The 126,514-nt window shown below is 33.4% G+C and overlaps 7 protein-coding genes across 10 annotated transcripts; 3 read left to right on the top strand and 4 right to left on the bottom strand.

The window, feature by feature from the left end:
* Positions 1 to 15,627: 15,627 nt before the first annotated feature.
* LOC130612199 (voltage-dependent calcium channel subunit alpha-2/delta-3-like) lies at positions 15,628 to 32,316 on the bottom strand. The gene is made up of 18 exons (XM_057433499.1): positions 32,169 to 32,316; positions 30,615 to 30,901; positions 29,896 to 30,053; positions 29,233 to 29,382; positions 27,916 to 28,094; positions 27,479 to 27,593; positions 26,904 to 27,038; positions 26,024 to 26,243; positions 25,392 to 25,648; positions 22,367 to 22,514; positions 21,529 to 21,828; positions 20,805 to 20,896; positions 20,596 to 20,697; positions 19,815 to 19,988; positions 18,792 to 18,992; positions 17,596 to 17,782; positions 16,959 to 17,058; positions 15,628 to 16,539 (listed from the first exon to the last, which is right to left on the bottom strand). Exons 1-18 carry the CDS (start codon positions 32,170 to 32,172, stop codon positions 16,175 to 16,177), a joined length of 3,174 nt encoding a protein of 1,057 aa, XP_057289482.1. The 5' UTR covers positions 32,173 to 32,316; the 3' UTR covers positions 15,628 to 16,174.
* A 9,389-nt stretch (positions 32,317 to 41,705) lies between these two features.
* LOC130662469 (neurogenic locus notch homolog protein 1-like) lies at positions 41,706 to 66,423 on the top strand. 3 transcript variants are annotated; one of them, XM_057461347.1, is made up of 15 exons: positions 41,706 to 41,913; positions 42,584 to 42,784; positions 51,373 to 51,409; positions 58,070 to 58,269; positions 58,400 to 58,527; positions 59,557 to 59,881; positions 60,191 to 60,316; positions 60,488 to 60,709; positions 60,938 to 61,302; positions 61,380 to 61,692; positions 61,780 to 61,996; positions 62,341 to 62,472; positions 62,783 to 62,825; positions 63,482 to 63,913; positions 64,526 to 66,423. In XM_057461347.1, exons 1-15 carry the CDS (start codon positions 41,841 to 41,843, stop codon positions 65,339 to 65,341), a joined length of 3,630 nt encoding a protein of 1,209 aa, XP_057317330.1. In that variant the 5' UTR covers positions 41,706 to 41,840; the 3' UTR covers positions 65,342 to 66,423. The 3 variants fall into 3 exon arrangements, with proteins under 3 accessions (XP_057317330.1, XP_057317329.1, XP_057317331.1); XM_057461346.1 differs by having other exon boundaries at positions 51,358 to 51,409; XM_057461348.1 differs by lacking the exons at positions 41,706 to 41,913; positions 42,584 to 42,784 and adding an exon at positions 50,684 to 50,800.
* A 7,239-nt stretch (positions 66,424 to 73,662) lies between these two features.
* LOC130662728 (peptidyl-tRNA hydrolase-like) lies at positions 73,663 to 78,724 on the bottom strand. Its single transcript, XM_057461647.1, has 5 exons — positions 77,160 to 78,724; positions 76,868 to 77,081; positions 76,335 to 76,434; positions 75,679 to 75,724; positions 73,663 to 75,269 (listed from the first exon to the last, which is right to left on the bottom strand). The coding sequence occupies exons 1-5, from the start codon at positions 77,178 to 77,180 to the stop codon at positions 75,060 to 75,062; spliced, it is 591 nt and encodes a 196-aa protein (XP_057317630.1). The 5' UTR covers positions 77,181 to 78,724; the 3' UTR covers positions 73,663 to 75,059.
* A 385-nt stretch (positions 78,725 to 79,109) lies between these two features.
* Positions 79,110 to 84,794, top strand: LOC130662729 (DNL-type zinc finger protein-like). The gene is made up of 3 exons (XM_057461648.1): positions 79,110 to 79,326; positions 79,558 to 79,937; positions 83,471 to 84,794. Exons 2-3 carry the CDS (start codon positions 79,573 to 79,575, stop codon positions 83,586 to 83,588), a joined length of 483 nt encoding a protein of 160 aa, XP_057317631.1. The 5' UTR covers positions 79,110 to 79,326; positions 79,558 to 79,572; the 3' UTR covers positions 83,589 to 84,794.
* An 8,566-nt stretch (positions 84,795 to 93,360) lies between these two features.
* Positions 93,361 to 100,861, bottom strand: LOC130662671 (ubiquitin-conjugating enzyme E2 Z-like). 2 transcript variants are annotated; one of them, XM_057461579.1, is made up of 2 exons: positions 100,739 to 100,861; positions 93,361 to 97,957 (listed from the first exon to the last, which is right to left on the bottom strand). In XM_057461579.1, the coding sequence occupies exon 2, from the start codon at positions 97,947 to 97,949 to the stop codon at positions 97,143 to 97,145; it is 807 nt and encodes a 268-aa protein (XP_057317562.1). In that variant the 5' UTR covers positions 97,950 to 97,957; positions 100,739 to 100,861; the 3' UTR covers positions 93,361 to 97,142. The 2 variants fall into 2 exon arrangements, with proteins under 2 accessions (XP_057317562.1, XP_057317563.1); XM_057461580.1 differs by lacking the exon at positions 100,739 to 100,861 and adding an exon at positions 98,291 to 98,366.
* An 85-nt stretch (positions 100,862 to 100,946) lies between these two features.
* LOC130662673 (uncharacterized) lies at positions 100,947 to 110,193 on the top strand. Its single transcript, XM_057461581.1, has 3 exons — positions 100,947 to 101,079; positions 104,558 to 104,733; positions 109,398 to 110,193. The coding sequence occupies exons 2-3, from the start codon at positions 104,576 to 104,578 to the stop codon at positions 109,714 to 109,716; spliced, it is 477 nt and encodes a 158-aa protein (XP_057317564.1). The 5' UTR covers positions 100,947 to 101,079; positions 104,558 to 104,575; the 3' UTR covers positions 109,717 to 110,193.
* Positions 110,194 to 114,283: 4,090 nt separating this feature from the next.
* On the bottom strand, positions 114,284 to 123,453 carry LOC130662768 (disintegrin and metalloproteinase domain-containing protein 10-like). Its single transcript, XM_057461694.1, has 6 exons — positions 122,170 to 123,453; positions 118,260 to 118,401; positions 117,634 to 117,831; positions 116,388 to 116,689; positions 115,923 to 116,058; positions 114,284 to 115,209 (listed from the first exon to the last, which is right to left on the bottom strand). Exons 1-6 carry the CDS (start codon positions 123,337 to 123,339, stop codon positions 114,983 to 114,985), a joined length of 2,175 nt encoding a protein of 724 aa, XP_057317677.1. The 5' UTR covers positions 123,340 to 123,453; the 3' UTR covers positions 114,284 to 114,982.
* Positions 123,454 to 126,514: the final 3,061 nt, after the last annotated feature.

Raw genomic sequence — 126,514 nt, 5'->3', positions numbered from 1 at the left:
AATTTTAAGTCTGTGGGTTTGCAGATTAAAAAGGGAAGACTTGCTCACAATGACATGTCAACTTCAAAATTGACTAGCTCTATATTTTTCATTGATTTTACTGAATTTGATTTTTAAAGCGGAATTAACTTGCATTACATCCACAAAAGAGATCCCTTAAGCCGTTCGACAACTTTTATGGCATGGCTTGAGGACTATAAAAATATGTTCCCAATATAAGAACTAGTAAATACGTCTATTTTACGTATTTGCTGCTGATATGCCCGATAGTTTGCACAGTCAAGTAAGGGCGATTGTTGGTGCAGGTATAACCAGTAGCTTCATAACACATGTACGAATGAACACTTACAATCATAGTTCCAGGAAACGACAATATGCGTCCAGGAGTAGAAGTGGTTTGATGTTGTCACATACGTTTCCACATATTGCTTGATTCCCCTGATAAGAACTATTATCCTCACGTTGTGGACATCAACACGCCGCAAAGCCAAGTAAAAACCTTAAGAATAAAGTTAAAAAACTATTTTGACATTTTCACGGTATATTTTGATCGATTAAACCATGATAGCATTTCTAACAGTAATGAAACAGGGATGTAAACGCTAAAATATAATTTTTTTTGTCACCACACATGCATCACCTAAGTTCACTATTTTCCAAACAATTGAGTTGTAACGTTTGGTTAAAACATTCTATTTCCAGCTATATCTGGAAAATATCCACATCTTTTTTTTAATAAACTCGTTCGTGGATATTGTTTCTTAGTTCCCGAAGGAGTTTATACAATAGATTTTTTTTAATTAACACCTTCGTAAATTAGAAAATTCTGACAATTTTTTTGGAGAGTTCTGCTTTTTATATATTCAGGACCAAATTTGTCCATAGACCACTTTCGTGATGAAAAAATTTTAACAAAGGAAACATAGTTGAAAGAAATTATTTTAGCGCATTTTGTTTTGATCTTCGGCTTCTGAGGAAGTCAGTATAGATGTCAATAATACCTGTTTTACCTTATGCGTTCCTTCTCTTCGCCAACATATGTCCAAAAAATTTGAAACCTTTGTAAACTTTTACAATGCAGAGGCGAGTGGTAGCATGGTATAATATGACCCTTTTTTCGTGCTGTAAAGTATCAGGTTGAGAGAGGGATATTGTACAAGAATTAAACCAAATCATACCGTTCATCTTAAGGTTTGATAGAATCGCCTTTTCTCCCGAAGCATAGGATTGTTGTGTTGTTCTGAACCACAAAGATACTGTAAAGTATGGAGTTGTATAACCAAATGGATTTCTAAATTCAAGATGAGGTGTTTTTCACATTTTTAACAAATCTTAAATTGTGGAAATTCGAGTCGTCAAACGTATTTTGTTTAAACCATTTTCTAATATACATTCAGTAAGGTCAAAGTTTTACAATTTAGTATCTGTGTGATTTTCGCATTTTGATTTGCGCTTGCTGTTAAGCATGCATGAAATAAAAAGCTTTAACCTCAAAGCTGAGTTTTCAAAATCTCCAATCACAATTCCTTCTATAGTTCCAATTTGTAAGACATGTCCTTTCCCAAATTGATCCAGAGCAATATTGTTTGTTGGCAAGTCCAACTTTATTGATGATTTCCCATTCTCGTCCATTCCTCGTCCATATGGTGTTGTTTTATCGGTGTGATTGAAAGTTTTGAAAGGAATGTGAATGTTTGGGCGTGGCACATATTCACCATAATCTGAAAGATGGCAGAAAAGAGGAGAAAGACTGAATTGATTTCATTATTTTTTCTGCTACGCACTTCATTTAAAAATTATTTTTTAATCCGTGCGCATACTTGCACAAAATATTCAGTCTCTCAAAGTTACTAAATTTAACAAATTAAAAGTCATGTGAAATGTTTATTGCACTGTAGAAAAAGAATGACGCTCATGCAAAATAAGCTTTGTGACACATACTTGATTTGACTTTGTGATCTGACGTCACACAAAATATAAGATGATGGACATCAAATGCAAGGCAAGGTCCTTGATATATCATAATCCATCTGTTTTCACTTCCATACCATTCGTAAATATTCTGATCTTCGTGTAACGAATAAATAATATCGTTAAATGCAACTTTAAACTCAACTGATGCGCCTGGATTTGTTGTTAGTATTTCCCATTTATTTACAGTTGGGGAGGGAATGGTTTCGTGTCTCATGATGCATTTACAACTTCTTCCAATCGCGTACCAGTATTTGCCATGTTCTTGAACTCTTGAAATTTCACCTTTTGCAACTTTTGTAATAGTATCTAGTAAAGAAAGACAAAGTATTTCAGTTTGTAAGCTTTTTTGCTGAAAGTGATCAAACATTATCATTAAATTTTTATAATTTTAAACAAGAGCACCTATGTTTTTGTCCGATTGACGATAAATTCATTTTTCCTACTTTTTCCTACCAAAATGAAGTAGCTAAACGATCAATTGCGTACGAACGTAATTCTCCACATTAGAAACTATGTTAGATAAAATTTATCCCACATTGACTGGCATAATAGAGCCAACGTTCTATTAGCAAAATGCTTTGGTTGAGTGAAAATTTGCGACCGCTTATGGATCTGCTAAGATGCGTACTTTTACATACTTTTTTTAAGAAACACAAAATTTTGATTGAGATATGACTCAACTTTCTGCATTACTGTTGCGTACAAGTTGCTTCATTTTTTAAAGATTTGAGCCTCGGGTTGCGCATTAAAAAAAGGTACCGAGTATTTGTCAATCACATTTTTAACAATATTACAACTTCGAATATTATTAATCGTAATATTTTTGGTTGTATTTATATTTTCAGGAATAAATAGTTTTCGTTAATAGATGTATCATGCATATGCAATATTTATTTATTATTCGTAGTATAAAATTTACCGTTATCGTTCGGTTGTAAGTAAAGTTGAAATGTGGCAAGACCGATTCCCAAAACATGTTGATCAGTACAGTCAAACGACCGACAGAAAAAATCCTTTGTTGTCCATTTCGAGCCTGACCAGAACAAAACTGAGTTGTTTAAACCATGTGCAAAAATGACTCCATCATTGCGATATTTTATAAAATTCACTGCTTTTGTTGTATGTGTGGTAGAGTTCCCACTAAATGGTGAAGTTTCTGGAGACATCACAACTTTTTTTTCTTTATCAACGCCATACAGTTTAAGGTTGAACGGATTAATAGCTATATATCTTGTCCATGATGAAGAATGTTGCATCATTTTTCCATGCACTGAATTTAAAGAAAACATTCGGTATTCAAAAGAAATATAGTATGTTATTCTTGAAGAAGAACTAACAATTGATAATAGTTAAGTATGAATCTGAAAGGTTCAACCACTTTTACACAGGTGTTCTTTCCTTTTGTTAGCTCGCCTTTTTATTATATGTAACTAGTTGTTAGCCCGTGGAGAATTCCAGCGGGGATTGACCGTCGTACATATTTCCAACATTGCTATTTGTGCATTCTTACAAGGGAAGTTTGATTATAAGTGCAATTTTAATGACGTTTTCTATTACAAAACCCCCGGATTTTAAATTAGCTCACAGATAGCGAGTATTATAATATAGATAGTCGTTAACTCGTTGCAACAAAGTTGATAACAATATATCGCATTTGCTATTTGTAGCTTAAAGATTTAGTGCATGGTTTGGCACGCCACGGTTCTGGTCGACAGACAAACAACCGTTATTATTATGTTATAGAGACTAGTTGCTAATTTGTGGACAAATTCACGGGATCGCCCGTCCTAAAGCTTTTGTGTAAACACACAAAGACGATATAAGTCAATACAATATAAGTTTACATATCAAGAAATACGAAAACATCAAAGAAGTCGATATTTCCGTGCAAGTGCGTGTTGCAAATTACAAGATAAATACACTCTAAAGATGCGCTTTTAAATTCAGCTCCGAAGGAGAGTGATTCATTAAAACAGTCTCCTGGAGTCCATAGTAAGATTATGTTTTTTGGCGTTACTTTCAAATATGTATCGTTTATATGGAGGACAGTAAACAAAAAAAAGCATGCTGAAAATAATACAGGGGATGAAATTTGTTTCTGTTTTTGTCACCTAAATAATTATTTTAGGCCAAAATTGATTTAAAAATTAAAATTTTATAAACATGGGCATAATACACAAAACGAACATGTTGAAAATGAAGATGATGTGAAAATCTTGTTTCGTCATCCTGAGGCTAAAATTGAGAATTAGAAAAATAAGAAATGTTGATTCTCTGTCACTGTAAAAGATACAATTTTAGGGTAAATATTTTATATTCTTGCATTTAGTATAATTTTTTTCCTCTAAACTAGGCGAAAAATTAAATGTTCGAAATTTGTATTTTTTTCTATAGCCACAGCATCGCATTAATTCTCTCACAATTTTGTTATTTACAAAAGTCGTAATCAAAGGTGGATTTTTCAAGCTGCGTCGCCATCGTAATCATTTTCAATGAAAAGAATTAGATGTAACAAACAGGGAAAGTTGATCTCATATACTCACACCTTGTCTAGCTTAACGAAGCCGCCATTGTCAGTATGTAAAAAGAATATTAAAATATCCAAACATAACGATCTTACATTTTCTGCAAATGCAAGGTGAACGATAAAATTCTGCTGACCAACAGGAACATGGATAACACGAATCCTTTTCGTTGCATAAATCTCTGACAATCTAGGTAACAAAAAATCGAGAAAGATAAATTCTTTCTTGTTTCTTCTCTTGCGTATTGAACTGTTTTATTCTTAACCTTTTATCAATTTATTAAACAACATATTAGAGTACATTTGTTTACCTTCGGGAGAAATAGATGCAAAGGTTGGGAACAAGAACAACATACAGCATATTGAGTAAGTATAGTTACTATATGCTGCAACTGCAGTTTTGGATAAAGATATTAATATTAAAATATTTTCAAATATGGGAAAAACCGTCAACAGTCCATGCTCTGCAGCCAGCAAACTGCACAGTGGATACTTTTGCACACAGTTAGGCGAGCACCCCGCGCAACGAAATAATCTACGTCAAGGCCCACGAAGGCCCTAAAATTCGTGAAAAATGGCAATGTTGATGTAAGTATTTGAACAAGTGAATATTAACAAGTTTGGAATACGTGAATCTGATTTAGAAATAGGCTATGCCATTATTTGTGGTGACGAACTTCAAAATTAGCTGCTCCGTCTCAACATATTTTGACCAGGATTGCGGTTTATTTAATGTCGTTAATGCTCGATGAAGCGCTCACTATCGAGTAAACGGTCCTCTCGAATAACAATTTTTGTAATTGTAAACGCGAATTGCTATACCAACTTACAAAAAAGAGTTTAATTAACGCGATTTAGCTCAAGTGACGTACAAAAAGCCTTAAATCAAACAAAAGGAAAATAAAGTATGCATGTGTAAGATTTTTACTGCCATATGTATTTTTAAAATTTATGAATTTAATACAATTTTAAAGTCAACTACTAACTTTTTTAACTCCTAGATTTTACGTTACACTTTAAAAGGGGCCTTAAATTATCGCGAATTTTAAAAAATTTTAAAATTCGCGTTAATTTTGTGTTTCGTTAATTTCTTGGAATTAGCGCCAATAGTTACATATTAATAGAGCCAAAGGGTGGCTTATTCCAATGTTTTATAAATTAGAAAAAACAAACTTTTACCCAAAGAACAGCTTTAATCTTAAAGTTATCTACATCATAAAATTTGATGTCAGAACATTTATGTTTAGTTCGCTGTTATTTCATTGACGTAAACGGAATTTAACCATAATAAACATTTATGCTGTGGCGGATTTCGCCTAATTGCTGACAATGGCGAGGCTATTTTAAAAGAGTACTGGATGTTGGAGTTCTTTATAATAAATTGCTAGCTTCAAAGTTTTAAAAGTATCTTGTTAGGTGACAAGCCAGCTATATAAATATGTTAGCGTGCTTTAAATTACTTTAGGAGGTTACCTGTTGATCCACGTACTCTTTTTTTGCTTACATAAGTTTCATAACGACAAAATGTGACTGTTTATGTAGTCGCGGTAACGACAATCTGTTTCTAACCGAAGTTTTTTTGTAATGAGGACGGTTCCATCAAATCTATTTCATTTATACCCTTTATTTTATTACCCTATAAATTTATACCCATAAGCTTAAGGCCGGGGCAAACGATTCCAACAATCCATCTAACATCAAAAATGAGTTGTTGGACAAATGTTGGATGAATGTTGGATGCCCTTAAAAGCGTTTAATCGTAACATCCAACATTAGCTTTATCCAACATGTCGTTCATTCATTCATTATACTCTACTCATTCATTTCAAACTAAACATGGCGACGACAGAAGACATGCTCCTCCCTATTATTTTATAAGAATTCGCTGATTCTGATGACGAAAAGCCTCGAAGGGGTAAAACAAGAGAGTGGGTCAAAAGAGACTTTGGTCAAGGAGTTGATAGTGGAGGATCGGATGTCGTTCAAGCAGATGTTTAGAATGAGCGTGGAGGATTTTGAGATTGTTTTGAGTCACATTGACGATCTCATTTCCCTCCAAGAAAGAACACATGGAGGAAATCGTCCTATACTATTAAATAAACGACTTGCATTAACGCTACAATTTCTTGCAACAAAATGTTCGATTTTCTTTCGATTGACGTCATCATCATTCAAATGTAGGACGAAAAGCGTTCAAACGGTTCCAACAGGAAAATCGAGCGAGAAAAAGAGGCAAAAGTTGAATGAAAAGTTTGATGGCGAACAAACTTTCATCCAACTTCATCCAACTATTTTTTTCTTCTTTTGACGTCATTTTTTCTTCTTTTATAAATTTTACTTTCGTTCAAACGATTCCAACATTTATCCAACATGGGTGTTGCATGTGTGTTGGATGGAATGTTGGAATCGTTTGCCCCGGCCTTTAGGTGAAACGTGTGCAACATTTTATCCTACATTTTATCATTGTGTTGAACGTTTGCTGGATGAATGTTGGATACATGTTAGATGAAAATTTTGCGGCGGTCAAACGACCATACAAGATTTCATCAACATAATGTCCATTCCATCTCTCTTTCTATAAAAACAAAACATGTCCATTCATTCTTTCTTTCGAAAAAAATTCAAGATGACGAAGGGCATGCAGATGATCTTCCCTGCTGTTCTATCAGAACTATTAGATTTTGACGACGAGAGGCCTTGTCAGGGGAAAACCAGAGAATGGATAAAAAGAAGGCGCGAGTTGTTCTTGTATTTCTTAAACGCTTTCCCTTTAATGAAAATATCTAAACTATTGCTCATCATGGCTTTGTCTGAGCTGCTCATCTCTGTACTGTGATATTGACGTAATAAATACCTGTTTATTTTTCACAATATTTGAAATTCGAACGTTTTAACATTCGAAGTGCATTCGATTGCAATAGAATGATATCATTTACGCGTAATGTTGGATGAAAAAGTGGTCAAGCGCATCCAACACAAAAAATGTTTTGGATGAAGCTGAAAATGTTGAATGAAAAGTTCAATCACGAGAAACGTTCATCCAACACATTTTTTCTTCTTCCAACACATATTTTTCTTCTTTTTCAAATTTCATTTTTGGTCAAACGTGTCCAACATTTCATCCAACACCGAAAATTTTTAATGTTGGATGAAATGTTGGACACGTTTGACGAAAAACTTTCAGATTACTACTGCTTAATTCAAACATCCATTGCATGTTCGAATTAGTGAATGTGTAAAGTTTTCAACTTTTACGGAATATTATTTCGCAAAGCGAAAATCCCTGTGTGACTGATTGCTATGACGAGGTCACAAACTGTGTTTTTATGTCAGTCAACTTAGCGTTCAATCTAGAGCTTATCTTCCGGTCACCCAGTCATTACACATGAAAATATAGAAGTTTGACTTACCGTATCATAATAAGAAAAATACTCTGCAGATACAAAATCCGATTTTCCTCTTGTATTCCGATCTTCTGCAAGTAGTTCACAACGTCTTGATCCAACACTTTCGTGGTTGACAGACAAACATCCCTTCGTCACTAAACAGTGGTTGCAGCAACTTTCCGCTGACCATTGTTTATATAAAGTCTTCATCGGTGCAATATTTAGCTTTTTAGCAGTAAATAAAAACACCTCGTGAAATACTGCAGATCGTGCTCTTTTCTGCCGCAACAAGTGACTTGATGTTGTGTGAAAATAGAAACACAGGGCGTAAGCATAATGAAATAAAAGCATTTTACCTTTCACACGGCGTTCGATACTGAGGTAAAATGAAATGTCAACTCATTTATAGATACGATGAATAAATGGAGCCATCACGATCCAAGTAAACAAGTTATAAATAATGTATAAACACCACTGCCCTCAATCACGTTTTAAATCTTATCAATGAGAATGTTTCACAACTACTTCTAAAATTGAAAAACAAATATGCTAACTCTTATGTAGCTGGTTCGAGATAAAAAAAAACCAACCGTAGATAAATGATGGTGAAATGACGACGTGTAAGATCGTGATGTTTGCTGAAAACATATTTCCACGTCAAAACTATCTAACAAATACAAAGTCATAAATTTCTCTAACCTTATTTAATATACATAAGTTGCCCGCGACAAATATAGATTTTATTATCTTTTGAATCACAATGACCCTCTCTCTATCTCTAACTTCTCTTTATCTGGAACAGAAGTCTCGGTCCCTTGAATAATTGTATACGCTCTAATCTACTTTCCTTTCGTTACTTCGGACTTCTTTGTCTCGAATTTTTTCTATCTCGAACCAAAATCCTGATCCGTTGCGACTTCTCCTTCTTCTATCTCGAACTTTTTCGTATCTGAGAATTCATCTACGCAGTAAATAGAACAAAAAAGTTCGTAAATTGAAAATTTGAATGCACTTAACATCCAAAATTTAAAACTTGGATAACTTATTACACGAAAAGAAGTCAACTTAAGCAGGATTAATTTATAAATTTTGGTATTTAAGTGTGTAGTAATTAACGCAAATTAAAAAAAGGAAATATTTAAACAGCATTATTATATAACGCGAATTTTCAGCCATTAAAAAATTGGGTCAGTTGTTTTTGGACACGTACCAAAAGAGCTATCTTGTTACATCTGGTATGCTATACAAGAAGAAGCTAAGTTTAAAGCAGAGGTTCATCGAACTACAGCCATGCCGTCTCCATTGGTTCAAGGTGAATTAAAACCAAATAAGGGTTACAGTAATCAGGAGTGACCCTGAAAAACTGTCAATTTTAGTGGTGAAAGTGAAAGATGTTGAGTACCCGCTGACTGGGGAATATGTTGATGACTCTAAAATATTTAAAATATCGATTGTAAGGACTTTTATTGATTTGTTAGAAATAAGAAAAGAACACTCCATCTCTCCGTTTTATGTTTTGTTGACCGCTTTCTAGATTAAAAAGAAGATCTTGAAATCATATAGTTATACTTTTGAAAGGCATTTTGCAAAAGGTACATATTAAAAATAAAATGCGTTGAAATATACAGAAAAAAAATATCTGTGGAGTGTTTCTTAAACACCATTTTTCCTGGTCCTAAAATTAGTTATGACTTCACACAAAAATTGCTGACGCCAGCTAGAAAATGTTTTTGTTTTTGTTTTATTCTACAAACGTGACAAGATGTATGTCATAAGAATAACTCATAATTTATGGCCGGAGGGTACTTTTTGCTCCTCTTTCATTGCAAAGCAAACGTGTATGTAGCTATGTCAGAACATGTGGTTTTTTTACTTAAAAATTTATTGTTTACCATACTTATTTTAACGGTTATACTTTTCGTGACACTTTGTTTTTTTTTCTAATTTGTTGTCAATAGATACTACACGTTCCAATTTTATTTCATAAAATCTCGGTTCGGTATAATACTGCAAACGAACCAAACTGTCTATCAGACTGAAACCACTGCACCAGGTCGCCTTTTCAATTTTACAACTAGCAAACCAGCAGGAACACTTGTGTAGATGATCGGGGGAGGATTGACTCCTTTAATTACATTGAAAAACGATTTACCATAGCGCTTAAGGAAGATGTAAGTAAATACAATCTTCCACAGCCAATGACTGTTATGCCAATAAAAAAACATAAAAAATATCTTCCCGACAAAAATCTGAAGGAGAATATTTTATTAGAGAATCCCGTACCGTCAAATTTGGACGTTGTTAAAAAACTGGTCGATTTTATTAAAGATATATTTAAAGAAAAGAAAAAAAAGGAACAAAACTTTGACGACATATTGCCGAAAGTACAGGGGAAGACTCATGACAAAATGGGCCCCTTATCCCGACTTTGGCTGGAGGTAGGGGAGCACCCCTGAGGGTGTTCTTACGCAGAGGAAGAAATCATTGTCCCCTTTGAAAAATGCTACCCTACTAGAACGAACTGTGCTATTGGTTGGGCAAGCCAGCAATGCTATGTCATATCACCGTAGAAAAAATGTTTTGCCGAAGTTACTCTCGCCTTTTTCAATAAAGGAAACTTTGCGAGAGAAAGCGTTGTTGCTTCAAAAGCATGACGTTGATTTATTCGGAATTAAATTTAGTATGCATTTAGTAAGCAGAACGAAATCAAAGAAACAGATGTTGGCTGTCTTCACCGACAAAAAATACTCGGAGAAAAAGCCCTTTCGAAAAGCCCCCAGTCTCGACAGGGCAAGGGGACCGGGTGAAGCGCTTTGTCTTTCTATCTTCATCATCACGTAAACCACAGTTTGACGGTTATAGGTGGACAACCCAGTATAATAAAAAAATGGCCACAATATCAACGTACAAAACCAAGTCAACAAAATCAACCTTGTCCCGACTTTTCCCCCAAGATAAAGATCATTTGGAACGAAGAATTGACTTATGTCCACCCCTTGATAAAGTTTTTTTTATAAAACATAGACGAAAACATTCTACCAGCAGCACGGTTAAAAACTTTTGAAGCCTTGTGGAAAAAAGTGACACAGGACCAAGAAATTTGATTTATAGTAGAGAGAGGTATCGGATACCTCTGTTGGAGACCCCGAAGCAGTATTGTCTCCTTCCGCAAATGTCAAAAAATCAAATCAACAAAAAGCAAGTAGAAATAATCTCGAGCGAAGTGCAGGAAATTTCAAGGAAAGGTGCAGTCAGGCCAGCACAGCATGTTCAGGGGGAATTTGTAAGCAGTCTTTTTCTAATTCGATAAATGGATAGGAGTCAACGACCAGTGGTAAATTTGAAACGTCTGAATTTTTATGTGCCATACATGCAATTCAAAATGGAGGGAATAAGTTCTCTAACCCAATTATACCTGAGTATTTTTTTATCAAGACTTTTCTTTTAAAGAATATCTATTTCTAAATCTACATCCTCGTCATCCTCCTTGTCATCATTAATGAGTAATAAATCGAGACAAGCATCTGCAATATCATTTTTCTTGGTTTGTCTCTTCTGAATTGATGTATTCAAACTGTTCCTTCAACATTTTGCGTCCATCATGACATGGTTTTCCTTCTTTAAAGCAAATGATTTTATCTTCGCTGCGATTGGTGTTGCCAGTAACCGCGCAAGAAACGAACAAATTTCAGATCATTTCTTTTGAAAGCTTTTCCCATGACTTCAAGATCCACTGAACAACTTCTCGTCTAGGTGGAGGTTTCAAATTGCCACAATCGGTTTCCTCGTGCAAGCCTTTTGAAACCAATCATTCATCAAAATAAACGGTGGTTTTTCTTCACTACGACAGTCCATTTCTTTTCATGAACTTTTCGCACCAACCTTTGCTTCCAACGAAATCAGATTCGTCTCCAATCTCCTTAAACAAGAGAAGGGCTTTTTTTCGAATGAATGTTCGAGATACCCGCAGTCCTTTTAATCGACGAGCCATAACCCCCCATTCAAGAGTCAAGCTCTCCAGCTCCTCGCTCAGTGGTTTCCTTCCTCCTCCAGCAAGTTGCTTCTTTTGTTTTCCATGCTTTTCAGTTGTTTGAGCCTGGATTTGATCGCGATTTTTGACCCATCGAGCAGCCATTCTTCTATCAACGTTGAATTGGCGAGCAGCAGAACTTATGGAAAAACGTTCTGCATGTACAATGACTTTCAGCTTAAAAGATGCAGTGCAACTACGAATGGTTTTTCCTTTGTGGGAAACAATAGGGATATCTGCATCCACATCCATTGAGTTCATGCTCACTCGCCATCTTGATTTTATCTATGCACACAACAGTTTGTTTTTGTGTTTTATTGTTATCACACATGTCCATAACATTCGAATGAATTTGTTCGAAAGCTGATTCAGCACATTGATTCGAATTACATCATACAAATCATTGTTTGTGTTATTTGTTTTGATTTGCTTCTCTCTCTGAGGCGAAGTGGTGAATTATAAAAAAATGGCACAATCAAATCCAACCTTTTCAACATACGAGGTTATAAAAAAAGAATTTACGTGTCCAGTTCGAGGTTATCACATTTTTAAAGATTGTTGGGCTCCAGTTATCGGGGAGAAACTTTATTGCAAACCAGATCCAAGAGAAGAAGCACGGTCATATGATAAACATGCTTTGGGCGTTTATAAACTTGTAGAAGGTGAGTATGTTTTGGTGGGACACGTCCCTATAGAATTATCGCGGCTCTTGACATTTTTTCTTACAACCTATTATGAGAAAAAAACGACTTGAAAGCAGAGGTGGTTGGGAAACGAAAAAGGGTGATTTGTTTAGTGACCAAATACACAGCAATGACCAACGACATCAAGTTTGCGCAAGTTTCGATGGAAAAACTCGATGAGAACAAAAAAACATTGATATAAAAATCCACAAAGCTATTTTAAAAAAATTTCCTTGCTATATCTATGATCATGATGAAAAGGAAAAGAAAATTGAAATTCAAGAAGAAATATATAATAAAGAAAACTAAAATAAGTGTCTTTTAATCCCTAATCGATCCTTCCAGTTCTTTGTCGAAATTCGAATAAGCGCCCGTTTCTGAAGATCGAGGGGTGGGCGCTTATTTGAAGGGGGCGCGCTTGTTTGATCGAAGTTAGTAATCTTAAAGTTAAAAACTTCAGTAGTTGTTACATTGCAACCGTTTTAAACATACTTCTTTCTTTCGTTTTGGAAACTATGCATATTATATTATATTTTACGAGTTCTGTTGATATGGAAACACATCTATATACACTTTTTACATCAAAAACAAGAAAAACTATATAACCGCTTTAAATTTTAAATAAACTAACACTAGTGGAAGGACTAAAAATAAAGATAACAATGCTTTTGACATGTTTAAAGAATAAACTGTCCTGACATTTTGTTGATATTTGTTATTTTTCACCTGTAAATAGTATTTGTTCTTGAGATTTGTTCCAAAAGAGAGTTGTGTTTTGATTATAAGAAAAGATGCTGCTTTGTGATATCCAAAAAACTTATTATGGGGGGCGGGGGGTGATAATAAAATGAGGAGGTGGGTCTCATTCTTAAATTTTAATAAAATGGGGGGGGGTCATTATAAAATGATGAAATAAAATGTGAAAAATTCGAAAAAGTCTACCCCTGTCCTGTAGCGCGATTCGTACCGGGTTTTGCTACCAGATCATGAGAACGCACAGAAATGGTTCACGGGTAGGCTATAAATGGGCGGCACTTAGTTTGAAACTATCTCTCTAATAATAGCCGTATTCCGTATGTCTGTTTGTGCACGAGAAAAAAGTCGTGTTACGGAAACACGGAATGTGATAAATAAAGGACGGGCGAACCCGTGGGACTATCGACTAGTATATTCAAGAAATTAATTTATTTCCTTAAATAATTCAATTACTTTAATTTACTAACCTTAATTAAAAATATAAATTAAGTGATTGAAATGAATGCATTACTTAAATACGCTTCTTTTAATAATTACACCTGTGATCTCAATCGTCCATTCCTCTCAGAAGCCACAGATAACAAATAGAAGGATAGTTTTACTTACGCACGTATTATATCAATCAAAACGCCTGATTTTTTTAAAAGCCAATCCAAGATGTTCGCGGCCAACGAAGGAACATAATGATGAAGGCCATTTTGGTTTTGAGAGTGGTCGTGGTCAGTGTTAGGTTTGTAGGTCTGTTTGACCTTTTTTGTCTGCTAAAACCTTTTTATTTTGTAATATTTGTTTTCTTTTTGTTTTTACATGTGAAAATAAATATATTGTCATTTTTTTTAGCCATGTACAAATCTTAAACGCACCATTTTTAGGATTCTTGGCTAGGAACGAAGATTTTTAAGGATCATTCTACAGCCAGTTAGCCAGCTAGCCACCCTTAGTCATTACTATTCAGTTTGGTGTAACAGCTTTTTATCCTAGCCAATATTATTTATTTTTATGTTAAAGTTGTCTATCTAGCTAGCTCCTTAGCTACCTCTGGATAAAAAGTTAAAGTAGCCAAATGCACTGTTTGGCTGCAACATTATTCTTATGCTAAATTCGGTTAGGCAGCTACCACTTTTATTACTGTCATGAGAACTTATGCTGCAAAATCGAATTGCTGAGCTTTTTTAACTGAACAGGATAACGATACGTTTCATGAATTTTTTTTAACTGAAGTCACGAGAAAGTTGTTTTAAAAAATGGTGTTACTCTTGTATATACGCATGTAGCGACACGGTTTACCTGTACTAAGCGTTCAGTCCAGTGTTAACAGCAGGCTGTTTCCTGTGTTTCTGTTTACCCAACAGTTTTTTTTAGAAAAGGCTAATACACCTATATGAATGTGTCATATTGTTTACCTGTACTAAGCTCTCAACTCGGAGCAATATTTTTTGAACATTCATCGGTAACATTCCCTGAAATATAAAAAAGGTTGGCCAGCTGTTTTTGCTATTATGACGGGGTAACAACAAATGGTAATCTGTGTTTTTATTATAGCTTAATTTTGGAAAGTTATTTTTTGAAAAATTTATTACACCGGAAACACCATGATTTGTGTGCACTTTAACTGATTTACTACATGCTATAGAACTGTACTACGACATACTATACTAAAGCGCTTTATCTGAATGTGTGGCACAGTTGACGGTTCTTATTAATCACACATCCAGGAATTTAACGCCAAACATTTACTTGTGGCTTGACCCGGCGTTTTAACAGAGTGTATCCTGTGTTTTGTTAACCAAAGCAGCAATACAGCTTTGTTTGGAAAGTTTATTTAGCTTAAACGCATGTGCAACACGGTTTACCTGTACTAAGCGCTCAGTTCAATGTCAGTTAATTTGTTAACGTTTATTGAACCCTATTTCACAAAATATGATGGAGTAACAAAGGGTTGTAAATTGTGTTATTATTTCGGCTAATGTTGCAGTAGAGTTATATTTTCAAAAATACATTACAGCTGAAACGCTATAATGCCGCGCGCGCTTTACTCCATTCACGACATGCTGCATACCTGTACTAAAGCGCTCCACCTGATCGTGAGGCACAGTTTACGGCTCTGTTAAGTTTAACGCCAGGTCACATATTTACTTGTGGCTAAACCCGGCGTTTCGACGTCGTCTCCCGGCTATTATCTCTTTAATAATAGCCGTATTTTGTGTGTGTGTCCGCGAAATTTTATTACTATTGTTGGGGGGCTGGGAAACAGGACACATGGAAGAACAAATATTTTGTATTTATATATATTTTGTATATTTTACTAATTCTTGAATGGAAAAATCCTGTATAAATATTCGTTATAAATAAATAAATAAAAAGTGCATGGTCACTCTTTCTTGAATGTTCAAAGACAGTATGAAGTGCATAGTCACTCATGTTTGAATGTTTAAAGACATAAAATGCTTGGTCACTCGTTCTTGAATGTTTGAAGACATGAAGTGCATGGTCACTCTTTCTTGAAGGTTTTCTCACACACAGTGTATATTAGTATTTCTTCTTGAGTTCAAAGACACGAAACAAATAGACCATTTTGTTATGTCTAATATCGGAAGCAAGAATTCTTAAGTCTACTTGAAATTCAGTGTTAAACCCAGTTTGGTCTTTCCACAACAGTTGTTTACTCTCTCCAAAATACCAAAAAACAAAACAAGAATAAGAGGTAAATTATTTTCCGCGTGAACGTCTTTCCACTACTGTTTACTCTCCCCCCAGAAATCAAAATAAAAAAAGAATGAGAGGCAAATTGTTTTCCGCGAGAACGTCTTTTCACTACTGTTTACTCTCTCCAACATACCAAAAACCAAAACAAGAATGAGAGGTAAATTATTTTCCGCGTGGACGTAACATATATGGCATAATTATAAGAACATTTAAGATTTATATTTCGTAAGTTTGGACATTCACTCATGTGAACACTGCGCTCTACGTCAGGAGCATTGAGATGAACATCATGTCTGTGGTCACACCATCCATCTGTGTCACTTCTCAATGTTTCTTTTCTCTTATACCATTCTGCACATTCTTTGTTCACGTATCTCGTATAATTATCCAAAACAAGTAACATTATGTTGGTGCCGATGATATCCTCTACAAACATACTCGCGGACACACATGGAGCATTCACTGCAGTTGCGAGAGAGTCTAAAGAGGAGTATTGCCTGCTACATAGAATACACACTAATGTTTGCGTGGTAGTTTATTATCAAAATATTTTACACTTTGAGAAAAGTGGAACTAATTTTTTATTCAAGTTTAGATATGTCAGCACTTTTTCAAAAAAAAATTAAAATCAACGAAATTGTTGATAGCAGAATTTTTAAAGTGAAGCAGAGAACCTAACAAAAATGATAACTATCCTAAATTTATCACTTAAGCTGTTGGAAGTGAACAACAAAAAGTGCACGCCTAACTGAATCAAACTTCAAACCACTAGCAATGTTGACAAGTTTAAAATACATACACGCACACAATTGCTGGAGAAACTTCAAAAAGAATACAAGGAAGAAAGCAGATATGATAAAAACACATTAAGGCATGCTCTAATGTGAAATAAAACTCACAATTTCTTTTGTCAGTTCTTTCCAACACGCTGTGATGTTTCAAACATACATATTCGTTTCGGAACAGATTGATACCAATAGATTTGTTAACCGTTTTAACCTAAATCAATGAAAAGTTTAATGAAGTATGCCTGTAGGCCTGGTAATTAGGTTGGCCAAGAGTGAGTAAATGATGATAAAGAAAATTTCAAAAACAGCAAGAGTTGTATTTAAGTTCCATACGAAACAAGAAACAACTGAACAACAACTGACCAACAGTAGAGTCTTAAAAAGAGACACCGAGCTTCGGCCAAAATTTTGTGTTTTTTGTCAAAAAATAGTATTTTTATCATTTTGGTGTTTATATTAAGCTTTCAAAATTCCTAGGAGCAACAATTCGATTTACAATAAGTAGAGAATAATTTTAACTACTTTCTGATATAAGCAATATTTTTGGGTACAATAAAAAAACCGTTGGTTTTGGATTGAATTGGAAATAATCGATCATATAAGAATACCGAGCTTTTTACCTGAATAAACCACACTAGAGGGCGTCAACACCAGAGGGCGTCAACACCACAGGGCGTCAACACCACAGTTGGTAGACTGCAGTATTAAATGCCAAAAGAAGTAAAAGAAGAAAATAATCCAGGCTCACCATCGGTATTGAGTCGGAAATTTTACATATGGCTTGAAAATCTTTTTTTTCTTTTTGCTTAAATATATTATATTTCTTTATGAGCAGTTCCATAATTGTGCTTTCGTCGTCCATCAGTTTAATGTTTTCGGCTGCTTCACCAAGCGGATGGTACACTATGTAGCCATGATCATCAATAAGAAAACATCTGCAAAAAAAAATTTGTTAACACATCGATACAAAAGTACAAGTTTACGGTATTTCAGGCGTTCAAATCTTTTATGTTGGTAGGTAAGACAAACCATTACGTTGCGCTGTAAAATATACAGCAACACTTACATTTTGAATTCAATTTATTTTTCAACTCAATTTTGCTAATTGGATGCAAAAAGGACCCAAATAATTAAAAAAAATGTCCACTTAAAAGCTTCAAGGACATGCGAGTTCCTTCCTTAAGAAGCTAAGGACATTCCTTCCTTACGAAGCTAAAGAAGGAATTCGAAGGAGGTGAAGGTGAGAAGTTTTGTCTTACATTTAAGGTTATTAATTTTTTTAATTTTCAAGCGCTTTTATGTAGAAAGCACAAAAAAAAGTCTGATGAAATTAAAATTCACGTAGCTATCTGTTACATCTCAGTCTAGATTCGTAAGAAGGAAAAGTATTAGAAAATTTCGTGAATAGAATAATTTTAGCCAATTTGACGAAAATTTGCGAAAGTTGATTTCTTGAGAAATCACGATTATTTTCACCTCTTCTAGTATCCTAATTGAGAACATGGTAACTTGGTGTGTAAAAATTTATTTCAGCTGTACCTAGACTAGTGTAGACTGTTTGTTCACTTGGTAATAATATTTACAGAAGGGTAATCTCGACTTTGCTTATCAGCTGCTAGGGTTGGCTTTATTAAAGTTCTATAATCTCGTTCTACAAATCAACAATTTTACTGCTGGCTTAAGAAGATTATTGATTGTTGATGACATCTATTTTTTCAAAAAAGTTGTGAACGACTTTTTTTAGTTACTTAATTACTTCATGTAACAGGCAAACAAGGAAGCAGAAAATAGCAAACCGGGGATGGCGGATTTCCGTGAATTTTTCCATTAAGAAAATAAAAACGATCAGGGTGTGTTTTTGTAGGACGCGTTCGTAAATTAATTCTGCCCATCTCAAATTAGTTGCTCCATTGCTTCATGAATGATTGATAGAAAAAAACTTACTTTGTGGTGCAGTTTCTCAAGTGAGCCTCACAACCCTTCCAACAGGATGATTCAGCACTATGTGAAGACATAACCGTCGTCATTAACGTATGGAAATTATTGTATAATATGTCAGCAGCCACCACACTTTCAATAAACATTGATGAACATCTTCGTTGAATTTCAAACTCTCTGCAAAAACTTGAAGCACAGTCGCTAGACCTTAAACAGAAAAATTATTTTTGTGAAACTGTTGTTGTGCTATCGTTGCAGAGGTTGAAAAAAAAATCTCTCTACAACATTAGTAGTGCAACATCTCTTGTTTTGTTTTTGTTGTACAGTGTTTCCAATAAAGCCGTAACGATGATTGTTGTGCAACACTTGTCCAAATAAATAGGTTATTGAAAACCATGTTTGACAATTACCCTCAAACCTTAGACCACGGATCAAGTCTACGGTCTATTTACGGGCAAAAGAAAGAAGATGAATTGGACCAGTTAACATTATCCAACATGGTCCATTTAAGACTTTTTTAGCCCGAAATGGCAACTTAAGTTTTATAAAGGCAATTATGTTTTTAACAAAAAGGCTCTTTTCAAAAACGTGTGCGTATTCTAAGGCTTAAGTCATAAATAAATGAGACTAAGGACTTATCGCATGGAGAGGCAGGACGTTTGCCGGGATCCCGACCTCATCAATAATGTACTAAAAATCATTTTGGGCTTACTTGGAAAAATTTTTCCCTAGACAATTTCTTCCTGTCCCAGCTAATTGATACCCCGGCTCACGCAGTACGTTTTTTTCCATATAAACACACTCTCCATATAAACACACTCTTCTGAGATGAACGAGATACCTTTTGCATATTTAAATAAAAGGAAAAACCAACCCGAGACACTTTCTTCCATATAAAGGCGGGACAAAAATCATCCCGGCAAATGTCACGAGCCGGCACATTTCGCCAGCCAGCACACGTCGCGAGCCAGCACACGTCGCGACACGCCTCCTATATAAACAGCTCGTAAGTAATAAGCATGTCCATACCCTTCGCAAGCACATCCATTTGCATTACTTTCAATAGAACATTCGTTTTTTGATGGAATAGCAAGTGCTGGTAAAATAGCGGAGGAGATCTTTACAACAGACTGATTGTTTTGTTTTGTTTTCGTGACAATGATAACAGATGGGTTGTTGACACTCGCTTCATACCAATTTTCACTATAACAAAATGTGAGTTACCGTTTATTATCACCCTTAATCTGTCCAGTTAATTTTTGCGTCTCGTAGGAAATGAAACGTTTTTAAAATATCCTTTTCTGAAAAATAAACAAAAAGTTAAAGCACAAATAGTTTCGTCACTTTTGCCGGACGAAGATTTCTCATTTTAATTATTTTTGATTCGACCGTTTACTACAATTAATATTTATTTGTCAAAGAATGAAATCAAAGAATATTTTTATCAGGAAGAGCAAAAAAATGAAAGTATTCACTTTTTGTTAGGTTTTAGAAGCTATATCAACACATTCGTCGGAAAAAATTATGCGTTGGGGAATAAATCAGTGAAAGAAAAATTGGTCAAAAAAATATCCTACCATAACGAAATTTCGCAAGTTCTATTTGTGCGAGATTGAATTTAGCACTACGGCAAAAGCATATTCCAGGGGATTTTTTTAATTTGTAAAAGAAAAATAATATTGTAGAAGGGCGAAACTTTCTATTTGTAAAAACATTCACATTTAATTAAAAGATATATAGGCGCCAAAAAAATCATCGACACATTATTGCAACCTTCTCGACCTATCGGCAGTAATTCATACTTAGCTACCTCGTGTCTTTGTGAAGAGCGACAGATTTGAATCCTGGAAAAGACGGGATATGTTTTGTTGAAAACAAACTTCGATTAAGGATTTCCAAGCACGTGCCTTTCCTTAAACGATGAAACAGAAATTACATGTATTAAAAAAGTGTTGCTTCAACGACACAACGATGAGAAAAAAATAATAAAAATACCATGCAACATAATAAATAGTTCACCTATATTTCCCCATTTTGTCTTCCTCTTTGAAAAATCTCAGGGCTACATCCAAAGACGAAGATGTGTTATGACTAAAGTGTTGTTGTGATCCCTGAAAACCACGACAAATCTTAAAATGAATCAAATTTCTCCCTCTCACAGCTACAGATTAATAAGAACGTAAGAAATGCATACACTGCGTATGCTACCCTTGGCAACGAAGAAAAGAAATGAATTCATTAATTGAATTTATTGTTAAAAAATTAAATTATTCCATGCCTGCGTATATTCCTTGGGTTTTGAAATACTTCTATTGAGAATTGTAAAATTCTCAATAGAAGTATTTCATTCGTCGTTTTCATTCATTTCTCAAAATTACTCTCAATCTTGATAATAAGAGGGTAAGATGGCTTTAAAATTATGGTGTTTTCCTCTCAACCTACAATTAGGTTACCAAGAGTATAAATTTTGCCTTGAGTAACCAAAGAGCTATAGACTGAGGGCAAACCCATTTGTATGCATTATTATTTTCAATAACACTGAATATATCATCATTGTTTTTCATAGACTTTTAGACAGAATACTGACGCTGAATCTGGTGACTTCAGCAGTGTAACTTGACATTGTTATTTCTTCAATTTTTCTTGGCGGCCCGTACGCAAGAGCGCTAAGCCAATCACAATGCCTTAAAACCCATATCGCTCACTTACAATATGCAGACGGTTAAAAAACAACAATACTAACCATGACATCGCGTGCATTCTTTTTTTTCAAAACATCGTCGTATATAATGTAATCTCTGTCTGGTATTTTAAACGCAAATGAATAACCAGTATCCGCAATAGGTGCATAAAAAAAATTAGCTGGTTCTGATATCATACGTTTGTTTGCTGACAAGTGAAAGTCATATGCGACTGCATCGAGGATATGCATTGAACCTGATTCACCAGATACCATCTTTAAGATTAGATCTTTGAATTTTTTTGGTTTGCCATTGTTTAGCTCCAAATCAAAGATGGACACATAAGGCATATTTTGCTCAAACTGAAAAAAAAACAATATAGTAATGAGTAAAACTGATGCGTTGGTGTGGACAAACAAATATGATATGCACCCTCGTTACTTTGAATGTTGTTTGATTGGAAGTTTTGCTATTGTAGACAAAGTCTGAGTCACTTTACTTCTTTCTCAAATTCTTTCATGTATAATTCGAACAAACTTTTCCGTGTTCGGATACGAGAAAGTATATTACAGGAAAATGTTTTTCAGGAAGGAAGTTTTTCGTGACTTCGCCACAACAGATTTTTGTGGATGAGTTATTACATATATTTTTTAAAGAGATTAATTTTTGCTTTGTTAAAAATACGTGTCACAAGGACAAAGATATGGTTAATTACTTCTTATTTTCAAGAATATCGCGAATAGTGAAAATTTTCAAAAAAAATTGTCAAAATTTATATACGCGGATACTGTCATTTTTCTCAAAAACAGCTAAATTTGGGAAAATTAGTCTCGCAAAATATTTATTTCGTAAAACTTCCCTACAAAACCTTTCAGCTTACGAACACAACAAAAAACCTACCACGCCAGACTTAGGATCAAGAGCTGGATGAAATATCGCTTGACCATCCTTGTTGATCACAAATGCGTACACGTCACCCCATGTAAAATTTGACAAAATCTTATCAATCTCTGATAACGATAAATCAACTGCTACTACACCTATTGTTCTAAACACAAACATCAACAAATTATAAAAGATCACTTCACATTAACGTATTTCCATGACGAAGGTAACCTTAATTTCAACAAGTACAAAATCAGTTGATCTGATTGAGCAGGCTTGATAGAATCGAGTTCATTTTTATAGGATAAGATAATAATTATTTTGCAAGTCATTCACCGAAACAAAAACAACGATGTGTTTTACGGCACATATATTTCATTTACGTCCGTCCAAATCATTGCCGTAGGCGGGTCGATGCGGAAGGTATTGGGTTCATCTCCAGTGTGAATCTATACTTTCTGCTAATTGTTTAGCTTAAGAGTAGGGTTGATATTTTTTGTGATTGTAAATTCCTTTTGCTTACACCGCTTACAAAACTTAAATGTCTGTTTTCTCAAATGTCTCATTACAGGGCCCTTATTCATGGCGATATAACTAACTGTTTTTTGTGCGCACTAACTTTCGCACATTCGGGCAAAATTACGCGCAAAACATTAAAACGCACGAGAATTCAATACTACAGTTTCTATAAAAAAAACACATCTATAGTTTGTCTCGAACTCCAAATTTTACTGAAAATTAATACACAGGCAATGAACTCTTTCCGCTGCGCGAAAATTAGAAAGAATACGTTATTCTGGCTTTAAAAGTTCTACGAAACACTAGACGCTTTTCAACAAGGTCAAATTGTGACTTTTTATATTTTAGAAATTTCTTAATTTCGTAACACATCAACAATACGTAGGCACCTCGCATCATACGCATGATAGAAATATTTAATTTTTACATAATATCAGTGTCTGTATTCCATACAACATGTTAGTGTACCTAGGCTACATCTTGCATACCATGATTGTATTTTAGGTTGACTAAGTAAGAAACTAAGTAAAGAACAGGGATTTTTGTTTTCTTAGAGCACATTCGTCCTTTGGCTTTTCACCCCACTGCACCCGTCGACGGTTCCTTTCTTACATTACGGTAAAAACACATAAATCATTCAAACTTGCTTATATGCCACACAAGTTGGTTAACAGTCAGCAAATAGTTCCAAATGTGCTACCGCCAGTACAAATATTGACATTGTGCCAGGGTTAGGATTCAAAACTTCAACCTTGTGCTAATAAAACAAAAAAAATGTAGTCGCTGCAAATCGCAGGCAAAACTAATTTAAACGCTTGTCAAGAGTCCTCTTTTCCCACCTTAATGTTCCTTCGGGTTTACCAAAAGATGTTGGTTCCGTTAAAATTTCTTGAACTGCATAAATTCAGCATTAAAAAGTTAAGGGGAATGAAGCTGGTGACAAAATGATAACGGCGTTGACCTCCTTAATAAACAAAATCATGGAGCACAGGACTATCCCTTCTGATTGGGAGTTGTCATACATTGATAACTGTTTCAAAGGAAGAGGGGATGCAACCAAGTGCGGCAATTATAGAGGTTTAAAACTACTGGACAAAGTTTTGAAAGTTGTTGAACGAGTCATTGAAGTCGTCATCAGGAAAGAAGTTGATATCGACAGTATGCAATTTGGCTTTATGCCTGATCGTAGTACAACTGACGCAATTGCTATTCCACGTCAACTACACGAAAAACACTTGAGTAAAAAGAATGATTTGTATTTTGAATTTGTTGACCTAGAGAAGGCATTTGTTTTTGGAGAAACTGTTGAAGAACTAAGTCAAAAACTAGATTTGTGGAAAAATGAGCTTGAAAACAAAGGATTGAGGGTCAATGTCAGAAAGACCAAGGTACTGAGAAGTTGCTACGAAATACCAGGGTAGAAAATATTAAGTGGCCATGTGCCATATGCCTAAAAGGAGTCGGTAGTAACGCGATCTTATGCTCCTAAACGCTGCTTTGGTATTGCTGGCGCGCTACAAGAATCACCTGGGTACAGATGTGGAAAATGCAGTGCTGAAAGGCCCCTGAAATTACCATTATACTCAATGATGAACAACTGGAAAACGTTAATTCTTTTTGTTACCTTGGGAATGTAATTAGTCATTCTGGTGGGTGCTGTGATGCAATTACTGCCAGAATTCGATCAGCTTTGAAGAATTTTAGAGAGTTGTTTCCCATCCTAACAACTAGAGTCCTGTCATTGAAGATGTGTGGGCGCATGTATAATGCTTGCATTAGACGTGTTTTGTTATATGGAAGTTAGACATGGCCGGTCAATGTTGAGGATCTTAGTCGCATTGCAAGCAATGACAATGCTATGTTGAGGTGGAGCGCATCTGTTAGCTTCCCTGTGGAAAGTAGCTTCACTCTGGAAACCCTGTCTGTCTGACAGACAGGGTTTCCACAGTGAAGCTACAGTCACCTTGGTCAATTGGGGAGGTCGTGCAGACCCGCCGACTCCGATGATACGGCCGTGTTTTGAGGTGTGACGAAGGTTGGTGGTCGAAGAAAATTTTGGAATTTGATTTTCCTGGAAAATTCCCGAAAGGACGACTCCGTAAACGATGGCTTGTCTGACAGGGTTTCCACAGTGAAGCTACACAGTCACCTTGGTTTGAAGTCAATTGGGGAGGTCGTGCAGACCCGCCGGCTCCGATGATACGGCCATATTTTGAGGTGTGACGATAATTGGTGGTTGAAGAAAATATTGGAATTTGATGTTCCTGGAAAATTCCCGAAAGGACGACCCCGTAAACGATGGCTTGAAAACGTTCAACGCGATATGAAATCCAAAAACCTCACTGATGATGATGTACAAAACCGTTTGACCTAGAGAAATGCAATACAACCTGGCCGTAGACATGATCGACGTTCTAGCCTTATCAATGGGGAAAACGATAAACCTGGAGTGTGTAAGAGTAAGAATAAAATTTCAAGGTATGTTTTACATTTCGTCAACACAACAATCAAACAAACTCACTGATTATTTGAGTGACTGACCACTGGAATCGTACAAGTGACCATTCTGCCAAAGCCCAAACCATCGAGATAAGGAGCAGACCAAACGATGTTGTTGTCTCTTATTGTATTTATGGTTAAATAGTTGTAGTAATCAAACATTTGAGATAACAAATCGTCCCTAGTTGCAATTTTCTTCATCGCTCCACCATTATCACAAGCCAATTGACCAGCTAGTTTCTCTTCATTGCTGTCAATTAGATAGGTAAAGATGCGAGTCTAAGATATAAAAAAATATTTGACCTATTTTTAGTTTTTTTTAAAATAAACAAAATTTAAATTAAAATAATTGAATTATACCTCAAAAGTACTAATTTTTGCACCTGTATTAATTTTAATGGTACCTTAAACAATTTTTCATCGGTACATTACTTCACGAATTTGACAATAAGCGCGAAAAAATACCCGCGAAAGAAAGGACTTTTAAAAGCATTTGTACATACTAAGTTTGTGCCAGATTCATTACGTTACCAAATTTCATATATAAGTTAAATAAGTTTCCAAGATAAAGTGCAATAAATCAAGTTTCTTTCACTCTTTTTAACAAACTTAATATTACAAACTTTCAAAGTAAGTTCTACAAGCAATCCTTACTTCTCCAGATAGCTTCTTCTGTCTTTTTACTTCATTGAAAACTTTTGACCATTTATATTGACATTGTTTGCCAGGAACAAAGTTTCCAGTTCTAGCATACTGACCTTGATTACAGCGTACATCTTCTCCGTCATTGTCATGCCCATCAGTAGTAAAAATAATGATTGACTGGCAGCCCTGTCTTTTTCGGATCATATTGAATGCCTTACGAAAAGCTAACCTACAAAAAGATCATGTTCGATCCAACCTTATATTCTTGACATTTTAAATAATCTTAAAAATCAAAATAGTTTTAAAAATCTGATGTAAGAACCTTGTCTTAAACGTTAAAATGGAAATTCTTTCCTAAAATAAAATACTTTATAATTAGAATACGTTGTCCCCCCCTCTAAAGAAGAAAATATTTTGACTAAGTCACAGTAGTGAAAATGTTTTGTAAACTGAATTTTGAAATATGTTATGTTCTTAAGTGTTTCACACGTTTGTGTAAGGCTGAAATCAAAATCTAAACAGTACGTTTAGAAATTAGAGAATTGACAAACAAATTGTCTCAAATTCTTATGACTTATGTCTTAAGCATTAAAACGATCAACGAGAACAAGCTTTATATGAAAAAACAACAACAAATTATAAAAAGTCTTACATAATGTCAGTCCACTGTATAATACACATAAAAACACGGGAACGCATAAGTTTCGCTACTAAAATTACAAATGGAACACAAATCTCATATTTCTTCCTTTTAACTTCTTTTAACTTTTAATATTGTATATATGTTCCTTATTTATCTTTTTCTTATTCCTTCATTTCTTTGGTGACACACTGTCCTTACAAAATGAATCAAAATCACAAACACGACAACAATATATCATCTACACACCTAACTTCACTGGTACCTCCAGGTTTTATCTGGTCCAAGCCTTTTAAATAATCTTCTCTGTTTTTGGAATCTGCCCTAACCAGCGCATCTTTGTTACAACCAACAACTTCACCATCATAAATATATTCATGCCAACTGCAAAAATATTGGTGAAATTTTTAATTCTTAGTTCCCATCACTATTTTTTCCTTTTTCTGACTTTATAAAAAAATATCCCTTCTTTCTTTTTGATCAAACTGTAACAAACAGCGAAAAATTCCAGCTTCCAAAGCATAGTTAATTGTACCAACTATTGGATTCAGTTAACTTAGTTACTACTTCAGAAAGAAAAGAAACAATTAAGAAGAAATGAAAAACACAAGTCGATTATCTGTCAATGCAGGGTGTGTTATTAAATTATCATTATTAAATCAATATTCCAAACTATTTAAAAGCCTCGTTTCATGTTAAATATTTTAACTGATTGTAGCAAATAAAAACATGCCAAATTTATAGTGACAAAATGAACATATGTTTTCAATAATTATTATTTTGTCACAATAAATTCCGCACATCAACAGAAGATAACTTCTTACTTTCCATTCTTATCCCAATGACTTGCTCTACCACATATGATTGTAAAGTGATCATCGTGTGTTAAGGTTTGAAGAATTGTCTTCGTAATATCCTTAGAAAGTTCAAAGCGGCGTCCTAAACATAAACATTTGACTGTGGTAAAGTGGTAAATATAGAAGTTGAAACACTTAATTGACAAGTGCTTAATGTAGATGGTCAATTTGACACTAATTTATGTGCATTTGGTACGAAGCAGTGGTGCTTTTATGACTTCTTATGAATGATTTTACAACTTCTGGGAAAACTACCATTTACAAAATAGTACAGTAACATTGTTTACTCATCAAGACAAAAAAAATCCTCATCAGTATAAAAACTGTTGTTACTTTCTCATAGTAAACACGGTTAGGATTTTATGTTTTTAGGTTTATTTGTCAATCATAAATCAACTTATTACCTTTCATCGAGGTGCTACAATCCAATATTACTACCACATCTTTTGGTCCTGATATAGCAGAAACATACCATGGGCGAATTCGTGGATCGAAATCAAGAGAGAAGCCAATAAAATTTCTTTCCCATTCAAAACCAGGATAGACACGATACACACCAAGATGGGAAGCAAAATACTGCCATCTAAAAAAGGACCAAAGCAATGATTTGGTCCTTTTTTCTTTTTTATGGTTTTTTTTAAAAAATGTCAATATGGCTTTGCAAAGTAAAAAATTCAAAGAAAATGAGTGGAAACGTTTTGTGGCACTGCTAACTAAGTTAACAGCATTTAGTTACGCAAGAACGAAATAAGAAAACAATATGTAAAAGAATCAATTTCATTTTTAATAATATTTTATGAATTCCTAGCTTGTCCGAATACAAACACCTTTTGACCAAGAAATAGATTTAGAAATAGGTTAAGATTTTTTATGTAAATTATGTAAAACAACAACTTATAAACATTAACATTCCAAAAAGTTAAATTTGATATGCTGCTTAACAAACCCACAACATAGTGCTTGAAAATGGCTATTCTTCAAGAATATTTCTATCTAGGGTGGTTTTAAGAGCAGCTAGGCATAATAGCATCTAAAAATTGTCCCAATTTATATCAATTTATCAATTTTAAAAGAAAAAGACGCAAGAATTTTTCTTTTTTACTAATCTATCAGAAGTTATCCTAAAATACAACTTAATGTGAAAATGTCACAAATGGGTGTTGTATTGTCAAAATTGATCTAACCAAATCGATTTAACTCCTACAGCATTTTCTCAGGACACCAATCTATTTTACTCAGACTACAAGTTGCACAACTACCATAAGGAAAAACATTATTGCAAAATTATTTTCATGGAATTATTTTGTGATTTTAGACCCTAGCAAAATTAATTTTTAGACCTTAGCAAAAATAAGTTTAAGAACAAATTGAAATAATAAATTCCGCAAAAAGTGAACTAAAAGCGAATTAATCACAAAAATAAGTTAAATTCTTAATAATTATGAGTAAAAAAGGTACTTTGCCTAATTCTTTTTTCCACCTATATATTCAAAATATTTATTTAACAAACCTTGCCATCATCTTCTTTAGATTTCGTAAATAAGCATTCAAAACGCAATTTTTTTTTTTCATTTTTCGAAAATAAGTACCCAAAAAAATTTCCTAATAATTCTTAATATTTATGAAAATGAAAAGGAAGGTAAACTAGTAGAACAGACAATAACTGAAGCAGGTCGTCTCTGTTTTAAATTATCTATTTAATAAATGAAAACAGAACTCACAAAATTCCAGATTCTTCTTTATGTTTCTTAAACTGTTTGTCTAAACCAGCAGCCCAAATAACTGTCGCTATAGTTTCATTATTAGAACGATCAACTTGATTGGGTAATTTAACAAAACTTTGATTGAAGTTAACTGGTTGACCAAACAATCTAATAAAATCAAAGTTTGGTTAAAATGTGGAACGGGGAAAGTAAATTCCCTTAAGGAATGAACTTTTAACTAGGATTTCCCCACCTTTTTTCTTACAAAAATTTTATTACATGAAACCAATACATAATACTTTACTATATTTTTATTGAAGCTTATAACAACAGACAGCTTTCTTTGAGTCTGAATAGGGCCAGAATTCACCGGTGAAACACAAAATACTTCGACTTTTAAAACTTGAATTATAACGTCACCTGTTTGGGAGACATGCAAATGAGAAACATAGATCTATTATTTTTAAATCTTTAAAACAAAATATACACACACATGTAGAACTATTGAACTTTAGTGTCATGTGCATATATTCTGTTTTGTTTATTTTAAGGCAAAATAACATCTTGTCTATATAAGATATCAGAATATCTTTTGTTCAACACAGTAAAATATATCACTGTTATAATTATTGTTTGTGCATAGCTATTTTCAGCAGATATTCAAATCACTTCTGTACTTACGAGCTGTAGGAAAGGTGCTCTTTCTGGTTGGAATCTGTGTCAATAAAATATTTCTTTGGAAGAAGATGTAGTTCAGTTGTCTTGTTTAAAAGATCTGCATAATAACTAGATGTTTGTGTAAAACCTTGATAGAGCCTTTTCACTTCTGAAGCTAGGTTCTACAAAAGAATATGTCATACATAATATGCTTTATTATAAGAACCAGGAAAATCTAATCCGACTGTACTTATTTTATAGCCTTTTTAGCCTGATTTGTTTTTAACACAATTTGAGAGGCTGTTATTATTTGGATCTTTCTTTTGGCACAATCTGAGGCACGTGTTCTGATAAAAAAGTGTGTATTTTTTTATTAAACAACATAATTTCAACGCAGTCATGCGCATTAATCTAGTGAGCCAATAAATTTAAATTTATTGTTGAAAACAGTGGACCTGCTTCATCCACCTGCTTTAAAAAAATGAAGAAAACAAAAAAAGCAAAATATACCTTATTTGTACTGATTTTTTATGTGTATTATCACACAGCAAAAGAATCAAAATTATTTTAGGCTACAACACAGTTGTTTTGACTCCCCTTCCTCATATTTAGCTTTTTTATATTTGAGTTTTTAATTCTTTTTTCACCTTTTAAAGGGCATAAGGCACACTATACTGAAAAGTTCCTTCAGTCTTGGAGAGCCAGCTATACAGCTTATTAAAACCGAAATAAAGTGATGTCACCTTTACTATACTTTCTCTATCTTTAAAAAATGCAGACAATCTTGCAGATGCTTGTTTTAACATTGAACCACCATTTTGTTTTTTCTGAGCATAATTCAAATTGTCAAATGTATCTTGAACATTTGACTTATTTAACCCGTTATCCACAACAGAATGGAGTAAAAGTTCTATTTGACTGGACCAAGTCCTGACATGAGACTGTTGTATTTCTAGTGATGCATTTTCACATAAAAAAACTATGAGCAAGATGCAGCCAGTACCATACTTCATTGCCATCTGAAGATATTCTATAATAAAACAACATGTGATTACAAATTTATACTTTTCAATAGTGGAATATATATAGAATATATATAAAGAAAGGCTGTTTAAGGTGTTGCTGGATACCCAACAGTTATATTTTAAGACAAGGCATTTTAAGTTACTTCAAGAATTGTACAAAACATCATATATTGCATTGTTTTCTACTACATATAACCTTATTTGGTCCGGTAGTGAGTTGGAAGTGGATTCCTTTTGGCTATGCTAAATGGTTATGATACTTACTGAGTTTATAATTTTATCTATTAGTTCCCTGTAGGTCAAATATTTAGGTCCCATACCACCCAGAGCTTTAGATATTGGCTTAAAACTACACTAAATTACTCAAAACTACACTAAAAAATCTCTATGAACTCCTTTTATTCTGGAAAGTAAATAACTTTAGCTAGGATTATCTTTAGGACTTGCAACTTATAAAACAACTTTATTGGTAAATGTTTTTGTTGGGTTGACTCATATAAAGTTGAAGAAGGAAAAGAAAAAGTTTGTTGTCTTATATTTTCCTTTTATTATTTTCCTGTCAGAAATTTATATCATTTATTAAGATAAGTATTCTATGAATTATTAAGCTTTCCAACGATAAAAAATATGACAAAAATAGAAAGTTGGAATTTCATGTATCTTTTACCTATACAGTTTTTAAAAGCTTTTCTCTGCAGGTGACATGAAATAAAGACTGCTGATAATAAAATTCGCATATCTATTATATAAGTATATAGCAGGTAGGGAAAATTTATTGTTAATCGTCTTTCAAAAAAAAACTTTAAAAAAAAAATCCAAAGTTCACAAATTTTGAAAATAGTTTATTTGCTGAACAACAACTTTGACTCTTTTCACAGAAAAATCTGCAGGCTGATAGAAGTTACTTATCCTCAACCTATTATGCAAAAGCATCATTTTAATTTTCCATCTATGAATTACATCCTGCAAGCAATGTTTACTACAGGGACGAGTGTGCATATTTATTTTGTTCTCACTACAAAATCAAAACACATCACACACAAAAAGTGGTTTATATTAGTTATATTGTGGGATAAAAATATGTCTGCTTGCAGTCACTGCTGTTTCTTATTTTTATGTTTGTTACATCCAAGCAATATTTTGATTTCGAAAGTGAAAGCGATTTTAAGCAAGATTGTGAAATCATGAAGTTATGGCTCTAGCTAGCTAATTTTCCTGACACAAAAATATAAAAAACAAAGTAAGATTTAGACTTTTCAAAATATTACCCACCCATAGAAAAATCTTCGCGTATCTTCTGAATAAAAATACATCTTTTCCAACAGTTGAATGTCTCGAGCAGCTGCTGTGGATCTTTCTTTTTCTTCAGTTTTCAAGAAATGGATTGAGAGAGAATCTCCTCCGCAGTACTTATAGCTATGAATCCAGGGCCAAGACAATGGAACGTAGGACCCATATTTAAAGTATATTTACTATAACTTTAATTCACACTACTTGCATAATAAAACATTAATTAAAAGCAACTTTTCTACATCAATTTTCCCGCCAAAAATATACACGCTTTTTTTTAAAGAAACCTGGCGAAGGGCCTAGTTCTAAAAGTTTCTTATATGTAGGCTGAAATTCCATATTTCCAAAAGTTTCTTATTTAGTTTCAGTATAATAAGGGTTTTATATCAAATAAATAGCTAGTTCTAAAAGTTTTTTAAGTTTTGGACTAGTTGGTTTTAAAATAAAAAAATAAAGCATTTTTCGTTTCAAAGTCTCACCCTAGTGATGATTGTAAGATCTTCTTTAATTAATTGTAAGAATTAGTTAAAAACAAGTTTCTTATTTCAGAAATAGACATATGTAGAAGTAAAAGTTTCTTAATTTTTGAAGATTCTACATGTAGGTTTCTTATAAACATGCTTCTTAGAAAAAAAAGTGTATACTTTAAAAAGGAGAATCATACCTCGTGCTCCAAGGAATTCCTGGATTGAGAATGAAAAATCGAAAAAGTAATAACTCTGGCTTGAAAACGAATTTTTACACTTGCTCGTAAATAGCTTTGAGCTTGATGGTAGATCTTAATTTCAAGTTTGCCCTAAATTCGTTTCGCACATTTCGTTTCAAGTTTGCCCTAAACTCGTTTCGCACAATGCTTTTGTATAAGAAACCTTAATTAAGAAAAAATAATTTTTGAACAATGTTCGGCAGTTTTTGTTATAGTATCGTTTTTAAATTACTTTTGCGTGAGTAAACTATTCAAAATCAATTTTCGTTTAAACGTGTTATTCTTTTGAAACAGAAAGAGCTGCAAACCTCTAGTGTCCAAACCAACAATGTATACCAAGTGTCTTCTTTCATACCGCCATTAAGACATTCACCGCAGCAAATCGTTTTGATATTACTATGCTCTACCCTGATCGTTTAAATTTATTTGCTAGAGCAGTGTTTTAAAAAAAGCAAATACGAGCATTTTGCTTCTGGGAATATCCACTTGATGAATTTTCCACTACATGGCAATTTATTTCACAAAAAAGAGAATGCACATAATAAGAAACACGATGCGATGAAAAAAAATAAATAATTATAACTTGTATTGCATAATTATGGCAAAAAATATTTTGAGTTAAATGGCGGTATATCAAAATTGGCTAAATATGTTAGGAATTAATGATAAAATTAACAAATCTAATAACAGTAAAGGTTAGTACAAAAGCGTAGCAACCATAAAGTAATTTTTGTTTTTCATACATATAATTTTGGAAGGCTGAGCGTAAGTGACATTTTTTTAGGAATATTTTCAATAATTCCTTGTTGTCTTTATGATATTATTATTATTTGTTTATTTATTTATTTATTTTATTTTTTGCGGGGGTGGGATGTGGTACTGCTCACAAAGGTCTGTTTTGAATAATTTATCGGAGCAAAATACACCAACCTGAATTATCTGCATCAACACATCTCCATTTTAACAAAATGTACTTTTGTGGAGGTAATATTTACGGGGATATATTGTGGTAATGAACTTGCGCAACCATGGTGGCTTTAATCTGGCATAACTAAAGTTTTAGCAAATTCTCTTCAAACTTTATTCCACGCTAAATTTTGTCCGAATAAGGTAAATAAAATCTACTTTTTATTTTACTATTTTTGTTTACATATTTTATAATTTGTGAAGTCCTATTGTATTGCTGGTGGAGAGTTGAATCTCATCAAGACTTTCTTATCTGATAGGAAAATCAAGGTAGTTCTTGATGGTAATTATTTGAACTGGTGTTCAATTACGTTTAGTGTACCACAAGTTCTGCTCTTAGCCCTATTTTTTGTTAATTTTCATTAATAATATTTCTTATAATATTCTTAGCAAACCTGTCATATATTTTCAGATGGTCCTACAATCTACTTTTACTAGGAAAAGAGAAACGATACTTTTTAATCTTTGCCTCGTTGTTGAGTGGGGGTTAGTGTCATTCAATGCTTTAAAAATAAAGCTTGTACCGCTTCAGAAGATCTTTCCTTTCATCTGTCCATCTGTAGCAAAACTGTATTTACATAAACTCGACTGCTCGGCCTTTCTTTCACGACAACTTCTCTTGGAATATTAATCAAATCCAAACTACACAATCTGCTGCGACGAAGGTCGATCTCTCTCTCTCTCTCTCTCTTCCTAATACGGCGCTTTCTATTGCCTAAAAATGTACTTTTGATTTATAACGCTACAACTTGTTCATGTCTTGAATATTGCTCTGGCTCTACCAGGGTAGAGCGTTCGCTTCCAGTTCGGGAGGTCTTGGTTTCAAACCTTGGTCAAGTTATGCTGAAGACTATAAATGTGTGAATTTTTTCTTCTTAGAGTTCAGCATGAGAATAGGGTTGATATCTTAGGCGGTTGTATAGCTGAGCGATTGCTGTGCTTGAATGACTTTCGTAGGTCAAATGAGTGCTTTAAATGCACTAGTAAGGAACCTAGGAATACAGGAACCTCGTTGATAGCAGTATTGAAGGGAACTGAGGAAGCTTTCCTGGGTAAACGATATCAAAATTAATGAATAAATAAATCATAGATCTTTCTTCACTCTCTTCTCCCATCATAAAAATTCTCTCTGTTTTAAGTACTTTAATAGGAACTGTTCCGAGAAATTATAAGAACTGACAACTTCACAATTGTTAAAAGAAATTTTATTTATCCAGCTTCTTTCTATGTGGTTGTTTGTAGAATTCTCTGTCATATGGTTGCTCTAATCGGAATATGAGCTAATGCCAACCACTATTCCTTTTATAACTTTAGGTTCTGCTTTATCTGGTCTTATTTTTATTGTTGGCTATTAGTGGCTGTATGCATTACAGAACGCGACATTTTTAAGATAAAAAGCAAATTTCAAAAAAAGCTCTATCCTATAACATCAATGCCTCTAGCCATTTATGAAACATTGGTCGATTTTTTTGAGGACCAAACATCGCACTTTAATCACTAATTTCAATATTTAGGCTCTTTACCGAAATGGCAAACAGAATCACTTTGTCCATGCTCCACTGTTGGAAAACTGCCGAAGCTTATCTTTTGCACAAGTGCAGGACAGCGTAAGAGTGTTAAAAATGCTTCAGTCATGCCTCCATTACAAAACAATCCAGACGTCAACAAATCTTAGTATAGGTTTAGATTTTGAGATAACATAGCCTAAGTCCTATGTCCATATCCTTTACAAAACCAGCTTTTATAGCTTTTAGGTTAATCTGAACAGGTTGAAACAGAAAATTTTATTAACTAGTTAGAAATCTTCATTTTCCGATTCGCTCTGGAAGTTGAATTTAACATAATATTGTAAAATAAATGTAGCTACTAGGGTAGTCCTCAGTTTTTTCCTGGAAACGGTTTTGAAAAAACACTCAAAGAGCAGCAACTAAATTAAAAACCAGAGATGTGCAAACAAACAATTCAAACTGAGATAAAACCGGAAAGAAATTTAAACAAATCATTTTTGTTGTTGATAATGATGATATCAACATTATCATCAGCATTATCAACTACCGCTAAATAGAAAAAAAATTAATTTTAGAGCCAATCAAATTAGTATCGAAATAAAAGCTAGAAACGTACTACACCCTTTCCATAAAAAATTTGTGGTAAAAAAATGCAATCTTGCCAAAAGAACGGGTGATGGAAAAGAGATATGCACGTGTCACTTTGGCTCCTCTGCAATGCAGCAACGCACTTGAAAAAACGTGTATGAAGCTAGCTTGAGAAATAAATTTACGAGGAAGCGTGACAACAGATCCGCTGCTATAGTCTATCGGCATCTTTTTCAATACGGATTATAATTAAAAATCAAGTTGAGCCAATTAATTAATTATACAGCAATCATTTAACATCTTTAAAAAAAAGATGACGAAAATGTAGACTTTGTAAAACAGAACTTTTTGACATAATCCAAAACAACAAGTGAGTGTAAAATGTTTAAATATGTTGATTAACTCTTCTGTCAAATGTGTCTTGTTTTGTTTTTTTGATAGTGATGTTCAAATCATGTTGGGAAAAGTTTATTTTAAGTCTCGTAAGCCGAATTCTATAGCTGCTAGTATGACCGTATTACGCCTATTTCCAACTGATTATTGATAACAATTTTCAGCTTAGTGTTAAAATGTGAACAATATATTAGCTGCGATAAGAAAAATCAAGATGACAAGCGCATAAAACATACATTGCATACACAAAACATATAACAAGGAGAAATGTGAATTATTCTTAAAAAGTGTTTAGTAAACCGAACTGCTATGCCGCTCTTTTAAAACTGCTGAAAGAACGAAAACTGGTAATTTCAGAAGAAGAGAGACACATTGGGTATTTAATGGGCCAATCAATTTAGTGGATGCTGCGATAAATCGATGTGATTGACGTGTTGTATATTGGGTGATTATTGCAAATATGTTGATTCGTGATAACTTACATGGAACGGTTGGTACATTTGATTTGATTATTTGCCCTGTTACATCATGTTTCTATGACAACCGAAGTAAATATTTGTACGCTACATAGAAATAAGAACGAAACAGTGAAAAGCCAAATCACGTGTTTTATTTACAAAAATCCCCTGACTGACTTTTTCTCAAACTTTTGTTTTTTAAGAAATGTTTTTTCACTAACTTAAAATTCACTTAAATGGTGTTTGCAGCGCGGTGTAAAAACATCTGCTATGCTAAATCTAAAAGATTTGAAAATAACGCCAGCAAAGTACTAACCAAAGGCTCAGTGTCAGGTTGTATCCGATGTAGAAGTAGCGCATGTATCCCTCTTGTTGTAACTAACACACCGTAGCTAATCATAAAAAAGTCTAACTATTCTTTGAAAGAGAAAGGGGTTAGAATTAGACGGGTGAAGTAGATGCTGTTTAGGTTATTCCCTCCAACAACTCCTCACGGCCATCTACTACAGTGACATTGTTTATCGATATACCTTTTCTAAAATAGTTAATTTGCACGCTAATTGTTTTTGGAAAAAGTTTGTAATTTTTATAAAAATAGGTCCATGGAAAAAGGAGTTTGTTTTAGTTAATGGCAAGATCAGTAGGAAAGTAAATATTACCAAAGAGGGAAGTTTACCATGCAGTTAATTTGGTAGATGTTTAATTCCCATGACTTTTTACTCGTAGCCCTTGCGCGTCCTTCTCACCCAACAAATCAAATGAGTAAAACTCTTTAAAAGTTCAAGAAACAATTACGTACAATATACAGAAATCATGTTTTTCTCTCAACATCTGAGATATTAACACAAATTAGGTAATCTCTCAATTGGGGGCAAGGTTTGATTGACAAGTGGAATTTTAAAATTATCAAGGAATTATAGGACTAATCTTTCTGGAAATGGTATGTCATATATCCTTAAACCAGATTTCCTTAACATTTATTGCAGCTTACGTATAGAACGTGATCACGATGTTCCGGTCTGCTCAATCTTCTTTGCTACTTCAGTGCTTTTTGTTCTAAAGAACAGAAACAAACGTCCTCCTAACATTATTACAAGAAACTCATATGAACAAATAAAGTACATAAATATAAATTTTCTTCGTATTGGAAGTCTTTCTAAATGCATCGCCTTAGTTATCTTTTTGCGTCAACACATAAATGTTCTTCCCAATCTATCATAATTACCGTTCCTAAACATGCTATATTTAACTAAATATTGAAATACATTATGGTGTAAAATATAAAGAGAAGTTTAAAACACTGTACGCTATAAATATAAAAATCATAAATATAACATAAAACATTGAACATAAACTTTATTTTTTGTGATCAGTTCGAATACATAATTTGAAATAAATATAACTCTGTTTTAAGGGTCTCAAAGCGGGTAAATTGTTTTTTTTGTCGCTTAACGATGCAGGCGACATTATTTCTACTTTTGCAACATTGCGGGCCTTATTATATTAAGGACATTTATACTGGACCTATTTGGTCCAGTATAAATGTCCTGGGTGATGAGGGAGGAGGAGGGGCGGGTGTATATTTAATCACCTCAAATAACTTTTGAAGGGCTTACGCTATTAATTGTTTCTATTTTTCTATAGAGGAAAGACGGGTTTATCTGTACTACATTGGAGATAATGATGAAAAATAACCAGTTCATTGCAATAATATTTACGTACAAAAAGCTCCTATTATTTTTATTTGTATAGTTCTTATTTTTTTAGACTTTAGAATGGACATTGCTCTGGTAATAGCAAATTAGTTTTCTAATAAATTTCGTCATAACAAAATATCATTTTGGAATTCTCGTTTAATGGACAAGTAGTTAACATGCAGCAATATTTGTCAGGACATAGTTCCGACATTTTTCCTTGATTGCTATCTATTTCGGCTAATTTCCAAACAGAACATATTAATTATTGTTTTGATTCTAGGTGTTATCATAACTACGATGTCAAAGATTGCTGATATCAGCATAATATCAGCTAGTTGTGACGCATAAAATGCACGCAGGTCAGTACATTCAAGGAGGTTTTTAAAATGCAGCGATACCTATACGGTCTGAGATGCAGCGATGCTTATACTTTGTGTAGGCGTAATAATGATACTTAGTGAGATTTAGTGATGCTTATACTTAGTGAGATTTAGTGATGCTTATACTTTGTGAGATTTAGTGATGCTTATACTTTGTGAGATTCAGCAATGCTTATACTTTATGAGATTGCTAATATTTGTGCAGACTTAATGATGATATATAGTGGGACTTCAAAATGCTTGTACTTAATATATGTTTGTTATTTTCTATACATTTTGAGATATCAAATAGTATTCTTCTGTTTCCTTTTAAGGTTAAAACGACATACAGTTAAATTAACTATCTTGCAAACTGACAGGTCTATTAAATGTTATGTATACATATTTCTGTATTTACTTATTTACTTTACCTTTCACACGACTAGTCATATCAGTTTAATCGGTTCTTCTTGCAAAAACGTTAACGCGTTTATGACACGCAAAGAATTTTAAAGGATCTGTAGTTCCTCACTTACAAAATTTCGTCTTTTATATAGCAAATCGTCCTGGTAACCAAACTAGTCACCAGAACATTTCACTATCAGAAAGGCGAAATACGTTTATGAGAAGCAAACTAGCTTGGGAACAAGGTTGCATTAGGGTTACTCCTTCCCCATTTTCATAAGATAATCGTCCTATGGTTTCGGGTATCTCTCGAGGCCGTATAAAGCTTGTTGATGGTTTTTTTTTTTATAAAATCGGACTTGGTGCGGAAAAGTTTTGATCGAGGAGCCGTATACCCGTGACGTATTGGCGTTTTCAAATTTTTTGCGTACGTGAAAGAAAATCAAGCAACCAAACGCCCATTATTGTTTAAGAACGCTGCGGTGGTGATGTGCTGCATGGTCTCGTGCTACTAAAATCTCTGTCACGTGACTCTTTACGTCATTGCATGTAGAGCTGACACAGGAAAGTTAGTGCGCGCAAAGATAAAATATTGACATACTTTGTGCAGTGCGAAATATTGAATTGAAAAAACGTAAACAATGCTCCGTCTTTGAGTCAAAAACAGCCATCAAATCCAAACATTAGACAATAACCATAATACATCCATTCGATTGTCTACAAATCGTTTTTACTACTTTTTGTTTTGTTATTAAAAAACTGGTTAATTTTCAAAAGAATTCCTTTTAAAGGCTAATTAGAGCGAAGGCGAGGCCTAATTGCGTATCTTAAAAACTGCACGCAATTTTTACTTAATGCTGTTAATTATTCTAATTACTGTAGAGGGTCCAAGAAGGAGAGTTAAACAGTTTACAAGTGATTATCGCCTGAATAAATAGCTCCCGTAGGGGAGGGCGCAAACTGATTGGTTTATAATGACTCCAATCACAACTCGCGCTTTATGTTAACCTGTATAAAAAAATAATTTTATCAGCTTCGAAGTTGTTATTCTACTTTGAATCGAAATTAAAACAATAATCGAATGCGTAATAAGGAGCCTCCTTCTCAGAGCTTTTTTAGATTCGAAAAAAACAGATAGCGCACTAAGCTTTGCAGTAAGAACACAAATAAATCGTGGAGGGAAAAAGACAATGTTTTTATTTCCAGTAGATAGGAGTTAAATTAGTTTATTGATTCATCACACGTGGATGTAACACCTGTTTAATTAATCATAAGCCTGAACCACGCGACTTTTTTATTCATACTCTCCCATCTTACACAATCGCATCTATAAAATCAGATCGAATTTGTTTGCAGAGTTACCAATTAGATTTCTTAACTCACTGTGTGAAAGAAAGGTAAATCTAAGACAGTAAAATTTGAACAATAAATCTTTTATTTTTAAGATAGAAGAATATAAAGTAATGGTATTTTTATAAGTTAAAAAATATAAAGCATAATGAAAAAGAACAATGAATTTTAACATTATCAATACGATATAAATATATTTATAAAAAAATAGAAATTTATATTTATAAGTATATATTATAAATGTATTATAGCTTGAAGTTAAAGAAATTATACGCAAAGTAAAAGAAAGAAAAAATCAGGAAAGAGATATTTGTTTATTTTTCTTATATTCCTATTATAAACTTCTTTACAATTATCAGTAATATAACAATAATTGTAATATATACAAAAAATCAATGAAGAACGGGTGAAGTTTGCAAGAAACTGCACCTGCGCGGTAAAGACATTAGAATAACTCGTTGTGATTGGTTAAAAGAAATAACTTTTGTGTAGTTTTGTTAGGAAAAAGTCGCAAAGCATTGTGTAATATCTTCTAACCATACTTTGCTCGCTTGCACTATTGTAATTCGAAGTCAATCAAAGATTATTCTTTCTTACAAAAAGTTCGTCACAAGAAAAAATTAATCTGTAGGATTTGTTGTTTTAATTTGTTCAACAAAAGTAAACGATGATATTGGACATAATGTATTGGATGTATACAATGCGTGACACAGTCTGGGGTTACATCAAAGAAAAACACACATATAAGAAAATACATCCCGAAATTGGTTTGTGGCAATTATGGAAATTTTTTTGTTTGGTTTTGACAAGCAATTTGAGTGACATTGGGATATAAATACTGTAAATGTAACGCGACCCCGGTCGGATTAATTTTTTATATCTCTTCTTGAAATTGCTTTACTAAATTTTTTATAAACATCGATTGAGTTGTTTAACCTATTTATAGACAATATGATAAAAAGTAGATTTAAAAATGTTTTCTAAATATCGATTCAGATGTGTACATCTATGTGCACACAAGATCGAATATTTGCACAAAAATATTTACCTATAGGTGGTGGCTCTAAGTTATACTGTACATCCTATCTTTCTATTTAGTATAGCTATATATATATATACATACAAAAAAAGGAAATGAAATTCGGAAAGATATTATGGTAAAAAGAAGAATAACTAAGTTCAAAGTAGACATTGAAAATTTATTATACAGTAGAAGAATTCACTATGGCAAGATTATATATAATTTATTTGGATTTTTTGTTGGTTTGGTTGTGTGTGATGGTGACATTAACGAACGGTGAGTCACGTGTTGATGCATTTGTTGTTTGTTTGTTTATTTATTTGTTTGTTTTTTATTTATTTGCTTGTTTCTCTTATATTTTACAACACTGGTATTTCCTAGGCTACTGACAAAGTCAGCAGTGTTAATATTTAGGCTGTGAGATCTTTTTACTCTTACCGAATGAATAAATATCCAGACATGAAAATGCGTTTTTGATATCTTTGATTGAATTATTAAATATGCCGTCTAAATTTTTTTATGACATCCATAATCAAGTTTGTGGAATAAACAAGTTTGGTTTAGTGAGAAAATTATCTTAATGTGATTTGTTCAAAGTCATGTTCGCATAGTCAATTATTAACGGCTAAATATTTAGTAATCATTAGGTATGACATCTTTTGTCCTTTAATTAACGATCTTTTTGCAGTTGCAGTGAATCTCATTATATATATTGTACTTAAGTAAGAGGGTGCATTTGAGTTTGAATGCTATTCCGTTTAACTGATTATCCGGCTTTAGGTGGATTTCTCCAGTCTCGGTTATAACATTATTAAATCATATTTACCGTCATAACTTATTGTATTACACTAGCCCAGTTTATCAGAACATTTGGAGGGTTGCTAGCAATTTTATTTTTATGTGTTTGCTCTCGCATTGGTCATTTTTGCTCTTTTTCTTTTCGTAGGTACTGAAAAAAAATATTACAAATCTCGAGAAGAGAATCAATGCAAGGCGGATGGTATAGGGTACACTGGTATTATTAAGAAATTAAAGTGCAATGCTAGAAGAGCAGGAAAGTTGTGTGAAAATGATAAATTTTGTGGAAAAGACGAACGGTGTCTATGCAACGACAAGTGTGAAGAATTCCGATGCAAGTTCTACACAGGTAATTTACTCTTCTTAATTCGTTGGCTCTGTTATTAGTTGTAATTTTTTTCTTAAGAATGTGTAAATGAACAAAATTCATAATAACTTGATTTATGTAATAACTTTAAGGAAAGATATCATTTCAAAACTGTTCAGACTCGTGTACGAGTTAACTAAGATGTTGTCATAACAACGAACCATAAGGGATGCCTGCCAAATATAAAGCTCAGTGCTTTTTCAAACTTTGACAGGTGTGACAATCAAAAATACAAAATACATCTTGCTTCAAAACAGACATCATCTGGTTCATAATTTTTTGTTTTGCCTGTTTTGTTCGCTCTAGAGCTGATTTTTAAATCTATAAACACAACATCAAGTGGAAGAGGACTGTGTACTTATAAAAAAGGTTATTAAAACATCGTGAAAAACCATAAGTTATTTTTAACAAGTTAAACGATTCTATGACTTTCTAACATTTGACTGCAGTAAATCCATAATATACAAGACAAAGAATTATCATACGACACCGTAACCTTTCAGCATTTGGCATACACCTTTTTTACATTCAGTCTAATGTATTTATTTTTTTACGCTTTTTTTAACTCCAAATGCTTTTTTTGACGGTCAGATTAATTAATAAAGAGTTTCAGGATGGAAAAAATGGTTGATGTTCGACAATAATTGTTTGTTAGTAATTATAGATTCACATTATTATGCTTTTATAATCAGGAAATTCACGTTGAGTATGTTCTTAGGATGTTTTAATTTTTGGAAAATCCCAGCCTCAACGTTCTTATAAACTAGCTTCTTATAAGAAACATGCTGTGCTTTGGTTGTTTTTGTCGACGTTTTCTGCTTTAGAATCGCTTTTATATATTTTTTCTCACTTCTACATTAGTTTTTGATAACTTGATCAAAGTAAGAAAATAGGAAGAATTCAAAACACTTTTCTAATTGATGTTATTATTATATAGTTAGAAAGGTCATTTGTACAATTCCAAGTTTCACACCAACGTGAGAATTGTAAAAACTGTTCTTTGGTCTGCTTGCTTATTCACACATTCTAGTCGCTATTGTCTCGCTTAATTTATTTCACACCTTTGGACATCCTCGTGGTTCTCAGCTCGTAAAGAATTTCAAAATCGCTAGAAAAATAATATATGTGGGAATATGCTCTCCACCGGCGATGATTTTTAAACAAAATGCAAGTTCTTGGCCACATGCATACGTGAGATTCTAAGAGACGAGGAGTAAAAAATAACAGATTTTTTATTCCAGTAAAAACATGTTTCTTATTCAAAATAATTTAACTAAGTAAAGGTTGCACAACATTTCAAGTTCCGGGCAGTGGGAACAGGTTTGGTCGCAGGGTACGTAAACTCATCGTCGAAATCAACTTAGCCGTCAACTGTTTTTATATCTTTTCTTCGCCCATCGCGTGTGTTTTCTTAAATAACTGACATGTTACCGTTGGATGTTAAGAGCTCTTAAAAGCAAAGTATATTTTTACGAAATCAAAAGAAATATTTTCATGGGAAAGTATAAATTATTGAAAAGTTGGCCAAAATAAGCTTAAATATATTTGATTATGTTTTTCTAATGAGGTTTCACTTCAATAATTTAAGCATTAGTGTATTTAAAAAAAAATACATTAAAAATTTAAGTTATTTAAGAAACTTTTAAAACAATTTTTAGAAAAATATACCGATCACTCTTTCCCTTCCATCTTTTTTCCCTTTTTTTACTCGCCTGTGATTTTTTTAATTGAGCGTAAGTTTTGTCACTGACTGTGAGTTTTTAACTCAGGTTCCACAAACACTCGAAACCGTTTATTTACGCGTAATAATGACGTAAAACTCTGTGATAATCCGTGTATACGTTCTCAAAAATCCGGAAATCCTAACTGTAATTTCGGAAATGACATGTTATGGTTCTTACGATCTAACCACATATAAAACCATTGCTACTTGACACCCCCAAATCCGGTGTGTGTGACACCGTGGCACGCGCTATCGCTGTTTTAATGTTGTTGAAATGATTATCTAATAAATATTTCGTTTAATATTTAATAAAAAGTATAAATTGACTTGTTTGAAAGACAAGTTTAATGAAAGCAAATTTGTTTTTAGCATTTCACTGTTTTTTTAAACATGGCTGCCACGCATTCGCATATCTATTTACTTTGAACCTTGTTGCAGAGTAAAAGGAGTCTACGTACAAAGCTGTGTAACCAACAAGCAGGCTAATTTTGTTGTGAGCGAATTTCCGTTGTGGGAAGAGCTACGGATATTTTGCTATGCATTTCTCATTATTCACTATAAAACTGTTTAAAAAGGCTATTGATGCAACGTATTATCCACTGTCAAGGGTGGGCGTTCCAAGTGCAAAAATAATCTGCGTTGCGTAGCAAATAACTCCAAGCTTATACGTATTATTATCTTTGGAAAAAACTGTTTTTTAGCAACGGTCGGATTTGCATAACAATCACAAGTGCTCTAGAACGAAACTGGAGATTTTATAGACTCGTTAAAATAGAATATAGACTCGTTAGAATAGAAATAGCTTCCATAAGACTTTTGTTGCAATCGCTTTTGTTGGTTTTAATCTTCATATTTCAACGACGTTGAGGGTGACGGAAATAACAGTTTGATTACAATCGCGAGTGCCCATTTGAAAATAAATAAGGTACCCTGCAAATGGTTCACAGCAGACCATATACATTATTGAAATGTGTAATAAAAAAAACATGAAAAAAAGGATTGCGCAATTTCATGATGTTGACTTAACATAACTTGACATATTTTTTTTAAAAATCCTGGGTTCTAATTTTTTCAAAACATGTCCCAAATCTTTTCTGAGACTTCTAAAACATTTTTTCAAAGACCTGTTACTGTGAGTCTACTAAACAGCCTATAATAGGACTATGGACAATAAAGTTGCTCAACCTTGAGGGGGAATTACATTTTCGTGTGTCTTTTTTCGAAATTGTATACTTTGCAGAATAGATGTAATTTTTTAGATAATATCGTCGAAGACAGACTATATATAATAATAATAATATCCAGTTATAGCTATCCATTGCAAGAATATTTGCTAATGAGATGAACAGTCGAAGAATTATAATTTTGATACAAAAACATTAGCTAATGATTAGATGGTTCATCATAATAATAAAGCTTGTCTAATTAATCGATCTAATGAGACATGCATTTCGACTGTCAGAAAAATCTTAGATGCACGTAGTTTTTCATCAGATTTATCACATCTGCCATTCATTCTCTAGCGTCATCGAAAAGAGATGATGATTATCCATATATACTAATTTTTTTTATGGAAAAGTCGTTTATAACGTTTGTGACAAAAAAAAATAAAAACATGTATCCTGCAAGCTTTTATTGGTGGGAAATGAGTAAAGTAATAATGACTGGAAATCATTAATCATAGCGCATTTCTCATCTTGAAACGCCCACGCAATACACTTGGTTAGGTAAAGAAGTTCCAATGACGTAGTGGTGACTATGTATTAGCAAAAACGCTGACTCACCCTGATGTCATGAAAGAAATCTTATAGAGTTTAACTTCCACGAAGAGCTTGTTTCATTCTATTTTTGCAAATTCTTATTTCCCATTTTTACGAAAGTTATATTCTCAAACATACACCTTTCTCTTGTTTGAATTTATGTCCTGTCTATGTGAGATTTGAAACACAGAGGTCTGTCGCAATTTTACACAGCCCAAGAAAGTGATCTGCCAACTTTTTATCTCATTAGTTTTCATATTCAAGACATATACGCCATTGCAGCGAAAGGATTTCTATTTCTGTCACTTTTTTTCCTTATCTTTACAATAGACAGCCACCCAAAGTATTTAGGTAATAATCTAAACTTAACCCTGTTGTTCATTTGATTTTAATTTTTTGATTGTTTCGGAATAAGCACTGGATATCATGATTAGTCTATTTTGATCAAAAACACTCATTTCATGTTGTTTTTTTAAACATTGTTAAAACCTTATTTAGCATTACAGTTATTTTACTGTGCATTGTATGGTATATCTTTTGATAATGAAATGCCGAATACAAATATGTGCAACGGACGCAAATAAGTTTTTACGGTTTGTACAAACCCGTTTACACTTTATACTTCTGCCGAAGAAGTTAAACTAATCACACTGCATATTAGATAAAGAGCTTTTTATTAAAAAAAATAAATAAATAAATAAATAAATAAATAAATAAATAAATAAATAAATAAATAAATAAATAAATAAATAAATAAATAAATAAATAAATAAATAAATAAATAAATAAATAAATAAATAAATAAATAAATAAATAAATAAATAAATAAATAAATAAATAAATAAATAAATAAATAAATAAATAAATAAATAAATAAATAAATAAATAAATAAAAAAGTAAACAAGAAAGCTAATTATATGTGTGCGTTCACTTCCCTACGAAATATCCGGACAGTTACTCGCGACTTCTCATATTTGCGGTTTAGCTCGCCTGTTTGACGTTAGCATTTTGTCTCCACCGTTAGCTGAGTTTTGTTTTTGTCTCCACCGTAGTTAGATAGCAGAAAGAAAAATGCATTTGTATAAACAGTTAAAATGCTAAAAAGTAAAAATGAGAGAAAAGAGGAGTGACATCTAATGTTGCTTTTTTGTTCTTCTCTATGTTTTTGGCAACCTTGTTCCCAGGTTTTTTTGCCTCTCATCGGCGCTGCACAAGAGAAAATAGGTCCTGGGAGCGAGGTTGTGTTTCTGGGTTTTTGCATTGCGTTTCTTTTGCCTATTTTTGCATTGAGAGGCAATTATTATTATTCGAGCACGAAAGGTTAAAGACGTCTGAGGTCTCCTAGATCTCCCAGTTTCGTTTTTAAATGCTTCACCATAGTGTTTTTTTTCTATTAACTATGGCTCCATATTTGTTGTTTCCATTTGTCGAGAACAAAATAATCGAGCAAAATAAGATTTGTATGCCCATATAATAATTTCATAAAAAACACTCTTGCTTAAAGTAACAATTGCGTTTTCGTTAAAAATACACGATAGCAGACAAGAAGACTCAGGAACGAGTTTAGTTGACAAGCTGACAGGAAATTGATTTAAAAGGTACTTCAACACAGTGTATCCGTTGTTTAGACAACCTCAATCCCAGGGCCTGTAGCGTTTTTATATGAGACCTCGTATTAAAATACGCTGCAGGTCCTAGGTTCGAGGTTGTTGCCCAGACATTACGCCATAAAATAATATGGAAGTTGATAAAACAAGGTAGATGTAGAGCAAAGAAATACATGCAGAGTACCGTTATCACTGTCTCTCTTTCTCAGTAAATTCCTATTTTCAAAAAATAAATTTGTTTCTGGCCCAAAATAGCTTCAAGCAAATATATTATCTCAAATGAAGATATATTCCTAGTTTACTATCGTGAAAATGTTAAAATAAATATGTTTATAACTTTTCCCGATCACTGTCACGACAAGACGCTTCGTGCGTACAGTCTTTTCATGACACTTCAACTACTTTGGATCATCCAAAACCCACATACGACTCAAAATAAGAAAAATAAACAAACAAATAGATAATCAGTCAGTTATTTCGTTGTCATTACTCATTTCATACTTTATTTACAAAATATTTTTTGGTGAAATAAACCGTTTTTTGGTTTTATCTACGCATGATGTCATTGGTATTTATATCTATGGCCACTTTAGAGAGGACAAAATGAACGTCGGGATTGCAATCCATCATGTTAGGAAATTTAATAATAGTCTAACAGTCTTTTTCAGGCGACTAACGCTAAATTCCATTTCCCTCCGTCCTGACCACTCATTCTTTTTAAAAGTAGTTAGCGAAAAAAAGCTGCATTTCCACAAAAGGGGGTCGGTTGCATTTTAGCTTATCCCTCTGGATAAGCTAAAATGCAAAGGCTGAAATTTTAAAAATGTTTTGCTCAGTAGGCCGGAGCCTCCTAAATTCATAAACTTTCAACATTTAAATTTGTGGCTATGCCTTTGAATACTATTTAAAACATATTGTCATACAATTAAAACTTGTTTCAACTAGTTCTAGCTGGTTTTCTTAATCAAATGATTTATAAACCATCTCGGCTTTTTTAAAAACATCCATTGCTGAGAAAAATGACGAGTTCAGTTTACTAGACTAGTGTGTTAACAAAAAACAAAAAAAGTATGGTGGTTTTTATTGCGAAATATGTCTCTTGATGTCCAACCACGAACTTACTGTTCAGAGTAACTGTTTTTACCAAGCCTTTTACACAAGGATTAAAGTCCTAATGTTGACCAATTCGTTTGACAAAAACTTTCTAAAGAGGGAATTGAATTTTTGTTCTTCTCATGCCATTTTAGGTCGAAATTGAACACAAAACATGATATCGTTTTCGGCCGAAATTGGTCGAAAAACTGTGTCGTGACATTATCGGTAAAAAAAGTCGGCAAAAAAATTAGTCGGCAAAAATATTAGTTACTTGGTCAAAATTTAGTCACTTTTTGCCGACTAAATTTTTTAATTTAGTCACAAATAAAGAATAATTTGCATAAAACTGATATAAATTAGCAACAGAGGAAGAAAAAATGGTGGTGGAAAAAAAAAAGTTTGGTCGGTAAAAAAAAGTCAGCAAAAATTTTAGTCAACAAAAAATAGTAGTCACCTAGCCAAAATTTAGTCACTTTTTGCCGACTTTTTATATACCGATAAGGTAACATTGGTCTTTTTTCACTCTTCATTTTTCTACACGGCTGGGAAAAGAAATTCATTTACTGAGCGCTATCTAGGAATTTACGGATTCAAAATATCTGTTTCTGCCAGGATGGCTTTTCATTGTTCATTAAAAAGTCTCCCTTAATAAGAAGTAATATTTTAAATTAATGCTTCAAACGGAATATTCATCATAAAATTTAATTACGGGCAGGAATGTTCACACGCTTTTTTGAGAAACTGGTTTCTACATGCGACAGTAACGGAGCAAAAGATTACTTTGTGAAGATTGGGTATAGGGACAGGTATCTAGAAGCTCAATTATAGGAAGGGGGTTCCTCTTGAGCAAAGTTGATCAAAAAGGTGTATGCAGTGTTTCCTAACCAGCTTACCGTCTGCGTACCTGAGCTGTGTTGATAATAGCTGAGGCATTCCTTGTGGAAACCTTACTCGTCTAATAAAAATTGAATCAAGAATGTGTGCGATTATGAGTTTATTTTACCACATCGAGTTTTGTATCCAATAGAAACGTTTACAACAATAATTTTTTTCCCATTCATATAAATGCTGGATTTTCTATATACAGTAAATTTCCCATAAGAAGGCTCTCTAAAGCTGATAAACAAGGTGACATCTTTAAAATTAAGTTCAAAAACATTTAAAACAGGCACGATATGAAAATATGCATTTGCGTTCTTAAAAATGAATAGTAGAAGAGAAGAAAAAAACTCCTGATGTTTTTTTTTTTTGAGATTTTAATTCGTTTTTAATAATTCGTCTTAATAAAACCTACCGAATTTTCCACCTTTCGAAAATCGTCAAGTTTTCACAAGAATGTATTTTTTAAAGTATAAACTAAAACAATATGATTTGTGCTTTCTTGAGACAATTATTTTTTTGTGAAAAAAAAATTATAAAGCCCCATTGGTGTCAAATTGAATCAACTCTGGAAATCATATAAACTTAAGCCTTTTAAATGACACTTAATAGAATAGCTGCGAAAATAATACCGGGGGTAGAATTCTTGAACAATTTTCATTTGAATTTATATCTAAACCATTTTTATAATGTCTTGCAAGTTTGTTTTTATTATATAGTTTTTATTTGAAACTATTTAAAAATTGCACTAGAAAATTATTGGATTATGCCTATCGCGTGTATTTTGTATGGCACATAACCCCCTGCACGCTACCTTTGTATAAGTGACTTTTAAAATCGTTTTCACAAAGGCAGACTCAAAAAAACTGTACTAGCTACATGGTGTTGTGTTGTGTATAATCATGTTTTTCGTGTTTTTTTATTTATTTTTTGGTAAGTCAGCTTTTATTTAATGAGTATTTTACAATTTTAATTTAATATAGCTTTATTTAAAGCTTCCAATTTATGTTTGTTAGAAAGAAATAAAAAAAAAACGATAAACAAAACAGCGACACACGGGATAACTAACTAGCAGGCAAATATACTGATGTTTTTATATTTTATGTGCAAATTATACAATTTACATTATCAGGACTATAGCTAGTAATAAATTTTTAATGAATTATAGAGATGTAACATAGCTATAGCTCTGTTTATTATTGATATGAACGAGGTGCAACATTCCATTATACTGGTTCGCTAAAGTTTTGATTTAGAAACAAAAATGGCGGTTATTTTTGTACGTGTTTGTTGTTGGTTCTTTTTTGCTTTTATTATTTCTTTCATAAAAGTTTCTTGATGCATTTTAGACCATAAATATAATAAAAAACTTTAAAAACATCTTCAGCTAGCTAGCTATAGCTAACTACATTTCTATTTAGTTACCTATATATTTAAATTTGTCAATGTCTATATCTACTAGCTAGCTATAAAAAAATTAATAACCTTAGCTGCCTCTTTTTTAGCCACAACTCCAACATTACAAGCTTCAACTAATTCAAGGTATTTGTTTATTGTTACTAAACATTCTTACATTAAATGTTTTAAATGTTATAAATGCTGGTTAAAGGACCACAATTGCTGTTACTTTTAAAACAGTTAAAACTATCATGCTCAAGTGATAACAGACTTGCCCAGTACTGCCTATACTTTTTTTTACTTATAACTTGTTTTAATTTCATTCACAAAATGTGTGTGTCAATTTGTGATTTTTTATCTGCAGTATTTTCTTAGCTAATTTTATTAAAGCTCATAAAATTGATATATATATTTGTAGTCTACTTTTCTTGAGTCACAGTGCTCTATACATTGCAGTAGAGCAAAAACATATATATATATATATATATATATATATATATATATATATATATATATATATATATATATATATATATATATATATATATATATATATATATATATATATATATATATATATATATATATATATATATATATATATATATATATATACATATAAATATAAAGAAAACAACAGAATATTCGTTTGTACTTAAAGTTTTATGCCGCCGTAAGGGCAACAATTCTCAGTACACTAATTCGTTAAAATACAATGCAATGTTAAGTATCTTGCTTCTTCTTATGGCGTCAATTTTTAGTGTCGAAAGACTAAGTGAATATTTTCTCTTGTGACTCCATTGGGTCCAGATATTGCTGTGTTTGTTTACAGTGGGACTTTAAGTAAAACTTTAAGTAAAATGGTAACATATTAGTTTAACATAGGTATAGAGTTTCATAGAAATGTTTTAGGCCTGTGTAAAAATACTTTTAGGCAGAAGAACAATGAAAAAATACAGATTGTTTAGTAGTTTTGCTGACGTAAGCAGTGCATAAACAAATTATTTTTGGAGAAATTATTTTACCTGTTGCCTGTAATGTATAGGGCTTGAAACGCTAATTAAAAAAATGTAAATAACTATAAAAAATTTTGCTTGCATCAATAAAATCTGCTAAAGTATAATTTTTTGTTTCAAATTTGTATACTTATTGCCTTCATCGCATATATACATTTTGAAACACTGATCTATACTCTTTTTTGATCATATAATTTTGAGGAACATTTAAATATAGAGATTGGGGTTTAAAGGTTTTTTGATGAGATCAGCAACCCATCTATTCTTAAACAAATTCAGTCACCCAGTTTTGGAAAACTTACCAAATTTGGTCCCAGGTTACACAGTTTTTGTAATATTATAAATATAGGTGGATATGTTTAATATTGCTTAAAATTTTTGAAAATATGATGGAACAATTAGATATCTTTAGAAATTGTGCAAAAGGGTGGCGTTAATATTTGCATTATTCGTGCAGCTTGATTGGCTAGAACTAACATAAGACGGACAATGCTCTCTTGTATTGCCCACTACTATTAGAAACTGTGTTTAAGTTTAAATATGATGGCATGTAACATAAACGAATATGGAAAAAAGTTTACAAATGCAAAAAGTGAAAATTAGCTACTATACTTTTTATTTGTAACTGCCAGTGAATGGTAATATGATAATGGTTACATAATATTTGACTTGTATGTATGTTTGAGTCCTGTTTGCTTCAAGAAGTACATGGTTTATTATAAACAAAAAGCTTTTTTCTACTCTGCTACTTCTGCTATGCTACACTGAAAATATTTAATATAGAAAAAGTCTGTACATAATTTATGGTATAATTGTGTCTTTCTCAAAGCAATTTCATATTGTAGTCCGAAAATTGTAATGCCATAGAGCAATCTAGAGGGTTGAAAGTTTATTTTGAACAATTTTGTAAAGCATTGCCCTGTAGTATAATATTGGGTGATTTGCCAGCATTCTCAGTATAACAGTTAAACAGCTATTTCCCAATTGGTATTTATCCTGAACTTTCCAATTTAGTAGAGAAGTTATATTTACTCCAAAATATGCAACTTAGAATCAATTTAATAGAAGCTGTAAAAAAAGATATAATATTCCTATTTGGGATTTGACAGCCCTTAATTTCAGATTTCTTGATTACACTCTGTGAGCTGTGTTAGCACGTGTTTAAATAAATAATTTTCATAGGTTTAAATGTTTAGCATTGACATTTTTAGATATTTTGTGTCTGTGAGTCACAAAAAGTCGCAAAAAACAACTGGAAATTTTTCAGATAAAGTAGACCTTCTAGTATTGATTACTAAGACTAAATGTTTTGTAAAAGTAAAATTTGTTATTTGTTAACCTTGTAACCTTCATAACATTAAAACGCATAAATAATTGTTCCAAGTAACTTTAGAAGTTTTAAAACATTCATTAAACAAGGAAATCTTAAATATTCTTTCTGACTGTTCACTTGTTATTACCAAATAATGCAAGTTTTCAGCAGAAGTTGGCACCTGTTCTCGAGCATATTTTAAAATAGATTAAAACTTGAGCAAAAAATCACACATATTTAGGAAAAACACAGTATTAGAAAGACAAATGTATTTCAATTAACAACATTGTGATGTTGATATAAAGGAATATTTAGCGAAAAGGGGTAAGGATGCTGGGCAAGCAAAAATGCACAAAACTCTTCGTGCGTGTACCCAATTTAATAACACTCTCCTCCAGTTGAAACCTATCCTAGTCTTATGAAACATATTTGTCTTAAACAACTTCTTATTGTCACCTAGCAATTTTTTTCTTCTCATAGTTTCATTTTTTATTTTATTTTTTTTTTTATAACTTCTTGTTGGTTTCTTTCTCCCTTTTTTACAACTTGTCCTTGTTTCCTTTCTCTCTTTTCTAATTCCTACTCATGTAAAATTGCCCTTCTCTCATGATTACGCACACACCGCAAAACGAAGGCTGACAAAGACAGCCCAGCATTTATACTCTCTCTGTTAACAACTACCCGTTGTACCTGTTTCTCTCCTTACACCGTTTCATTGTTTTTTTCAATATGTTCTTAAATACACCTGAGCTGTACACACCGTATCCTTACTGGGGTAGATGCACAACAATATACCATAAACAGTAGACTCACAAATGCCGTCCAGCCTAAACACCGAAGAAAAATATAAATAAAACATTGAATATTGAAGTAGGCTAATTGCTTTCACCACTGGACAAAAACCTTGAAAATAGTTTCAACAGATGATGCACCCGCAATTTGAACCATAGTATAATATTCTGTATTTAGTTAGTAACATCTATGTTTGAATGAGTTAAACTTTTGTTTTTGTTAGACAAAATTTCACAACAAAATTCTTGCAACTGATTCGCACATTCATTTAAATGCACCAATAGATAACCGGAGTAAAAACTTCTAGTTTTAGTTTTTTCTCTTACTTCCTGTACCTCAGATAAATTTTTAATTTAAAAATCAAAGTGAAAACCTGCTTTTATCTTGTCTATCTTTTACCATGTTCTCTGTGACTATCACTGCCAGATATAGTTTCATTGGGCTTACTGTATACAACCATCTTTGTATATCCAGAGGACATACTAATAACACTAATACGGTACTCTGTAATGTGAATTCCATAAAAGTTATGAATCAAAATGTAGTAAAAATGTCCACTTCTGAATTTTTCTAAAGGACAAATTATTTTAAAAATTCAGCCGATTAACATTTGGCTTTAACATTTTAAAACATATTTCAATTACTGCCATATGACGGTAGATAGAATAGCTTTAAAAATTATTAGCAGCCTTTGTAAATATATAATATCTGTTTTGTTGGTTACAGTAGTATTCAAGCAGATTAGCTTATAAGTAACCTACAACTTCATAAAATTTTGGGTATGCTACTTAGGAATTGTGATGGTGGCATGTAACATAAACGAATATGGAAAAAAGTTTACAAATGCACCTGCAAATATTGCTATTAGTTGTAAGGGCAAATTACTTTTGGATAATTCGACGGTTACATTTTCAGAAGTCTGTTGTAATTTAGGAAAACACGTTTTTTTGCATGATTCAAAGTGAATCTTGATTAAAAAAAGAAATTTTTTACTTGCTGTGTATTTATTGATTTTCAGCAGAACTATATTTTTGTTAAAAAAAACTGGAACGTAAAGACTGAGCTAGGATTATGTGCTCTCAACCTTCACTTTATATGAAGAGCCTTTATATACAAATGACACCAATAGATGACACCAAATTATATATTGGATGAGATTTATGTTCACAACAAACTTAAGCCAGTATGCAGTAAACTCATATTTAAACAGTTACTTCTAAAACTATCCACAGAGAGATCCAGAACTATATAAAAGGCTTGTACACAATTTTATTCCAAATTGGTGTCCCTGATACAGGCCTTGCCATGAGCAAATAACCTCCAATGCAATTAATTGCTCGCGTCAGAGTGTCCACGCGAGCAATTTTGCTCGCCATATTTTTCGCTAAAAAAACTTTACATTTAGTCTCTCAGGCCATCTTTTTCAGGAGAGGCGTGCGCCTTGGCACACACCTAAATCGTTTCAGGCGTGTGATTAAAATGCCTGCCACATTTCCATGGCTTGTGGCTTGTTTATAACTTTCGTCGGTTAAAACATCTGATAGATTTCCGACACTTTTAGATATCAGAATTATTGAATAGTCCTGGTCCTTGAAATCCACGAGCAAGCCTATTCATAGCCAACCTGACCATCCTAGCCAATTCACCGACTCCTGACTTAGTTAAAAGAACTACGTAGACATAAATCTCTTTTGCCTGGCCCCTTCGTCGTTGGTAACCAGGTCTTACACAAGAAATCCAGCCATGCGGTTCTTAACTAATGCAGAGGTGAACGCCGACGAGCACGGATGACACAAGTCTGCAAAACTGCACTTACAGGCGGAACAGACATGGATTTAATTGTAGATAATTTCTTCATTTGACGAAACCATAGCAGGTCCAAATTTAATGGATTATTTTCTTTATGCCACAACTGTTATTCAAACAATTTTAAAAACCAAACCCACGTGCAGTATATTTTTTTTTTCTGTATAAATTTTATGTACCTGACGTGTACCTGAACTTTCGAATGAATTTGGAAGTTTTATTTAAACCATGCAGATAAAGATTTTTTTAATTTGAAAACGAAGCATATTTTTTCCTATTTGCTTAAAAATAAACAATAAATTTATGAAAACGACAGTATAGTCATGTATACTATTTCGGACATGTAGAAAAGGAAGTTAAGATTGAGAGAGTTGCTATACCAGTAGACGCTCGATCATCGTGTTTGGGGTTCAAGATTTAAAACGTCCCCACTTTTCTACTGCAAAATGAATGCACAACAAAGATTAACCTTAATGCCCGTATTGCAGGCGTTTTACAAAATGGCGAATGAACTTTTGAACGATGGGTGGAAAATGATCACACCAAATACCTTTTCAGTTTCAGGTTGAGCGTTCGTGCAGGAATTTCACTTAAAAGACCAATCAATTTTTAAGAAAAACGTTTACAATTATCTCAAAATGTTAATATTTACGTGAGCAATAGAATGCTCGGGTAACGAGCATTTTTGCGAGCACTACGGGGGCGCGAGCAATTGCTCGCGACTCATGGCAAGGCCTGCTGATAGTCTTCATAAATATAGTTACCGTAAAGAAATCAATTTTACCACTGAAATCAATACAAAATGATTCCAGGCATAAAAATAAAGTAACTACAGTTAACAGAAATTTGAAGTTGAAAAATCCAAAAAAATACAAACAAAACACTATTGATGGATATTTATCAAGAGCGTATCGTATCTCATCCGATTTCCCCACTCAAAAAACTTAAATCTGTGAAAGGTACAAGAAAGCAGGCTACCCACTTCGCTTTGTAGAAAGTATTATTAAACCATTTCAAGACAAGAAAAATAAATTAGAGGGAAAATATTGTTTGTCTTTAGTTTAATTGAGGTACCTCTCTGTATCGAAAATGAGAAGGCTGTCAAACGCTTTTTTTGTAAATTGAAAAAATTTACACTTCAAAAAGTTGACTATATGATTATCTTAAAAAGAATATTTAAACAATAGGTATCTTTGCACCCAAATATTTTTGTTGTTGTTGTTGTTGTTGTTAAAAAAATGATGTAACTTTTCTATTTCATTATATTTCAGTCTTGCGTTTGTGAAAACTAATAAAAACGATTTTTAATAATTAGTCTAGCATGACCTGTTGCAAATGCTAGGCAAGCGAGGCTTAAGTGTTTATTGGTTTGCAACGCGTTTATGATTAGAAATAGGATTTGTGTATCCTCAGTAACAAAAAAAACATTGGTTCCACAGCTTCATAGCTGTACAGCTATCTTGTTTTTTCCTATATTATCTTTTGACATCTATCAAGTCTTTTCTAAATAAAAGTTTTAAAAGCTAAGCAAGTTAAAGTTTGTTTACATTTTTGCAATGCCATTTTAGGTTTACAATGTTCAGCTGCTATTGGCTTGTTTCTTTATTTATTTATTTATAGTTGTGCGAGATTTATTTGATCTGAAAGTGAGTTTACAAGCTGTTCAATTTCGCACTCTATCACTGCTTATTTATTTATATTTCTTCTGGCCACCATGATACAAGTTTCACAAAACAATTTTTTTATTTTATTTTGTTCTTATTTACAACCTTTTTCAGCTCAATTTTCTTATATGATTGGTCTAATAAAAGTGTATCCTCTATTTTGGACAAAACATTTTCTCTAATTTGTACAAAATATATCTTTGCTGCTTTTTAGGTTATGTCGATTGGGATGTGTGAATGGAGGCACTTGCCAGATTCAAAATGGTACAGAAACGTGCAAGTGCCACACTACCCACACAGGAAATTTATGTGAAACAAGTAGAAAGAAAGAATTTTGTGGACATCCGAATCCTTGCAAAAATGGGTATTGTGATCCTACAAATGAAGTATGTGACTGTCCATCAAACTTCACTGGTATGTTGAGTCATATTTTTGTGATAAATAATGGATTTTTATGTAATTTTTAAAAGCTTCATAATTATTGTATTATACAATCTATTTTGTAGTATTGCAAAATAATATCAGACTATATGTTTTATTTTAGGGAAATTTTGTGAAACACCTGTTTGTACACCACCTTGTAGTAGTAATGGATCAAAGTGTACACTTTTAAGTAATAATCAAACTGGCTGTCGGTGTGAGAAATTGGGCTTTGATGGTCCAGATTGTAAGGTGAGTTAAACTGATCTAAGTATGAATGCATTCAAATGAAATAAAAAACAGTGTTTGTTCATTACGTTTGAAGGAATTACAAAAATTAGTTTTGTTGCCTAATAATAATTTGTACATTTTATATAATGTTTAATAATTTTCACTGAAATATTTTTACTCTTTTTGAATATATTCACACTGTATGACGAAGTTAAGTTAAATAGAAATCACAAGGTAACTTAGTGACAAATTGTATTACCTAATTTTAAAGAACATTAGGTTCGCATGTGGGAAAATATCAGGAATGCTGTTATAAGAGCCTATCCTTTGCATAAATTTGAAAAATTTAACTATAATTATCCCAGGAACAGTGAATTGGTATAACTATGTAAGTACCCAAAATCACCCAAAACCATCTAAAATCACACAAAAAAGCAGAATCTACCACATTAAACAAAGAACCAGCCAAACTGCATGCAATCAATGAACTTGTTCATATTTCAAACTTATGCTTAGACCAGGGGATGTCAGTGTCGAATTATATGCACGTAAACGAGGACCATTTGACAATGTTGGCCTCCAACCTAAAACCTAGGAATTTTTAGCCTTTTTACTAGACCTGTATCCAGTGTTATCCAGCTTTCCCTTGCGGTATTATCACAACCTCACTGTAAAGCATCTTGTACATAGTGTCCTATAAATTAATGACGGCCACTGGATAAAGACAAATACAATTAAATACCATCAGATATATACTTCTGATTAACAGGATAAGTCTCCAAGCTATTTCTTACAGTAAGAGACACTGCAAACACCCTTGGAAACCAATTATTCGTTTTTCTGTGTTTCATTTTAGATGAACCTGCCAATTGTTGTTTTGGGTGATTTCGAGTAGTTCCATAGTCTAGTAATACTGATAGCAAATCACATAAATTAAAAAGAAGTTCTTATTTTGTCTATGATAAATTACTTTTTTATGATTATCAGTTTTTTAAAACATTTACTTTTTAAGCAATATTGGTTTTATTTATTTTAAATTTTTTCGTTTAGAAAGACATTAATGAATGCCTTCAGCATAAAGGCATTTGTGGTCAACATGGTGTGTGCAACAATACTATTGGTGCCTACATTTGCCTTTGTAAACCTGGGTATCAAGGCAAGCATTGCGAAATAAGAAAAACTTTTTGTGCCAAAGACACATGTTTTAATGGTGGCACTTGTGTTGAAGAGACCTCCTCGTACAAATGTTACTGCTTGTCACCATATACAGGCCGTCGGTGTAATGAGACCAGAACGTCTTGTCCTACAAACTACTGTCTCAATCGTGGACAGTGTGAGTTGGTGCAGGGAAAATTTATATGTAACTGTCCAACTGGTAAGCCGCTGGGTTTTTTTGTTACCTGAATGCTAATTTTCTAGGTGAAACAAATTTTCGCTTTTTAATTGACCTTTAATCTAATTGAAACTATTACTACTAATGACAAAAATATTCCGTCAGCTAAATTAGCCAATTAAAAAACTTTTTCTTTTGTTTTTCAAAGTACAAGCTATTAAAAAAACATCATGTATTTTAAGAAATAAAAGATGCTTTCCAACTCAATTTTGAAATTCTTTTTTATTTTCAAAGAGTTAAGTATTACAAAGAAGCTTAAAAGAATGTCGATTTTTTTCCTACTTGTGTTAGGTTTCACTGGAAGCAAATGTGGAGACAAAATTGTTAATAAATGTTTGGATAATCCATGCAAGAATGGTGGCACTTGTGAAAACATGGGGGACTGGTATCAATGCACATGTTTGCAAAATTGGGAAGGTCTGTGTCTAGATACTTAAATCTATTCAAAGTTCTTTGTATGTCTTTTTAGATATATCTTATGCAATAAATCTTTTCGACCTAGCTATTATTATTTATTGTTATTCATTTGCTTTGTTTAAATGCCTTTGTTGTTGTTGCTTACTTTCAACTTGTGTAATCTCCCTTTAGGTCAGAACTGTACAAATAAAAAAGATTTTTGCAAAGGCGTCAATTGCAATAATGGTACCTGCTTAAATGCAGCAGACAACTTTCATTGCAATTGTTTCGGTGGTTTTACTGGACAAAGTTGTGAAATAAACATCAACGAGTGTAAAAACCACACATGTGTTCATGGCGAATGTTTGGATGGGGTTAATCAATTTAAATGCCTTTGCGATGATGGATATGCAGGTACTCATTTACCCGCATAAACTGTATGTCGCTGTCAAATGCGTCATTATGACCGAATCCCAGTGTAATTTTCAAACATTAACATTGCATTTTATATTCTTGTAAACAAAATTTTTGGTTTGCGTGATGGATTGTATACATCCAAATTTTAATTTTTCAAGAAATTAATCTTTCGATTACTACTTTCATGCATATCGGATGGTGCAAACCTGTCTGTTTTTTCTTTAGGTTCAAATTGCACAGAGCCAGTGGATAAGTGTCCCTTCGACTGTGGCAAGACAGGTTGTCAACAGGAGTGTAACACTAAAGCCTGTAACTATGACAACGGCGCCTGCACTCTGGGCATGCTTAATCCCTGGGTGAATTGCACCAAACCAACTTGTGAAAAGACATTTGGAAATGGTGTATGCGATCCAGACTGCAATGTTGAAGAGTGCTTTTACGACGGCCAGGATTGTTTTTCTGAGACTAAATGCAAGTGGGAAAGCTTTTGTAGACAACACTACAACAACAGCAATTGCGAGAAATCATGCAACACTGTTGGATGTGCCTTTGACAATCTTGATTGTAGCAAAAACGAAATTGATAAGCGAGTAGGTTATTTAACTTTTTTTCTTCTCTTATTCAACGGGCTTACCAGATTTCTAAAATCATGGATCTTATTTTGCAGGTACCTGGCAATTTAGTCTTTATCGTAGCCTCTACAAAAGACAATTTTTTAAAACGTAAGGTTGAGTTTGAAAGAGACGTTTCTAAACTTCTTCGAAGCAACGTTGTTGTTGAGAAGGTTGAGCTGGTAAATTCCTCTCGCACAAGACGAAGTGTCGATCAAAAGCAACCGAAGCTGCGAGTAACAACCACCATTAATAATAAAATGTGCACTGGCGGTTGTTTCTCTACAACTGCGGATGCTGCAAGTTTCTTGGCAGCAAAGGCATCCAAAGGACAACTGGATCTTCCCGTTCCAGTCTTGGCTGTGAGAGGTAAGCCACAGTTTTTTTGGGTTTTTTATTATTACTTTGACGTGTTAGTGTAAGCGCTTATGTGTATCTAACATCTTGACTTCATAGGTACAAAAGGCCCTTCGGCTAAGGATAGTAGCAAAACACATTTGTCACCATTGTGGATTGGACTGATAGTCGTGGCGGCACCCTGCCTCCTTATAGTTACGGTTGTAGCCGGAAAAAGGACCTATGGTGCCCTCTGGGCGCCAGAAGGCCATAGGCAACACCGGGCCAACGGGATGAGACGGGAACCAGGTGTAGGACAGGAAGGCGAAGAACTCACGTAGGTTAAACTTGTGTTTTGAATTCTCCTATTAAGCTCTAAGCTTATAAAATGGAACTAGCTATAATTTTAAAAAGTCTTTTTCGTTTAGTTTTCTTCTCTCTTCTAGTTCATGGATCTGCTCAAAAGTAGCTACACGGAGCCTTAGAATCCTTTTTAAATTATCACCATTAAAGTTCTCGAATATGACTAGCACAAATATTGTTGTTTGGGAAAAGTGACTTTTTTTGTTTGGACACTGTAGTTAAAATCTTATAGTCCTTACTTATCTCTCTCACTTTTTTCTCTCATTTCTCTTGACACGACCAGCAGATCTCATAAGATTTTTCTAAATGTTTATTTAGGTCTTTGAAAAAAGAATGTGAGTCTTCGTCGTCAGAGTCCAGCAGTCCTTCGCAAGAGCGACAGTCCAAGCGATTCAAACATGATTTTGTTCAATCGCTTGGGGGTGATTGGATGCAACACACGCCGCTAAGGTATGCGAACGATGATCCAATTTACCTGGCTGGTTAAGGTTTAAGCTCTTAAGCATGTTTTTTAAGTGTGCCATCTAAAAGAGGTTTCTTTTGGTTTGCTTGTTTCTTTGAGGTTTAATGATCATGGCTACAACGCACACTCTTCTATCTGAATGCTGAAGGACCAATAATTTAGCAAATATTCGAATTGAACGAAATGAAACATACTAAATTCATAAGGCGAAAGACGGCAGCTTTTTAACTAGCTGAAACTGCCTTGAAATGTTGCTTTTATTTTTTATCGTTCTAAAAATCTTATTTTCATTTGCAGAGATGCTGCTACAGATTCAAGTGAGGCCAGTTTACAATCGCCTGTAAGTCCTGTTTTTGTTTTGTTTCTAAAACAGTAAAATCCCACCTATTCTAAATTCCAAGGTAATTAGGATAGTCTAAATGCAAGTGAATAGCGCATGACTTGGTTTGGTAATGGACAAAGGTTACCTCAGAAAAATTCAACAGGTTTTGTCTTTGAGAAGCAATGTTTGTCTTAAGGTCGGTTTATATTAAAGTCGAAATTGTTGCGCAACAGTTGTGCAGTATCTTCTGTGTCCGTCTTTGTACAACACGCGCTTTTATTAGAGTCGTACTGGCGACTTTTGTCTACAACATGTTCAAAAATTTTGATGTTTTGTACACTCGACCTTTTAGTTAATTTGAAGAATAGTCGACTAGAAATAACTAACTGCGTGACTTTTCGAGACCTAGTGTATGTTTACAGACTTGTTATAGAATAAAACAAAAGAAAATCTTTACATCGTTGCACTTTAACCATCACCTGTAAACTTATTAACGAATGCAGAAGTCAGAGACCCAAAAGTCAGTAAAACAACCAGTCGTATCATGAGTAAAGTGTCTTTTACTAAAATGTCTAAAAAATAATGTTGCGTGAAAAAGATCTTTTTGCTACTTCCCTTCTTATTATATTTACTACGTATGGCTTATGTGCTGATTGTCTAATTTTTTTCTTTAGCGTGAAATCTTGACAGTGGAAAACGGCCGTCTTGAATCGGCCCTCCATGTGGCTGCCCGACTTAATAAACCAGAAATGGCGCGACAGCTAATTGATGAATATGGTCTCGACGTAAATGTAAAAGACAAAGACGGCAAGTCTCCGTTACATTTAGCTGTTCAGTTTCTTTCGGAAAACATCTTTCAACTTCTTATTCGAAACCGATCCTGTCAAATCGATAGCCAGTGCAACTACGGCATGACCGCGTTGATGGAAGCTTGCCGTTCGTGCGCCAACTTTATGGTGGTAGACCTTGTGTCTACAGGCGCAAAAGTGAATATAGCTGACAGACAGGGTTATACCGCATTGCATCATGCTGCGATCGTGGATAACCCCAAGTCAGCTTCACTTTTGTTGAAGAACGGCGCAAAGGTAGATGCACAGAGTGTTAAGGTCAGTATAGTGTTAAGTTTACACCAAGCTATATCATGTCTTGCTTTTCTGTTATTTGTTTTGTTGGTTAACTTTTGTTACTAAGACATTTTTGTTCGTGTTTAGGTACATGGTTAACTTTTGTCTTTCTCAAATAGGATCAGTTTGGCATCTTGAAATTTAATTAGCATTATTATTTTACCCTTATAATTTTACCTAACGTATTGGAAACTAAAAAAAAAACATATACACCGAACATGTGATGACCCAGTCACACTTCCAACTTTAAATAAACGGAAAAGGTGATAACTAAGTTAAAAACAAACACAGCAGTCCGCTTATGGACTGTTTAATGGTATATTTAAAATAAACTAAAAAGTTAAAAAATTTCGTCAGCGGTTTTCTGGATAAAATACACTAGAACACCTAAAGAAATGACAATTTCAAATCTAATTTTCAAAACAGAATGGGAGAGGGAACGTTTGTTGTCATACATAAAAACTAATTTAGTATTGCTGAAACATATTTCGCAATTTTAACCCTTTTTTGCGGCAATGAACTTAAAAAAGCTTCTTACGTGAAGATATATTGTATAAAATATATCCTGTTTTAATTTATTTTTTTTGTATTTAGGGTGCCACACCCTTGTTCCTTGCTGCAAGAGAAGGCTGTTACAAGACTGCCGTTGTTCTGCTCTCCAACTTCGCCAATAGAAGTTGTGCGGACGCGGCGGATGTAACACCTTTGGCCATCGCCGACCAGAATGGTCATTTAGACATCACAAAGCTCCTCTCAAACTATAATTCACACAGCTATGCTTCAACGCCATCTCCAACCAACTCGCCACCACCGTCATTGTCTCCCAATTATTCAGATATACGACCGAAAATTGTCACCAAGGCACCTTTGTGTAATTTCGACCAAAAGCAAAGTAACAAGCGCAAAAAGAAACCTAGTTCGAGAAAGGAAAGAAGAGGTACAAGTGGGCCGGACGGAGGCCATCCAGGTTTTACTTATCCGATGAGCACCCAGTCCTATCCAACACCACCTCACCGAACTTCGGTAGAACAGCCATCGTTGCCTGAGTTAAAAAACGTGTTTGAAGATATTTACTCCATTGAGGACTGTATGCAAAATATGCCGTCAAATAATTGGCAGCCTATGCCAAATTCCATCTCAAACTGCATGGGAAACTCGTTTGTTCCAACAACTATAAACTATGAAGTGAACTTTCCTGGAGAGGACCCATCTCAAATGTTTACTACTGAACTCTCTCACCCATTAAATCTGAACGACGTGTTGGATCATCCATTTCCGACGCCGCCGTCAGTTAATGAGGTGGACTCTCCATATAGTGAGTTAGCAATTAACGGACCATCTCCATTTTTGACCCCCTCTCCTGATTCATATGCGACCACGTCGCCTGAATCGGGAGGCTCTATTTGTTAGTTGTTACTTTAAATTTTTAATTAGTATTTCATTTATCCACTTTTTAAAAAGAACAAAAACGATAACTCGGTATGGAAATATTTCTTTCAACATTTAATGCAATGTAACTAAAGTTTTGATAAACCAAGCCGTTCCATAAAAACAGAGGTTTCGTTTCGGGGCTGTTCACGGAATTGAAGAACTTATAAGTCGAACGCGTTTTTCACTTAACCGTGGTGTGACGTGTTAGCAATGTTTTTTTCGATGCAAGGTCGCGCAGCCATGTTTAATAACGTTGTTGGCATATTTAAATTTTTATATTAACTTCTAAATTCATGATTATAAGATGTAAATAATTTTTATGACCAATGATTCTTTGAAAGTCAAATAGATTGGAATTCTGAATCTATCCTAATGGCCTTTGTGTGGGAGCGCTGCTCTCCTGCGTCAAATGGCGACTCGTTTAAAAAAACAAGTATTTCAACAAAACATACTCCTCCGCAGGTGATTTGAGGCCACTCATTTCACTGTCGTCAAGGACTAACAAAATTTAGCAGGGTTTTAATGCAAATAGTTATATGATAATTCCTAATATAATTATAGCTTTATATATATTATACTTATTTTTATTGTCGTGTAAACGTACTTCATTCTATTGCAGATTCAGTTATTGTTGTTTTGCTCTATTAGTTTTTCTAATTACATATCTGATGTTTATATGTGCTGTTCATTGTGTTGCGCATTTCTCTTAAATTTATATTAATTTTTTTTTGATATTAATATTTCCAATTTTCTGTACCGGAATGCATCGCTTAGGCGCATGTGCGTTTAATTAATTGGTACAATTTATTTTGGACGTGTGTTGAAGAAAGCGCTCAATCAATGCATAGCGGTACAACTTTTTTTTTTAATTTATAAAGGAGGAGTCTTATCCATTTGTTCTCTTCTTCGCGGATTTATTCATCTGTAAAGTGTACGTAGTTGTTTTTTTTGTCGGATTTTTTTGTCTTTACGAAGTTTCTGAAACTATTTTTATTGATACCTAACTTTTTGTATAAAAATGTTTATAAGTCAGCAATAAATTTGCTATAAAACACATGGTTTATTACGAAAAGTGAATTTCCTCTCCTGTTTATGCTGTTTTGCCAAAAGTTGCGAAACGTGATAACCTAAAGGTCTGTCTTCATTTTAAAGACAAAATTTTATCTCTTCAACATCTTTTGCAACATCTCTTCTGTTGGTTTGTTGTAAAGCGTGTTTCCAATAAGTTCTTTCTGTTGTGCGATTGTCTATTAGTGGAAACTGGCCTTAAAGATATGCATTCGCTCGCTATTCTTGTTGGCTTGCTGAACTAAAAATTTCGGTCTTAGCCGGTCTCGGTCTTAGCACACTTAATTCTGGAGTCAGGGAAGCATACCGATTTTTAGGGATAGAAATTTGGTGATAATTTTATGTTCGCTTAAGGACAGTAAAAAAATTCGAGTTATTAGTTAATATTTGGTCAGCCAGTCAAAAAAAAATTCATGATTTCAAGTATCCTTATGAACAGTTCTAAAGTCATATTTTGGCCTTCCTAAAGCCTTATCGAGTAATTTTACACATCTAAATCTTTTGTAAAGTTTTTTCTCATCCCAAGGTTTACGTTTTACCATTTAAGCCTTTTTTTGAGATTCAGAAACTTTGACGTCATCTCAGACTGAGTAACGTCATTCATTTTTTTACCCCAATTATCTTCCAACGGGTTTACAAACAATTAGGTCACGTTTTGTGGCAGTATAGACGCCTTTTTCACATTTAATAGGCGGGAGGGTGTTTTTTTAGCCCAACCTTTTCCGGCCCAAAAAGCCCGTTCATATTAAAGATTATATGGTAATATTTTTTCATCCTGGTCTGAAAAAAATTCATAAACAGTCTTTCCGTTTTTGTCCTATTTGCATTTAGAAGACAGTGGGGAAGTGAAGTCAAATAGGCGCTTCCCCACATATCCGAATAATAATAACTCGTAAAACAACAAATATTAAAAAGCATTTTTAACGCCATAACATTGAAAACCAACAAAATAGTAAAATATTTTCGGTTTGATTCAATCAAAACTTTCCAAAATAAATTTGAACAATATCTTACAATAGTCATCCGCAAGTCTATGATATTAGGCTCAAGATTTTAAATACATAGAATAGCCCTGGGGACGAGAATGTTACGATAACTTATTTGCAAAACTAAGGGAACCAGGCAGGCTTAAGTATAATAAGATCCTGGAAAAAGATTTAATTACATCTTTCACGAAAAAACAAAGATCTATGTTAGACCAATCAGAATTCATCACGTGACTAGACGGGTCCAGAGCTACTGTTGTGGTTTATCTCAAAGAGCTCTAGAATAAGACATTTTTATTCTGTAACGATGAAGAAACGTTAGAAAAACAAGTCAAGGGCAGCCTCCCGTTCGAAATTGTTATAAAGAAAAAAGCTCTGATGACGAGTTTGCTGATGTGTCACAAAACGTATTTGAAAATCTTTAACACGGGCTGTCATTAAAATTTTAAAAATATGGATATTTTTACAAATATTAGCAAATATGTTTCAATGTTTTTTTCAATAAGCTATTGAGATTGAAAATATCTTATTTATAAACTCATTGAATGTGTCGTAAAATCCTTTAAGAAGAAAAAAAAATTATATTGTCAAGTAAAACCTTATCGAAGACGAACTTCTTTATCAAGAGGAGAAGGGAGAAGCAGCTCGCGGACTTTCCATATCAAATTTTGATACAACATTTGTGAACGTTCAAATACTTAAACAGAACTTATAAAAGCTAAGCATAAAAAAACTTAATTAAAGAAAAAGCGAGCAACAGTAGAACTGGAGGAGAATACAGTAGAACTGGAGAACAAGAAAGAAGTCATCTGTGGAGAATTAGTGAAGCCTGGACAAACGTCATCTGTCAACAATTCGTGGAGGTGATAAGATAAGATAGGTAGCAGGACCCTATCGCAGAAGATTTGTACACCGAACACACAATAACAAAATATAGTACAACAAAGAAGAGAGACAACAACATGCAGCCAGTGATATTAGTTTTGATGACTCTACTCGTGTTTGCGGGAGTTACTGCTTTGCATGTTTGGGTCCTTTCCAAAGTGACTCAATTTCGTTCCAGAGGATGTCGACTTTTAAGCAGATCAAATTCTCATAGTTTCGCATAAATAATAAGAAATATAACATAATTCTCATCTTTCTTTTATTTGACTTATGAGGGTTTTGGTCTGGATTTAGGAAATCACAGACACGAGAGATTGGATGTTCTCATCAACTTATTTTATCGCGATAAATATATATTATTAATTAAAAAAAAAATTGAGCAAAATATTTTCGATTAATCTGTGATTAATTTGTTTAAGAAATTTTCGAATTCGTACTATAATTCGTGCGTTGAAAAAAAAAATCTAATTCACGTGTTTTAATATTTGCGTTTTAACGATATTATAGCATTTTGAGCGTAAATTCGCGAGTATTAATTTTTGTTTCTGTACTAAATATCGCGCGAATGCAGGAACAGTAGTACACGCAAAAAAATGGGAACAAATAAGGCAAGTTTTTGATTTTTTCCTAAATTTCCAGCTCGTTTGCAGTTTCAAGGTTTTTAAAAAAAATTATTACTTTTACGCCCCTGCATCTATTTGCTCCTTGTAAAACCACACCTTCTTGCACCAGCCACCTTTATTAAGGCTATCAACATTAGATTCTTGCTTCACACCTTCTGTATTATGCAGGAGAAAAATAAAAGTTAAGTGATGTAGCAAAGTAAACAAACAAAATAATTTGTCTTTTATAGTGATATGCTGATTTTTTTGTGTCATGGTTTTTGTCCAAAGTTCTGTTTGGTCCTCCCTGGCGCCTTGATTTCTACCCTGTCGCCCTGCCCCATTTGCGTCGGTTTTTTCGCATTCTTTCATTTCCATTCGTTTCTTCTGGGGCAAGTATCAAAATTCAATTTAAGATATTACATAAAGACGTTACTCAACTTACTTCAATGTCAATCTATGTTTTTACACACATTAAGAGTGGGGATGAGGCTATGATACCATACAAAGATAAAAACTTTTTTGCAAAGTAGCCCGCTAATGCAAAACAGGGAAGCTTCCTGTGAAATTTCTTTAAGCGATACAAAGAAATCTACGGGCACTGTGTTCCGTAATTGGCTACTCATTTCCTCCAAATCCCATCCCATTGGCTGGATTAAATCCAGGTTACAATTAGTCCCAGTCTAATAATTTTTTTTTTTTTAATTTTTGGCAATCATCTTTTTTCTCACACATCCGGCTGCTACAAATCTGTAACCATGTTGCTACGGGCCTGTAATCAGGCAGAAAAAAGAAATTATACCGGATCAGAATTTACTTTCTGGAGGTTTCTCAATCGCGAAGGTTTGGTTTTGGCTTTTTAAATCTTTGCCTCAAACTTAATTTGAAACCATGTTTTTCCTATAGCTACGTTGCTAGCCAGGTAGATACATCCAATTTTTGTTGTAACTAGCTTGCCTTTTTCTTTTTTTCCATCAATCCTTCGTCACCCTCCGCTTCTTGTTTTATTGTTTTTTGAGCTAAATGATCAATAAAATAACTTCTCTTTTTGTTATTGTTTACCGTGGCAACCTCATCCCAAGGGCTTATTTGTCAGAAATAGAAAATGAGTCCTGGGTACAAGGTTGTTACTGAGGCTATCAATACTAAATCAGAACATCACTTATATTTATTCCTTGCTAACTTGAAACCAGATATTTTGTTGATTAGTTTCCGCTAGCTAGAAATCATTAGAGAACTAACGAAAAGAACTACATATATGTTTTTATGTAAAACATTCTTACATGTCACAAAAACAACATGGCATAAAAAGTTTTAAATTTTCGCATTTTATTATGTCCAAATTTCATCCCACTACATTAACAGTCGCCACCGTTATCGAACAAAAGCCAACTTGATCAGTAAATATTTTTGTTGATTTGTGACGTTAGACGGCGTACATAGCCCAGCCAGGGCTTGTGAGGATGCACTCACTTCTTGGTCTTCCAAGAGATATTATAATTTATCGCGAGGTTTGAGCGATTAAGAACTCAAGTTAAATTCCAGTAGAACAACATGATCGTAGAAAAAATAACTTTCAGCAATGTAACAATATGTAAGCAAAAATAGGAAAACTTTGAGACTATTTTGTTTCGTTTTACTTTCACAAAATCAATTCCAGTACACTTTATTGCGCATAATCATTTAAAGTTTTTTTTCAAGTCTAATAAGGTAAAATGCCCTGGAACGAGGTTGATGGCATATTTAACCAATTTTTAAGTAAATTTTAAGAAACTGTTTTCATAGTCTAGACAAACCTCCCGCTAAAATTTTATTTACAAGAAGTGAGATATATTTTTAATTGGTCTAGTGCTCTAGTTTTTTAAAAAAGAAGCCGCTTATTTATAAGATCTGGTAACGAGATTTAGACATTTCTATTTCTTACTGTGATGCTGGTAGCGGAAGAGAGTCTTTTTTTACAAGTGAACTTTTTAATAACATTGCTTCTAATTCCCCCAAATTGGAATTGCAGTATACTGTCTGTTAATCTACTATATTTTGATCAGTCTCATTTTCAAGATCATCAGTGCCTTGACTGCGTGGAAATAAAGCTTTTGACGTCAATCCAAGCAGAAAAAGATGTAATGTTCTCTAATAAGAAATTTATGAAGAGTCTAAGCACTGACGCTAAACCGTGCAATTCACTCATGACTTTTAATCACCTCGTTAAATAAGAGGGGAATTAAAGAAAAACTGTTTGTTGACACCCAGGGCTTTATTATACCCTCCATCGCCATCAATGAAGAACATCCAAAATCTGTCGTTGCAGTTAATTTATGCAAAAAGCGATGAATATTTACGCTGAAATCCTGGATAATTTATATTCAACCTTCTGTTTTAGTTAGCTTAAAAAAACAAACAAAGAAATTAAGGAGCCTGCAAAAAAATGAAATTCCAAAATATTACGTCATTGATATGGTATGGCAGTTTATTTATTATCATGTCTATGAAACTATAATAAAATTTATCCGGTAATTTATATAAACCACTAACAAGGGAGCACTGTACTCCTTCGTAGAGGAAATTTTTTCAGAAGAAAGAGAAAAAAGCCTGGTAACGAGGTTCGTAAAAAAATAATTATATGGAGAAAAATGAACTGCAGGTCCCTCAGGCAAACCTCGCTTTTAGGGCCTCTTTTTTTTCTTTTTTAAACGGAGATAGACAACGTCTCTGACACCATCTCTCCGATTTAAAAAGGGAAAACAGGTCCTAGTAACGAAGTGAGGGCCCTCTAAGTGGGGCCCATAATTAGCTCGTTATCATTAGATTGTTAGTGACTGAAAAAGCGTTATGGTCAAACTAGATTTCCAATTCGGAGCATACTGGTGAATTCGTCTTTATCTCTGGAACGCAAAACAGCAATCAAAAATGGAGCTAGATAATGCTTGTTTAACAAGTACTCTAATTGTGGGACGAATCAATTAATTAGTTTTTTATTCCGGCATTAGGTGCATTTGTTCAGCCTGACCTGTGCCATGGATATTCCTTTAATATTAAATAGAGTAAACACGCATAATACAATAGACCTGTTGGCGTTGGATATCTTTCTCCTTTTAGAATATCGTGCTTATGCTTACCGTTGTAAGATTTGAGTCTCAAAAACATGCGTATTACATTTTTTTTATTATTCACTCTAACTCACGTCGACCCATAGCTAATGTATTTTAAAAGTATTCAATTTTTGTACAGAGACAGATTTGTGTTAAATATGCATGAAATAAAAAAATAAAAAAAATAGCAAATGCGATAAAAATCCCCGTGTTTTTTTATCACGGTTAAACGACTAATTTTATATATTAATTTATTTGGGACAGAAGAGAATGTGCAAACATTTATTGATTCTGGGAAACGCTAAAATGGTTCACTCACACTTTTCGGTAATACAAACCTTTAACAAACTTTTCGATAACTTAAATACGTTGAACAACAGTTCCAGACAATTGGATAATTTTTATTTCGAAGGATTTTTGAAAACATACAATCGTGGACAAAAAAATTGAGACTAAGGCACGTTTTTACTCATTATCCAAATATGGATAAAACAGTCAAACAGTCAATGCTCTGCAGCCGGCAGGCTGCAAAGTCGCTGCTTGTGCACACAAGTAGACCAGGCAGAGAGCGATGAAAAGTTGCTAGTCACATTCTTTAGCACGCCCGCACACCGAAATAATTCACGTCGGGGACCACGAAGGCCCCGAAATTCGTGATTAATGGCCTTGCTGACATCAGCAACAATTAGCACATTTTAAGAAATTCGTATTTTCCAAATAACCTAAGATTCAAAGTCCTAAGTCCACTCTGAACATTGACAAGTTCAAGATGTATGAATCTAATATAGAATGAGCCTACGCAGTCACTTGTGGTGGCGAACTTACAAATTCGTTGTCTTGTCCCAACATATTGTGACCACGATTGTAGGTCTTTGTTCCTTATTTAGCTTTAGAGAGGACGAAATACGGTATCTTACTTTTAAACGCAGAGAGCCTTTAAAGAGTTTGACGCGATGCAACTGCTTATGTTCAAGATATGACACAGATTGAAATAAAGGTCACTGTGGCTGCTAGTACCCTTTTTATAGCACTAAACCGCCTTTCTTATAATAAATTGTGCCCTTCCTGTAACTTTAGGTCAGTTACTCGAAAATTCGAATGATTTTTGTTAATATAATTACTACTTAAGGGGTTGAGAGATAACTGTATAAATAAAAGTGCATATTTTTTTCCTCGAGTTATGTATTCATGCGTAATCTAATTGGGTTTCTAAGGTACAAATTATTTAAAATGCCTGTGGGTAGGTCTGTAGAAAATATACGAAAGCATAGTCGCATACGTTTTTTTAAAAAAGCGCGTTCAGTTTCAATTTTTCTGCTCGCAGAATGTTTGGGAAAGGTTTATTTGCATAAAGGCATTTATTACGTCATAGACACTTCATTCGCCAAAAACACGATAAGATCGTTAATTCACAGGTTTTAACGGTTTGTTCTTGTGTAATCTATCAGATCGTGACATTGCATTAGCAAGACTTGCACTATGCTTCAATAAAATCAAGGAGATGAAATAAACCCTCCACAAAGCGGTATGAATAAGTTATTCAAAGATGAATGCGAGTGTAATTTATTTATTGATTGGGCTACATACAACCGTTTAAATGAGCAATAAATACACGCTTATAAATCATTCATACAATCGATATTTCTCTTTCTTTCCTCAAACATTTCAACTTTGTTTACGAAACAGCGAATCTAGAAAGCTAAATCTATCACGATTAATTCGAAATTCGCTTGCGGTAATCTCTTGGGAGCAACTCAAGAAGAATTTGTTTACGTACGGTGGGAGGACAACTTAGTAGAATTTTCCGCTAACATCATCTTTGGAGAAGTTATTGTGAATTTAGAAGACGAAAATAACCGTTGGATATGCGAATTTACTTCTTATCGTTTTTAAATATTGTTAAATGACTTGCAAAAACGTAGCTTTGTACTAAAGATTGAATACCACAAATTAAGCATGGTTTTTATCACTTTTACTGTTGCAGCTTTTGTGTTGACGGGGATTGGAACAGGCCTACTCTCCTGCGCATTGTATGGATTACTTAAGCAGTTCGGGGAGTTAGAGTGTGAAGTAGAACGATTAAACACACGCTGGAGAAGAGCGCAAGGAGCATAAACGCGAATATGATTTAGCTAGGACGTTTTCATACCAAAATGGAAACTTCGAATAATACATGTGTGTTGCATAAAATACTTTTTGGAAGAGTGTATAGTGTTTCTTTTTTTGAAGATAAAAATAAAGCTTTTTACAAGCTGATTTTATTATATATTGTTATATATCTTATTGACCATTCGAACGTAAAACTTTTGACATTTTTCCGACCAAACAAATTCCTGATATTTCTAACTTTTTCATTACATTATTTTGGAAATTACTAGTAATTCCAGAAATTTCTAGGAAATGGACATGTTGTTTGTTTTTGCTCGCTATTTTAAATTTTGTGCAAGAACTCTATTGCATCAGGGACAATTTCTACTTTAGACAATCAAACGTAAAAGTATAGAAAACTACATGATCTCCATCAACATCAGCCATTTTTGTTAAATTCGCAATTTTTTTTCAATTAATCGTTTTAGGTTTGTTGTTTTTGTGTCTTATTGCAAAAAAAAAACAAGAAACCGAAGCAGTTAAACACTCACACTAAGGCAACAAATAAATTTCTTGAAAAAAATAAATAACCACAAAAAAATCCGTACAGACGGATACGCAAATATTGATCGATACGGCGCCCTAATTAAATAAATCCTCGCAAATGGTAAACCCCGAAGGAAATAAGAATTTAACCTTCTTTTTTTTAACTTGACTATCTAAAAATATGTATATATTTGTGTATAAAAATAAATAACTTTAACAAATAAATATCTATTATATAAGACAATTTGTAAAAAAAGTTTTGTATGTAAAATCAGTTTGTGTATTTAAGAAAGACATTTTTTTGTTCAGAAATTTCATCCGTGTCTGTATCATCAACACTGTATTACGGAGTGTTGACTCGGTACGTGTTCGATCATCGTGCAAATCTGAACAGACAGCTTCCCCTAAATTGGTTTCATTTCATCTATCCTGTTTAAACTGGCTTCAACGGTTTTAAAAACGTGCAAGGACTTTTGTCTCGGGTATGAGTTTTACTTATATCAATGTCTAACATACAAATGCACCGATTTATAACCGTTTCTAGGTTTTCTAACTCGTGTTCAGTAAAGTTTTGTAGCACGTATTCTATCACATCGCGTTTACTTTCTGGCCTGCCGATTCCAATTCTTAGACGCCTGAAGTCCTGGGAAAGGAAGTTAATAATAAATATATCAAAACGCAGTACTCTCAAGCTAATAGCAGACAACTTTAAGACTATTTTTCTCCAAAGATTAATACTTAAAGGTTGAGCCTTTAAGAAGCAAAATGTTTATGGTAAGATGCACGCAAATACATCAGAAAAAACAACAACATAGTGGCATTAAAAATAATTCCTGTAGCAGTGTTGCTGTAAATCAACAAATAAGTTCATTAAATTTCAAAATTCTATGACCAAATTAGGTTTTGATCATTTTTTCTTATTTTCCTGACCGGGGCATGAAGATATAGGTCCCTGAAATTATACATCCACAAAGCATATTCTTATCTCCATCACTTAGTGAACGTGAATACCTTTGAAACAGATAGTAAAAGGTAAGAGATATGATACTTACATTGGATGCTAAAGATGATATCACAGATCTCACGCCATTATGTCCACTGCAAAAAATATAGCAAATTTACCGCATTTATATATTTTTTTCTGCACGGTCATTCCTTTAACAGAGGTTAATTTTAGATAAAATAAAAATACAAGAGCAATAGTAATACGCAATTTTTACCAAGCTTTTCTTTTTGCCAACCAGTTTTTTTTAATTTTTTCAAAAGTTTTGTCACTGGTTCAATTGGACATTATTACATCTTGAACAATTTTTAATGTTAAGTTTTAAGAATATTTTCTTTTGCATGAAATCGTGTGTGTAACAAAACTTTAGACAATTTTCTTAAATTGTATATGATGCAGCTTTACATGATGGTAAAGAAAAAGCAAGTCTAAATTCTACACCGGGAATGGCTGACAGTCTAAATCGTAAAGATATATGTGATCTGTAAAAAAAGTTGCGAATACGAGCATTTGGCTTAAATCGCAAAAAAATATATATACATTTAGGAGTTACCATTGGAGACGATAAGGAAAAATTGTGAACAAAATTACTTCATTTAGGCAACCCTAGGCCTGTATTTTTTATGTGATAAAATTAAAATGAGATACATAAGGCTCAGAAAAAAGAAAAAAAGTCCTGCGAAAGAAAAGATGTATTGACGTTACCCTGCACTTCCACCATACTTCCAACTGATCTTACCAAACGCTCGACAAAGATCATCATGTAGAAGGATGACATTCTTCAGTTCAATGTTCATATCTTTCACTAATGAAAAAATAGGTAATTCTCTAAAAATTCTTTTTTGTCAAGCAAACGAGTGTCATTTTGGCAAAAATTTTTATGTTAATCAATTCACCTTCATAATATCAATGCATTGATGAAGCTTGAATGCACATTCCTTAACAGGTCTAAAATTACTGATGAAAGAAAATGTGCAAATTTGCTATTACTTAAATATAGGACATCATAATTCATGGAGTATAATTAAATCTGGCATTCCTTAAATGTGAATATCTTGAGACAAAAAAGAGCTTTTTACTTGTTAGGTAACTTTTTAAGTAAGCTCTATTAGTCTAACATCATTTTATACCTTGTGTTCCTTTGACAGATGGGCATTATCTGCTTATTTATCCTAAACAAACAAACAAACAAACAAAAAACGAAACTGAGATTTTTGTTCAATTCACTTTACACCTACCAGCTCTATATACACTACAACCATTCAAATTCATTGGAAATTTTGATTTTAATAATATTACTTCATCATCATGCCATGTAAAGGTAGCAGTGTAAGCTTTATACTTTTGTTGATAACACCATTTAGAATTGTAACGGGTGGCTAATGCATTGCACACTTTCATTCCAATACTGTGTCGTGTGTCTAATATGACATGGTTACCCAAACCAATTATCTTGAAAGAGAAAATTATAACACTCAACATAACTTTAATTATATACACTTTAAAAAATATTATGTGAACAATACTTACCATTGTTATTAACTTGCCCATACTATGTACATGTACATAAGATGATGTTTTTATTTTTTTATACTAAAGAATGAACAATTTTGGTCTATGATTTTATACCAGACACAGTATAGTGGCGCCGTAGATTTAAGTGGCGCCGTAGATTTGTGGTTATAGCTCTCGTACTCTGTGCGGGAGACCGGGGTTCGATTCCTCTTGACGGCAATTCAACATGTGAGCCATGTGAGGGAAATTGGGAAGATGGCACACTGTGTGGGCCGTTGGATGTTGCCGGGAGTTGTCTAGTAGAGAGCGGGCTCTAATTGGGTCTGCGTAGCTCAAAATGAGCATTAAATACTCTAGGACTCTCCATCTACACCATGGCCCCTCCTGGAAATAATAGACAGGGTATATCCCTCGATATTTGTGAGGCTAGCCATGTAAAATATGCACATCTATCTATCTCTCTATCTTGAAACATAAATAGCTCAGGGCTTGAATCCGACTCGATTATAGGCGAGTCTTTTCAGATTCACGTCAACCATGTTACGCAAGTCCACCAAGTCAGAAAAGACTCGCAAAATAAGTTATGTCAGTCTAATTTTTTTATTAATATTACCTTCTTATGCATAAAACAAATGACATAACCCAGTACTTATTACCTTACTTCACTTACCCTATACTTACCCACTGGTCTACGTGCTGTCCAAAACACAATCCTGGGGATCAATTTTTCTTTCGTGTTGAATGTTATTCTAATCTATATTTTTGCAATCACATTGAGCGTATTAAAAAAATGATTTGCTTTGATAATAGATTGAAATGGGTGGCGTATCTTCAAGCGCCACAGTTTTTTATTTAAATCTTTAAAAGCTATGCCCCCAGACATTTAATAGTTGGGTCCACCGATCTTTCAACGTTCAAACCTAACTTTCAATGGAGTGCCCTGTTTACGAACTGGACAGCAAGCATTTATAGGTGGGCCGACGTTGAAAGATAAGACTGACAAAAGACACTAAGGTAGCTTTTTTAGTTAGCAACAAGCTAGCTATAGCTATAAATTTTAGGAAAAAAATTTTGTGGTAAATATTTTTTCGCAATAACTTAACCTTCCCAGAAAAGTATCTTCTCGACTTTAATGCGTTTTAACACATTAAAGTCACTGTAAAAGATTCCTAGGGAAATATTCAACCTTTACAAAATGAATTGCCAGTATTTATTTCCAGTTGGTAGTGTATCAACTATTTTGTAGAGTAGAGCCTATTTCGTATAAGTGCACACTTATCCGACCTGTTAGAATTTATGTTTTAAATTGTATGAATTGCCCAATACGGGACACCTTGCATATTTTGCCCACGATGGGGGGATGTACGATGGCTCACTTCTCTTCTTAATAAAAACACTTCTCTTCTTAGTCAAAAAACTTCTCTTCTTAGTTCAAACACTTCTATTCCAAAGTGAGAAACACTTTTCTTCCATGAACTCAAAAAATTCCAAGACCCAATTCCGGTCCGGAATATTGATTGAGCTAGATTTCACTAACTCACGTTTTTTGAATAAATGACCGACCCGTCTATGGCACTCCAAAGTCACATTAATACAGTTATCTTAAGATAACAAATGTTATCTTAAGATAACTCTATTAATGTGACTTTGGAATGCGTGCATATTCACATTAATGTTCTGATTGTAAGATAACTCGAGTAATCTTAAGATAACAAATTATCAGAGAAATATTGTAAGATTTCTTGATCATGGTAACATTAACGACTTTTCTACCTTTGATGTTGCGCTATCTTAAGTTAACTAAAGTTATCTTAAGATGACTAAAGTCATCTTAAGATTGCGAGAAAACTGGAGATTACTCAAGAACTATGCGAAACAAAAACGCGTTTTAAACTTTAGCACGCGGGAAGTACGGTATGTTGCCCAGCTTGGTTAATTTCTAGAGAATTAACGATTACCTGGTACATATGTCCAGACCTTAACAACGAACCTCATGGCTTTGTAGTAAACACGTGCAAAACAAGACAAAAACAGTAACAAGTAAATGAAAGTACTGCCTATGCTGCTCGTTAGTTATTTTTTTAAATACGTCTTCCTTTTTTATAAACAGTTCGTCCGACGAAATCGTGCTTCCTGCTTTATCTGATGCATCTGCTATGATAGATAGGTTAATGAATTTGGAGTAAGTTGTTTCTAATTTTTTTATTAACTTCATTGATGTAGCTAAGCTATATACCTAGCTAAAGCTGTTTCTTGGAAACATTCTCATCGAAGATACTTCATTTAAATGCCCTCTAGACCCAAATATACAAAACTCTGATACTGTAAACACATGTTTAGGTTTTGTTATTGTTACTGTTGCTTATGTTGCATAAACATTATTGTTAACATATATATCTTGTAATTATTTTAGTCAAAATTATCGAGCATGTTATGTAGATATGGTTACAGAATCAGAAGTTGTGTTACATTTAATATGTTGTGGAGAAGAAAATACAATACCAGTTTTACAGTGTCTGATCTAAGGCAACAATTTATCCAAAGTATTTACAGATCAAGAAAGTTTGGTACATCTGAAATATATCATTGTAAGAAGGCAAACTTATCTGTACCGATTGGTCAGTTAGAACAAAAACTTCAGTTGGTGTATACTTGCTCGGTTTGTGAAACTCGTTCTACCAAAATTATCAGTAAACAAGCCTATGAAAATGGTGTTGTTATTGTAAAGTGTGATGGCTGCCAAAATCTACATCTAATTGCTGATAATCTTAAATGGTTTTATGATAATAAAAGGTTAGTAGAAGTCTACATAGATTTATTTTATGAGTTCTAGAACTGTGAAGAAATCATTTTCGCAAATTTAAAGAAAGCAAAAAAAAATTGTTTTTCATGTACGTCCTCCCACTATGAGACAAGTTGATATCCTACGAAATAGCTGTAATATTAGTAGTAATAATAACAATAATAATCAATATAGAAAGTGTTGCGGAGAGGTTGCCAAGGCAAAGGCATTAAGCACGGCAAGGAAAGGGCAAAGGCAGGCAAGGAAATAGAAAGAGGAATCAGGAAGGCAGGGGTAGGCAAGGCATGGGAGCCACAGGCAAGGACATAGTAGGCAGGCACCAGAAAAGGCATAGGAAGGGTAGGCAAAGAAAGGCACTGTCAGTGCTGGCAAGGCAATGGAACAGCAAGGCAGGGGTGCATGACTTTAGTAGAAAATCTCCACCTTACAACTCAAAGATTGCGTATACTCAATTTCCCGATATATATATATATATATATATATATATATATATATATATATATATATATATATATATATATATATATATATATATATATATATATATATATATATATATATATATATATATATATATATATATATATATATATATATATATATATATATATATATATATATATATATATATATATATATATATATATATATATATATATATATATATATATATATATATATATATATATATATATATATATATATATATATATATATATATATATATATATATATATATATATATATATATATATATATATATATATATATATATATATATATATATATATATTGAAATAATTTTCGCTTCTGCAACTTAAGCCGCACTGATGTATGCTCAGCGGCAGGGTTAAAAAAGTTTATTTCCTGACGTGTGTACAATATATATAGCTAGCTCTCTATTCCCCCTTAATGTTAAGAACTGCCCATTTGTGGCTAAGCAACGTAAACAATTACACGTGACATACCTGTATATAAACATTTACTATCTGCAAAATATCTAGCTGGCTATGTTTGGCCATTTTGTGGACGATTGTAGCTAGAACAAGCTGTATGATGGGACATTCCTACAGAGTAGAATTATCTCACTCACTGTGTAGTATATATGTATAATAGCTAGCTAGATAGAGAATAGGTAGAAAATCAGTCTCAAACAATTTTTCTATGCTAGCTATGTTGCTGATTTTATGCCAGCAAAAATAGCAATTTATTGCTAGCTACATGGGTAGTTCTATCACAGCTAAGTAGTTAATTTTCTGCAAGCTTTGTAGCTAGTTTTATGCTAGCTATATTGCATTGTTTGTTTGTTTTTATGCTAGCTAACTCTTACAGTAGCTAGGTAGCTAAATGCTATCTAAGTTCTATTATTATTCTATCTAAATCTGCAGTTTTAAGCTAGCTAGCTTTAGGTGTAAGTGAGAATAAGAATGGGTTCATTACATGTAAAAAATAGTGATATACAAGCGAGCTAAACATACCCTTTCTTCATTTTCTTGAACAAGCCCTTCCTCCTTCAGCTGCGATATATGAGGCGCTATGTTATCCGAGAAAAAGTCACGTGATATTAGTCAAAGTGACTATATATCACGTGGCTAAAGGTACCTTAATCTCAACTGGAAATCCCCGCTAGGCCATCTTTAAAAGTAACAAAAGCACTCCATCACCGTGCCTTTGATGTTGTCTCGTTGAATCATAAATTTACGGGGAAAATGACCAGAGTAAGCTACTGGGCAACCCAGTCAAAAAGTTGACGAAAATTGAAAATTTTGATGTATAGGTGCGGAAACCCTATAACCCTCCACCGTCCCTTATATTTGCCTTATTTAATTATATTTGGCTTATTTAATGAGGAAATGGGCTCTGCTACGCTCTGGGCACTGACGCGCCCTCCGCTTGTCTCCGCAATAAATATTTAAAGTGGCTAGACCAGTAAATCACAAAAATTATTCTCAATATAGACCACTGAAAAAAGAAATAAAAATTGATAAACTTTACCCGCTTCAGCTAAATAAAACAGTGAAATATTTAAAAACTGAAAATTAAAAATAAAAAAGAAATAAAATAAAAAACTATCAAAAGTCTCCATTAGAATTTTCCAAATATATTAGAGAGTCCTGAAAGAAAGCAGACTTCCATTATACCTCTTGGCAGTTTTGCGCCAGAAGAAAATTTTAAGAGCATATAATCAGAAGCAATGTGACTCATGATTTGAAAATTAACAAAGCATTTTTTTTGATGAGTAAAATATTCAATGAATATTCCTCTTTTTCCCAAGAAATGTAAGGACACATTTTATTCATTTTTCAAGTTTTCTTAATCTATTTTGGTTGCACCATGCAAGTCCATGCAAAAGAGAAGTACTTAAAAATGGCATAACAAATGCATTAATAATAGATTTTTATTTTAGAATATTTAATAAAGTTTTTTTCAATAATGGCATTTATGTGCTCTTTCCATTGCATTTGTTGATTAAATATTACACTGAGATATTTTTAAAGGAATACATAGGAATATGTAGTTGGTAGTTTTGTTCTGTGGTTGCTGAAAGGATAGTTTCAGTTTTGTCCGTATTAACAGTCATTTTGTTATTATTCAGTCAGAGGAGACAGGGGTATTCAATATTTTATGGGGATGAAATAATTATTTGTGCATGCAAGTGGTGGTAATTTCAATTAAAAACATATTTTAAGGCATGACTATACAAGGGGGACAACACAGATCCCCGTGGTACCGCAAGAGCATCTTTATAAAGCATCTAATCCTGTGTTGTTTACAAGAGTCAGCCGCATTTGGCTTTTTGAGTAGGATTCGAAACAGTCAAACGCAGCATCTCAAATGTCAAAACAACATATTTTTTAACAAAATTGATTTTCAAATATATCAAAAGCTTTTTTAAAGTCAATGTGCATAGCACAAACTAAAGTTTTATTGGTCGAGAAAATAGACATTGACTACTGCAGTTTCCGTGGAAAAGAGTTTTCGAAATCCAGAATGTCTTTAAATTTGCTTGTGTACTAACTTTTCAAGAATGTTCATAGGAATTGGAAATAGAGTTGCTGATAATTTGCGGAATCTGTTTTATTGCCACATAGGCAAAACCCTTCAATTGCCAGTGAGGAGTTTCAATAGTATGAGGAAGAACCTGTGTGGTGTTGATGATGATTAGCAAGTTCTTGCTGTCACTATGATTGTCAGTAAGGACGGCGTCTGTATGAGGTTTTTGTGAACATACATAAAGTACATACACACAAGTTTGCAAAAATTAAACGCAGTTCTTTTAAAATTCAATATGAGCAAAAACGCATACGGCAAGGTCCCACGCCGCAGAGAAGTGTGTTTTCAGAGAAAATTATAACGACCATCGTTATTATTTTCTCTGATCCAACAAATTGTCTTTCACTGATATACTTGTGTTTTCAGTGCGATATATGGACATACACAGCTTTTACAACTCGTTTGTATTTTACTTTAAGAAAGATTACATTTGTGTGGAATATAATTTAAATTTCTTTTCTTTTTCTAGAAACATTGAAGATATATTGAATGAAAAAGGAGAGACGATAACAAAAGTGACTTCTGCGGATGATTTTCAATTCATTCCAAATACAAAAGATTCACAGAGTGATAGCTCCGGACCTTGACTTGACATATATATACAGCAAATCCGGCATTATTCTTTCGTCAACTTGTTACTCGTACTAAATCTATTAAAATGCACTGATTATCACTCTTAGAAGTAGCTATTAACATTTGCTAGGAAGGTAACAAAGATTATACAAACAAATCTTTGAGTTGTTAAGTATTTTCGCTAGTTTCAAGCATCTCGATTTATTAACCCGAGTTATTAAGCATGCCGAATTATGGAAGTATTTCGAGTTGTTAATTATTTTGACTTTTCAAGCATTTTGAGTTATTAACCCTAACGAGTCATCAAACATGTAGAGTTATCAAGTATTCGAGTTAGCAAGTATGTCGAGTTATCAAGTATTTCGAGTTATCAAGTATTACGTTACCTGATGGATCCGAGAAATATTATGTTAAAAAATTATGCAATGTAGTCAAATGGTCCAAAAATTTTGAAAAATGAGTAACAAGCATGAAATTTGGTACAGTGATTTTTGAAGTAATATTAAACTATTTAAGACTCAGACACATTTAAAAGTCCCTGCTGGGGGTATTTTACAGAGGAGTTAAAAATATTTAAAATTCAAGTAAGACAAACAGATTTCAAATAAACGTCTTACAAGTTATCAATGAATTAAAGTATGTTTCTTTTAAGGTGCCTATATGAACAACAAAAATAATAAATTTCTCTTAGGCTTTGCATGTTTAGCATATGCTTTAAAAATAACCAAATTTTAGCCTACCGATGCTTATAAATGTCATGCTTATAAAAGCCTGCCGATGCTTATAAATGTCATGCTTATAAAAAAACATTATGTAAGAGTGAAGCTAAGGTATGGCCATGCTGACTTTGTGCTCATTGGTTGATTGTAATTCGGGTTTTTTTATGAGGTGAATTTACTTTGACATTTGTTTGCTTGTAAGCTTTTGTCTGAGAGAAATGAATGGGTGAATTAAAAAGAACGCTTCATTAAAGTGTTTTTCAATAAGTAAATATTTTGTTATGTGTGTAGAGTTCCTTTCGTATAGGGTTTATGCGGGAAAACTTATCGTAAACAAACAAAGCAACCAAGAAACAAATTTTTATTAGAATGCGTGTATATATAAATTTAAAATTTATTGTATAACTGGCCAATGTTGTATTTACAAATAAAGTTTTAATTATTTGAAATATATATTGCTTTTGATGTGTCCGGAAAATTGCCCTTCAGTTAACCCCCCCCCCCCCCCCCCCCCAAAAAAAAAAAAAAAAAGGGGGGGGAGGGATTCCAAAAAAACAACTTAAAGGTACTGTCCGATTAAAAATAAACTAAAATTTTGACAAAAAATTCTTATTTGGAACTAACTTCTATAAAATAATTAAATAATTATTTGTTTTCTTTCCTAACACCAACTGAACAACATCTCATTCTTGTTTACAAAAAAGCATGCGGTCTCTCACTTCGATTGTCTCTATAATAATAGCCGTCGTCTGTCTGTCTCTGCGCGCCCCCCCCGCTGAGTTAGAAAATCATGTTACGGAAACACGAATATCAAATGCGATATATTTTTATCCGCTTTGTTGTGACGGGTAAATATAAAGGACGGGCGAACCCGTGGATTTTTCCACGGACAACGACTAGTTTATATGGATGGCGGATGATAGGCACTAAAGCGAGGCTGAAATAATATGTCGCGTGTGACGTATTTACCTAGAGCGCGCCGAACTGACCAAAATAGATAAAACGTGGGCCAGGGCTGATATTTTATTATATGTTTAAAAATTTTGGTAATTTTACCCCCTGAATTGTGAAAGAACGCTTTTTATGAATTATTCATATGGAATTAAAAAATCGAAAGCGAGAGATGTGTCTAGACCTTAAGGTAAACACACACTGTGCTAATTCTGTACGAACCTAAGTAAGAAGCTTTCGCTAATAAAACTTGAAGTTCAATATGACTTTAGCCTTAGGGTTGCATAGTTGTTTCAGCTACTCTAAAGACAACCAATCAATAATTAAAAATTAGTTTCCTCTTCACTAGATGTCCCGCCACAGAGAGATTAGACTCAGATCGCACATTCATTAAGGTTGAGAGGCAGAATAATGTCGTGGTGCGCTGTTGTGAATTGCACTAACAACAGTCGAAAAAAACAGGATAAAATTTTTTTTTCGCTGCTCAAGGATCCAAAAAAAAATCTTCCGTATAAGGAAAAACCAAAAGTCAGAGAAATATCTGAACGGAGGAAAGAAAAGGATGTTAAGGAGGTGAGTGGGGGCTGGTAACTAGGTGGTCGTTCGAAACTCTCTGTCATGGAGTGCCACCAAAGATGTTCACAGCGTACTCTTCAATAAAACCACCGCTGGGAATTCTTGGTGTTCCGTAATACATTTTTTATCTGAAAAATATTACAATATTACTCAATCACACTCGCATCTAAGAATTACTCATGAAGGAGTAGAAACTTTTATACCATGTAATTGAAAATATTTAATAGAGTCCAGTCTTTTTCAGGAGAGGCGTGCGATCGCACGCGCACGCCTTGGCACACGCCTAAATCGTTTCAGGCGTGTGATTAATCGCACGCCTGAAAAATAAATATTGAGTTTTCAAAATCAACCTATAAAATCCATAGATCTCAGAAATTATTGAATAGTCCTGGTCCTTTTAATCCACGAGCAAGCCTATTCATAGCCAACCTGACCATCCTAGCTAATTCACCGACTCCTGACTTAGTTAAAAGAACTACGTAGACATAAATCTCTTTTGCCTGGCCCCTTCGTCGTTGGTAACCAGGTCTTACACAAGAAATCCAGCCATGCGGTTCTTAACTAATGCGGAGATGAACGCCGACGGAGCACGGATGAAGCAAGTCTGCAAAACTGCACTTACAGGCGGAATAGACATTTTATCATGGATTTAATTGTAGATAATTTCTTCATTTGACAAAATAATTGGAAACCATAGCAGGTCCGAATTTAATGGATTTTTTCTTTATGCCTGTAAAACCGAAACCCACGGGCGGTATAAATTTTTTTCTGTAAAAATTTTGTTAAAGTGTAGCTGATCTTTTTGAATGAATTTTGAAGTTTTATTTAAGCCACGTGGATAAAGATTTTTTTTAATTTGAAAACAAAGCATATTTTTGCCTATTTGCTTGTGAAAAATAAACAATAAATATAAAAATGACAGTATAGTCATGCATACTATTTCGGACATGTAAAAAAGGAAGTTAAGATTGAGAGAGTCGCTATACCAGTACACGCTCGATCATCGTGTTTGGGGTTCACGATTTAAAACGTCCCCCACTTTTCTACCGCAAAATGAATGCGCAACAAAAATAACTCCGGAGCCCGTATCGCAGGCGTAACATTCTTTGCACGTGCGTTTTACATCGCACGCGTTACTTGATTTACACGTGCGAATCATCGCACACCTACTCAAATATTCCTGAAAAAGACTGGAGTCTGTCTCGTGACAGCAAAAACATTCTACACTTCAGAGGGCATCCTCTCACATTTAGAAGTGGGAGCAACAAGGTTTCCAATATTAGGTTCGTCTACGTCTTGAAAAGTCGGAACTAGCTCATCATTCGCTGTTCTTTCCGGCTCCGGTATTGGATAAATCTTTGTTGTTTAAGAGTGCAATCTTCGTTATTTTTGATACTTAATAAAACAAAAGAAAAGATATTGTTTTTTAATCGGACAGTACCTTTAATTCAAGGTAACAGTCCAGGAGAAATATTGCTAGATTTCGAGCGAAGTGCGATTAATGCAATTCGTACCGTGAATTTCATGCCAACGAAAGTCAAGAGTTTGCAGATGAAGGTCCCGCAACGACCACCGATGAACCTGCATCACAACCAACAGCAACCGCTGAACATCTTGCCGATCATTCTGCATCTCAACCAACAACGACCGCCGAACAACCCGCATGCATACTAACAGCGACCGCCGATCATCCCGCATCCCAACCCGCAACAGCCATTAAAGACCTTGTATCACGACACCAAAAAAGCGTACAATTTCCGCAAAAAGCACAGAAAAATTATTTTGACCTTTTGATGATTTTAGAACTATCAATTAAGTATGTTGCTGCTTACAAATCCATTGAAAATACTCGAGATTCCGAACAATCATCCAACCAAAAAAGAGTAGCGTCTTGCGATTGGTGTACCTGGACTTCTACAATAATGTTTTGGAAAGGTTACCGGTTTATCAAAACAAAGTAAAAGTAAGTGTAAACAAACTTTCTTGACAAGTGGGGCAACCGATGATGTCCGTACAGCAATTGCAAACAAAAATTGGAAATTAGCTTGGTTAATTCTTGAAAAAAAGATACAGTTGGTTTTTAATTGATCGAATTTTTTGGAGAAAGAAGTTGACTGCAAACACAATTCATGAGCCCGAAATCGAATCAAATCAAGATGAGTGGCTTCGCAATCAACCTCGTACCCAGGGCAATTTTTCGCTTTTTGATATCCGAGACGGCGCGAAGAAATTTCTTTTCTTCTCGCTGTCCGAGATCGTCAAAAAGAGAAAAATGGGCCTGGGGACGAGGTTGGCTTCGCAATCGCTTGTATATCTTGCAGCAAGAAGATAAGGATATTTTACTTTCAAAGGATGGATGGTTGAACGATAGATTAATGGATGCGGCCCAAAAACTGATCTGCAAGGACATTGGAACACCTCAAACCTTTCAAACGGTCCTTAATTCCCAAAAGAAAAATGTAAACCAAATCATACGAAGCTGTATATAAAGAGCACGTCCAGCTACTACATGATGGCCGTAATCACTGGATCTTAATTTTTTGTTCCAACTGTCGAGTTCAAGTTTGTGACAGCTCAAACGATACTCTAACACCTTCCTCTAGAAAAGCAATCCAGTCTTTATACAAAAATTACTTTTCAGGAACTGAGGTGGTATCTTTTACTAAAGTACAAAGGCAACTTGATAACTAAAATTGTGGACTTTTTGCGATAGCATTTGCAGCTGAACTTCTAGATGGAAAGTCACCCTCTAATGTTGCATTTGTCGTGGACAAAATGCGAGCACATCTCATGTCGTGTTTGGAGGAACAAAAACTGAGACCCTTCCCTAAGGTGTCTGAAATATAATTTAGCAAAACTGTTGTTATCTCGAAATTTGTTTGTTGATGATTTTTTTGACCAAAAGAAAAAAAAAATTATCATAAAAAAAATAATTTAGGGCTTTTAACTTTGACTAATTTAGTTTATCATATAAGTACGTAGTATGTAGTATCTCAAAATCCTATGTATATCGAATCGTTGTCTTCTTATTTTGTTTCTTTTCATTTCGTTTTATTGCTTAACCGTTAATTTTTTTTACATCTTCATATGCAGGGGCGGATCTAGGATTTCTGATGTACCCCGTCATAAAATGTACTTATATTAGTGACACCATGGTTGGGCCTGAGGGGCCAGAAAATTTTTAAACATTGGAGGATCCTAGATTGTCTGAAAACAACATTCCCGCATCTAAATTATTTGGAAAATAAAAAGGCTATTTGTCATTCATACAGCATAAAACGAAAATCGTTACCGTGTCATCTTTTCAACAATGTTGTTTGGTTGCTTGTCTTTCTTGCTGAGTTTCTATTGTTATATATGAAGCCTATGAACTAAAGAAACAAGATTATCTCATATAATTTATAGATGTTAATAGGCCGTTTCGCTCAATATCAGAGCTCATCAGCATGCCTAGGATAACAAAAAATGTCATCCAGACATGGACAGCCAAATAAAAAAGAACTAAAGAATTAAGATAACAAGATACAATGATGAGGAAAAAATAGAGAAAAATTTAGCTGTCATTGGCATATTTATATTTAAAAAATACAGGATAACTTGACAACTGCAACTATGTTCTACTATTTCTTGACAGTTTTCAATTAAATGATAATGAATATTGGAATGAAATGGTTTTATATAAATTAAAATGAATGCAGGATAAAATGACAACTGAGTAACCCCATAGTCCCTGCAACTATGTTCTACTATTTCTTGACAGTTGCCAATTAAATGATAATGAATATTGCAATGAAATGGTTTGATATGAATAAAAATGAATGCAGGATAAAATGACAACTGAGTAACCCCATAGTCCCTGCAACTATGTTCTACTATTTCTTGACAGTTGCCAATTAAATGATAATGAATATTGCAATGAAATGGTTTGATATGAATAAAAATGAATGCAGGATAAAATGACAACTGAGTAACCCCATAGTCCCTGCAACTATGTTCTACTATTTCTTGACAGTTGTCAATTAAATGAACTATGGACTAAAATAATGGAAATGGAACACGAAATATGTTAACAATCAAAGTGACAAAGTAGTATTAATATAAGTGTTTTAATAATTTTGATAAACATATTTTCTATTAAATTAATTTTTTAAGAATACCAATAGTATAATATAATACCAACCTTTGCAACAAATATACATAACAATTAAAATTCAAGCCTACGATTTGAAAGAGCGTATCTATCAAGACTTTATCTTTGTCAGGGATAATTTCTTGATGGATATATAACAATGCTAACCCATTTAAACGATCATTGGTCATGGTAGTCCGTGCGTATTCTTTTAACCTTCTTAATGCAGAGAAACTCCTTTCACTCTCACAGGAAGTAACAGGAAGAGTCCCAAGAATACGTAGGGCTATTTTTATATTTTCAAAACCAGGGAAAGAAACTGCTTTTAATGCCAAGGATATGCTATCAGGGAGAGTATCAGTATATTCTTCCCAATATTAAGACACTAAGTTTTAACATTTTGAGAAGAATCAAAACCATTATTAATTCCACACACACACATGCCAGCTAGCTTGTGGCGCCGTAGATTAGTGGTTATGTGGCGCCGTAGATTAGTGGTTATGTGGCGCCGTAGATTAGTGGTTATAGCTCTCATACTCTGTGCGGGAGACCGGGGTTCGATTCCTCTTGACGGCGATTCAACATGGGCGAGTGAATGTTACCATAGCCCCGGGTTAACCCAAGCCATGTGAGGGAAATTGGGAAGATGGCACACTGTGTGGGCCGTTGGATGTTGCCGGGAGTTGTCTAGTAGAGCGCGGGCTCTAATTGGGTCTGCGTAGCTCAAAATGAGCATTAAATACTCAACTCTCCATCTACGCCATGGCCCCTCCTGGAAATAATAGACAGGGTATATCCCTTGATATTTGTGAGGCTAGCCATGTAAAATATGCACATCTATCTATCTATCTACCATAGATACGGTTGCTAGCTCTCCAAGAGTAATAATCAAAACAAAAACCACGAATACATGTAGCTAGCTAGCTAGCCATAAGTAGTTCATGGTGATGACATATAGTGAGGGCTGCTATGTTCTGATATAAAGCTTCGTGTGCACATGTGTGTTAAAAGTGATTTTTTGATTTAAAGTTGTTCCTTAGGTCCCAAATTACCAAAAAAATATGGGTGGCAAAATTTTTTGTCCCATCGGACCAAATTAGATGACGTCATCACTTTTACAGTCAGCAAAAAAATAATTTCACATTTATATGTCATATTATATATCGTTGGAAAGAGGAGATCGAGTGGATCAAAAAAAATGTAAGAACCATGTCTTCAAAACGTAACGTTCGAAAGATATTACTATTCAAACTTTGTACAAATTACAGACCGGTAATTTACTGACCCGGCACAAAAATGACTATAACCTGCTCAATAGCGAAGTTTTTTTGTTGAATTTTAGTATGGTATTGGGTCACCCTAATGTCTTTCTGTTTGATCAAAATTTATTGTTCAAATCACTTCAAGGGTTAATTTACAGACCAGTAATTTACAGACCAAAGCACGTGTTTAGTTGTTTACTTTCTTTCTGGCAATTTCACAAAGTTAAAAAAATTGATGAAAATAATGACAAAAAACAACTTCAGCAATGCTTGTACAATGTTTCATTCACTCATCATCACTAGAACTATATTCATCTGACTCGGATTCATCGCTTGCGCCACCACTGTTTTGACACGTCGTACATTTACACATGTCAGTGCACAAAAAACCATTTTTACGGCATTTACATCGGTTGGATATGCAACTTGTTTTGCAATTACAAGAACTTAACTCGATAAGTGCCAACGGTGCAGGAAGTTCATCAGTCATTATGGGGGATAAGTTACCGACTTCATCTGTATCCCAACCATAATTGACTGCATTTGGAAGTTGTTGAATGAGGATATGCGAGCTTCGTAAAACCATTGAAATGAAGTGACACCTGAATATTTTGTACTTCAATGCAGCTAATGTTGGTGGCAACATATCAGCATCACACTGGAATTTGGAGAATAAATGCCAACGGATTGTCGGAAGTTGACATCGAAGTCATCCATGGTACAAAGCAATTTATTGACGTTAGAAGCTATCCTGCTACATGTTGAGCCACTCAATTGGTAGTGTTGCTTTCTTTGATCAACATTGACATTTTGCCGTGGAATTTCAAGATGTTCGATGCTCTTTATACCCTTTTGAAAAAGTATTTGACCAGTTCCATGAAATTCATTTTTACCATCTGGAGTGTCATTTTTGAAATCAGTATTATCAACTGCAAAGTGAATTGGCACTCCTTTTTTGATATTTGGGGGAACATATATCCCGTCATTTTCTTTCATTTTCTCTGAAACTGCATTAGCTAATTCTGTTTTAATTTTCACGATTTTATCGTAGCTAACAGTTAAGTTAAGATCAGATAAACAATCTAACACCTTTTTACTCCTAGTCTCTTTATAGATATGAAGACCTAATCCGACCGTGAAGGGTGTTTCACAATTATTTCTGAATCCTCCATCACTGGTTCCTATTTTTGGCTTGTGGTTGCTTTGCCTATTTGTTTTCAAACAATTAATAATGACTTGACATATGTTACTAACACAGTTGTCGATCGAAGATGCTCTTCTGTTTGAAGTGTCAATGCTTTTTCTTGGACCAATTATCAACCATCTGATGAGTGACTGCAACAACTTTGGTACAACAAATCCGTCATAACTGCCATTAAATTGCCATGGTTGTTGTTTGAGAAGTTGTTCACGCACTAGTTTTGCGCACTCGAATATTGTAGCGACATCATCTACGGGGTTTTGAAAGTTCAACTCGATTGCTTTTGATTGCGTCTGGGTTGTACAAATTCTTTCTGATTCTGTTCTTGATGGAGGTCTTGAAAACACTATGTCCTCAATATTTTCTGTTAACAAGTGCTTTAAATATCGCTTGTAATTGATTTGGTTGCTTTCGGAGTTTCCCATTAAGTTGTTGTATGTATAGTTAACATCGTTCATACTTATTACGTTGTCGTGTGATTCCCCCAATAAATGTTTGATTATGTTAATTATTTCAACATCTGCAAGTGCGCGGTCTGTATCTTCCATATTTTGTAACTGTGATATGTCTTGATGTAATGCTAAAGCCTCTCTCTGAATCTTCACCCAACATGCTAAATGATATTGGGCATCATTTGCAATCGCATCAGCGTTAGGAATATTGTTCATACGGATGAAAAATGATTTATCTGCTATAAGCTTCAAAACTCTCCAGTATCTTTCTTGCTACCGTCTTTGACATAACTTTATGTATCTTTCCTCCCCTTTCTTGACAAATAATGCAAAGGTGTTTTTGAAACATAATTCCACTTAAGCGCAATGTTTTTTTTTCATTTTGTTTCACAGATACAACAAATGATGGGCTAAAACTGTCTGAAGACTCTTTGGGTACTGGCCGTTTCTTTAACCTGTCTATCTCTGTTTTATTTGTGGCCATTTTGTAACAATCAGAATGGTATGAAGACTTTCCTTCAACAAGCTGTACAATATCATATGACTTCAGTTTTTCCCAACAATCTAGATACTTCGAATCACCACAACTAACTCTTTCCTCCAGACATGATAATAACTTTTTCAAATACTGCTCTTTTGGGTTGCCAACATTCTAAACAAAATACGACATCTTGGTCAAAGTATCAAACAAAAATCTTTCTCTCAAAACTCTCAGAACTCAGAACAGGAATGGGAAAAAATGTTTAAGTAAGGCGGTACCTTTTTTGATGTATCTTTCTGACACACTATACATTTCCCAAAATCCAGCACATTTATTGTTTTTACACAGTTAACATCCATTTTAAATCGGTCTATTCATTTTATTACTATGCATGTATGTCTATACTATAAACTTCACATTACACTTCACTAACACTTCGAAATTAAACAGTCTAGCTATGAAATTGAACAATAGAATGTTTTCTAGAAATAGAACATTCGAATTCTATGTCTATGTCTATGAAATCGAACAATTATAAAACAAAACTTGTTATTATACTGATACTAATACATACAAAATGTCTAAGTGAAATTCGCTACTTGCTTTTCAAAACTAAAGTAAACAACTAAACACGTGCTTTGGTCTGTAAATTACTGGTCTGTAAATTATCCCTTGAAGTGATTTGAGCAATAAATTTTGATCAAACAGAAAGACATTAGGGTGACCCAATACCATACTAAAATTCAACAAAAAAACTTCGCTATTGAGCAGGTTATAGTCATTTTTGTGCTGGGTCAGTAAATTACCGGTCTGTAATTTGTACAAAGTTTGAATAGTAATATCTTTCGAACGTTACGTTTTGAAGACATGGTTTTTACATTTTTTTTGATCCACTTGATCTCCTCTTTCCAACGATATATAATATGACATATAAATGTGAAATTATTTTTTTGCTGACTGTAAAAGTGATGACGTCATCTAATTTGGTCCGATGGGACAAAAAATTTTGCCACCCATATTTTTTTGGTAATTTGGGACCTAAGGAACAACTTTGAATCAAAAAATCACTTTTAACACACTTGTGCACACGAAATTACATAGTGGCTCTCACTAATAGTGATGTACACTTAATTACTATGGTAACAAATGGTCAGCAAAAATCAGAAATGGAAATTACAGAAAATAAAATCTTACCAATGCAACACAATTCTTGGAAGAAACTGATGCAGGAAGATAATTCAAAGCATCTTCATTCACACCAATTTCTCCACAAGAAAGTACAGCATAAAGCTGTTCTATGTTTAAAAACACATTTTTATTTGAATTTATCCATTTCTCAGAATAAATACTAAATATTTCAATCAATTTCTGCAAATCTTCGTCTTGAAATAATTTCAAAACATCTTCTCTCACTGAACTAAACGCCATGTTGAGCAATGATGTTGAGGAAGATATGAAGATGAAGACTAGCATTTTTGCTTTTGCAGGGTATTGATTTTTAGCCAATCACAACTTAAGAAAACTTCTGTAATGACCAATCAAATCCTGCCGGTGTTCTTCTCCTGCAAACCCGGCACTCTAGACCAATAAGAGTTAAGAATAACCTCATTGCTCCGGCAAAAACCTGCAGGGCGGGGTCCATATTTTTCTATCCGCCATCACGGCAGAGCGGCGGCAATATTATTAATTTTTATATTGATGAGCGCTCAAATGAATACATTATTACACGCCCCAAATATTACTGGTTAGTACTAAATATTTGAAAATTAGATAAACTATACTTGTTATTTTTAAACCCCGTCCTTTGACCCAATTGACGGGGTTTGGATTCGCCCCTGATATGTATACTTTTACACTTTATATTTTTTAGCTTTATACGATTTACGGGGCGGTTTTTTAATAGATTTTAACGTTGAGTTTTTGATGATCTGATAAATGATAAATTGAAAAAAAGTAAAAAATAAGTAGCTATCTCGAATTCAGCATTGTTCAAAGCTTTTTCACCATGAAACTGACATTTTCAAATTCAATAGAAAAAAAGCTCATTTTTTAATATTCAAATTTCATGTTTAAAATCCAATAAATCTGTAAGTGAAAAGTAACGAAGGTTAGAATTTATTTGTAATACGTTTTCGGCTCATTATGTTAACATTAGATGGTAATGTAACTGTTCGATGGGTACTGTTTAAATGATTTCAAAAAAATATTTGTAAGGGGGTTAGAGAAATTCTGATCGATAAGGTAAAATCATTTGATGGTATACATAAAGAATATTTTCCTGATTCACTTTCTAACCCAAAGGAGTTCAAAAATAATAGGGTATCAAAGGAGCGCCTTTTACGTAAAGGAGTACTTATTTTCCGGGAAAATAAAACTCCCGGGGGTACTTTTCTCCCAAAGCAGTCCTTATTTCCTAGGAAAAAGATACTCCCGGGAGTACTTTTTACCTAGGAAATATATACTGGGGAGTATTTATTTTCCGGAAATAAGTACTGGGAGTACTTTTTAGGGGAGTACTTTTTCCCCTTGACACCGGAGTGATTGGTTAGTGAAATTTTGAAGCATAAAATTTTGCCGAAATGTTTTTTCAATGATGTCTTTTCAATATGTAGGGGATACTACCCAAAAATCTTACAAAAAACAACTCTATTGTGAGAAGATGAAGAAATAATAAAATCCCGCACCCTTTCAGCAAAGTTAATCTATTTTCAACTACAAAAATTCTCCTGACTCAGCAATTTAGATAAGCAGCCAAATTCATTTGCATATGCGTCCATATTTTAAGATTTTCGAAAATAAAAAAAAAATTACATATAAACACTGAGTAAATAATGCAAAAAGTTTCCCTTCACAATTTTAGAATAAACAAACAAATTACATCAGATCAACCGATAGAAAATAGGTAGCAAATATGTATATTTTTATATCACATATACTCGTTATTATTAAAATAAAAACATAAGAAATAAAAAAAACCCATAAATATAAGAAAATACAGAAAAAATAAATTGTTTTCAAGAGATTGTTGATTTATATATGGCGCATCGAGATCGAACCTAAAATATCGTGCCAAATGCGAAAAATAAATTTGAAAATTACATATTTATTTGTCGTACTAACTGTACACAGCAGCATTCGTGAATTAGTTTTGGCGTGCATTCAAATGTAAAATTCACGAACTTTTGCGCGAAGGCGTAAAAATTAGTAGACGTAAGATAAGCACGAAGAAGGTAGTAACGTCAGATAAATACTCTTTTGCTTCACACCCTGCTTAAAAAGAATTTCTCAGTTTGTTTGCAAGATAACCGGGGATATAAAATGCAGAAAAAAGATGCCTGGTTTGAAAATACAATTCGCATTCTGATCAGCATATTTAGGCTGAGATAGGAGAATTTTTAAACACATACTAAGCATGTTGGCCAGCCTTTGTTAAATCACCATGCATGTTTTTCTAATGGGTATTTTACTTAGAGAGTCTTCTATGGTTTGATTAATACCAGTGCACTGTCTTTACTTAGCCTTGTGTAATTATATATTTTTTGTGGCTGTTTTTCAAAGCTAATAACAAAGATCATTTTATATTTTCATTCCACAAAAACAACGTTCAAGTTTTTAAATTGTTTTCTTAATAAACATGACGTAAGGCTGATCGTGTTTTTCACACAAGCATATTCTATCCTGATTTTGATATTTTCTTGCTTATAAAAAAACATGTGTACTTTACACTCTCAACTAGATGTTCCAAGCCCTGTTTTACAAACTGTCTGGCTTGAAATAAATATTTAAATTTGAGAAACTTAAGAGAAATCAATGTTCACTCCAGTCTTATCTATTTTTCCAAGTCCTGCATATTTTTTACGAAGTTCTGTGGCCAGCGCATTAATCCTTGTAAGTAGAAAGGCATATTGAAATCTACCTTTGTTTTTTCCGAAAGGATCTCTTAACATCTCCCCATCTAAATGGATATAATTACCGATGGTTTCTTCGTAATACTCTAAATATTCCAAGAACGTTCTCTCAACAATCTCCTTTAGTTGAGCAGGCATGGTTGTCGATCCATCGACCATCCCAACAACGGCGACTCTTAAAGTTTCGTGGTGTATGCACATTTTGTAGTTTTTTGCATCACCTGGATGCCTCTCTTCTGTAAATCCTGGCTCATTGTGATAAGGGTTCTTGTTCATAATGGATTGGATAGACAGCAACAAACTTTTCAATGAGTTCGCAGCACTCCATCCCGGACCAGACCATGTTCCAAGAATACTTAGACAAACCATTCCGGAATCGTATAAGTTTGGATTAAACCGGACTGTACCACCACCGGTCGTTATCAGTTTTACTCTGGGTGGAGTAACAGGGTATTCCGGAGACATTCGAATAACGAAATAAAAAAACCCACCTTCATATGGTGTATCCTGAGGACCAGATATAATAGCATGAATTTTGCTTATGTTGTTTTGGTCAGGACAAACAAATACAAATGGCAGTGGATCAGCGTAAATGTCTGTAAGGTCTCGCTTGACTCGATTGATACTAAGAGCCGAGTATTCCTGACCATCCCAGTCGTGAGAGAGCAGAGGATCCCATTTTTCCTTTGTTGACATAATCTAACCTAAAAGTATTTATAGCAACATGCGTTTATAAGAAAGCTGACGAGAGGTGTAGCTAAAACATATTTTTTAATAAACTTTTATATAAAGTAATTTTGATATCCCTTTCAAGGCATGTCCTGAAGTCCTGAATTAAAAATGCTGTAATTATAAAATTACCAGTCATCAATCATAACTTAAACTTCTGAAAAACTGTTCGAGCTCTCTGGTAATTTAGAACCTGAATTAATAAAGGTATTGTGTTGAGTTATAAGAATGCCTTCAAAATAAAAAATCCACCGCCTTCAACTATTAAGAAGTCCAGCTATCTCTTTGATAAATTTCAATTACCTTACCATGAGTAGTTTTTAGTGCTTTACATTTTATATAGTTTTTTTTTATTTGTTACCTTATTACACGAAAATAACGAAGCAAGTAAATAACGGGAATTTTGAAATTTCGCGTTAATTAAAGCTCCGTTAATTCATTCGTCGCGTAAATTTTCCCTCCGTTAATTAATGTATGGCGCTAAAAAAATCCCCCGTTAACCTTAATTCTTTAAAAAATAATTTTTAAACGCCTTCAAAGTAACTCGTGGGTATATTGTTTTGATCAATAGAAATAAAGAGAACAAACATGTCAAAAATTTTAGTCACTTTCAATCTCAAACAGAGAAGGATGAAAAGCAGCAGGATGAAAAGCAGCAGGTATCACGGATAACTTGACAACTGTCCGTAAAAACAATAAAAACAGTAACAAAGATAAGCCTTTTCAGTAATCATTTTTGTGCATTTTAGACAGGAAGATAAAATACGTGTGATGACATTTCATTATTTCTTTTTTATTCTCTCAGCTTGAATCAGTAACAAAGTAGTTCGCGATAATTAAATACCATCTGAAAATTTAAAATTCGAAATTCGCGTTATTTTTGATCGCATTAATTATTGACCCGTAAAGTACAATAAATTTTAAGCAGTTGAGGTGGTAATTTGATGTGTTTAAAAGATAGAATTATTGTTCGGGTTCAACTGCATCAAAAGATAAATCTGATTAAAATTTAACAGCATTCATTTTGGCACATTGGCAGACAACACACATTCCTTTTCCGAAATCTAACCACAACATCTAAAACTCATAAATCCAACATATAAACACAAACATATAAAAAAGACATATTTCATCACAAAACTTAAAAAATAAAAATCTGTCTGTTGAGATTCTTTAGTATGAAATTTAAAAATATTGTAAAGAAATTAACGCTTGTAGCTAACTCAGAAATCTGAAATAGATGTTGTTAAATTTTTTCCTTTGCAACTTCTATGAAAGGGTTAAATTGGGAAATAGCCGTTGAGCGCTAGTGACAACGTTGAATTATACTCTGAGTTGAATTAGTCACAGTTAATAAGGAAAAAATTCTTGTAGCTAAATAAAAAAACAAAAGCATTTTAAGGGTATTAAAAGATGATTGCTTGTAAAATGTTTTGGTGGCATAAATTTTTTGCGAATACAAAGTTATCAAATTATTTAGGAAGAAATATTTACACAAGTACATTTTTATGAAAAAGTACATATATTAAAATCCTACATAAATATGTATATAACCAAAACTCAACCATCCGGGATCCGTTTCGAAACCGACAGTTGTTGACGTCATCAAAATACTTTTACACCCCAATATATATATCTGTAACTGTTTGTTAAAAATGCATTATCTCATACATTTTCTTGATCAGGATTTTAAGATCTATATGATAAAGTCAACAGGTGTATGTTCTCTAAATAATTTTTTTTGTGTGTATTTTGGCGTGTCTTTGCTGGCATTAGCAAAATTTATAAAATCGTCAAAAATGCGGGATCCTAAACATATTTTTTCTTAGCATTTTAAGCTCTAGCTACACTGTTGGATGTCGACACAAACACCTGAAACAAACTATTTTTTCAATATTCTTATTCTATCTAAGTGGATTTTTTCATGGGCCTTCTTGACTATTATAATATAATGTAATAATGTGACACTAGCTATATTTGATATTACTTTTTGTTAAGTACCATACACTCAATCATAGTGCCGTGTTTTTCCTGTGCGCGCAGAAATGGAGGTAACTTTGCCGATTTATTTGTTTGGCATTACGTAGATGCGTGCGCAAGTAAATATCGGGACTGTGATTCCATGTATTACAGTTATAAACAAATGCAAAAGAGATAACAAACCAACGTTGTTGGCTAGTTGTTGTTCTAAAGTTTAGCTGAACTTTGATATAGTACTAAAGCTCAATGATAGTAGCAGAAACTGTTAGACATTTCCTGGTTTCCATTTTTTAATTCCAGTATATTTCATTTAGGTTCGTTAGGCCTGGCATAGTTATAGATAGATAGATAGATGTGCATGTTTTACATGGCTAGCCTCACAAATATCGAGGGATATACCCTGTCTATTATTTCCAGGAGGGGCCATGGCTTAGATGGAGAGTCCTAGAGTATTTAATGCTCATTTTGAGCGACGCAGACCCAATTAGGGCCCGTGCTCTACTAGACAACTCCCGGCAACATCCAACGGCCCACACAGTGTGCCATCTTCCCAATTTCCCTCACATGGCTTGGGTTAACCCGGGGCTATGGTAACATTCACTCGCCCATGTTGAATCGCCGTCAAGAGGAATCGAACCCCGGTCTCCCGCACAGAGTACGAGAGCTATAACCACTATATACCTCTAGTAGCTAGCTTTGCTAATATTGCTAGCTTTAGCTACCTAATTGATAAAATGCAGTCAGTTAAACACAAATAGAATGTTCAATGGACTTACCTTACTTTACCTTACGTTTATAATAGCTCCAACTCTAAGACAGGACAGCTACTTCCTTGCTTTACTTTCGTTTTTTAAAAAAAAATCAAAACACAAACGCAAAAGTTCAAGATCTATCATATACGCACCAGGGGAATCTGGAATAAACGCGCAACCTCGCTCCCAAGCTCCCTAACTTTCTTTGGATTGGATGTTAAAAACACTATTAATTAAAAAAAGACCCCAAAAACGAGGTTGTCAAACGCGGGAAAATCAAAAGTAATATAGACCGTCAACAAGTTTCAGTAAAAGATTGACGCCATCGTGCTGCAAAGCATCTAACAACACATAAAGCAACCAAGGTTTGTTTCTTGAAGCCGCTATCTTTTTAAAGCTAAATATTGTTTCACTTTTTTATACACTTAGAAGTTTGTTTACAAATAGCGGTTCATGCATAGAAGAGTTCGTATTGCCTTAGGAAAAACCATGATAAAGATGCCCCATCAATTTAACGTTACTTACCCACCCCCACAACACAATAAGCCAGGAATGTCAATCAATCAATGCACAAAAGCATTCATGATTATAGTTGTTATCTATCTTGTTGCCGGACTCTTATTTACATTTTTGCTCGCCCTTATGCCCAGCTTGCTAAGATTACAAAACCTGGGATAAAATAATAAAAATAATAGATGAGTTTGAATGTTTAGCTAGCTAGCTACAGACAAGCTTAATTATATGTGCGCGCATCCTGATGCCTAAGAAAGGGAAGAGCTACATAGGCTAAATTGGCTATTTATGCTAACTTACCGATTTCTGGAAATGTAAGACTGGAAATACATTGTAAATGTTTTTTATCAACTATTAACTTCTTGTTTAAAAGCAGAATTTAAGAATTTTAGCATAAGTTTTACTATATACTATCTTTGATCGATGTTATATATTCTTATATTTCTTTCCTGTGCATGTATGTGCACATGTCCGTTGTTCTTGATCAAAACAACTTGTCTATAAATACAACTCATGCAGTATACCTGAGTTGCTTAAATTTATTTATGGCCCTGTTTCTGAGCATGTGTATCGCTATAGTGAACTTGAAACAACAACAAAAATTTTGAATGAAGATTAAATTTGCAGACAAAAGAAGCAAGCATAATAATATCTGTTTTATTGCACATTTTCTGAAACATCAAACTGGAAAAAAAACCCACAAACGTCAAATTTGATATTTCTTATGGCAACTTGAGTATGGACGCTTTAAGAAAATATACATTTTGCTTTCTGATTTTTGTGAACTTTATGATATATACTCACTGATTAGGCATAACACTCCTCATATTAAAATATAGTTCACATTAGAATAATTTATAAAGCTTGAAATCTTACAGTTTGTGGGGATTGACAAACCAATGATATACCTAAACCATCTAAAAGTTGCTACACAAACACTTTACTCCCACTAGTGCTAAATCTCACACACTTACTCTGCGTAAGTGATCCTTGTGAAGATAAGTTTGTGCATATTAATTTGTGCAAACGGCTAAAATTCAAAAATTTATGCATCTTTTTCTTCTTTAATTTCAAACCCTTTTGATACCTTTAAACAAAAAAACTTTATTAGTTAAAAAAAATAATAAAATTAATAAAAAGGGCAATTCTGTGCAGCTAAAATACATGAAACTTAAAAATCACTTGTCTATATTTTCTTTTGAAAGTTAAAGTAAACTCTAACAAAGTGATCCTTGTGAAGATAAGTTTGTGCATATTAATTTGTGCAAACGGCTAAAATTCAAAAATTTATGCATCTTTTTCTTCTTTAATTTCAAACCCTTTTGATACCTTTAAACAAAAAAACTTAATTAGTTAAAAAAAATAATAAAATTAATAAAAAGGGCAATTCTGTGCAGCTAAAATACATGAAACTTAAAAATCACTTGTCTATATTTTCTTTTGAAAGTTAAAGTAAACTCTAACAAAGTGATCCTTGTGAAGATAAGTTTGTGCATATTAATTTGTGCAAACGGCTAAAATTCAAAAATTTATGCATCTTTTTCTTCTTTAATTTCAAACCCTTTTGATACCTTTAAACAAAAAAACTTAATTAGTTAAAAAAAATAATAAAATTAATAAAAAGGGCAATTCTGTGCAGCTAAAATACATGAAACTTAAAAATCACTTGTCTATATTTTCTTTTGAAAGTTAAAGTAAACTCTAACAAAGTGATCCTTGTGAAGATAAGTTTGTGCATATTAATTTGTGCAAACGGCTAAAATTCAAAAATTTATGCATCTTTTTCTTCTTTAATTTCAAACCCTTTTGATACCTTTAAACAAAAAAACTTAATTAGTTAAAAAAAATAATAAAATTAATAAAAAGGGCAATTCTGTGCAGCTAAAATACATGAAACTTAAAAATCACTTGTCTATATTTTCTTTTGAAAGTTAAAGTAAACTCTAACAAAAAAAATTAAAATGTGTAAGTGAATAAGCAACCTTTTAGAAGAAAAGAATGTTTTCCATGTTTCATCCTACATCAATTTTTTATTTCAAAAATTTATAAAAAACATTTTACAGAATAAGAGGTCATGAAGATCTTGACTTCTTAGAAAGAAATGATATGAGAATGGTTAGAAGGGTGTGTAACCCTCGTCTGAGAGACAGAAGAGTTCAAATGAGCTAAGAAGCGGGCAAGATAGCCGTAGCATTAAAGATGCTGTCCAGATAAGATTGAGTTGGTTGGGATACTTGGAAAGAATGAAGGAGGATAATCAGGTAAGAAAGTGTAAAGACTAGATAGTTTCAGGGGCAAAGCCTCAGTTGTAGACTAAGAAATACTTGGCAGGAGGTAACGAGGACAGATTTGATACAAGGGAATTTCAACCTATGCTAGCATGGATGGATGGATGTGCATATTTTGCATGGGTAGCCTCACAAATATCAATGAATATAACCTGTCTATTAATTCCAGGAGGGCCATTGCTTAGATGGGAAGTTCTAGAGTATTAAATACTTATTTTCGACCTACACAAACGTAATTAGGGTCCCTGCTCTAACAGACAACTTCCTGCAACAGCTAATGGCCCACAGTGTGGCGTCTACCCAATTTTCCTCACATCACTTGGGGTAACTCACGTTATGGTAACATTCACTTGTGCATGTTAAATCGTTGTCAAGGGAAATCGAACCCTGTTTTCTGTACGAAGTCCAAGAGTTTTAACCACTAAGCTACTGCACCACTTGGAAATGAAAAACGTAGGTTAACCAGAAAATGATAATGAAATTTAAAACGGGGGGTATATATCCTTAAAATTATGACTTCTATATTTTATCGATCGCTTGTATCACCTATTCTAAATTGTTGGATGCAGCAAAATAACTATTAGCAAGAGATCAATTGCAAATACCCTTCAGTACTCCCCAGACCACAGCAGCAAAGAAGTTTCCTTTTCTACACTTATTTCTTTTTAAAAAAATGTATTTTGTTTGTTTAATTGATTTAATTTATTGTGACAGCAGTGAATGCAACACATACTCTAGTTTGTCTGAACCATGGTATCAGGGTATTATGTTGCCTCTGCGGAAAACTGGACATGGTCCAATGAAAAAAAGATTGCTAAGCAAGTTGATTAATTTTTGGTCAAATTAAAGGCCTAAGCCTTTGGCAACTAAGAAAACCCATGTAACACAGGGTTCTAAAAATAAAAAGTTTAAAATATGTATACTTTTTTACTTTTTAGATATTTCAATTTTCCCTAACAACCAGATGTAAATTATGGCTGTGTAAATTATATGAAACATTGATTGGGAATAAAGGTGTCTAGCATGTGAAATCTATTTTTAGAAAACATAAATATACACAATGGTAAAAACGAAGACAACCAAATCTCCAAGGACACTTAAAAAAGCAATGAAAAGCCCAGTTGTTACTTCAACACCTATGACAGGTAAAGGAAACAAGAAGAGGCGGAGATTATCAAGTGGAGGACGAGAATCAACAGACGAAGAGACACCTAAAAGGTATGAAGATACTTTTTCCTAAAAGTGTATACAACATGAAACTGTCAGAATAAGATATGAATAACACAGAATTACTAGAATACCTTCAGCCTATCTGTGCTGCAGCCATCAAACGTTTTTTATAACTTTTGTATGTAAATTTACTGTTACAGATTCAGGGGAAGACACAGAAGTTTAGAGAAATAAATCATTTATACATTGCGATATAAAAATACATGTGTACATTTTAACTAACTAATAAACATAAATATAACTTTGAATAAAAACAAACAAGGGTAAAAAGCTACACAGAACAAACTAGCAACAAGGTGAACATAGACTATGGCTATAGCACCTATGCTTGTACTGAATAACAAATAAAACTAACTCTAAACAACATTAAAATGACTGCCATGTATCATTGAAAACCGAAGAGAGCCTCTATTTTTGCAAACTTATTATTCCCAAAGGAAGCTAAAAGCGTGCATGTGCACAGAGGGAAGGGAATGACATGCATTTGCAACAATTACACCCACAAATTTTCTTAACTCTAATTTAGCTTTATTTTTCCAAAAAAATTTTTTACAATATTTACCAAAATTCTTTGCAAAAAATATTGAAAATATGCCTTTTTTTCAAGTTGGGTAAAGTTTATCAAAATTGGTTTCTAAAAAAAGACTGGCAAAATGTTTTTGTAAGCATTACGACTTACTTTTAAAAAAATGCTATTAGATAACACCTTACAGTGATATACATGCATAATAATTTTTGTCCTTAAAGTGATAATTTTGCAACATGCACGTGTTTGATATATTCATAATAATCTTTGTGTCCTTGGTGTTGGTTTCCACTCGGGAGCGAAATGGAACAAATATTTGTGATTTTTGGAATCTGATCCAAACTGAAAGTTGAAATTGTTTCGCCTATCAAATGTTATTTTTTGTTTTATTCTTGAGTGAAATCTCAACTTTAGCCTTACAATTTTCCAAGGTGCATTTGGTTATGTGCAGAAAAAGAAGTTTCAAGATAAGAATGGTTTTGAACCTTAAAGCTGCTTTTACGTATAATAATATTTACGGTTGCTTAAATGACATCACTAAGGAGTTCTCTATATTATAAACCTTTAATAATTCCAATGAACTTTACAATACATTAATGACTTGCTCAAGGCAAATCTCGTACAGCATAAGTTTTACAAATTACATTTCATTATACATAAAATCTCTATAATAATACGCTAAGTGTGTCCGTCTGTCTGTGACAGGCAAAGCGGATTTGGTCATTTTCCTTTGATTTAGCCGAAAAATGCGTGCAACGTCAATAACACTATTTTAACATCAATATCCTATATGAAATTAATGAAGCCATTACAGTGCATCTAAAACAAATAACTTGGAAACGGGGTGGTGATGTCAATGATTTCTAACCGTGTGGGTAACTAGGGACCATCTTCGGTAGGTTTCCCAAACCTGGTCCCCAAATCTGTTTCGGAATGGGCGAGTTGATAACGTCATCAAAAAACCTTCAAACCTTAATATCTCTGCAACCTTTCGTCAAAAGTACATAATCCTATGTATTTTCTTGATCAGCGTTTTAAGATCTATACGATGAAGGCAACAGGTATAGAATTTTTTTAAACAAATTTTTGGTTTTGACGGGCCAAAATTCAGATTTTTTTAGTGGATGGGTTGCTGACGTCATTACAGTTTTAATCCTGCCTAAGTGGATTTTTCCACGGCCTAATCGACTACTATAGGATAAAATCAATTTACAAAAAATTAAAAGCACAAAAGAACAGAATTGGTAACGTTGCTGACTTTTTTATTGCCAGTGAAACCAGATGTATCAAGACTGTAATACATCCAGTAAAATATCTTAAAGATTAAAATTACTGAAAGATTATAAAAAAAAATTGCATGTGACAAAATTATATCCTTCTTGAGAAATGATCAGAGGACTTCAATGCCATCTATCATTCACTTAGATGGTAAATGACATAAAATAAGGCTAAAACATATCGATTCGTTGAAATCTTAAACCATTAACATCCAATATCTATAACTGTTTTTACTGATACTTATTTTGATTAAGCATGAAGCGAAGTATATCTACCTTTATACGAATGGAATAGAAATCCTTGCTCTTTATCTTACTATCAACCCTTCTAAAAAGCCGTTTGAAGGGAAACATTTGATCCTTAATTTTGATAACACCACTGCCGTCTATCATATTGCACAGTAGTAAAAGAAATATTTGAGATAGTATCTGTTTTGACATCCTTGTGGCTGTCAAAACACATGTCCTATTTTTATGATAAATTACAGCAAATTTTATTTTATTCCACCTTTCAATTTTGCATGTGGAGTACTATATAATACAGAACCACAACTTGGTGGTCGCTTTAATGTCCTCCACAACCATACCGTTTAACAATGACACAAATGATAATAAAGGGCCCATGTTTATACCACCAAGTTAAAACACTGATATTGGCCTCGTGTCTAGCCTCCTTTTACATATTCGAGAGAAATATAACTTTTGAAGAAACAGTAGCCTACAATGCAATTTCTAAAGTAATTAATAAATGATGGGTTACACTACCTTAACAGAAAATTTTTACAAAAAACTACATAAAGTTCATTATATTCCGCATTACCATGTGGAAATCAATGGTAAACGGATATTATTCCTTAACAACTCACTGCCGTCGACTGTGAAATCTCACTTCACTCTCAGCGCTCTGGGAATAATTTATAAAATAAAATTCACTAACAAACGAGACTGGCCTCAGTTAAAGTTTGTTGATAATTTTATGATTAATTGATATCCAAAGATGGATTGATCCATTGTTTCTTTGACCCTCAGTGAGTAAGCTGTTATCACTGGTAAGCCTAATTTGCGGTTCGCGCTCCTCACTTACTTCGCACTATAGCAAAAGAATTTTTAAGGTCGTGTTTTCATGGTTTTGGATCAAAATTTTCTGTTTTTGATGACTTTAAAACAATATTGGCCTTGTTTATAGAAAGTACTATCAGGTTTTGATGCTTTTAAAACAAAGTACCGCATTGTATCCTAATTCTAAATTAAGTATTACGTACAAACATTTTGAGACCGTCAGTTATCAGGTGAAAAAAAATTGATATTTTAATGCGAGTTGCGCAAACAAACAAATAAAAAAGTGATCGATATATAAATCTTGTGAAAGATTCTATTTTGAATTTTCCTTCTTTTCATTTGCCCCATGAAAATCTACAACAAAGTGTTCATGTTATTGAACTTACATTAAATACAAAAAAATTCGCACGTTTTTATTTTTAGACATTTGAAAAGTCCGAATTTAATAACGTCCGAAATTTTTTGTGTTCAAAATTTTTAAACGTCCGAAATTTTTCAAACTACTGTTTTTCGCCCAACTTTTCAAAACAGTTTATTTTTATCAATGGAACTTTTTTTGAAGATTTATTGTCTAAACAAAATTTATTTTTATTTCTCTTCCTCGTCTTTGTCAATTTCGTGTCTCTCGTCTCATCAGGTAATCAAAGATGTATGTAATAATAGTTTCACTCTCACTTTTACTTGAATGTGTATATTGGTTCATAGGTTTCATCGATTTAAAATATAATTTTGGTGTCTCTCTCAGTAATTTGGAGCTTTACAAAAATTAAGCAAACACCCGAAATTAGGCTGAAAAAACGTCCGAAAATGTATGGTCCGAAAAGAAAAAAGACCGAAAATTTTTCGTACTTAATGTATGTCATCAACGAAAATAATTACAGAATTAAATCAGCGTTATTTTGCTTATAATCGCGCTAAATAGTCAACATGAACTTTAAAATCGGAAGTTCTCGTAAAAATTAACGTGATTTAAGGCAAGAAAATTTAAGGTTTACCACCCCGGCTCCTCCCTGCATTAAGGAGCCCTAAAGGCGTTGATACACGATCCGATTATTCGAATTCAATTTGTCGAAATTATATTAAGCATTATAATTTAATCGAAACTTAACAGGTGGCAATGTGATGGTACACTATCCAATTAATCGAATTTTATTTATCGAAATTATATTGAACATTAATAAAAAACTGAACAGATTTTTGATAATTTACTTTCGATAAAATGTCTTTAGAGAGTGAAGACAGAGTTGAACTCGCTCCTTTTACAGTTATTATTATAACAACTAACGTTAAAAAACGTTAGAAACTGAGTGTGTTATTTGTAACTTTTCTGTTAATAAGCTTCATTCACTGATAAAAATCTCGTTAATTTCTGTTTTATCCTTTTTTGACGGCAAGAACGCACATTTGATGTAAAGATTTTAAGCATTTTGATTGGCTAAAAACCTTTCGATTAATCGAAAAATTTGAACCGGTCCGACTTTTTAAAAATCGAATTTGACTAGTCTGAGAATGCCGAAAGCATACGATTTTTACATGATACACGATCCAATTAATCGAATTTTATTAAACGGATCGTGTATCGCCGCCTTAAAAGACGCAACAGGTATAGGGTAAAAACCGCTGTTGATGTATATTTTGGACTGCATGTGAGAAGTTTACCTGATTGCTACTTCGAACAAATGGGTCGTTCCTTTGAACTAATTTTCAAGTGATTTACATGTTTGAATTTGCTCACGAGCATCATGATTTCTGTGTTAGTATCTTTCCGTAAAATAGTCATAATTGTTTAGGCGCAGAACACACCCCGGCACACGTGCTTTGAAAGAAATTCGTTTTTATCAAAGATCCACTCATTTCTTGATACCTAAATTAAGTTTCTGCCGTCTGGTGAAGGAGACTATCAACAAATCAGCAAATAGACAAGATTTTCGAATTCAATCAAAAGCATTAGAGGCTTTACAAGAAGCTGCGGAAGCTTTTCTCATTCGATTTCTGGAAGATACAAATTTGTGTGCTATACATGCAAGAAGAGTGACAATCTTTCCGAAAGATATGAATTTGGTGAAGATGTTAAAACACGAGCAACTTTTCAACGCTTTGGAAGAATAATTATTTGTTATTCAATAACCTTAAATAGATGGTTGTAATGTTTTGTTTATTTTTATTTTTTTCCAGGTACATAGGAAGGTGGTTGCTTTTGTACAAAATTGAGGTGATGTGGAAAGTCCCAGTTTCTCTTACCTAGGGTAAAATAAATGCTTAAAAAATATAGCGGAACAAAGTAGCGTAAATTTGCATAGTGTCCGTAAACTTATTTTTAACCAAAATGGCAATCTTTAATTTTAATAATTATTCGAAGTATTTTTTCTAACTTTCCAACAATTCTTGATTTTCTATTCAAACTTTAATTCTGAAAGCAAATTTCCTCCCTTAGTTATTATCTTCTTGTATTTTGAGTCAGTTTGATTGTAATGTCTTTTCCTTTAGTTTCACTTTTTACGAACAATTTTATGGAATGTTTTAACCTGTAAATTTATTTCAACGATGTATATTTAATCTGTAATAAAAAACGTATTTCGTATACGATTCTGCTTCGTGTTTAGTTCACCACGACTTCCCAATCAGTACCCGACGTTAACCCAACTTAATAAAAAAGATAAATAATTAAAAAAAACTTAGGGTGCCAAAAATTTTAGGTCAAAATGGTCAAGTGAGCTGATGTCAGAAATTTCCTAGTCAGCAAAAACGTTTTTTGGTATTAAAATTTTTGATTATAAAGGTGAAATGAAAAAAATGTACTCTTAGGTGCTTAATAAACGAAGGAGTTTCACGGCTTTTGTTCAGATATTGAATGAAAAACAGAGTGGGAGAGGTATGGACAACGTCGTTCCTAGGACATTTTGTCTTGTTGATGAGGTTAATAGCGGCCACTCCGTAAAAACAGCTCAGAGGCCTCAAGACCCTGGGGATGATGTTGAGGTATGGAAGCACAATGACCATGTACCTGCTCTTCTAGAACTTGTGGTGATTAAAGCAATCACAGAAACTATGATCAACGAAAGCGATTTTAAATGCAATTAACAACAATAACTAAATTATAATACAAGAAAAACATTACAGCCTTGGGTCTTTTCCTTCAACCATTAAGCATATGGTTGATACTCTCTCAACATTCTCTCGTGCCTTTCGACAAACTGAACCCTACACTTGTTATCTTTAAATGTGGTCACAAAATACTTCTTCGCTCACGATTAATTTAAATATGCAGGTTTCGCTCTATTTTACACTTTTCCAATATGTATGACCTTAAACGAAGTGATCAAGCAACTTAGAAAAGCTAGATCCCAATAGGATCAAATCACGCGATCGAACAAGAAGGCGTAGCTGGTCTGACTTAACCCTATTATACCTTAGCTTTTTTGGCACGTCACCGGGACCAAAAATGACGTCATATATAAGGCAAAAAACCTGGGGACGAGGTTGTTCTTGGTAACACAAAAGCTTTTATCAGCATATGTAAAACTATTTTAGAAACAAAACTGCGCAACAAAACTGTTTTATATTGACTTGTTAAAAAAAATTCTACAAAAATAGAATCCCTGTTCAAAAATGGCGGGAAATTGTAGGAAATTGAAATTTTTAACCCTAATTATTTTTTGCTGGAATATTTTTTAAAAAGTTATCTGCACTGCATCGATTTTGTCTCATTATTCCAATTTTGTCACGGATTCACATTAGCAAAGCAGAGCGATTGTTATCAGCTGACACGATGGCCACTGTACGAATGCGCAAAAGTTGAAATTGTTTACTACAAACTATTAAAAACTTTGAAAGTAAATTCAACTATATCGCTTCTCTGTCCAATCTTGTGTCAAATACAATTGTCTGTGTAGTTTTTGACAGATATGTTAAAAATACATTGAAAGCCAGAACAAGTAGCAAAATCGGTATCGAAACAAAAAATCTTGAATAAGAACAGCACAAACATGAAAAACATCAACATCAAATAGTTTCTGTTACCGTGCTGTCAGATATTAAAACAAAACAAACAATCATTTATTTGTCGAGCTTTATTACTGAAGCTCTAAGCGATGCTATAAAAGATATGTTATAACCTTTGATTTGGATAATATCACAAATATACCAGATTTGAAGTTTTTTAATACTCCATACTCTCAATGCTACACAACAAGATCCATTTAGCAAATGTGTTTTTTTCTCTCTCGACGTTGACGTGTTTCTTCTGTTGATTTTCTGCGCGCAACAGCGGCGATTTAATGTTAACTGCTGCTATGAAGCACGCAAGTGTTTTATTAAATTACCATGCTCTTCCTGGATGGGACCAGATTGGTCGATTTAGATCACACTTGAAATCAAATTGCTGAAAGACGTTCATGAAATCTGACGAGACTGTTTTGCAGGTTTTTATCAAACTCGGAGAAAAAAAATTACTAAAATATGCAAAAAAACAAACAATTGAAGCTTCGAAACGCTTTGTTGTTCATTTATATGGTGGACTCAACTCACATTAATTTGGCACAGTTGCTGTGGCACATGCTTTTAAAACTCCAATTAAATGCGGAAAAGTTACCACCAACTATAGGATGTTGATTGTTGCTGGTTGCAATTGTGATCGACAACCTGTCAGCACCATTAGCATTTATTAAGCTTAGCTTGGGGGAGTGTTAATCCAGCGGTAACACTGAACGGTACGGTTGTCAATAAAAAACAGATGAAACAGACAAAATGACTTGTACAGACTCATGCAAATGTTAAAATGCAGCAATAATTAAGATGCAGATGGACTAGATGATGTTACGATTTTAAATACGATTCATATTTCTCAGATGAAAGATTATTTTTGAGATTAGTAGTAGGAGTAGGAGTAGTAGTAGTTACAAGTTCGTTTATATATACAAGTTCGTATCACTTAAAAGTAAATAGAAAATATATACATACATCAGCTAGTAAAATAAAGATCTTAAACCATACGGAAAAAATTAAAAGACTGACTTGGGCTTGCAGAAAACAATTTTGCCTTATCACCAAGCCCCACATTATTAATTCTCCCACATTATTAATTCCCCATTTTTCTATGCTAAGTGCATACTTCTTTGAATAAAAATGATGGATTCAAAGAAACTGATCAATGTAAGAATTTTGAATTTAAGTCAAGTACATTTCCAACATGTTGCTGACGTCAGCTTATGTGACAGTTTTGACCAAATTTTTTGGCACCCTAACTTTATTTCAACTATTTAACCCCAAAAATATATTGAAACAGAAAAATTGCTTCTAACAAGTCTGTGTGTAAAGTAAGGTCAGAATTTTGCAAAAAATTTTAAGTTGCTTTAGCTTACAATTGTATTTTTTTGTACCTTTGACATTTGTCAAAATGAATTTATTCGGAAACGTAAAGACAAGTGCTGACTTTTTTGCAAATCAAGGAAAATTTCGCTCGAGCTCCTTACAGTTTCTGTGTGGTAAAAAAAAAAAAACAAACACTGCAACAAACACCTCTCTCCATTTGACACGCTAAAGTATAGCGACTAGGTTAATGGAGTCATCTAGTACTATATCCTGTGTGATATTATTTATACGATCAGCTTCCCACTTCTTGTTAACTTCATTGTTTGGCAATGGAACTTTAAATAAAATGACCCCTTCTAGAGAGAGGACAGCCAAAATTGAAGAATTTTTGACAGGCATGTGAAACATGAGGTCAAAAACACAGAAAATGTTGAAGAATCTCTGTAACAGCCTTTGCAATTAATTAATTGAAGTGCTGTGCAGGAGCGAGGTCCTCGTGCCGAAAAATTTTCATATGAAAGAGTTACTACAAGAGAGCATTGTTTGTTGCCAGACGTTTTCTTTTTTCTGATGACTATGGAAAGTGCCTTATGTAGTAGCCGCTTCTTGGTTTGTGATGTACCTTAATGAAACAAATGTTACCTGTTACGTTCGAATTAAAACTCTATATCATATGAAAATTCAGCTTAAATTTCACAAAGTTTACAAAAAAAATACACCCTGGTTAACATTAATTTACAAATTAGGATGTGGCAACTTCGTCCCCTGAGCAAATTATTACGGAGTGGCCCACAATTCTCGCCGCTATCAACTTCATTGACAGGGCAAAATGCCCTGGGAACGAGGTTGAGGATGTGGCTCTGATAAAATTCCTTGATTTCCCTGAGTCGCTGGCAACCTTGTATCAAAATAGAGATCAGATATGGTATATATTTATATTTAAGCTCGAAAGTTTACATTTTTTTTAAGCGAAGATGATTTAAACTTTTGAATAACACAATACCTTATAAGATTTCATGACCATCTGATCAGTTCTAGGGAGTAATGTAAATTGCCACCATTGAGTGATTTAAAGGGTTAAGACGTGTCCGCAATAGCTACATACAGGTTTTTTATAAGTTTAACCCATTTCCATCCGTTCTTCATAAAATGTCCATTGTAAAAGGCCAACTTAGGAAGAACCTCTATATAATGAACACCTTTAAGTGGACACTTTTTCGAGGTCAAGATGGCGTCCACTTAAAAAGGTTCACTAAATTTCCTGTAAAAAATATTAAGAAAAAGATGCGACACACAAAAATTATCCAGAGACGTGTTGAGAATGCAGTAAAAAGAAACACCCATGCGATGCGATGTACAAAAAAAGTACTGTGATGCTTTTTATTGACATATATTGAAAACAAATAAAAAAATTACAAAATATACAAAGATTAGAAAAATATTGACGATCAAGACAAACACCTAAAATTAGTATACCTAGACATTCTATCGTACAAGGTTCTGATTGGATTGAAAGAAGAAGGTTTCAATAGGAGATCATTTACATAATTTGCGGTCCAAAAAATATTCCGTAAAATATCCCTTTTCCATAACCCAAATTAATCGGGAAAAAACAGTAAATCGTTATCTCAAATTTCTACAAATATTATCATCACAATAGTACAAGCAAGCATCGAGTGACGAAAAATTTAGGTAATAAATTCGAGTAACAATGACAAACCACAAGCTCACTCGATCCTTGCTTGCATCTCACCGCGATATTGTCGGTTATATATCGTCACATATTTTACAACGCGTGCTTGTGAGCCACAACAATGCTTCGCAACAATTGCTCGGTTTAAATGTAAGTCAAATAAGAAAAAAAAATTAATTCCAAAGTGCATGTGACGCTGACATGGAAATGAAAACCTCTGACATATACGTATTAACAATGCGTATTCTTGCCAAAACCACCAAACAAAACGTACGTTGAACATAACGTGTATGTTCTGTACGCCTCTTTATATGATGTATAAAATTGCGCAGTTTCAAACAGCGTTTCAAATATTTGATTTCTTAAGTTACCTTAAGCATACGTTGTTGCCATAGGGATTGGTCGTCCACCGGTTTGATAGCCTCCGACATGTTTACGACGCGTGCGGAGCGGTTTGTGAGGTTTCTTCGCATTTAGAGCTGGGTTATTTGATGGTGTAAAATGTTGGCAGTAATAAACAAATGCGGTCAACATGCACAAAATTAAGAATGAACCCAGTAAAACAACAAACCAATAACGCCTAAACCATATCTTTATACCTGAAATTTAAAATAATAAAAATGCTACTCGCAAAAAGAAGAGATTTTAGGTCAGCTTTAAAAGCATATCATAAGAAGTCGAGCGTCTTAAAAAAACAGCCCTGAGCACATGGAATTACAGTATGTCGTATAAACTAATACAAGAAACACAAATGAACTTGTAATGTCATGCACGATAAACAGAGCTTCAAAGGTTCGAGGAGATAGGATTCTGATAAAAGTACAAAGAAAGCCTGTCGTTAAAATATTGAGCATAATTTTGTTACAAGTAACTCTGAGACTTAAACAAAAAAAACTGAAACTAGATCAGTTTTCATGTTAAATTAGTTTTCAAAATAACGGCTTTTAAAAACGGCTGCACTATTAAATTGCTAAATCTTTTAACGTGATCAAAATTTTCCGTATCTTATTTTTTATTCCGTGGGTTAAACTTGCTCTGTCATCTGTAAGGCGAAAAAGTTTTTTCCCCGTTTTTTTTTGCAGTTTATGGAATTATTATTAGGTGTCACAAATCGAACACTTAATCCTTGTGTTAATTGTGATACGTATTCCAATTAGCTATCAAAATGGGGATCCAAAAAACCATTCTTTCATTAGTATATATGTATGTCAAAATAGCCTGTCGGTTTTATAGTAAAAGTTAAAAAATACACGCAATGTGTGTTTCCACACCTTCCAGACTAATTTAGAACTGCTACAAGCGATATACATACCTTCCTCAGTAAAGAATGTGTAATAAAGGAGTCGCAGAGGACCATCCATATTTATGTCTTCACAGTCACCCAGCGAATTGCAAAATCCTTTGTAATAATTACACGGGCGACCACGTGACATTGTTGCATTGGGCATCTGAAATAAGCGAAAGAAACATTTATGCCATTAAGGGAATGATTGAAGTCTTTCCTTTTCTTTTTTCTTGAAGGCGCAACAAATTTTTGAAATTCTAACCACGTATGGTATAAGGCTAGATTTTCTTTAGAAGCTTATAGCACTTAGTAAATAAAAAAAGATGTTTAAAGCATATGCCAAGATCATATCTTCCTTAAAAAAACGTGTTTTGTTGTAAACTAACACTTATTTAAACTATGTTTCATTTAAACATTTTTCTACTTTCCACTCGTACTTAACAATGGTTCTGCAAAATAACGTAAACTTAAATCTGTAAGGAGTAAACATACCCCAGGAATTTCGTACGACGATTTGCAGCTTCCTTCATACTGGCAACAAACTTTACATTTGTCTTCAGAATCTTCACAAAGACATCCCTCATAGCCATACTTTAAGCAGAGCGAGCCTTGGCAATATCCGTTAATGCAAACACTTCTGTCTTTGTCGCAAAGAGTTAAGTTTCTTTTAAATTTCGGTTCAGGGCAGGTGTACTTTAGACCATCACATACTAAAGATTCTTGACAGTCGGTTCCGTCAAAACACTTAAGAAATTCTCGTGCCAACGTACAAGTTTCGTTTAAGCAGCATGGACCTACAATATTATTATTATATGCATTTTGTGAGAAAAATATTTCTTGTAACAGTTCTCCCTTAAAACCACCTGTTTGCAGAAACATGCAAGCGTAAAACATGTATTCCGTTCACAAAATTAATCCAGCAAGTTAGATTTCTGGGGCCTAATTCATAAAGGTAAAACATGACAAAACGTAAAATATTTTGCCAATTAATCGCATAATTAAACCCAGCATTCCTTTATCCTGCATAAATTAACCTAATACAATATAAAAACAAAACAAAACATTTAAATAACCATAAATAGAATTTTTTTTAAACCATTTTTGAACCAAAGCTTATCACAGAAATTTGGAAGCCGCGTAATGTGACTTTGAACTTTCGATGTTCTTGTGACCACTTAAAGGAGAAACATGAATTGGACGGACGTCGTTTTTTAAGAAGAGCTGAAAAGGCTGTTTTTCTGGCGGAGTGATTCGAGACTTTGATTTTACTGTAACTTGATTTTTGAATCTGTATGTAAGTAGCTACGTTTAACAATTTTCAGGCGATACTTTTGTTTACATCTATAGCTACCATTATGGCTGCTATGAGGTTAAAAGTTATACAGTGCTGTATAAAGCCCGTCGTTAAGGCTTTTTAGCCAATCAATGCTGCGGATTTCCCGCATAAACGGTTGAAAATAGTTATCAGTTTTTATATCTTAATATACATATAGATAATGGTTCTGCATTCCTTGTCATACAAATTAAATAGGTTATTTATTATTTTTACTGCACACCTGTATGAAATACATAAAGAAAATAAAAAAGTACGTTTAGTTCAAATTCACTAGCAAACTGATTATTAAAAAAAAGGTTTTAGCTAAATACTGTTTCAAACGAGAAGGTTTGAGTTTCTAGTGTCACTTTAAATTATATTAAAGGAGTTATTAGCCAAAAAAGAATTAGAAATCTATAATACCTCGACTGGGACTGCACTCATAGGCCTCGCTTCGTAAGGTACAAGGTTGTCCTGTTTTAGATCCATATGGTGTACAGCAACTCTCCTTGCATGTTTCCACTGTTCCGCAATCACAAATTTCCCCTTCTTCATGAGCACCATTTCCACACATGACCCAAAATTTATCCTCAAAACAACCATCTTCAATACCTTTTGCAGCTATTGAAAAAAAAACTTAATCAGTTATTTAAAGTTGCTTCCACAAAGTAAAGAAGGTCTTTTAATGCCTTTACAAAAAAGTGTTCAAAGTTGGCCATCACAAAGGTATATTTTTCATTTTAAATATAAATTTTCTGGCTTTGCTGTATTAAGGTGATAAATTGAGACCATGAAATAAGCACAGGGGCAATCAACTGGCTATGGTAGAGAGGCATAGATTAAAGAATATTACAATCAAACGATTGTCATCTTCTTACATTTATGCAACATTGTTATGATCATCTCTCTCCATTTCTTATCAAATTCCTAACCAGTTCATACAGACAATTAAATTTTGGCAATCTAGCATTTTAAAGTTTTTTTGCAAGAATTAATTTTTGCAAATAAGTTTTTAACAGTAGTGACATTTCCAACAAGGATATACTTACTGAGAACAGGCATCATTCTTGTTATGCTACAGTCTGAGAAAGCTCTGTTATTGGGAAGAAATCCAGGTGTAGTTTTGTCATACATGATATACTTTCCACCTTTTGCATCAGATGGTTGACATTTCTTTGTATCAGGATCATGCTGAATAAAGAAAATATGGGAGTAAATCTTGGACCATTTATCTTTAAACATATTAAAGGGTAGGGAGGTATAAAATGATGTTGGACTCGGACTTGTCCTAGGCCTCTTTATTTTTTGCTGAGGACCACATTACTTACATTATTCACCTTCATGCACCTTAACAGGTCTAAAATTACAGATGGCACAAAATGTCAAAATTTGCTATTGCTTAAATGTCATAATTTATGCAGCATAATTAAATCTGAAATTGTTTAAATCTGAATATCTTGAGAACGGAAAGAGCTTCTTAAAAAATTTAAAAATACATGTTAACAAACTTTTTTAAGCTCTATTATACAAGTCTAACATCATTTTATACCTCAAGTTTCCTTTAACTATTTAGTGCAAGGAAAATCTGATAAATATAAAACTTAAAAATAACGCCATAAAATATAAATTTCAGCAATGAAAACACATAGTACTGAATCACATATGTGCGAGTGGCTGAAAGTAAAAAATGTATTTATCTTTTTCTGATGTAACTTTTAACCCCATTTTATTTGGGTTTTCCAAACACTTAGAACACATTATGAGCCCCCTTGTGGAGTCTGTTTTGCAAAAAACAGACTCCACAATTATGTGCTTTGCAAGAACTTTTGGGTGTGTTTTTTAACTTGAGATGTGAATGATATTTGGATATGTGATTTTATGTGTCTCATGCAATTTGTCTATTTAACTTCCTCTACTATACCTATAGAGATTATACAAATTACATTCGAAATCAGTTCATTATGACCCTCTAATGAACTTACAAAACTGTCACAATATTACATAATTTCCATAGAGTAATGAAAACATATCTGTAAGGGAATGTTTTTCCTTAAGGAATAGCTGCAGTATCTGTATAATAATACAGAGCTTCAGTCTGTGACTTTTGCAGTGGATAAAATTCTTTGATAAAATCTATAAAACATCGCCTACAAATTTGTTCTGTAAATTAGCAAACTTTGATGTTAGAGCAATATTGACGTATTTAATGGACATGAATTGATATCTCTGCAACCGTTTGTCAAATATATATAACCCTATACAATTTCTTGATCAGCGTTTAAAGATCTATACGATGAAGGCAACAGGTATATAAATTTCTAAAAAAAATTAAAGGCTTCTACGGACCATTGCTGATGTCAGCATTATTTTTAAACCTTTATATCTTCTTAACCGTTAGTCAATAGCACATGATGCTATACATTTTTCTCATCAGCGTTTCAAGCTCAGCAAATTACAGGAACCGGATAAACAAATTTTTTGAACTTTTTTTGTTCATGCACTGGCTGATGTAAGCAAAAAACCTAAAACAACCTATTTTTTATATTATTCTTCTGCCTAAGTGGATTTTTCTGTGGGCCTTATCGACTAGTAATTATAATAATGTAGTATAATATATAATAAATAGTCAATAAAACCCATGGAAAAATCCACTTAGGCAGAAGGACAATGGATAAATTGGTTGTTTTAGATGTTTTACTGACATCAGTAGCGCAGATACAAATTTTTTTTTGCAAAATTTAGTTTCTTCGTTGCTGACGTCAGCAAAGACTCGACAAAACACATACAAAAATTTTTTTTCAGAAATTTGTATATATACCTGTTTCCTTTAACGTATATATCTTAAAACGCTGGTCAAGAAATTGTATAGGATCATGTATCTTTGAAAAACAGTTGCAGAGATATTGGCGTTTAAGGGTTTTTTGATGACGTCAAAGCGGTTTTGGGGACTCAAGTTTGCGAAACTTACCCAAATTAGTCCCAGACGGTCCCTTGCTTCCCACGTGGTGAAAATTGACTGACGTCACCATCTCGTGCCCAAGTTATTTGGCCTCAAAGTTTTAAGTGCATTGTAATGGCTTCATTAATTTAATTTAAAGGGGTACTCCAGTGAAAAAAAATGTTTTTTAAAAAAATTGTTATTTTGATAAGACAATACATAAGTATATCAAAATTAATCTTTAACAGTCGTTAACACCTTTATTTATACCTCTAGTCTGGAAACATCTTTAATTTTAAATAATTTTAAAGGTTGTGAAAAGCCGAGAGGACTAGGTCTCATCACATCGTGCAGAAATTTCGTAAGCTCGGCAGCTAGCCTTCTAAAAGTTTTGTTTACTTACTGTTTGCATCGTTCGTTGATAAGATGTCTTGTAATAATGACAAGTTTTAAAACTTAGAAAGCTTAGAATAGGATAATTCTCTTCATGATAAAGACTTTACAAAGCTACTTCGAGCCTCTTGTGACTCACGATGAAGAAATTAATAACGATAAAGAAAGTGACAAGGTGTCTTTGACTGACGCAAAGCCAAGTTCTTAGCAAAATTTTTCCTTTTTAAAAAGTTAAAAATATATTTATATTATATACATATATTTTTACATTCTTTTCATAATAAAACTTATCATTTGCTTCAGTAAATAATCTTTCTTACTTTACAAGCCAATAATTTTTTATTTCACAGTTCAGCAATATCTTTCTTCCGCGAGTGCTTTTTTGCACAAAAATGCAACTAAATTTTATGCGATGTTGAAATATTCTCCATGATGGAGAACCATTGAAATGCGTGATCAAAAAATTTAATAATGTTCGTGTTGTGATAAATTGGTAAAATGGGGGTATTAACATTGTATAAATAAAAATCATTTTTATCATTATCGTAGGTCATGCGTTACAAAAGCTACTGATTTTCAAGTGGTTGTTTTAACTAAGCTATTTCAGAAACTGCATTAACTGGATTGCATACAGCCTAAACAGTAACAAAGATTGAAAGTAGCGCTGATGAAATAAAGTTAAGAAAATGTCCCCTGAAAATATCCAACAAGTCTTACATCAAAAAAGCTTCTTTTTTGAAAAATAAAAAAGAGAAACTGACGAGGACTACGGAAAAAATTGTCTAACTAGATAATTTTTTTTATCGGTGTTTGGTATTGGAGATTGGTTATAATGTTCTGCTATGTAATTATTTAACGTAAAAATGTGCAAAACATTATTTGGTTGTGTTGGTGGATGCAAACTATAATCGAGTACAAATAATGAAATAAGAAGAATTTTTAAAAGAACTATCTGTGAAGTGGGACGAACAAATATAAAAACTTTGATTGCTTGGTAGATCTGCACAACGTATTTTTTGAGCCCTTTTTGTTTGAGTTCTTTCGTTTTCAAAGAAGAGATTCTGTGAAAACTAACTTCTATACACTTCCGTAATCGATTGGTACATCCAAACGCAGAACCATTCTTTAAAGATTTAAAGGTAAAGTATATACAAAAACAAGCGATTTAAATGTAAATTATAAGATTAACATGAATGTTCTCTGCGCTCGCTCAAAATTTCTGCACAACGTGACGTCATTATTTATAATCAGGCCCAGTCCTAAATGAAATCACAATTGTCTGGTTTTTTTATGAGAAAAAAAATGAATATGCAAAGGCTAGTACAACAACTTTAAATAAGGAAAACAAGTAATAAAAATTATGTTCTGTATTTTATAAGACTTTTGTTTTACATTTTTGATTGGCTGGAACAAATCATGTGATAAAATGAACTAATTTCATTAGCTAAGAATTTTGCTATTTTATGTTAACTTGCTGTAAAAAGTTTTTAACCACACAGAAGTGAGTGTTTTGCTATTACTTAATAACAAAGCAATCACATTATTTTGTGTACACTATTAGATTACCATGTGGATGCTTGTCACTGTACACGCTTCACAAAATTAATTTTATATAAATAGCTAGATACCTGTGCTCCAAAAGAATGACCAAGCTCATGAGCAAATGTTACTTCAGTTATTGCTGGAGGTGCTTCACGATTATATAATTGGAATGATACAAGTCCTGTGTTGTAGCTTTTCCACTCACCAGCATAATTAGCGTAAGGATCACAGATTCCACCTGGCTGTCCAAAGGGATATCCTACATATGCCAAACCAGTCACACCATTTTCAAACGAACGGTCCGTAAACAAATAGGCCAAGCAGGTAGAACTATGATTCATTTTTGAAAAGTGTTCTAATAATCTGTAAATAGTTATGTGTTCCTGTTGTAACATTTCCGGTGTGTCTTCTTTTAGCCACACATGGATTTCACCAATACGAAAACCAATACCTTGTGGTGAAAAAGTACTGTCATATTCATCAGTAGTGTTAAAGGTTTGATTTCTGAAGATATATTCCACAGCTTGATAATGAAGTATCATTTGATCAATTGCAGTCTCACGTCGCACAAACTTTCGTACAAAAAGATGGTCTGCTACAAGCTTTAATTTACAAGTATTCTTTTGTGCATTTTTCGGACCACGTCTGTATCTTTTTTTCCCATGTTCTTTACTTGCATGTTCTAATGGCTTTTTATTAACCATACTACTACCTTTAAGAGTTGTTGGTCTTTTGGGAGTTTCTGCTTCTGCATATTTGCCAGTGTGTTCTACATCGTTACCATGATATATGACTGAATGGAAATCTTTTGGGTCTTGAAAATATCTCTCAGCTGGTTCCACATGATATACATCCTTTTCAACATGAATAGTTCCCTCAAAACGTCCTTCATGAATTATTCCTAAACAGTGACCATGGCGAAAACCTTCCACATTTCCATGAAAAAATCTTGAATAATCATAATCAAGCTTATTTCCAGCACCATCCACGATTTTGAACCCAGGGGCAAAAATCTCATGATTTCTTGATAAATGAAGACTAAAATTTTTACTTAAAGCTTTGAATTTGATATGTACATTGGCAAATGGCGACAATTCTAGGGCTCTCCTGGACCTCCTGTTTACATCAGAGGTGTCATAGCTTAGTTTTTCATGATGACGAATAAAATTACTCAAAGGCTGTTTCGATACTGAAGGCTGAGTAAAAAATAATATAATTATTCCAACATTAATAATGATATACATTTTGTTTTCCATTTCTTTAGCTAGTTGGTTGTACGACAAAATCAAAATCTTTGTTGTCTCATAAACTCTCCACCATTTTAATAGTTTACTTTTCCTCCCTCAATAAAAAAGCAAAGCGCCGAGCAAATCGTTATGTAAGTCTCGTTTCCCTAACTATATCAATCGCGTAAGTAGCCGTTAGTTTTTCATACTGGATACATATAAATTTGTTATAAAATCGGGAAAACGTTAGCAATGTATTGATGAGTAATTTATGATTGGCGTCCAGGCCTTTTGACGATGTTATGATTCAAGGTTTATTTTCGGTAAAAAAAACCCAGCTAGTTGCTGTGTTTTTTGCCCCCTTATTTATATTATTATTTATCTTATTATTTATATTACTAGTCGATAAAACCCGTGGAAAAATCCACTAAGGCGAAATAAAAAGGAAAAAAAGCGTTCGAATTTTGATGACGTCAGCAACCCATCCACGAAAAAAATCTTGTTTTTAAGTTGCCTCTATTATGTACAGCTTAAATTATTGATAAAAAATGTATGTCATCATGTGCTTTTGATTTGTTTAAAAATTTTGGTGAAATCAACAATGGCGCGTAAAATTTTATCGTATAGATCTTGAAACGCTGATCAAGAAAATGTATAGGATGATGCACTTTTAACGGTTACAGAGATATTGGGGTTTAAAGATTTTTTGATGACGTCATCAACCCGTCCATTCCGAAACGGGTTCGGGAACCCAGGTTTTGGAAACTTACCCAAATTAGTCCCAGGTGGTCCCTAGTTACCTACGCGGTGAAAAATCATTGACGTCACCACCTTGTTTCCAAGTTATTTGGCCTCAAAGTTTTCAGTGCATTGTAATGGCTTCATTAATTTAATATAGGATATTGACATTCCAGTAGTGTTATTGACTTCGAAATCTATCAATTATTCCTTCAAAAAATCAAGAGTTAATCACGGTTAATGTATCCCTTTAGAGCAACTAGGATAATACACAGTACGAAAATTTAAAATAGGGGTCTCGAAGGTAGGGTTATCATTTTTAAGACAAAACTATTGAAATGATAATGATAAACAAAATGTAAAATTTTAAAATGTAAATTTAATTTGTTTCAAATTGTGGGCAAGAACCTTAATCAGCATGCTAAAAGAACTGACTTTTCTTAATTTAAAATTACTAAACACAACCATTTTCTTACATTTAGTGTAAACTTTTGTGTGTATGGCTTATATTTAATACACCAAAAGAGCTACTTTGTTGATTTCAATTTTATACTCTTTGTAAGCTATTTTTTTCTTCTTTTTGACATTTCTGTTTTACCACTCAATTTTTACATTTTATAAGTTATTTGGAACAGAATGGTATGAAATAGCCCAAATACCTGATCTTAGTTGTTTTTAATTTACAGGCTGTCTGTGAAACTTTAAGGGGAACATTTGGTGGAAGACAATGGCATGACATATACTGATAGAACTGATTTTTGTTGTGTTGGATGTTATATCTGAACCTTTTTGACATTTTATGTTAATTTTGCGAGGAAGGACCATAACACAGAAGAAGAATTCGATTTTACACCTTGCAAGCTTTGTTTTTCTATATTTTGTATAAATTCTTACTGGGGAGGACTCCGTGCAATATATCGAAATGACTGATCCTTCTCGATTTAAATTTGATGTGTTCTAAATCGTATATAGTTTTAATTTTGTGTAATATTTAATGGGTAAGGGCTAGATGCAATATGTCAAAAAACTTTTTTTGTTGAATCAGAAGCACTCCCTATAACCATTCTTTTTTTTACAGTTTGTGAAGCTTTTGTGAGGAAAGAGTGTATGCAATATTATCGACTTTATTAATTTTAGATTTAAACACCGTTATTTTGTTGGCATTTTGTCTAAAGTTTGGTGAGGAAGGACTGTATGCAATATATCAAATAATGTTTTATTGCATTATAATTTGTCCTTGCAAATCCCTTTTTTTACACCTTAGATAAAAAATTCTGTCAGAGGCACAATTTATTGTTTATTTTTCACATTGTGTGTCAACCTTTGGCAGGGTTTGCAATAAACTAACTGATTTTAACATATACAATGAGAGAGATTTGTGTTTGACATTGATCAGCTTTTTTGTATATATGTGGCGTTTTGAGTGATTTAAATTTTATGGGTGAGATGTATGTTGAAATGCTTTTGGAAACTTCTTTCCGAATAATTTTCGCATTTGTCAGATGGTCAGAGCAAGTAATTTTAGTAGATTTAGATTTTAAATGTCACATAAATACTGCAGTTGTTGAAAACCTTTAATTTTTTTGGTCATTTATATAATAATGCAGATGTAAGATGCGCACTGCTGTATTGTTTGTTTTTTGATGGACGCATATCTGCTACATAAATTAAATGGAATACAGTGGATTCTTCCACGGGAAACAGCTAGTTATTATTATTACAGTTAACTCCCGGTAACTCGAACCTCCAAGGGACCAGAGAAAACATTTCGGCTTAACGGATGTTCGACTTAACCGAAGCTCCCGTTAATTCGAAATTAGACAAAAATGAGATATTAGTTCGCGTTAAAGCGATTTTTTTAGACTCTATAAAATTTACAAATCTAGTAAGTTTTCACTTAAAGAAATTTTGGCTCCTTTGCAAAGAGAACCATTTAAAAACAGCTTTTTTGAAATTTCTGGCTACACATTACATAGCGCAGTATTCATTTTTCAAACATTTATTTTCTACTAAAGTTCGAGTTATCCGACGAAATTAACCTAAGGAAGGGGAACCAAAAAATGGTTCGAGAAAACGAATGTTCGAGTTATCCGGGGTGGTTCAAGTTAACGAGTAGTTTTTATATGGAAGTATTAGGAAATGTGCAAGGGGGACCGTAGAAAACAGTTCCAGCTAATAAAAGTTCGAGTTAACCGGTGTTCGAGTTACCGGGAGTCTACTGTATTAGAAAATCTTTAATAAACATAAAGATCTTTAATCCAGTTATTTACAAAAAACGACTGCTATTAATATGCGTCTTCTATAAGTGTATGACGTGCGTGAAAACATAAACTTTAGACACAAAGACAAAAAGGTGAAAAAGTTGTAGAAAAACTCACAATGACTACCTTGTGGGACAAAACTTGGTCGGACAAAAGTGGCCAAATTTTTCATTGGTGACGAAAATTATGTCCGACGAAAAATTTTG

This window comes from Hydractinia symbiolongicarpus, chromosome 10, assembly GCF_029227915.1.
Source record: "Hydractinia symbiolongicarpus strain clone_291-10 chromosome 10, HSymV2.1, whole genome shotgun sequence".
Taxonomy (NCBI): Eukaryota; Metazoa; Cnidaria; class Hydrozoa; order Anthoathecata; family Hydractiniidae; genus Hydractinia; species Hydractinia symbiolongicarpus.
This window is presented reverse-complemented; position numbering and strand designations above follow the sequence as displayed.

Bases quoted from the DNA above. Each gene is read 5' to 3' on its own strand.
- LOC130662728 (XM_057461647.1), bottom strand. From the start codon at position 77,180: ATGGGCAAGTTAATAACAATG. The intron at 76,435-76,867 runs GTAGGTGTAAAG...TTTTTTCATTAG, and splicing joins TTGTAGTGTATATAGAGCTG to TGAAAGATATGAACATTGAA. The intron at 75,270-75,678 runs GTAAGTATCATA...TTCCTTTCCCAG, and splicing joins TATCATCTTTAGCATCCAAT to GACTTCAGGCGTCTAAGAAT.
- LOC130662671 (XM_057461579.1), bottom strand. From the start codon at position 97,949: ATGTCAACAAAGGAAAAATGGGATCCTCTGCTCTCTCACGACTGGGAT.
- LOC130612199 (XM_057433499.1), bottom strand. The intron at 28,095-29,232 runs GTGAGTTCTGTT...GTCCTTTTTTAG, and splicing joins AAAGAAGAATCTGGAATTTT to ATGGCAGTATTTTGCTTCCC. The intron at 19,989-20,595 runs GTAGCTAAGTAT...ATTTTGTTATAG, and splicing joins GCTCTTCACAAAGACACGAG to TGAAAATTGGTATGAAGCGA.
- LOC130662768 (XM_057461694.1), bottom strand. From the start codon at position 123,339: ATGGAAAACAAAATGTATATCATTATTAATGTTGGAATAATTATATTA. The intron at 116,690-117,633 runs GTATTATAGATT...ATAATATTGTAG, and splicing joins TGAGTGCAGTCCCAGTCGAG to GTCCATGCTGCTTAAACGAA. The intron at 116,059-116,387 runs GTATGTTTACTC...CGCTTATTTCAG, and splicing joins CGTCGTACGAAATTCCTGGG to ATGCCCAATGCAACAATGTC.
- LOC130662469 (XM_057461346.1), top strand. From the start codon at position 41,841: ATGGCAAGATTATATATAATTTATTTGGATTTTTTGTTGGTTTGGTTG. The intron at 61,303-61,379 runs GTAGGTTATTTA...CTTATTTTGCAG, and splicing joins AAAACGAAATTGATAAGCGA to GTACCTGGCAATTTAGTCTT. The intron at 61,693-61,779 runs GTAAGCCACAGT...TTGACTTCATAG, and splicing joins TCCAGTCTTGGCTGTGAGAG to GTACAAAAGGCCCTTCGGCT.
- LOC130662729 (XM_057461648.1), top strand. From the start codon at position 79,573: ATGTTATGTAGATATGGTTACAGAATCAGAAGTTGTGTTACATTTAAT. The intron at 79,938-83,470 runs GTTAGTAGAAGT...TTCTTTTTCTAG, and splicing joins TGGTTTTATGATAATAAAAG to AAACATTGAAGATATATTGA.
- LOC130662673 (XM_057461581.1), top strand. From the start codon at position 104,576: ATGGTAAAAACGAAGACAACCAAATCTCCAAGGACACTTAAAAAAGCA. The intron at 104,734-109,397 runs GTATGAAGATAC...ATAATTGTTTAG, and splicing joins GACGAAGAGACACCTAAAAG to GCGCAGAACACACCCCGGCA.